Here is a 143844-nt window from a genome sequence, read left to right on the forward strand (position 1 = left end):
GCCTACAGCGGCCTGGTCCTGGACGGGGACCCCGGGACAGAGCACTGAGCCCCCGGGCACCCTCCGCCGGGCGCACGCACCGCCAGGCGTGCTCAGCGGCGACGGCCCGGCGCTGGCGGCCCAGTCGGAATCCCAGCCGCTCAGGGGGCTGAGGCTGGAGGCTCGCCCTCCAAGGCCAGCCTGGACAGACACAGTGGTGACAGTCTTGTCTCTAATGAGCCAGCAAAAAGCCAGAGGTGGAGGTAGCGCTCCAGCCCCAGCCTTGAGTGAAAAAACCTAAGCAGAACCACAGGGTCCTCGTGAGGACGCGAAGGGGCAGGGATGGGGAAGGGAAAGGGAGAGGAGAGGGGAAGGGGAGGGAAGGTGGCTAGTAGGCGATTCCTTGGAGGATTCTACTCGTGGTGGACCGCTGGGGCCCGAGTTTAAGCCCCAAGGAGAGCGGGGCTGGGGAGAGAGAGTATTCTTGCAAGACTCTACTTGTGGTGGAGTCCAGATTTCAAAGGCTTGAAGTAGGGAGAACACAGGAGGGAGGGAGGGAGAGGGAGGTCTGATGGATCTTAACCTGGGTACTGGAGCGTCCAGCACCGAGACGGGAAGAAGACTGAGGAGTCAGAAAGGGTAGATGCTGAGCTAGAAGGAAAATGGAAATGTGGGACCCAAGGGAAAAAGGAACAGGGAGCTGGGAGCAGTCACTGTCTGAGGACTGAGCATGGGAGGCCATCCACATCTTTTCCCAGCTGCCCCTCATCTGCTCCTAGCCCTGCCTCCTTCTCCGATTCTTTTTCTAGGCCCTTTCCAGTCTCCATCCCGTAGCCCTGGACACAGCCCTGGACACTTGAGCCTCAGCACCACTTCGGGCTTTTTCTATGTGTATGGTACCGAGGAATCGAACCTGGGTCTTTGTGCAAGCTAGGCAAGCACTCTACCACTAGGCCAAACTTTCCACTCCCCCCATCCCCCACCCCACCTGTAATTTTTTTTAAAGGATCTTATTTGTAAATTTGAAGTTAGAATTGATTAGTTTATTTTAAATAACTCTCTAAAGTGAAATCTATATGAGCTTTGGCAATACCTCTATTTTTTTTCTTTAGAAAAATAATGCATGCATTATCCCGACAATAAAATTTAAAAAAATATGGAAAAAAGAAAACTAATGCATGCTCATAGTTCAAAAGAGGCAAAAAAATGGATGAAGAAAGGAACAGAGAGGACATTTTAAACAATACGGAAGGATAGTATACAAACCAGCTCCTCCATGTGTGATTCTAGTCCCAATCCCTGAGATAACCAGTAATAACTGTTTTTGTGTGTTTCCAGACTTTTTTATTCATATGCATCAAAATGGAATTCCTCTTATGCACAGTCTTCCACAGCTTGCCTGTTTTCCTCTGTTTTACATGATTTCCACATCAGCACATAGAAATCAAGCTTTATTAAATAGCTGTAATCCCTTTGTACATCACCTTTATAATAACAATAGAAAATCTGTACTATAAAGAAAATGGTTACATGTGATTTCTTCGTATTAGACTCTATTGGTGAGCACTTATCCCTCCCTCCAGTTTTTGACAATTGTTCCCAATTAATAGCCTCCAAAGTACTTGTTTACTTGATCAAGTACAGCCACAGAATAATTTCCTAGAACTGTAGTTGCTAGGAAAACTATTTACCATCGCAATTTTATAGATTCTTTTGTTTTTCTTTAGGTCCATGAACTGGATTCAAACTCAGTACCTGGTGCTTTTGCTTATTGGCTAGCACTCTACCACCAACTGAGCCACATCTCCAGCCCCAATTATCTAGATTGTTTTCTAAAAGACTGTCCTATTATGACCAGCAGAATTTGCTTTGCTCCTCTATTAGATGAAAAACAGTATCTTTTGTTTTGCATTTTTTTAAGTTAAGGGTGAGGTTTTGCATCTTTTGTTTGCCAACCACCTTTTGGAGCTTCTCAGTTTCTGCAGCTGCTGTCTGTAATCACTTCTCTTTGGGCCTCAGGAAAAGGAATCAGCTGCACAGTCCTCTAGTCCCACCATTAGCACATCCCATGATTCTACACAGAACCACTAGAATTCACAGGCTGGACTCTGAACTCCGTAAAAAGTCCCTCTGCCTCCCTTCACCCATGTGAACTTCCATGTCCATCTCTGTGAAGGCCCTCAATGCCCTGAGCCCCCGTCGGTGTTCCTTGAACATGTCCTGAATTCCAGGCCCTTCTTCCTTGGCTGTCCCACTCTACATCTTCCTTAAAGTTTATACCCAGGTACCTTCACCCTCCCTTTACCAAACCACACATCCCAAGATACTCTACTTTCTACTTAGTTTACTTCATCATGATTTTGAGAGAGCAACTTTAAGTCAAACAGTTCTGGATTCAAATTCTAAGCTTTTTTTTCCCCCCCATGGTCTATTCCACTGCCAGCCCTGAAGTTCTCATCTGGAAAATAGTCGGAAAGTATCATGAACTGACTAAAATGATGTACTTAAAGGATGTCATACAATGCTTGGCACACAAACACACCTGAATGCTTTCCATTGTCTCTAAAGATTAGGAGAGGCTCTCCGAGGTCAGTGGTGGAGCACTGCACTAACAAGTACCAGACTCCAGACTCTGGTACTTGGTAGTCCACATCGCTGCCAAAAACAAACCAATAAGCCACATTAGGGATGAGTAGGGCTGGGAGAGATGAGGGAGAGGACGGAAGGATTGACACTGGCCAAGATGCAATGTACTCAGAAACTGACATATTGAATGGAAGCATAAGGTATATTAAAAATAATATGAAGAGGTCACTTCTTCCACGGGCTTCTGCATGAAGCATGTCACCTCACACCACCTGACACCGTGTAGGGCTCATCCTGCCAGCTCAGATGACAGGGCTGTAGGACTGAGAGACAATAATGGCAGTGCCTCCTTGCCCCTATGGCCTGGAGAGCTGCCCCACCCATTTCATTAGCCCCATTGAGCGTGTCCGTGCTTTTGCCAAGTGAGATGAAAGTCTTTCCACTCTGGAGAATGGGGTGTGAGAAGCAAGGCAGGGACTCCACCCTGGTACTGAAGAAGTTGTTTAACCTAACCCTGCGCCTCAGTTTCCTCAACTGTGAGCTCTTGGATAACCATTTCTCCTCCCTGTTTTTCTCTCTTCTTCCTTTCTTTCTTAGGCTTGAACGCAGAGCTTTGAGTTTGCTACGCGGGCGGTCTGCCTCTGAGCTATGCCTCCAGCCTTTTTAAGATTGGGCCTCACTTCTTATGTAGGTATGTGCTTGGATCATGATCGGTGTGTTTTAGGCTTTCCATGGAAGCTGGAATGACAGGCACACACCACCACACCCAGCTATTGATTGAGAAGAGGTTTCAAGTATATTCTTGGGCTGGTCTCAAACAGTGATCCTCTTGATTTCAGCTTCTCATATAGCTAGTGTTACAGGTATTTTTGAGTCATAGCAGACATCTGGCTTCTCATTGCTAGTTTTTAAGGAAAATGTCCCTCCTCTCCAGAGGATGACTTACACCTGTAATTCTAGCACTTAGGAATTGAGTCAAGAGGATTTGAAGGCTAGCCTGAGTTATATAGCAAGACCTTTGATGAAAAAAAGAAAAAAAGAAAGCCATCTCACATTAGAAGAGAATTTCTTCATCTTGTAGCAGAGATAGCTTATTGTAGAGTTCATTATTCAGGGTGGTAATGATGTGAACTTCTTTTGACTGTATTCAGTGTTCAACATGATTGCGTGTATATTCCAGCTCAGTTGATCCATTTTTTAAGTGTGTGTGTGTGTGTGTGTGTGTGTGTGTGTGTGTGTGTGTGTGTGTATGTGTATCTGTCTGTCCTGGGACTTGAACTCAGAACCTAGGCACTGTCTCTGAGCTTTTGTGACTCAAGACCAGCAGCCACAGTTCAACATTTGTTTTTTTTTTTTTTTCAATTGGAGATAGGAGTCTCAAGGACTTTCTGCTAATCAAACTGAGATCCTAAGATCTCAGCTTCCTGAATAGCTAGGATTATAGACATCAGTCCCTGTAATCCAGCTCATCTGATCTTAAAACACCATATGTTGGGGGGGGGGAGTAGCATTCTGCCTTTTGGAAAAATGAAGTCCAGAGAGCAAACGGCATAATTCAGAGCCTTATAGCCAGAAAATGGGAAATTTGAAACTCAGTATCTTGTTTCCAAATCAAGTTCCCTTCCAGCATGAGTTGCTGGTGGGGTGTGTCTGACCTGAGATTCTGGGGTTCACCTGGGACCCCTAAAATGGAACACCTTGGGTGTCTTCAGTGTGGCAGCGTGGAGGTGCCCTGGGCTGTCCTGTAGCAATTCTCCAGCATTGACAACACACTACGCAGGACTATGGCCATTCTTTGAGATGCTCTGCTTTCAAATATCTTCCGTGCCATTACTACAGACAGGCTTGCTGGAGGGCCCCTCCCGCCCCCACCTCTGTCCCATGCCAGGTGAGTCTTGTCAGGTACCTGGGACTTGATCCAGACTTTGCCATCAAGAACTAGCAGCCCTCCTGTGTGAGTGGAGGTGAGTGGACGCCCAGTAGAGTTGGGCGTCACCTTTGCTGGTGACTGGAAGAACCTGGATGTTTCACATTCTTTTCTGTGGCCTCACTGTAGATCAATCATTCCATCGAAGATGCGGCAGTTGCAACACAGTTACCAGAAAGCTCTAGGCTCAACCTCTGCTCAATTTCTCTAGCCCTGTGACTTACAGAGATTGGGGCGTGGCCCTGAGGTTCTCAGTCTTGCAGTGATTGGGGCAGGGCTAACAGGCTCACAGACTTAGCGATTGCTTGGGGAGTGGCTATCAGGCTCAAAGTCACTAGAAAAAAAAAAATCCAGTTCAGGAGTCTAGAGGCCAGGAGAGGATGGCTGGCTGGCTCATACTACTCTCTGAGGAAAAAGGTTCTGCTGGTCAGACACCTTTGTTCCAAATAATGGATTGTTGAAGTACCTCCACACGTTTTGGTATAAGGAGAGGCCTTGTTTGGTAGGCAGGGAGCAGGGAGTTGGATTAAATCATTTGCCCAGAGTCAATGTTTCATAATCTGTCGGACTTTTCTTTTCTGTCAGTACTGGGGTTTAAACTCGGGGCCTGTGCACTGTGTCTCGATTTTTTTCCACTCAGGGCTGGCGTTCTTATCACTTGACCACTGCTCCATGGTCAGCTCTTTGCTGGTTGAGGTAAGTCTCGTGGATGTTTCTGCCTGGGCTGGCTTTGAACTATACTGCTCAAATCTCAAGCCTCCTGAGTAGCACAAGTCACCAGCGTCTGATTTTAATCTAATTTTTATGGTAGCTTTTTCCCCAGCTGAAGATTTTACTTGGAATTCATGTACTTTTTTCAACCTTGATACTGTCAATCAATTCTAATGAGTGACTCCTATTGGTGATACTTGGAAAAAGAATGAGAGGTTGAAAAAAAACAAAAGGGAAAAATCAGGAAAAATTTTACAATAAGTAAAGAAGAGAAGGGAGCTGGTCCTGAGTTTTAGGGAGGAATGGGTGTGTGCCTGAGGCCAGCTGGGGCTCTGTCACCTTGGAACTCAGGGGACATTGTGTGGGCATTCTTCAATCCTTTCAACCAAAGCTCCTCAAATCATCAGAAAGCTTATTCTGCCCTGGGCTGGGGTGTGGTTAGCAGAGGGAGGAGGCACCAACTCCAAGGCGTGAAATCAATGGAGGATCAGGTAAAAAGCACTTGATTTTGCCTAAAGCTAAGCAGGGTTATGGGTGGCGCATTGGAAATGTATAGAAGCTGGGTTTTGTGGTTTAAGCCTGTAATCTTAGTGACTTGGGTGGCTCAGAGAGCAGGGGTTGAGGTTTGAGATCAGCTAAGGCATAAAAGTTTCTGAGACTCCATCTCAACAAAAGCCTGGTCCCAGTGGCACTTGCTTGTTATCCCAGTGACAGAAGAAGCACAATTGGCTGTGTGCCTGTCACCATCTCCAGGGGCCAGAGACATGTGGAAGCACAAAGAGGAATGACAGCCTAGGCTGGTCTGGGCCCGAGGCAAAATCCTACCTTGAGAAGAGCAATGATGAACTGGGCACTGTGGCTCATGCTTGTAATCCTAGCTCCCCAGGAGAAAGATCTGAGGATCATGGTTCAAAGCCAGCTTGGGCAGGAAATTCCACCAGACTCTTATCTCCAATGAACCACTGGAAAACCAAAAGTATTGCTATGGCTCAAAGTCATAGAGCTCTAGCCTCGAGCTGAAGAGCTCAGGGACAGAGCCTAGGCCTGGTGTTCAAGCCCCACAACAGACAAAAAACAAAAAACAAGAGAGAAAGAAAATAGCAAAGATGAAAAAGGGAGAGGGGACTGGAGCCAGGCACTGGTGGCTCACACCTATAATCTTAGCTACTCAGGAAGATGACATCTGAGAATCACAGGTCAGACTCTGCCCCGGAAAGAAAGTCCCTGAGATTTATCTCTAACCAGTAGGAAACCAGAAGAGGCACTGTGGCTCAAAGTGGTAGAGCAATATCTTGAGTGAAAAAACTTAAAAACAGTGTCCAAGTCACATGCTTGACTAAAAAAAAAGAAAAGAAAAGAAAAAAGCCGGGGGTGGGGGGGGCTGGGAATGAGGCCTATTGGTAAATGCTTGTCTAGCGTGCATGAAGCCCTGGGTTTGATTCCTCAGTATCACCTAGACAGAAAAGACAGAAGTGGCACCTGTAGCTCAAGTGGCAGAATGCTAGCCTTTAGCAAAAGAAGCTCAGGGACAGTGTCCAGGCCTTGAGTTTAGTCCCCAGGACTGGCAAATAATAATAATAATAATAATAATAATAATAATAATAATAATAATAAAAGAAATAGGGAGTGGAAGGGCTGGAGGTGTGGCTTAAGTGGTACAGTGCCTGCCTAGTGAGCTTGAGGCCCTGGGTTCAATCCCCAGTAGTGCAGGAATAAATAAGTAAACACACAGAAGAGCAACCTTCAGTTTGTGGTGAATGGAAATGAACCACATCAAACTTGGCTGATCTAATCAAATCACATGTGTAAACTGGCCTGGCTTACTTGCTTGGCATATGGCCTAGGCTCTTTTTCTCATTAGGTCTTAAGTTTCTTAACCCCGGAGTCCCCTCGTCCTTGGAGCCGTGTGCACAGCTGCCTCTGGGCCAGTTCTGTAGTGACTCCATCTGGAGCCGCACACTGCACATCCCATGTGCATGACAGAAGTGTGTGCTCGGTGCTCTGAGAACGAGGACTCTGCCCCAGGGAGCGGAGGTGGGGGCAGGTTCCTCTGAAAGCTGACATCTGAACAGGGTCCTGGGAGAAGAGTGTTCTGTGTTCTGAGAAGAGGGAAGGACATTCCTGCAATCAACTCCAGCCCCAGGGTATGAGATGCCATGGCTTGTCTGAGCCCAAGGAGCAGTGGGGCCCTAGATGGGAAAAGTGGTGCAAGGAGCCATGATCCAATGACCTCCCAGAACAACCATTAGGCCTGTAGACAAGAAGGAGCCATCAGAGACTTTCCAGCTCCAGAGTGTTATTAAATCTATTTTTGGAAAATTACTGGCTGAGGAATGATAAATGCCTGGACAGAAGAGAGAGGTTTTGCAATCAGAAGAGAGGTGAGAAGGTCTGAGCTGGGCAGCCACTTTGTGGGCGTGAGGCTCCGGCCAGAGTGTCAGAGCCGAGACTGGTGGAGGCTGGAGTGATGGCTAGGGAGGGGTTGGAGATTTATAGCTGGGACAATTAGGAGAAGGGTGCTCCAACTGTCAGGCAGGGAACACAGAAGAAGAACAGGTTTGGGGTGGAGTGGGATGGTAAGGATTTCCTCGAGTCATAAACCCTACTCGGGCCAGGCCTGGGATCCCTACCACCCCTGGTAGAGGAAGGCAGACCCCTCTGTGAGTGCTCAGGCCATGCCTCTGGAACCTGGCTTCTTTTGTGACCCTGGTCACTCAGTGTCCCATGGATCCCTCCTGTGCCCCACCTCATTGTCATGAGTTGAGAAGACAGTGCCTAGGACCAAGGAACCTGGCCCCGTGAGCACAGGCAGCTGTGGGGTAGGGCATACCTGGCAAGACTTAGGCCCAGGTTTTCTCTTCTATCTTAAAAGTGCCTCCACTTAATTCAAATCCCCGTGTTTAGAAGGCAGACAGCTGAGCTGTCCAGTGAAAAGTGAAGACTGCCTTGCAGCAACGTGGAAGGCTGTGGGTTTTCCTCTCCCTGGTCCTTGAATCAGACACCGGGCACTGGGTACCAGGAGCCCTCAGAAGGAGCTCCACTGGAAAGGCTCACTGTCCAGCTCAGCAAAGGGCAGATACAGAACAAGTCACACACAGGCCCCGCTCTAGGGCCCAGGATCCGGCAGACAGGAGCCCAGCGCCCAAAGTCAGCCAAGAGATTCCAAGCCAGGTGAAGCCAGGGCCGCTGGCCCGCCCAGCCTCCCGGCGGCGGCCAGGGACCTGAGGAAGGCAGGGTGATAAGAGCAGGTGAGGGGAAGGAGAAGCTATTCCACCCAGGCTGTTCAAGGAATTGGGGGAGAGGGTCTGGAGGACCTCCCAGGGGCATTGGTGACCAGTGAGCCTCTACAGGGCTCGGAGCTGAGTCCTGAGGGAGACACTGCTGAGGAATAAGAAGCGAAGAAAACTAAACGACACCGTCACTCTTGCCAACTTTAGGGTAGAAAGGAGTTGTCGGGCTGTACAGGAGGAAGGAGGGAGCCCAGGTCCTCGTGGTAGGTCTCAGTGGTAGCTGGAGGAGTCCAGGGCCTTGAGCCCTTGTTCGGCCTTTTTACTCCCTGCGGCCCACCTCCACTTCCAGCTTTTTGCTGGTTAACTGGAAATAGGAGTCTCACAGACTTTCATGGCTTCCAACTTCCATCCCCAGATCTCAAGCTTCCTAAGTAGTTAGGATTATAGGCACAAGCCATCCTTGCCCCCTATGTGCTGTGTACATGTGTGTATGTGTGTGTGTGTGTGGGGGGTGCCTGTGACTTTCCTGAGGTTTGAACTCAGGGCCTGGGAGCTGGCCCTGAGCTTTTTATGCTCAAGGCTTCTGCTCTACCATTTGAACCACAGATTCACTTCTGGCTTTTTTTTTTTTTTTTGGTGGTTAATTGAAGAGTCTTATAGACTTCCCCGCCCAGGCTGGCTTCTAACCTCAAGCCCCAGTCTTAGGTCTCTGAGTAGCCAGGATTACAGACATGAGCCACTGGCCACAAGTATCTTTTGAAGTAGACAAAAAACGATAATGAAGTGTGTATCATTCTGGGAGTTTTAAAATTCAGAGGCCACTTTTTAAATTTTAGTAGCTTAATGCAGTGTTATGTGAACAACAGTGAAGACGCAAGCTAATTACATCTAAGTGGTATTAGACTTAGAAACTCTTCTCAGAGTGTCTGTGAGTCATCTGCTTCAATGCAAATATCCATAAAACACGTACTAATTGTTCCAGAAGGAATGAATTGTTCCAGGAGGGCAAAAGGCCAAGGGAGCTGAAATACTGGGTTCTTCATTTATAAAGTCAATTAAAGCTCTCTTTTGTAAGCTCTCCTCAGGTCCTAGAATATTATCGGCTGAGTCTGGCACCAGAAGCACGTTATGCTTTAAATACTGCACAAGGGCACCAGACGAGAGAGGAGAACATACTCTAAGAGCCACTCAAGTGCCTTTTGGGAGAGGTGAAATACTGTGTGAATTTACTCAGCTTTCAGGAACACAGAGGCATTTGATGTTTTTACAAAGCCACTGGCTACATACCTGAGATGAAAAAAAATACGCACATCTGCAGTATTCACAATCATTCATAAAATGTGTACAGTCATCACACCTGGCGACGAGGCCAGTGGAAGCCTGGCATATTGTTCTTTCTCTCCTTGTAGGCAGTTCATTGTCTCTGGGTAAATGTAAGGTTGAATTAATATTGCCTTTTATTTTCCTTCTTCTAGATGGCTTTGTACCAGTGGAGGAAAAAAAAGAGCCAACAAAGAATTATAGGCAACTAATAGGTGAACTCACCGTCTGCTGCTCCCAGCCCCCCAATTTGGGTTTTAGAAGTGGCTCTGGGTTGCAGTGGCAGCAACTGGCAGGCCTGCTGCGGGAAGGCTCTACATCACGGAGAGGGGCGTCTTTTGGCTTTTCCCTCTGTAGTTCTGCCTCTCCATAATATCAAGTGCGAGGTGCACAGAAACATTCTCCTCCTTTTAGGTGCAGCCTTGTAAATTTCACACAGGCTTTAAATCCCCCATCCCCCAGAAAACCCTCTATTTAAAGAATAGGAAACATCCCTGAATATGATCACTGTTGCTGAGGGTTTCTATTAGTTGCTTCCTGCAAGCATTCATTAATCCATATGCCATCTTGTTGACTTCTGGGTCAGTGGTTCTCACACTAGTGTATATTAGAAAGCTTTGAAACATATTACAGGGTTCCCCAGTGAGTTTCTGTATCAGAGGTCAGGCAGACCATCTGAGAATTTTCTGTCTGTCTGTCTGGTCTAATGACAGTACTGGGGATTGAACTCAGGGCCTGGGTGCTATTTCTTTCAGCTTTTTTTGCTCAAGGTTGGCACTCTACCACATGAGCCACAATTCTATTTTTTGTTGTTGTTGTTGTTTTTGCCAGTCCTGGGCTCAAGCTCAGGGCTTGAGCACAGTCATTGGACTTTTCTCAAGGCTAGAGCTCTGCCACTTGAGCCTCAGCACCACTTCCAGCTTTTTTCTATGTATGTGGTGCCAAGGAATTGAACCCAGGTCTTTGTGCATGCTAGGCAAGCACTCTACCACTAGGCCAAACTCCCAGCCATTTTTTTTTTTTTTTATTTTGGCCAGTCCTGGGGCTTCAACTCAGGGCCTCGGCACTGTCCTTGGACATTTTTGCTCAAGGCTAGTGCTCTGCCACTTGAATCACAACACCATTTCAAGCTGTTTGTGTGTATGTAGTACCAAGGAATCCAACCCAGGGCTTCATGCATACTAGGCGAGCACTCTACCACTAGGCTATGCTCCTGGCCCCTCCCAGTCATTTTTTATTGGATCAAACTTACAGCAATATCCACAAACCTTCCTCTATCCCAAATATATGAATGAAAATGTGAATGAAAAGATGATACTCAGATTGTTAAAGCAATGGGAAATAGGCAGTTGATGACTTTTTAAAAGGAGTTTGGAATCTGGAATCTGAGCCCTGGGTTCAAATCACAGCTCATGGGCCAGGAGTTTGGCCTAGTGGTAGAGTGCTTGCTTAGCATGCACAAAGACTTGGGTTTGGTTCCCCGAAGTGGTGCTGTGGCTCAAGTAGTAGAGCTCTAGCCCCCAATGATGGGGGCCGGGAGTTTGGCCTAGTGGTAGAGTGCTTGCCTAGCATGCACGAAGACCCGGGTTCAATTCCTCATTACCACGGGTTCAATTCCTCATTACCACATATATAGCAAAAAGCCCTAAGTGGTGCTGTGGCTCAAGTGGTAGAGCCCTATCCTTCAGAAAATCCAGGGACAGTGCTCATGCCCTGAGCTCATGCCCAGGACTGGCAAAAAAAAAAAAAAAAAAAAAAAAAAAAGCCCAAAGATGGTGCTCAGGCCCTGAGTACAAGCTCCAGGACTGGTAAAAAAGTGTAAAAAAATCACAGCTTAGCTGTTCGTCTTGAACAGGTGACTTAATGTTTTTAGCCCTTAGTTTCTCATTTGCATATAAAGTCGATAGCATGGCCTTCTAGCAGCTGCTAAAAAACTGAATTTAGTGTAGTAGCTGGGCTTGAACTCTGGACCTGGGTGCTGTCCTTTAGCCCCTTTATGCTCAAAGCTAGAGCTCTAACGCTTTAGCCACAGCACCACTTCCAGCTTTTTCTATGTATGTGGTACCGAGGAATTGAACCCGGGTCTTCATGCATGCTAGGCAAATACCGTACCAGTAGGCCAAACTTGCAGCCACCCTCCTGGTCATCTCATTCTATTCTTGATCAAGGATATTATCTGTCTGAAAAGATGCAATCTCATAGACATAAAAAAAAAAAAGCAACTGCCTTTAATCCTAGCTACTCAGGAGTGGGGCTTGGCTCAGGGTAGGGCAGTAGCCTTGAGCTGAAGAGCTCAGGGACAGCGCCTAGGCTGAGTTCAAGCCCCATGACTCCCCCCTCCATACACACAAAAAAGCAAAAAAAAAAAAAAAAAACAAAACCTGACAATACTGATTTATGAAAAGTCAAACTGAGCAACGTAGAAGACAATCGCCTCAGCCTTCCTTTTCGTGACAAAGTAGTATTTCATTCTGCCAGTTTATCCATTTACCTGTTGGTGGTCATTTGTGTTGTTTTTGCTGTTCCAAATAAAGTTAGGAATATTTGGCTGTAAATCTTGATGTGGAAAAATGCTTAACTTACTATGTGAATACCTCATAGTGAGAATGGAAACTGTAGATGGTGGGCATCATTTTTGTTTCTTTTTTCTTTTGCCAGTCCTGGGGACTGAACTCAGGGCCTGACCACTGTCCTTGGGCTTTCTACCACTTGAGCCACAGCTCCTCTTCCAGCTTTTTAGTAGTTATTGGAGATAAGAACCTCATAGACTTTACAGTTAGCTTTTAACTATAATCCTCAGATCTTGACATTATGAGTAGCGAGGATTACAGATGGGATCCATCGGCACCCAGCTCTAACAGAATCTTTGGAAGAAAACTGTTTTCTCAAGAAGAAATAGAAAGCAGAAAGTGTTCCATTAAAGACATTTCGGCTGGGTGCTGGTGGCATGCCTATAATCCTAGCTACTCATGAGGCTGAAATTGAGGGTTGTGGTTCAAAGCCAGCTCAGACAGGAAAGTCTCCAATTAACCACCAAAAAACCTAGAAGTAGTGGCCCTGTGGCTCAAAGCGGTAGAGTGCTAGCCTTGACAAGCAGAAGAGTTCAGGGACAGTGCCTGGCCTTGAGTTTAAGCCCCATGACGGACAAAAATAAGAAAAGACATTTCAGTCTGTACTTAAAGAAAAGTTCTGATAAGGAGAGCTTTTTTTTAATTAAAAAATTTTAATTGTTATTGAAAAGGTGATATACAAAGGGGTTATAGTTACACAAGTGAGGTAATGAGTATATTGAACAGTGTCACTCTTCCCTCAGTTTCTCCCATTTCTCCCAGTTTTTTTTCTCTTCCCGTCCCCCCCACAAGTTGTATAGTTCATTTTCCACATAGTGTCTGGTGAGTATCATTGCTGCATTTGAAAAACAATCTTAAAAATGATCTTTAAGTAGTTGTACAAAGCAGTTTCTACTGAATGAAGCAATCTATGAATACAATGCATCAATGCATCTTGAGCCTTTCCATCCCTTTCAACATTCATCTTTCACAACCCCATCCCTTCCTTCAATTTTCTCAGTTCTGTAGGTTGTCCATTGATTTTCATGACTGCATTCTCCACCCTACCCCACAATTTCCTCTCTTCCACTTGTTGAAGAAGACAAAAAGAAAAGAAACAGTTGTAAGATGCAGAAAGTTATCAATCCATGTGGATAAACTAAGTGTCGTGAGCACTTCAGCCCCAAGGAGAGCTTTTGTAATCCAGCCCGTTTAGACTTCACTATTAAACTATTAAAACTCCTACGATACTTCTAGAAAATACAAATGGAAGAGAGTCAGGCATGTGCAGCTGACATCTGAAATCCTAGCTACTCAAGAGGCTGAGATCTGAGGATCAAAGTTCAAAGCCAGCCTGGGCACAAAAGGACCTGAGACTCTTATCTCCAGTTAACCTCTAGAAAACGGGAAATAGGTTTGATTCAAGGGTAAGGTGGTAGCCTTGAGCTGAAGAGCTCAGGGGACAGTGCCCAGGCCCAGAGTTCAAGGAAGAGAATGCTTCACAACTCATTCTGTTATAGCAGGTCTTCCTTGATGCCCAAACACAGGAAATCACACACAAAAAGTCATAGAACAGGGGGGAAGGAAATGGGGACAAAAACATGAGAAGGGGTATCAATGTGTGAGAAATAATGCTCCTTCTATCTGGCGAATATAACAGTAACCCCTCTATTAATTACAATAAAAAATTAAGTCACAGAACATACACATATATACGTATATATATGTATATATACATATATATGTATATGTGTGTGTGTGTGTGTGTGTGTATCAAATCTGAGCCTTTATGTATGCTAGGCAAGCATTCTACCACTAGGCCAAAGTCCAGGCCCAATAGAACATGTTTTAAGAACATAATTACAAGCATTTTTTTTTTGCCAGTCCTGGGCTTGAGCTCAGGGCCTGAGCACTGTCCTTGGACTTTCTCAAGGCTAGAGCTCTACCACTGGAGCCTCAGCACCACTTCCAGAGCTCTACCACTGGAGCCTCAGCACCACTTCCGGCTTTCTTCTATATGTGGTACTGAGGAATAGAACCCAGGTCTTCATGAATGCTAGGCAAGCACTTTAACCACTGGGCCAAACTCCCGGCCCAATTACAAGCATTTTTAATAAAATTTCAGCAAACCATTTGGGCAAGGGGGCTCATGTCTTGTAAGTTCTTGGGCCACAGAGGAAAACCCTCCCTCAAAAATACACACAGGTAGGGATGGGAGTTTGGCCTAGTGGTAGAGTGCTTGCTTAGCACTCTTGCCTAGCACTCGAACCCGGGTTTGATTCCTCAGCACCACATACATAGAAAAAAGCCAGGAGTGGTGCTATGGCTCAAAGGGTAGAATACTAGCTTTGTGAAAGCTCAAGGAGAGTGTCCAGGCCCTGAGTTCAAATCCCAGGACTGGCAAAAAAAGAAAGAATTCAAACATCACTTGTTTTAAGATACACACGTATGTGTGCATGTATGTAAACATATGTGCAATCATTACAGTTTCCATACTTTCCTGGAGTGTTATGTAACAACTGGATATCATTATCATCACCATTATTTTTCCAAGAAGGTTCTATTTCATTTTTTTCCAGTATTTCCTCACTCTCTTGGATCTTTGAGAGGTCTGTTTTGCTTCACTGTATTTCTTTTTGAAAAGTTTCTTTTCTATTAAGCTCACTTCTTCATGGAGTAAGGAGGTCTTTATTCTCAGCAGGAAGGAGAAGGTACTTAGTATAAACTGGTAACTCAGAGAAAAATTTGCCTCTTCATAGGTGGTCACATGTTTGCAGTAACTGGAAGAGGAAGTGAAAGGAGAAGTTATCTCTAGATGGTAATTGAGAGAATATGCATCACCTCTGAGCAGCCTCCAAGAAACTTCAAGCATAGAGGCCAGTCCTCAGGTAGCACCCTGAGAGGGAGGGGATTAGAACAATTAGCTCAAATCCCTGACTACACCCGTGCAGGGAACGCGGGGTGCATGAGCAGCCGGCCCTGCGAATCCCCACTTAAGGATTTCCAGATGGCCACTGCCGCTCTTCTTACCATGGCCAAAGCAAATGAGGGAGCACAGGGAGAGAATCTACACTTTTTTCCTTGGTTCTTTTTTTTGTGGGTCATGGGGCTTGAACTTGGCCTGGGCACTGTCCCTGAGCTCTTCAGCTCAAGGCTGCTGCCTTACCCTTGAGCCAAGCCCCACTTCCCATTTTCTAGGTTTTCTAGGGTTAATTGGAGATAAGAGTCTCAGGTCCTTTTGTGCCGGGTTGGCTTTGAACCTTGATCCTCAGATCTCAGCCTCCCAAGTAGCTAGGATTACAGGCGTGAGCCACTGCAGCACACCCGTCCTCCTTGGTTCTTTTGATGCCAGGGATGGGACCTGGGTTCTTGCTTCTGTACATGGTAGGCATCACTGAGTTACTCTGGACTTACTTTTAAAACAAACGAAAGAAATCAAGTAATGTATAACCTTCTATCCAAAGTAAGACGGGGAGTCTGGCCTAGTGGTAGAGTGCTTGCCTAGCATTCACGAAGACCTGGATTCGATTCCTCGGTACCACATACATAGAAAGAAGCTGGAAGTGCTGTTGTGGCTCAAGTGGTAGAGCTCTAGCCTTGAGAAAAAAGTCCAAGGACAGTGCTCAGGCCCTGATTTCAAGCCCTATAACTGGAAAAGGAAAAAAAAAACCCAAATAAAGTAAGGCACTAGACCTTATAATGTCATATACAAAAAATATATGCAATATAGAAATAAGAGTATTTTATTTTTCTGTTTTAAAACAGTAGAACGGAATCTGATCAATTCTCTACTGCTAATTCTCCAACTCACGGTAACACCAAAGTGTGGTTATTTTTATTTTTTATTTTTTTTTGTGCCAGTATTGGGGCTTGAACTCAGAGCCTAGGTGCCATTCTGAGGCTGGTATTCTACCACTTGAACTACAGTTCAACTTCTGGTTTGTCAGTGGTAACTGGGGATAAAGAGCTTCACAGACTTTCCTGCCTGGGCTAGTCTTAAATCTTGATCCTTCAGATCTCAGCCTCCTGAGTAGCTAGGATTATAGACACGATCTACTGGCACCTAATAGCAAATCTTAATATACACAACTTCATTGTGTTTTCTATAGTTCACTTAGGAGCTCTTTACACTCGGAGAGCATCAACTTTGTGCTAGGTCCCTATGAATAAGGAAATACTGAATTAGAACTGGAAGCAGATGAGAATGATGTCTGCAGTTTGCTCAGAAAAGGAATAATAGTCTTTGGTAACACAGCAGTGGGCTCTCTGACCACTGTATTGTCTACTGTAGCACTGCAGGTTAATGTAGCTGGGGAACAGTTTGTGCTATTTGTGTGAGGTCATCTTCCTTGACTTTTCCCCCTAGCTTCTTACACAAGACTCAGTATATAATTCTGGCTCTCTTGACTACGAGCTTGCCATCTCCTGGGCTCAGCTTCAGAAGATTGCATGTTCATGTAGCACGCATGAGGCCTTGTCCAATACCCAGCACCAAAAACAAAACAGGATAACCTACAGCCTTCTAATTCCAACAGATACATTGCGGGGCTCTTCTAAGTACGTGACTGTCATTACTTAGAAAATACATCTTCAGGTCATACTAGAGATTTCATCATGCTCCCCACCCCCCACAACTCTTTTAAGTTTTAAAAGCGCCATGCACCTTTTACAGAATTTCTGGGTACTGAGCCAATACAATGAATTCTTGGTTATCAGGGCCTGGCCTTTCTTTATCAGGACTCCCTGGAGGCTATGTCCATGGAAACAAGTGTCTTCTGCAGTCCAGTTGAACTGAAAGCTGGAAGGAGCTTTTTTTTCAGTAGTCGGTGTTGAATCAGCGAGTGTGCTAAACTGTCTTTGCAGATTCTCTACCATTTCTGGAAACAGAGAAAAAGAAGCAAAGAAATAAAACAAAAAAATTTAAACTACAGGGCCAGGAGTTTGGCCTAGTGGTAGAGTGCTTGCCTAGCATGCACAAAGACCCGGGTTCAATTCCTCAGTACCACATACTTAGAAAAAAGCTAGAAGTGGTGCTGAAGCTCAAGTGGTAGAGCTGTAGCCTGAGAAAGTCCAAGGACAGTGCTCAGGCCCTGAGCCCAAGCCCACGACTGGCAAAAAAAAAAAAAAAATTAAACTACAAATAAACCTTGAGTTTTCTTAATAGGACTGTACCAACCCACGCTGGCCTCTTGGCTTTTTAAAAAAGCTTCTTGAGACAAAGTCTTGCTGGCTTGGTCCTACTTCAGACTTCTGAGTGCTGGGATTGTAGGCATGTAACCACACTCAGATGATTATTCTTGGTTTCCATAAGAATGTGTGAGGGAAACATTAGGCAAAACTATAACGGGATGAGGGGCATACAGAAGCTGTTTAAAATGACTAAAATGGAGGGCTGTGGCTGCAGTGGTAGAGCAACTACCCAGCAAGCACACGGTCTGGAGTTCAAACCCCAGGGAGTGTCAAAGGGGGGAAAAAGACTAAAATGCTAAATTTTATGTGCACTTTATCAAAACTTCAGGAAACAAAGGATGTAAGATAATTTAAGGGCAATTCTCAAGACAGAGTTCTAGAAGAAAAACACAGGATTTTTAGATTCAGGTGCTATATATATATATATATTATATTATATATATATATAAATATATATATATATATTTTTTTTTTGCCAGTCCCGGGTTTGAGCTCAGGGCCTGAGCACTGTCCTTGGACTTTCTCAAGACTAGAGCTCTACCACTTGAGCCCCAGTACCACTTCCGGCTTTTTTCTATGTATGTGGTACCGAGGAATCGAACCCAGGTCTTCATGCATGCTAGGCAAGCACCAAGCACTCTACCACTAGGCCAAACTCTTGGCCTGGAATTTTATATTTTGAGTAAGGGCAATTTCCTGAAATAAATCCACAGATTTCTAGCAGAGGATAATGTTCCTTTGGATATATACTGGAACATTTCGACTTAAAATTCTATATAACTTGTGGGTGCGGATAGGAAGGAAAAACTGGGAGACAAAAAGGGAAGGAGTGAGACTGTCCAAAAAGAAATGTCTTTTTTTTTTTTTTTTTTGCCAGTCCTGGAGCTTGAACTTGGAGTCCGAGTACTGTCCTTAAGCTTTCTTAAGAAGAGCACTCTACCACTTGAGTCATAGCACCAGCTCTGGCTCTTCTGTGTATGTGGTACTGAGGGAATGATCCCAGGGCTTTATGCATGGTAGGCAAGCGCTCTACCACTAGGTCATACTCCAGGCCCTAAGAAACGTATTCTTTTTTTTTTTTTTTTTGGTGGGTCATGGGGTTTGAACTCGGCCTGGGCACTGTACTTGAGCTCTTCAGCTCAAGGCTATTGCCCTACCACTGGGTCTAGGTGTTGCCCCTGAGCTCTTCAGCTCAAGGCTACTACTCCACCCTCATCAATCCTCACTTCCTATTTTCTAGGGGTTAATTGGAAATAAGAGTCTCAGGTTCTTTTGTGCCCGGGCTGGCTTTGAACCTTGATCCTCAGATCTTAGCCTCCTGAGTAGCTAGGATTACAGGTGTGAGCCACCGGGCCAGGCTAAGAAATGTATTCTTTATCTGACACATGTAACTGTAATCCTTCTGTACATCATCTTTGTAATAACAGTAAATTTATGATTTAGTTGTAAGCACCACTGCCCTTGGACCAACCAATAACAGTAAATTTAAGAAGAAAAATTAAAAATTGAGCCGGGTGCCAGTGGATCACACCTATAATCCTACCTGCTCAGGAGGCTGAGATGTGAGAACTGCAGTTCAAAGACAGCCTGGGGGGAAAGTCCTTTATCTCCAATAAAACACAAAAAAGCCAGCGGTGGTGCTGTGAACTCAAGGGTAGAGTACTACCTCGAGAAAAATAAGCTCAGAGACTGCCCAGGCCAAGAGTTCAAGCCTCAGGATCAGAAAAACACAAAACCAAACCAAACAATACAAAACAAAACCAACCAACTCAATAACTTACTTGTACATTCACTTTTCAAGTCAAGATCCTTAGCTGTTTACAACCGTTTTGCTAGCTGGCACTGACAAAAACAAGAAATCCAACTCACCTCTTCTCTTATATACCACTGATTTGTCGATGTGTGAGTGGTAGAGTGGCTTTTCGCTTTTCCACATGTATCTATGCAAGACAGAAAAAGAGCTGGAGCAGGGGAGGACACAATGCATCTCCACACAGGCAGGAAGCGTTTCTCCAAGGGGACATCTGACGTTCCTGACAGCTAGTCCATAGCTCTGGTGTGGAGTGGCTTATTAACTGGCACATATCCCTGACCACCCACAGAGCTGCCATGGGAAGAGGCTCTGTGAGAGCTGGCCAATGGTGTCCTGTGTTCTCCCCATACCTCCCGGCTGCCACAGGATCATACAAACCAGGACTGACTTCCCAAGATGGCTGTAAGTCAAGATGGCTGTAGCATTCTCTATTCCCATACCTGGTATATTCTGTTTTGTTTTGAGCCATTCTAACTGGTACCTGATAATATTTAACTGTATTTTAACTTCTATTTTCTACTAAAGATGCTAAGTATCTTTCCATGTGCCATTTATCTAGTCTGTTCATTCGAAAACTTGAGTTGTGGGGCCGAAGAGTGTGGCCTCGTGCTTGCCTTGCATGCACAAAGCCCTGGATCTGAGTTCTCGGTACCACATACACAGAAAAAAGCTGGAAATGGTGCTGTGGCTCAGGTGGTAGAGCACTAGCCTTGAGTAAAAAGGGTCCAAAGACAGTGCCCAGCAAAAAAACAGAAACAAAAAAAACCTGGTTAACTGGGCTGGTTTCAAGTGGCAGAGTGCTAGCTAGCCTTGAGAAAGCCTAGGCCCAGGACTGGCAAAAAAAAGAAAAAGAAAAACTGAGTTGTATCCTTACATTTGAGAATATTTTGCATATTACAAAACTTTTAAATCAGATATGCAATTTGCATAAACTATCTGAGTCTATTTTTTTTTAAATTCTGGTTTGGGGGCTTGAATTCTGAGCCTGGGTGCTGTTCTTGAGCTTTTGTGCTCAAGGGCAGTACTCTACTATTGAGCCATAACTCCATGCTGGGCTTTCTTTTTTTTTTTTGCCAGTTAGTCCGGGGGCTTGAACTCAGGGCCTGGGACTGTCTTTGAGCTTTCTCAAGGCTAGCACTTTACCACCTGAGCCACAGTACCACTTTGGGTTTCTCTGTGTATGTGGTACCAGAAAATCGAACCCAGGGCTTGGTGCTTGCTAGGTTATAGTAGGCGTCACTAGGCCATACTCCCAGATTTCTCCTGGCTCTTTTTATAATTTACTGGAGGTAAGTGTTTCAAGGACTTTCCTGCCTGGGCTGGCAGGAACTGTGATCCTCAGATCTCAGCATCTTGAGCAGCTAGGATTATAGGCATGAGCCACTGGTGCCCTGCTCTTTTGCTTTGAGAAGTTCATACTGATAATATAGTCCCAACTTGTAATTTTTTTGGCAGTCCTGGGGCTTAAACTCAGAGCCTAGGCACTGTCCCTGGACACTTTTTGCTCAAGGCTAGTGCTCTATCACTTGAGCCACAGTGCTACTTCTGGCTTTTTCTGTATATGTGGTACCAAAGAATCAAACTCAGGGCATTGTGCATACTAGGGGAACACTCTATCACTAGGCTACGTTCCAGGCACCCGGATCATGCTTTTGCTGTGAGAACTACGAAATTTTTACCTCATCTAAACAGAACTTTTCTCCATGTTTTAAAATTCTCTGCATCTTGTATAATTGTCAGGTCTTCGGTTTACTAATGTCTATCATTGTCGCACTTATAGAGACAATGCTTAGCTACAGAAAGTGCTTTAATAATTTTCATCTTAGAACATGGGAGATGATGTCTAAAAGAACAGGGAGAAAATGAGAGATTGAGGGCTGGGGGTGGAGGTAGCTCAGTTGTAGAGCAATTGCTTAGCATGCATGAGGCCCTGGGCTGAAAACTTGTGTGAAAACAGGGTGGCATCACATAGCTTTCCTCAGTGCACCACAGCAATGGAGCTATCTCTGGATGACCATTTAAAGGAGGTCCAACAGTTGGGTGGACTGAATTAAATACACTTGCTGCCTGCTTTGTTTTGTCTTGGTTTTCAGTGAGATCATTATTCTGGGAAAGCAGTCCAGTTACACCTGTCAGGGGTAATATTTGGTATCTTAGTAATGCTGAGGAGCGCAGATGGGGAGAGCAGGGAGAAGGGGGAATACTAGAAATGCAAGCAAGACTCACAAAAACTGTAAAAAGCTAAGTGCAAAGTGGATCCTAGAATAGAAAAAGGACATTATGTGGAGTTAGTTAAAAACCATGTAAAACAAGGAAAAAAGAGGAACATATGTACCATGTGCAAGGTCCTGGTCTCATCCCCAGCACCATTTAAAAAAAAGATGCAAGAGGGCTAGGGGTTTGGCCTAGTGGTTGAGTGCTTGCTTAGCACGCACTAAGACCAGGGTTTGAGTCCTTGTTATCACATACATAGAAAAAAGCTGGAAGTGGTGCTGTGGCTCAAGTGGCAGACCACTAGACTTGAGAAAAAAAGCCCAAGGACAGTGCTCAGGACCTGAGTTCAAGCCCCAGGACTGGCAAAAATAAAAATAAAAATAAAAACAGAAACAAAACCAGTGGGCTAGACTACATCGTGCTAGAATTATAGAAAGTCCTGGTATTGCTGGGCGCTACTCAAGAGGCTGAGATCTGAGGATCAAGGTTCAAAGCCAGCCCAGGTACTAAAGATGGTGAGACTCCTGTCTCTAACCACTAGAAAATGGGAAGTGGTGCTGTGGCTCAAGGGGTAGAGTGGTAGCCTTGAGCTGAAGAGCTCAGGGACAGCGCCCAGGCCAAGTTCCAGCCCCAGGACTGACAAAAAAAAAAAAAAAAAAAAAAGAAAGAAAGAAAGAAAGAAAGAAAGAAAGAAAACAGAAAGCCCCTGTGTTGCTGAGTGCATATGGATGACGCCTCAGTTGTCCCGTGTGGGTGGCTGACAGAGGCACCCACGAAGGGTACATACTTGGCCCTTGCTTCTTCCCAGTCTCGTTTCTTCTTGTCAAAACTCTTCTTCATAACTTGGTACCATTTTCTGAAGTCAAACCATGGCTTATCTGAAAAATATAAAATCTGTACTTAATTGTGTGTGTGTGTGTGTGTGTGTGTGTGTGTGTGTGTGTGTGTGTGTGTGTGTATGCGCGCGCGCACGCACGCACAGATCCAGGGGCGTGAACTCAGAGCCTGGGTATTGTCCCTGAGATTTTGTGCTGGCTTTGAACTGCGATCCTCAGATCTCAGCTTCCTAAGTAGCTAGGATTACAGGTATGAGCCACCAGTGCCCCCCCCCCCCCGCCTTTCTTTTCCCCTGTTTATGTGGTACTGAGGAATCAAACCCAGGGCTTCATGGATGCTAGGTGAGTCCTCTCCCTCCACAACTAGACCACATTCCCAGCCCCTGTACTTACTTTTTTTTGTCGGTCATGGGGCTTGAACTCTGGGCCTGGGCACTGTCCCTGAGCTCTTTAGCTCAAGGCTACCACCCCACCTCTGGGCCTGGGCGTTGTCATTGAGCTCTTCAGCTCAAGGCTACAGCCCTACCCCTTGAGCAACAGCATCATTTCTGGTTTTCTAGTGGTTAAATGGAGATAAGAGATTGTTGTCCTTAATGTACTATGTTGTCTCTCATCTCCTTTGCTTTCCCTTGGTAATCTCATATTGGTATAATATCTTACTTTGTTATCTGATATATTGAACTTATTTGTATTTGGATATTTGAAATTTGATAGGGAAGGGGGGAAAACCAAGACGGGTGGGGGGTGTGGGGGGGGAGGGAAACGGGTACCAACACATGTGAAAGGGTATCAATGTATGTGAATTAATGCACCTTCTATCTGGCAAATATCATGTAACCCTTTTACTAATTACAATTAAAAAAAAAAAAAGAAAAAAAAGAAAAAAAAAAAGAGTCTCATGGACTTTAGTGTCCATGCTGGCTTTGAACCCTGATCCTCACTTCTCAGCCTTCTTAGTAGCTAGGATTATATGCATGAGCCATGTGCCCAGCATTGTACTTAACTTACTTTTTTAAGTATTTTTTTTTTGGTCAGTTGGTAGTGGCAATTGAACTCTGGGCCTGGGCATTGTCCTTGAGCTCTTCAGCTCAAGACTACCCCTTACCCCTTGAGCCACAGTGCCACTTCTGGTTTTCTGGTGATTAATTGGAGATAAGAGTCTCACAGTCTTTAGTGCCCGGACTGGTTTTGAACCACGATTCTTAGATCTCAGCCTCCTGAGTAGCTGGGATTATAAGCAGCTTAAGGACTTTTTTGTCAATATATTTTAACTGTACAACGGAGGGAAGTTATTGTGAATTTCCATCCATGCATACTATATATCCTGATCAAACTCACTCCATCTCTCTCCCTCATCCCTCCTTCAAACAATCTCAGCAGGTTTCATTGTTTTTGTTTTGTTTTTGCCAGTCCTGGGCTTGAGCTCAGGGCTTGAGCACTGTTCTTGGGCTTTCTCAAAGCTAGACAGAGCTCTATCACTTGAGTCAAAGCACTATTTCTGGTGTTTTCTATGTATGTGGTACTGAGGAATTGAACCTGGGTCTTCATGCATGCTAGGCAAGCACTCTACCAGTAGGCCAAGCTCCCAGTTCTATTTCATATAAAACCCATATATACTAGAAAAAAAGTCCTATAATTATAACATTGTTTATTTGAGTCTTCATTCATTGACATAATTGACACTCACATAGCAGCTCATGGAAATTACAGATGGAGTCACTGTCTCCATACTCTAATTAGACTTTCCCAAACAATTTGTTACTCTCCCTTCTAAGTTCCTCCCTGTACTGTAGCCCTGCCTAGATTATCCTGAAACCATTTCTACATACTTGCTTCTAGACTTGCCTGCCTACCCCAATGAGAATGGAGCATATACTCTACCAGTCAGTATGCAATCAGATTATCTCCTCCACCTAGTGCACATAGCCTGGCAGCTGGCTGTGCTGGAAAATACATGAACTGAGAAGCAAATGACTGGTGATAAAGGTGTGAGACAGCACACCTATGCTCATTCCTATTCCTCCTAATCCTAATGCAGAGACTATACAGATGAGGAAGGACCCATTGCATTGGATCACTGGTCAGGACGGCAGGCTAGACAGTGGCGGCAGTGCAAGCCTCAGTGCAAGCACTCAAAAGCGCTCTAGTTTGGGTCCAGCCTCACCTAGGCAGCGAGACTGTCTCAAAATGAAAAACTTCAGGGGCTAGAGAGACAACAGAACCGAATGTGTAAGTATAACAGGGTTTATTCTCCACTATTCTCTAATAAAGTCAGTCTCCTGACTGATTTATGGCTAAGACAATCATCACCTACAACACAGTGTTGTGAGGTGTACAGCCAGAAGACAAGAAATCATCAAAACAATAAACCTTGTGTTGACATTAGTACCATGAATAAGCTGCAACTTCCCTGCACCTCAACATCATTAATGAGGGGAAGAAGTGGATGGAGACAGGAAGCAGATGACAGGAGAGGCAAGCCCAGAGCAGATTCACCCGAGGTCTCTATGGAGCTGTGGCTCACGCTCACAGTCTAAGACCACCTTTCCTATGACGAGAGACATCAGACAACCTCCTACTCTGTGAGCCAATGAACGTAACAAAGCTGGAATTAAATGTAAGAATTCAAATATTTACCAAACTTCCCTAAGTTGATCTTAGGCTAATTATTTGACACTAAGGATACATTAAAAAAAAAAAGGAAAGATATGGTTCCTCCCCCAGCTGCTTACAACATACCATTTAGTATGAGCTAAGGCGGAAGGAACTAGGATAAAGTGATCACAGAGCTGTCACTGAGTTCAAGTTTGGTCATTCATGTTTATGGTGTAGTCTGGTCAGTAAGTGGCCACTGGGAAAAACAGCAGGTTTGTCTTTAAGTACATTAGGATGGCAGTCACTGAAGTTGCTTAATGGCTCAAGGATATAAAAGTCTATGCAAAACCAACTATGGTACAAGGTACCCTCCCCCATCAAATACACACTATTCAAGTTTTTCCACTACATTCATCAAAAAAAATTTTTTTTGGGGGGGAGGGTACCAGACAAGGGGCTTGAACTCAAGTGTTCAGGTGCTGTCCCTGAGCTTTTTATGCTCAGGGCTACCAGTCCACCACTTGAGCCACAACACTACCTTCAGCTTTTTTGGTGGATAACTGGCAGTAAGAATCTTCTTTTCGGGGGGAGGAAGGAAGGGGGATCCATGGGCCTTGAACTTGGCCTGGGTGCTGTCCCTGAGCTCTTCAGCTCAAGGCTACCATCCTACCCTTGAGCCAAGCCCTACTTCCCATTTTTTAGAGGTTAATTGGAGATAAGAGTCTCAGGCCCTTTTGTGCCTGGGCTGGCTTTGAACCTTGATCCTCACATCTCAGCTTCCTGAGTAGCTAGGATTGCAGGTGTGAGCCACACTGCCTGGCTGGCAGCAAGAATCTTATGGGCTTTTCCTGTGCTGGGCTGGCTTTGAACTACCATTTTCATATCTCAGTGTCCTAAGTAGCTAGGATTGATGATAGGTGTGAACTACTGGTGCCAGGCTTATTAATTGATTCATCATTTATAATTGCTTTGAACTTGGCTAGTAAAAATTAAGTACCTTCAGCGTTCGTTCCATTATACTTTTCAGCAAGATCAGACAAGGACCTGGAGATAACAATAAATAAATACATTTATTTAAAAATCATGTATTTGGACAGTTGGGTTTTGAATTCTTCTGAGAGAAAGTATAGAACAATACTTGAACCTAACACCAAGTCCTTTTTATTTTTTGTGGGTTATAGGGTTTGAACTCAGCCTGGGCGCTGTCCCTGAGCTCTTCAGCTCAAGGCTACCACCGTACAGTTGAGCCAAGCCCCACTTCCCATTTTCTAGAGGTTAATTGGAGATAAGAGTCTCAGGTCCTTTTGTGCCTGGGCTGGCTTTGAACCTTGATCCTCAAATCTCAGCCTCCTGAGTAGCTAGGATTACACTAACACCAAGTCTTAATGGAGAAGCAATTTCTGAAAGCAGGAAGACTATGAATTCAGTCACTCTCTGATGGATTTGAGAGGGGCAACATTGTAAGACTTCATTGGCTTCTAAAATAAACTGAAGGACAGTTTGAGAAATATAAAGGCATGTAGACAAAGTATAAATAATTCTAAGTATTTTAAATGAGAACTACGTGGAATAATGAGAAACAGGGCTTTCTAAAAAACACTAGTATGAAACATGCTCAGAACACATACAGAGTCAATGATAAGTGAGAAATCACTGTTCTACATAGTACAGATCCATGTTCAATGAAACCACAGTCTTTATTTCCGTCCCTTCCCTGTCTCCCTCCCTCAATTTTTTTTTGCCAGTCCGGGAGATTGAACTCAGTCCCTGAGCTTCTTTTGCTCAGGGCTAGCATACTGCCACTTGAGCCACAGCACCATCCAGCTTTTTCTGTTTATGTAGTACTGAGGAATCCAACCTAGGGCTTCATGCATGCTAGGCAAGGACTCTAACTGAGCCAAATTCCCAGCCCTGCAGTCTCCATTTTCAATTGAGCTAACACATGAATTCCTTTACTTTGAATCATCATGTGAAAACATTATGTTTTTACCCTATTGTCTTTTTTTTTTTTTTTTTTGCCAGTCCTGGGCCTTGAACTCAGGGCCTGAGCACTGTTCTTGGACTTTCTCAAGGTTAGAGCTCTACCACTTGAGCCTCAGCACCACTTCTGGCTTTTATCCATGCATGTGGTACTGAGGACTTGAACCTGGGTCTTCATGCATGCTTAGCAAGCACTCTACCACTAGGCCAAACTCCCAGCCCTACCCTATTGTCTTAAAATAAAAAACTACTATCAATGCAATGCAGTATTATTTGCCACAAACTGACACTTACCATTCTAAATTGTCATCCAATAGAAAGAGTAGCTTTAATACTACAACAATGACAGCTATAGCTTGCACATCATATTTAACAGTTCTTTTCATTTTAGCTATAGGATCAAATGTCAGAAAATCCACTTCTCCTATTCCAGTCATTTTTACCACTTGACAGGTTAAACCATGCATTTCATCTGTTAAAGAAAAAAAAACAGTTAAATGTAATTAAATTCTTTGGCAAACTAGATCTGTAAGGTCATATGTATATGTACACGTGTGTGTGTGTGTGTGTGTGTGTGTGTGTGTGTGTGTGTATTAGGTTTTTTTTTTTTTTGAGACAGGATCTTACTAGATAGCCGAAGCTGGCTTTGAACACATAATTTTCCTGCCTATGCCCCCTCGGTGCTAGGATTACAGGCGTGCCCAATAACCTGTATCTTTTATTTGTAAATAAAATACACCAAAAATGTATGGAAAAATGGCAGAATCTTGGCAAGGGTTACGTTTCCTGTTTTTAATTCTTAACTTGGGAGACTCATTCTGGTGTACTGTAGACAGCCACACATCTGTGCTATGCTGTTCCATGCGTGTCTCCTTCTGTATCTCTTATCTGTGCCTACACAGCAAGGCACACTTACCTGAAAGAAACCTCCCTATTAGCCCAATGCAGTAAGCAGATGCTCTGTTTTCCAAATACATTATATAATTTGCATAGACTGTATAGGCTGAATAATCTAGGACTTGAAACAAGGAAACCTAAGGTCTATATTTATGCTTCCCAGTCCTTGGGACTCTGGATTAGTAGTTATTTAACCTCAGTTTTCTCACTTGTTAAATGGGTATTAGAGAATGAAAAGATTAAATAAGATAGGTGGATGCCGCACTTTGAAAATTCTACGTTACTGAACAAATTTCTCACTAACTAAATATGTAAGGTATGCTACCGCCTATTCCAATGACAATGTAACAGCTATTGTCTTCAAAAGCCTAAAGGATTTCATAGAACTGACACCGGCCTGCAGTGTGTGTTCATCCAGCAGTGCTGCTGCTACCATTCCCTCCGTGGCCTGGAGCACGCCATGCTAGCAGACCCATGCTGTGGGGTCTGGAAGCCTACTCATCTCTTACTAGCTCTGTACTCTTGGGCACCAAATATCATCTTCCCCTTCCATGGGTAAAGAACAGGAGTGCTAGCAGTGTGGATAACAGCTCTTAGGAAGACCGCATGGGTTAATGCCCCTAAGACACTCTGAGGGCTGCCTGCTGTCAACCCTATCTCCTCCCTTACTCCCCCACCAAGTTTGGGGGGTAAGGGTCTGGGCACTGTCCCTGAGTTCTTCAACTCAAGGCTACCACCTTACCCCTTGAGCCACAGTCCCACTTCTCATTTTCTAGTGATTAATCGGAGATAAAGAGTCTCACAGACTTCAGTGTCTGGGCTGGCTTTGAAGTGTGATCCTCAGATCTCAGCCTCCCGAGTAGCTAGGATTACAGTGTGAGCCACTGTGTCTGGCTCCTATTTCCCTTTCTCCTCTACAGTTCCTTGGCTCACCCCAAAACCCACTTTCCCGCTTCCTCTCTTCAGGTCTGACTCTGCCCTTGGTCCAATCATCTCATTCTCCTTTTCTCATCAGCCCATGGAAGTTCTCAGCTTGAACTCAGGACATGGGTTGTGTCCCTGAGTTGTTGTTGTTTTTTTTTTGTTGTTGTTGTTTTTTTGGTCAGTGCTATCTCTCTACCACATTAGCCACAGCTCCATTTCCTTTTTTGGGGGTCAGTTGTGGGTCTTGAACTCTAGGCCTGGGTTAGCTATCCCTGAGCTCTTCAGTTCAAGGCTACAGCTCTACCACACTGAGCCACAGCGCCACTTTGGTTTTCCGGTGGTAGAGTCTCACAGACTTTGGTGCTAGGCCTGGCTTTGACCAGCAATCTTCAGATCTTAGATTCCTGAGTGGCTAGGATCATAGGTATGAGCCACTAGAACCTGGCTCCATTTCCTTTTTTATGGAGGTAAAAATCTCATGGACTTTTCTGCTTGTGTTGGCTTTGAACCTTGAATCTTAGATCTCAGCCTCCTGAGTAGCTAGGATTACAGATGTGAGCCATCAGCCCCCAACCCCCAGGGGGTTCTACATAGAGGTACCAGGGATTAAACTTGGGGATTTGATATCACATTCCACTTGCTTGCCTACTCCTGGCTTCGACCACTGAGTCACTGCAATTCACCCTCACTTTCTTTGTGTCAGCCTTGGGTACTGTTATTGAGCTTTTTTTGCTCAAGGCTAGCACTCTACCCCTAGAGCCATAGCTCTACTTCCAGCTTTCTGGTGATTAGCTGCAGATAAAGAGTCTCATGGACTTTCCTGTCCTCTGCAGCCCCCTTTTCTCATCAACACCTGACAACGGGCAGGATTTGTAAAACAGTGCACAAGGTCCTCTTACAATTGTATTTCTAATTATTTTGTTGAACAGATGGCAAGAAGTAAAATGTCTCGGAACTAGTTCTTCATAATATTGACTCCCCAAATTAACTTTATAAATGCCAAATGACAATAATATCTCTTGCATATTATAAGAAGGCACTACTTGTGACCATTAGGAAGAGTTAGGTAAGAAAGAGTGCTAGACTACACAGCATCACCCAGAAAATACCACCAGCTGGGATGGGATGTGGCTCAGTGGTAAAGCACTTGCTTAGCAAGTGCAATGTCCTGGATTCTGTCCCCAGTACCAAAAAAGAAAAAAACAAAAAGAGAGAAAAGAAAGGAAAATACCATCAGGTTTGGTCCAATAACAAGCCTACATATGCCTGCTAATAGCCAGATTTTATCAGTTACACTTTGGTACGCTCTGCTAGCCCCTTTATAACCCAGCACACTAACTCCAGTATTTTGGAGTATGAAAGTACAGAAGAACTTTCCATACTTGTAAAGTCATCAAAGAAGTATTGAAAGAGACAATGCTAATCTGATCTATGTAACACATCAGAATGCAGAAACAAAATCTTCCAAATTCTGGAATTCTGATCAAATAGTGCTTGCTGAAATCTCAACAAGAGATGAAACATCTGAAGTTAGGCTGGGGATGCAGTTCAGAGGTGGCATGCCTGCCAGGACATGCAGGGCCTGGGTCCCCCGGCACCACTAACACACTGTGTGTATGTACTTCCACACGTCTCTATGTATACTTACTGTGGAATCAACATTGTAGATTGCCTTTTTACCACAGATTTCCTCCTCTGGCCCTCCTTTTTTTTGTTGGTTGTGGAGCTTGAACCCAGGGCCTGAGTGCTATCCCTAAGCTTGTTCTCTCAAAGCTAAGCCACCTTCAGCTTTTAGGTGGCTAGCTGAAGGTAAGAGACTCACAAACTTGCCTGCCTGCGCTGGCTTTAAGCCTTCATCCTTAGATCTCAGCCTCCTGAGTAGCTAGGATGACAGGTGGGAGCCACTGATGTCTGGCTCCTCCCCTCTGAAAAAATACACCTGACTGCTGGACTCTGCTTGTCTTCAATGCATTTCAGATAGGAGGAAGCACACATGAGATGCAAGGCTACTTTGGAGACAGAGGCAGGAACCTTACTTGAGCTTACAAGTTCAAGACCAATCTGGGCAACAGAGTTATTCTCCCTCTGTCTGTCTGTCTGTCTGTCTGTCTGTCTGTCTGTCTGTCTCTCTCTCGTACACACACACACACACACACACACACACACAAATGCACCCAAGCATATTTTTGGTATTACTTAAGCAATGATGTATCACAGCGTGTTATATTTTAAGGATAAAAGTCCTAGGTTGGGCGTGGTGGTGTACAACTGTAATCTTAGTTCTCAAACTAACGCGGGAGGATCAGATAGATCTGAGTTCCAGCAGGCTAGGACTAAGGAAGGCTCTGTCTCAAAATGTAAACAAACAAACAAACACATTTCTAGGGTAGCAGAACTGAAGTTCAGGCAGGGCTTGCAGCCTGGACCCCACCTGCAGCCCTTGTCTGGGGCTCTGGAACCAGGCAGCTGAGCTTGTCTTTGCCGCTGCCTCCACGCTTCACAGGATCTGAACAGACTTTGCCCTCTACTCCTTTTAGGAGATGGAAATAGTAACTGTTACTAAACAACAAAAACTACCACACATCACCTTCTGGGGTTTTCTTGTTGCTGTTGTTGTTGTTTTTGCCAGTCCTGGGCCTGAGTGTTGTCCCTGAGCTCCTTTTGCTCAAGGCTAGCGCTCTACCACTTGAGCCACAGGCCACTACTGGCCTTTTCTGTGATTAAAGTTTCATGGACTTTCCTGCTCAGGCTGGCTTTAAACAGAAATCCTTGGATCTCAGCATCCTGAGTAGCTAGGATTATAGGCATGAGCTACTGGTGCCTGGCTTGCTGCAGTTGTTGTTTTTGTTTTGCCAGTCTTGGGGCTTGAACTCAGGGCCTGAGCACTGTCCTTGGATTTTTTCCTCAAAGATAGCACTCTGCCACTTGAGCCACAGCACCACTTCTGGCTTTATCTGTGTATGTGGTACCGAAGAATCAAACCGGGGTCTTTGTTCATGCTAGGCAAGCACTCTACCATTAGGCGAAACTCTCGTCCCTGTTGCTACTGTTTTTAAGACAGGGTCTCACTATGTAGCCCTAGCTGGCCCTGAACGGCCCATCTTCTAGTCTCAGTCCCTTAAATTGCTGGGATTACAGGCATGGGCCATCATGCTCCATTGGGATTTCTTTTTAAAACACTCATTGTATAGTAACAATAGTTCATGTAAACAAATATTTCATTAAAAAGAATAACTTGTATTGAAATATTTGCAACTCGGCTTACACTCAGCAGACTTTCTGTATTTATTTTCTGAGCTAGTACTGAGGCTTGAATTCAAGGCCTAGACGCTGTCTAGCCTTTTCCACTCAAAGCTAATGTTCTACCACTTGAGCCACAGCTCTACTTGTTTTTTTTTCTTTTTTCTTTTTCTTGGATGGTGGAGTCTCAGGGACTTTCCTGCCTGGACTGACTTGGAACCATGATCCTTGAGATGAGCTAGGATTACAGGCGTAAGCCCCGGGCACTTGGCTTAGACTTGCTATAAATACTACATACATTCTCTCAACCATAAATCTCTGACACCAGAATAGAAGTTTACTTCTGAATACTGCACCTTTATGCATTTTAAGTAGCTTGAATTATTTTTCAGACAGTATTGTGACTCAAAGCCTGTTACTTCTTAACCCTTTCAGGCTGTGCTAGTCTGTGACTGGGAAGGAAGGTTTTTTGGCTGCTTACCATAATCCCAAAGGTGAGGAGAGTTCCCGCCCCCACCTCCCTATCCCAAGATCTACCACTCCTTACCAGGGAGATTGACTTCCATTAAGTATTTCATACACAAGACGTTGGGATGGAGGTAACACTCTTCCGTTATGTCTGGAAAACGTGGCAAGTCTAAAAATATGGCAACATCAATCATGTTTTTATAGATCTCCTCATAGTCAGGCCAAGACTGAAATGAAAAACAGGTAATCAAGATAGTGTGTGAGTGTGTGTGTGTGTGTGTGTGTTGGTTTTGGAGCATGAGCTCAAGGCCTTAAGCTCTTACTAGGCTCCCCAACCTCCCTGTCTCTACTACTTAAGTCAGACTTTCATTTTCCCTTTTTTTTTGCTGGTGAACTAGAGGTTAAGAATCTCACAGATTTGTATGCTAGGGCAGGCTTGGAATCACAATCCTCAGATCTCAGCCTTTGGAAAGGACAGGAATACAGGCATGAGCTACCACTGGCTGCCAAGGTAACAAGTCTTTTTCTTATTTTTTGTTTGTTGTCAGTTCTGGGGCTTGAACTCAGGGACTGAGCACTGTCCTTGGGCTTTCTAAAGGTTAGCGCTCTACCACTTGAGCCACAGCACCACTTTTTTTCTGTGTATATGGTACTGAGGAATTGAACCCAGGGCTTCATGCATGCTAGGCAAGCATTCTACCTCTAGGCCACACTCCCAGCCCCAAGGACTTTTTTTTTTTTTTTTGTCAGTCTGGGCACTGTCCTTGAGCTCTTCAACTCAAAGCTACCATCCTATCCCTGGGCCTGAGCGTTGTCTCTCAGGTCTTCAGCTTAAGGCTACCACCTTACTCCTGGAGCCATAGTGTCACTTCCAGTTTTCTAGTGGTTAACTGAAGATAAGAGTCTCATAGAATTTAATGCCAGGGCTAGCTTTGAACCTCTATCCTCAGAGCTCAGCCTCCTGAGTAGATAGGATTATAGGGGTGAGCCACTGCACCCAGCTTCTCCGGCTTCTACCTGGGCTTTCTTAAGGCTAGGGCTCTACCACTTGAGACAGAGCACCACTTATGGCCTTTTCTATGTATGTGGTACCAAGGAATCAAACCCTGATCTTTTGTGCATGGTAGGCAAGCACTCTACCAAACTCCTGGTCCCCAAGATAGCAATTCATAAAAGAGCTGAAAATGTGGCTTGAGTGGTCGAGCACCTGCCTAGCAAGCATGGGCAACAAGTTATAACTAGCACTATAAAGAGGAGAGCAATGCCTGTAACACAAGCAATTTAAGGAACAGCTTCTGGGGGCCGGGAGTTTGGCCTAGTGGTAGAGTGCTTGCCTAGCATGCACGAAGACCCAGGTTCGATGCCTTGGTACCACATAGGTAGCAAAAAGCCAGAAGTGGTGCTGTGGCTCAAGTGGTAGAGCTCTAGCCTTGAGAAAATCCAGGGACAGTGCTCAGGCCCTGAGCCCAAGCCCAGGACTGGCAAAAAAAAAAAAAAAAAAAAAAAAAAAAAGAACAGCTTCTTGATTAAAAAATGACATGGGACTGGGAGGATAGTGTGGTGGTCGAGTGCTTGCCTAGCAGCATGAAGCCCTGGGTTGGATTCCTTGGTATCACAGACACAGGAAAAGCTAGAAGTGGTACTGTGGCTCAAGTGGTAGAGTGTAGCATTGAGAAAGCCCAAGGATAGTGTCCAGGCACTGAGTTCAAACCCCAAGAATAGCAAAAACAAAGAAAAGAAATAAAAAAAATGTATCTATTGAATACATATTTTGAATGTAGAGAACAACAGGAAGGGGGAAAATACCCACAAATCCTTACTTCACTAACAGTAATTCTAGGCAGTAGTAGTACTGAATTAAAAAGCCACTAAGGTAGCACTCTAGACTTAAGAAAGCCCAAGAACAATGCTCAGGCCCTGAGTTCAAGCCCCAAGACTGGCAAAAAAAAAAAAAAAGCCACTAAAATTCTGTTTGGCTCATGAAACTCTTCCTAGCCTTATTCGTGACCTAGTGAGTGACATCCACACTTCTTGCTTAGGAGCATCTGGAAAAAAGATAATGCTGAGGTGAGACTCAGCTATAGTCACTGCTGCCATGACCACAGTAATATCTAACTCCCCACCCCCAACCCATGTGCTCATTAATCTTTAACATCACCCTCAGTGCAGTCCTCTGATGTAGCATCACATGCCTTATGTGGGAGATGACATGAGGTTCTCAGTAGTAAAAACCTACAACTCAGTATTATACTCTTCTCCCACCCTTGTTCTCTCATTCATCTCCACCCCCTGGCCATTTCTTCCTCAACACACAAGTTCCTGATTCCTGGCATGCATTTTGTTACACTGTAAGTTAGTTTTCACCCCATTTCTGTCCCATGGGGCCTCACTGGAAGCATCAGAATGTTCAGGAAGTGGTGGTGCACATACACCTATACTCTCTTCACTTGGGAGGCTGAGCCAGGAGTGTGGATTCAAAGCCAGCCGGAACTGCAAAAAAGACTCCCCGCCACCCCCCACAAGTTGTGCCAATAGCAGGGGTCCCTGGTCTCTCCCCACATTTGCTTCTAGCATAAATAAGCCAGGCCAGTTTGCAGTCTAGCACACAATGTATTTGACCTTTGACAGAGGCTTTGAGTGTTGATATTTTGTGTGTTGTTAGAGAATAAGAAAACAAGAGGACTGGACTATGTAATGTATCTGTCTCTGTCCCACTGACCTTAGCCAGAGAGAATAAGATTATAAAATATGAGGACTGGGAGTGTAGCATAGTGGGAGAGTGCCTGCCTAGCATGCATGAAGCCCTGGGTTTGATTCAATTTCTCCGTACCACATACACAGAAAAAGCCTGAAGTGGTGCTGTGGCTCAAGTGGTAGAGCACTTGAAAGGACAGCACCCAGTACCTAGGCACTGACTTCAAGCCCCAGGACTAGAAAAAAAAAAAGTTTATAAAATACAAGTAATACAGAACAGTCATGTCCACATTCAGTGATCATGTCAGACTGATTTGTAGAAGATGCGCTTACCTCTAGGACACACTAGAGGGAAGGGCTTCTTAGAAGCTGTAGGCATTTATACATATTTTCACTAGGTATTTAGAATCTCTGATGTCTTAAGTGTAACAAAAGGCTTACCAGAATTTTTTTTTTTTTTTTTTTGTGGGCCTGGGCAGTGTCCCTGAGCTCTTCAGCACAGGCTACTGCCCTACCCCTAAGCCTGGGCTTTATCCCTTAGCCCTTCAGCTCAAGGCTACCACCCTACCCTTGAGCCAAGCCCCACTTCCGTTTTTTAGGGGTTAATGGGAGATAAAAGTCTCAGGTTCTTTTGTGCTTGGGCTGGCTCTGAGCCTTGATCCTCAGATCTCAGCCTCCTGAGTAGCCAGGATTACAGGCATGAGCCACTGTGCCCTGCTACCAGAATTCTTTTAAGCTGCAAATTTGAGCTGAATGTGGAGATCCGTGTTTCTAAACCTAGCTACTCAGAAGGTAGAAGCAGGAAGATCATGAATTATAGGCCAGAACAGAAAAAACTATTGAGACTATCTAAAAAACAAAAACAAGTAAACAAACAAAACACCCCCAAAGGGCTGAGGGCTTAACTCAATTGTTCAACCTTAGTTCCACAAAAAGAAACCAACCAACACTAACATCCTAGCATGAGTAGGTTAAGGCCAAACAGTCTGCTGTTTATACTTGACCCTTGGGTCACTTCTAATTTATCAAATATGATGTCAATTTTTGTGGAACAATGCAGAACAAAGAAAAGATAGGAAGAATGATTAAGACTTATGTGCAAGGCATGGAGCAACATCTCTGGGAATCATGTGCATCCGAAGGCATCTTCTTAGGTCCTATATTAGAACACTGGTCTAAGGGGATGCTGCTTAAATGAGTTCTCTAGGATTTCTTTCTTTTTTTCATTTTTAAAGACAGGGACTCAGTATGTATAGAACTCACAACTCTTCTGCCCCAGAAATGATGGAATTATTAAGTGTGGTATATGCCACCACACTTGTTTTTTATTGTTGTTGTCATCATCTTTTGAGTCAGAGTCTCCATATGTAACTCACGCTGGCTTTGAACTTGGGATCCTTCTGTCTCAGCTTCCCAATCTCCAGAGTATTTCTGCATATGTGTTGGTTCTAGGGCTTGAACTCAGGACTTGGGTGCTGTCCCTGACCTTTTTTTTTTGGTCAGTCGTGGGGCTTGATCTCTGGACCTGGGTGCTGTCCCTGAACTTTTCAGTTCAAGACTACCACCCTATCCCTTGAACCACAGCGGATTTTCTGATGGTTAACTGGAGAAGATCTCACAGATTTGAAGGACTTTAGTGCTTGGGCTGGCTTTGAACCACAATCCTCAGATCTCAGCCTCCTGAGTAGTTAGGAATATAGGCAAAAGCCACCTTGCCCAGCTGTTCCTGACCTTTTGTGCTCAATGGTAAGCTCTGAGCCACAGCTCCACTTCTGGCTTTTTGGTAGTTAATTGAAGAGACTCATCAACTGGTCTTGAGTTATGATCCTCAGATCTAAGACTCCTGAGCAGCTAGGATTTTGGCCACTGGTACATGGCTTTTTTTTCTTTCCCTTCCTTCCTTTTCCTTTCATTCCTCTCTTTCTCTTTTGTGCTGATCCTTGGGCTTGAACTCAGGATCTTGGCACTGTCTCTGAGTTTTTGTGCTCAAGGCTACTGTTCTAACCATTTGAGTCACAGCTCTACTTCCAGCTTTTTTGTTTGTTTCTTTTTTGCTTTTGGGTGGCAGTTAACTGGAGATGAGTTTCATGGACTTTTTTGTTCAGGCTGGCTTCAAACTGTGATCCTAAGGGCTTAGCCTCCTGAACAGCTAGGATGACAGGTATGAGTCACTGGAGCCTAGCTTCCGGAGTATTCTTATATACACTAAAGCTTTAGAACTTCTAAGAAGTAACAAGATTACTGCGAATCAGAGGAAACAAAACATACCAGCTGAGGGGGCAGCAAACAATAAATAAAAAGTAGTGCCTTCCATCCTTATTCCCCTAGTATATGATAGCCACTTAGACCATTTTTCTTTGCCACCTTGAAAAGGGAAGTGTGTATACACATTCCAGTGATGGTTCAAGTGTGGGAGGCTGGGCACATAAGATGCCATCCTTGGGTCTCTCACTGAGCTTTCTGCCAGGAACACTCCTGGAAGGGAGGAGTGGGCACAAGGAGGTTTGAGAACACCGGTTGTCATTGCACTGACCTTAATTTCCCTGGGGTAGATTCTAAAAAGATTGCACAAACCCTCCTAAGGCATGCCGAGTTAGAAGGCAAGCACATCTAGAATAAAGTTTATAGACTTAGTGGACTAATACCTGACCCAATGAGATCTTATTAGAGGTGCTCCCGAAGGAGCTGACACACAGTGCTGGAAGAGTCTTTCTTCCTTCAGCCAAGAGACCCAGTTTCCCAAGGGTGGCAGACTGCTCCAAGACAAATGAGTCATCATGGCGAAGCACTGCTTCGCTCCGTAGGTCTGGCTGAACCTGCACTGCGTCTTCTCCTTGTGCTCATTCAGAAAGGATGAGAATGTTGTTTATCAACATTCAAAATACTGGAGGTGTACTTCAGAATGAATTTCTAGTTTCATCTTTATCTCTTTCTTCTTGCTGTGGTGGGCAGGCATATGGAAACCTGCCAGGCTTGCGTTGAAAGACATGAATCAACAAATCACAATTCTCTGGATAGTCCTCCATTCCACTCTAACTGAATTTTCTCTCACTTGTTGTTGATGGGGCAGAGGATCTTATTTTAAGTTTTTGTTTTTTTTTGCCTTTGGAAAGTCAGGAAGGGTGTTTTAAGGCGTGTTCCATTTTCTGTGCGTAACAAAAATTAAAATCCAGACACAGAAGAAAAATCGTCCCCAGCAGCCCACACACAAGTCCACTGGCAGGCACTATCTTCTCTGCCATCTCTGAGAACAATTGCACCTTTTGTCATTTCTGGTGGAGGCTTAGCTGCTCAAGAAGCCAAGACTTAGTGGAGAGAGCTAAGACATGGAAGAGGAAGAAAATGCTTCCTTTGTTAACGAAAAGCCAAGCCGGTTCCATTTAAAAGTTTCAACATACTACAGAAGAGTGAATGAACTTTTGTGAGTAAAAGCAAAGCATACAAAGAAGAAAAGCTGTCTGTCAATTAAGTACACAGTCAGGAGAAGGCATCTCAAGCTCTCCCAGTTCTTAGGGAAGGGGGCCAGGTGGAGGGTGCACTGTTTCTCCACTAATCTGCAACCTGCCTGAAAGGTGTCATAAATAAGACACAGAGGGCTCCTGAAGTGGCATGGATCCATTTAATCACAATAGTAAGAAATTACAAGTTCAATGCTGTCTTTTAAGGACAAATATATTAAAGTATGTTGAGATGAAATAAAAATGGAGCACTGGGAAAGCATTTTAGTTGAATTACACAAATATTCCAGTGAGTTTATTTTCCTTCATGAAGCAATGATTTAAGACAGGCAAGGACAAGCTAGAGTTTCTGTTACACAACAGGCTCCAGTGATAAATAAAGCAGATTACAATACTGTCCGAGATGAACTTCCTGCTCAGCTGTTAAAGACAAAAGAGGAGTGCCCCACCCTATGTGCTGTTATTATTATTCTGAAGTTAAGACTCAGCTCAGAACCTAATGCTACATGCACCTGTCAATCCAATCCTGTCACCAGACTATTACAAAGTAAAATTAATAAGGAAAAAAAACGATTATAAGTAACAACAGGCCAGGAGTTTGGCCTAGTGGTAGAGTACTTGTCCAGCATGCACGAAGACCTGGGTTCGATTCCTTGGTACCACATACACAGAAAAGCCAGAAATGGCTTAAATGGTAGAGCACTAGCCTAGAGGAGAGCCCAAGGACAGTGCTTAGGCTCTAAGTTTAGTCCCTAAGACTGGAAAAAAACAAAAACAAAACACAGTAACAACAAAGCGCTGTGATGGATTATTTATGGGAAGATAAAATGAATCCTACATACATGATACATAAAACAGTTCACCTTCTATTGCTAATCTGCTCTTGTCAGTCTGCTGGAATTATCTGCCTTATTCTTGGGTTAGCAGACATTTGCAGGGTGAGAGGTTTCAGGTTTCACCATATGTACACATAGTGCTTGGAACAAATCCCCTCCTCCACCATCTTCCCATCCCTATCAGCCCTGCCTCAGCCCAACAAACAAGATTAGGGTTTCATTATGTGGTCTCCTTGTATTTATGTGTATGGTCTTCCAGGTGTCTTACTGGGTACAAATCTCCCAAGTAGCTACCAACAATGCCTTCTTATGTTCCAAGTCTAATTTTCTGAGAGTTTGTTGTGCATGTGTACCCCCCCCCCGTCTCTCTCTCTCTCCCTCTCCCTCCCCCTCTCTCTACACACACATACACACACACGCACACACACACACGCACACACACACACGCGCGCACGACTCTGTGTCCTCAGGAAGAGATCATTGTAGAAATATACCATCAATTTCCATGGACCATGTGAAACTCAGGAACAAATACAAGCTATCTCCCACAAATGACCAGTGGGGACATGCCAAGTGAATAGGGAACAACAATTTGTTCTGGCCACAGGATTAGGGGTAGGAAACCTGAAGAAAACTTAAAGACTTTGCAAAACATTCTGCTGGTAGTTTCTGTGTTCTAGTTTCTCAGCTCTGTTCTATGATCATTAGCCCAGAATTCAACTAAATAACACATAATCCACATGATTTTGCTGGCTTCTCTTAGCAAACACAAGGGCATCATTCTCCTAAAAGAAATATAAATGCAGCCTCATTCAGCCACTTTCTAACTTGAGTGATGTATTGTGGATTTCAATATATTGGTGAAGAGTACAAATTAACACATAAAAAAGATTACTGACCCCATACACTGATTTTCATAGCAGTGATACTAACACACCCCTAACTCCTGCTTTTAAATGTCTTTGCTTATAAGCAGAAGTTATAATAACCCTTAGGGATTTCCCATTAAAATTCAATGGAATTCTGTGTGTGTGTATGTGTGTGTGTCTGGTGCTGGGGCTTGAACTCAGAGCCTGGTTGCACATCACAATAATAAAACAACAGAGGTACACATTAGCACTAACAGAATCTAGGTAGTGGCTTCATAAATCTCTTTGCAGTGTTTATTATTATGGTTATTATCTGTAGTAGTGGGATTTGAGCTCAGGGCACTACTTTTAGTATTATGACCTCTCTATGCATCCCTAATTATTCCAAAAGAAAAAGTGAAAAGAAGTTCTTGAGCTGGAGGTGTGGATCAAGTGGTAGAGAACTTAACTAGCAAATTGTCAGGCCCTGAGCTGAGAACTTCAGTTCTCCAAGAAAAGAAAACAAAAAACAAAATAAACAAGAAAAACAACTCTCCAAGATAGAAGTAAAAAAGCAAACTAACAGCTGTTACCAAGACAAAAATCTCATTTTTATTTCTACCAAAATATATAAGAAATCTATTTTACCCCATCTCTTAGCTCAAGATTAACTTAAAAAGATGAAAGATACTAGGTATTGGTAAAAATACAGAGCAAAGTCGGTGTGGTAGCTCATGCCTGTAATCCTAGGTACTCAGGAGACTGAGATGCGAGGATCGAGGTTACAAGCCAGCCTGGGCACTAAAGTCTATGAGACTCTTATGTTCAATTAACCACTAGAAAACCAGAAGTAGCACTGTGCCTCCAGGGGTAGGGCGGTAGCCTTGAGCTGAAAAAGCTCAGGGACTGCGCCCAGGCCCAGTGTTCAAGCCCTATGACAGGCAAAAAAAAAAAAAAAAAAAAAAAAAAAAAAAAGATACAGAGCAAAAGGAACTCTTGTACATTATTGGTGGGAATATAAATTAGCCCAGCCATTACATTCAGTATGGAGGATCCTGAGAAAACCAGTAAGACAAAGAGAAGAATCATGATTCCTTCTTCCTCCTCCTACCCAAGCAAGCTAAGGCATCCTAGGCTCTCCCAGTTCTTAAGAAAGGGGGCCAGGTGGCAGGTGGACTGTTTCTCCTCTAGTCTTCGACTTTCCCAAAAAGTGTCATAAACAAGACACAGGGGGCTCCTGGAGTGGCACAGACTCATTTAATCACAATAGTAAGAAATTACAAGTTCAATGTCTTTTAAAGACAGTTATAGTAAAGTATGTTGAGATGAAATAAAAATGTAGCACTGGGAAAGCAGCAGTCAGTAGGAAGGCAGGAGATGTCACACTACTTCAAAATGATGTGCTATTTAAAAGTTACAGGTTGTTGGGCTGAGGGCATGGCTCAAGTGGTAGGGCGCCTGCCTAGCAAGTGAAAGGCCCTGGGTTTGGGCTGGGGCTGACCATGGGGAACTGAGGCACACAAAGGGGCCTAGCTTTAATTCTGTTAAGAGTCTCATTTGTTAATGGGGTCTAGCTGGTCATCTAAGCTTATTTCAAAGACAACATGAAATACTGGAACTCTTGTAAACTTTCCTTTTACTTTGAATGTGCATCAGAGCACTGCACTGATCAACTATGGTGAAGTCAGAACCCTAAGGTCAGTTTGTGTATCAAAACACATGTGAACAGAGGCTAATTTTCAGAAATGTCAGATCACTATTAAACATTTTTGTTATGATGACACTCTTCTCAAAGCAAACACCATCAAAAAGCATCTCCCTTGGGGCCAGGAGTTTGGCCTAGTGGTTAAAGTGCTTGCCTAGCATGCATGAAGACCCGGGTTCAATTCCTCGGTACCACATACATAGAAAAAAGCCAGAAGTGGTGCTGAGGCTCAAGTGGTAGAGCTCTAGCCTTGAGAAAAAAGTCCAAGGACAGTGCTCAGGCCCTGAGCTCAAGCCCAGAACTGGCAAAAAAAAAAAAAAAAAAAAAAAAGCATCTCCCACTGGGTGCCAGTGGCTCACGCCTGTAATCCTAGTTATTACAGAGGCTGAGATCTGTGGATCACGGTTCAAAGCCACCCTGGGCACAAAAGTCCATGAGGGCTCTAATTTTCAATTAACCATGAGAAAACCGGAAGTGACACTGTGGCTCAAAGTGGTAGCACACTAGCCTTAAGCTGAAGAGCTGGGGATAGCACCCAGGCAGTTTGGTTTTGCAGTCTATTTTTTCTCATGCCTCAAATTCTATTTCTGAAGATGAAAATCCACCTGCCTTTAAAAGAACAATAATAAATAAATAGTAATGGAAATACTTCAAAATTTCAGATGACTACTGTATGTTATATATTTCTGTATACAGTGATCAGTACATGTGTGTGTATAGACACTCGTTACAACTTGTGCCGTAACTTTTGGTAATGAAACATCAACTCTTTCCTGATGCTGACTTCTCCCTAGTTCCCATGAGAATCAGTATACAAGGGGAGGAATTGACAATGTTCCATTAACAGCTGTGCTCTGCTCTGCCAGATCCAAAGTCTCACCCATTAGTGGTCCTCAATCTCAGGCAACCGGCTGTGGGCTTCCCTGACCAATTCCTGTGGAATTTTTTATTTTACCTGATAATATCAGTACATGTGGGCATATACAGACTTTTTGCCCTGTGCGTCAAAACAAATTAGCTCATTTGGCAGTGAAGCTAAAGATAGCAGACACCCTGCCTTGGTAGTTCCTTGAAGGGGTGAGTGAACAACTTCAGGTAAGAATGCTGCAGACCCACTGCTCTTATCCAACCTTCAGGAAATTTTAATAATATATACTTCATTGTTTTCATTTTGTCAGTCTCTTAAGATCTGAGTTCTTGGACTTTGGGGGGATGATTTTATTTTTAAGAAGTCCTAGGGCTTGAACTTAGGGCCTGGGCTCTGTCCCTGAGCCTTTCTGTGCTCATGGCTAGCACTCTACCACTTGAGCCATAGCACCACATCCGGGATTTCAAACCTAAGTCTTCATACATGCTAGGCAAGCACTCTACAACTAAGCCACATTCCCAGCCTTTACTATTTGTTTCTGAGGGACAAGATTTGTACTCTGTTTGCTCTACCATCTCTGGAAACTCCAGTACTCCTGACAGTGGATTTTTCAGCCAGTTCTGGGGCTGAAACTTAGGGTCTAGGTGTTATCCCAGAGCTTTGTTTTTGGCTAGTGCTCTATCACTTGAGCCACCGCTTTTCTCTCAGCTGGGTGTGTGAGGATGAGAAGCCACTGGAGTACAGAAGAAGTAGGACTGGGGGCAGGAAAGATATAGGGGGCACATTTCAAGTTTAGTGTTCTGCCACTTGTTGTGAGCACTGGCTAGCTTCTTGATTTCTGTGAACCTGAATTTTTCCATATTACTAAGCTGTAACATATATATATATATATATATATATATATATATATATATATATATATATATATGGTGGTTGTTGTTGTTGTTGCTGTTGTATTAGTCATGGGGCTTGAACTTAGGGCATGGGAACTGTCCCTAAGGTCTTTTTGTTCAAGGCTAACTCCCTGCCACTTTGAGCCACAGTGCCACTTCTGGTTTCCTGGTAGTGAATCTGAGATGAGAGTCTTATGGGCTTTTCTGGCTAGGCTGGCTTTGAGCCATGATCCTTAGATCTCAGCCTCCTGAATAGGCAGGATTATAAGTGTGAGCCAACAGTGCCCAGCAACATCTATCAGGCACTCAGCAACATTCTTGTAAGTCACAAACAATATCAAGGTCATGGAAGTCACAAAGGTCTATGAAAATAATTCCTTAGGGGTGCAAGTGGAGAAAAAGTTATTATTTAGTATACTGAAAGCTGCTAGCAAAGGACAAAGGGATAACAATAATACTGAGAAAAATAAGTAGTTATGAAGACTCAGTGAAATCTGAAGCAGTCATCTCCACCACAAAGATAAGCTAAGGCAAGGGAAAAACTCAAAACAGTGCCTATTGAAAACCAGGTGCTGGCTTCTTCCTCTTCTTCCAAAACCACAGTGTGAAAGTAACAATAAAAACACAATTCTTCTGAAGAACTAAAAAATTAAATTCCATTCTTCATTATCACTACGGTTCCTTACTTAAATAACACGAAAGTAAGGTTTTTTTCTTTCTTTTTTTTTTTTTTTTAGAAAACTTCATGACAAATACTGAGAAAGGGAATACAAATCAGTCTTATTAATGGTTACAAAGTAATAAAAAAGAACTTACCTCTATAGTAAAGATTCCTTTGTCTCGCCCATATAATTTCATCTCTTCTGGAAAATGCTGATAAGCATTTATGTAGGGAATATGGTCCTCTTCAACAAATCTGTATTTCAAAAAAGTGAGAGTTAGCTTCTAACTCAGCAGAGTGCAGTCTTCCTGCAAATCCCTTTTCAAAGGGAATTTAAGAAATTGGTTAAGCAGCAGGGTGCTGGTTACTTACCTTGTAATCCTAGCTACTCGGGAGGCTGAGATCTGAGGATTGTGGTTCAAAGCCAGCCTGGGCAGGAAAGTATAAGACTCTTATCTCCAATTAACTACCTCCCCTACCAAAAAAACCAAATCAACCAACTAAATAAAAAAGTCAAAAATGGAGCTGTGGCTCAAAGTAGTAAGAGTGCTTGCCTTGAACAAAAAGAGCTCAGGGATAGCTCTCAGGCCCCAGATGAAAGGAAAAAAAAAAAAAAAGAAAAGAAAAGAAAAGAAAGAAATTAAGCCAGGCTCCCATAATCCTAACTACTCAGGAGGCTGAGATCTGAGGATCAAGGTTCAAAGGGGCACAAAAGGACCTGCGATTCTTATCTCCAATTAACCTCTAAAAAGTAGGAAGTAGGTTTGGTTCAAGGGTAGGGTGGTAGTCCTGAGCTGAAGAGCTCAGGGACAGTGCCCAGGCCAAGTTCAAGCCCCATGACCCACAAAAGCAAGCAAGCAAGCGAGCAAGCAAGTAAGCAAGAGAAATAAGTCAATTAAGCACATTTTATCTTCTAAACATTTCCTCCCTCTTCCTCTCTTCATTCATCTACAAGTGTCAGTGTCATAACTTCAAGTGTCAGTTTCCTGGCATTCATTTTATTAGACAGCTAGTTTTTCTAAGGAATTACACCATTTGAATTCTCCCCTACAAATATTATACCTCAGTTAATGAATTTTTGTTCATTTGCATATTACTTGCACATCTGTACATTGGTTCTAACTTCTAAATATCAAAGAAAAACACATGCCCTTTGTCTCTTTGGGCATGACTTACTTCACTGAACATAATGCTTTCCAGGTCCATCCATTTCTAATGGGTGAGTAGGACAAATCGTATGTCTACCCTTCTGTTTGTGATAGCACCAAGCCAACTATCACCTCAAAATCCTCTTAAGTTTCCAACCAGTTTAAATAGGTCAAGGAAGTGTGTGTCTGCCACTATCTCACCAGTAGGCTTCCTAACCCATCATTCCTCCTGTCCCTCCTTCCCTCAGCTGCCTGGCTCCCAGTCACCATGTCCATCCTCTTCCTTTCGCTCTCCTATTTTCCTTGACATTATGCCTCTCTGTATCTTCAGGACCTTGGAAGAGGCTGGAAGAACCATTAGGGAAGGAGCCTGGTCTGTGTGCTTATTCTTTCATCCCCATGCCTTAAGCACAGTAGCTCAAACAGGTTAACTCAGATATTCAATCTGGAAAACAAAAACCACACATACTTCCAAGTGGATAAGTGGATTTATTTACAGCTCATTCATTCATCCACAGAAATTCATCAGCTACTATAAATGCAGCACCACTTGAGGCAACAAGGATATAGCAGTGAATATAGCAGGTAATCAGTCCTGCTTCTGGGAGTTCCCGGTTCAGGGAGGAGAGACAGATGATCAACACATGTTACATAGGGAAAATAGAAGAAAAATTAAGAAGGGAAAGACAGCAAAGGATGAGGAATAGGGGTCATGCATATAGACTGCTAAAATAAGAAACAATAAGGGAAATAAGACAGATCAAGGAACAAGAACACGGAACAGGAGTTTGGCCTAGTGGTAGAGTGCTTGCCTAGCATGCACGACACCCTGGATTCAATTCCTTAGTACCACATACACTGAAAAAAGCCAGAGTGGTGCTGTGGCTCAAGTGGTAGAGGGATGGACTTGAGGAAAACCCAAGGATGGTGCTCAGGCCCTGAGTTCCAAGCCCAGGACTGGCAAAAAAAAAAAAAAAAAAAAAAAGGAACATGGAACAGAAAACCTCAGTCTTTCTCTAAGTTAAAGAACAAGATCAGCTGGGCGCTGGTGGCTCACAGCTGTAATCCTAGCTACTCAGGAGGCTGGAGATCTAAGGATTGCAGCTCAAAGCCAGCGTAGGCACTCAAGTCCATGAGACTCTTATCTACAATTAACCACCAGAAAACTGAAGTGATGCTGTGGCTCAAGTAGTAGAGTGCTAGGCTTGAGCTGAAGAGCTCAGGGACAGCATCCAGACCCAGAATTCAAACCCCACAAATGCCCCCCCCACACCAAAAAAAAAAATCAACCCAAGTTAAATTTCCAGTTAACAATGTGACTTCTTTGACTCTTATTGTATTGAAAGTTGAGTACTAAATATTTTAAACAAAAAGTGTGAAATATTCCCCCTAGCTGGGTTTTCATTAGTTTATATAAAAGCAATTATGCACAGAAGTCATTATACTATTTTAGAACTACAATTTTGGTTTAACATTATTATATATGTACATATTATGCACAACTCATGTTGTAATAAATGAATTCCCTAGGCTAATGTACTCATTACATACTCCTCCATGTGAAAGCATGTGCTAGCACAGGCATTGTGTTGGGCGTTCTGAGGTGAATAGGAGATGAAGAGTATATCCACCCCACCCCAGACAGGTGAACCATACGGCCTGCAGATGAGCTGGGAGAGGTGCTACCACCAGTGCACCAAGGAGGTCCATTCAATGCTCCAGGAGCAGGGAAAGCAGACACGCCCCAGTGCAGGGCCAAACGTAGGTGAAAGCTGGAGATATTAAATATTATTCACCACTCTTAACTGTTTCTAAAGCTTTCTAATTTGAAATGCGTTTCCAAAAGGAAAAATTCTTTTCTGAAATTATGGATATTAAATTAAAGTTCTACTGGTAGGTAGTAATTACCAGCTGGTTCCCTGGATCAATCCAGGAAGCTAATAGAGAAATGGGTATTGACTGAAAGCATCCCAAATGTTGTTTCTGACCAGCAGAGCACTATTTCAGTTATGTCCCCGGAAACAATCTCTGTTCAAATTTTATAACATTGTTTTAAAAGCTGCAGATCATTTAAGCAATAGCTTTACAGGAGTTACATAGATGAGTCACATTTATGCAAAACAGGTCCTGACCTATTTTCTTTCCAATTCCCTCACTACCATCTCACCCAAGCCATCATCCCTTGCCTAGAGGACAGCAAGAGTCTACTCTTCCCTTCACTGAACCCAATTGCCACACAACGGCCTGAATGATTTTTTTTTTTGTCAGTCGTGGGGCTTAAACTCTGGGCTGGGCACTGTCCTTGATCCACAATGCCACTTCTAGTTTTCTGGTGGTTAACCAGAGACGAGAGTCCCATGGACTTTAGTGCCTGAGCTGGCTTTGAACTGTGATCCTCAGATCTCAGCTTCCTGAATAGCTAGGATTACAGGTGCAAGGCACCACTCCTGGCTCTGAATAATTTTTTTTTTGGGGGCCAGTCCTGGGGCTTGAATTCAGGGCCTGAGTACTGTCCTTGGGCTTTCTCAAAGCTAGCACTCTACCACCTTAGCCACAGCACCATTTCTGGCTTTTTCTATGTATGCGGTACCAAAGAATCAAACTCAGGTCTTTGTGCATGCTAGGCAAGCACTCTACCACTAGGCCAAACTCCCGGCCCTTGAATGATCTTTTCTTTTTTTTTTTTGGCCAGTCCTGGGCTTCAGCTCAGGGCCTGAAGACTGTCCTTGGATTTTTCTCAAGGCTAGAACTCTACCACTTGAGCCTCAGCATCACTTCTGGCTTTTTCTAAGTATGTGGTACCAAGGAATCGAACCCGGGTCTTCATGCATGCTAGGCAAGCACTCTACCACTAGGCCAAACTCCCGGCCCCCTTGAATGATCTTTTAAAAATACAAATCAGATCACATCTTCTCTGTTGCAGCCTTCCAATGGCTTATAATCACACTTTGGTACCCAGAGTTCTAATGGTCATAAGGTTTCTTTTTGGCATGATAAACATGTCTGGAAGTGGACAAATGAACAAAAGTACTGAAAACTTTTAACCTGCATACCTTAAAAGAGTGAATTTTAGATTATATAAATTATACTTACTTACATTTGCTAGCTTGAGCAAAAAGAGCTCGGAGGGGCTGGGAGTTTGGCAGAGTGCTTGCCTAGCATGCACAAAGCCCTGGGTTCAATTCCTTGGTACCACCTACACAAAAAAGCTAGAAGTGGTGCTGTGTGGCTCAAGTGATAGAGCACTAGCCTTGACAAAGATCAAGGACAGTGCCCAGGCCCCAATTTCAAGCCCCAGGATGGGGGTTGGGGAAGGGAGGGAGGGGTAGGAAATAAATGTTGGCAGGAAGGGTCCTTTACAGGTATGTGATGACATATAAATTGATCCAAAAGACTATGGACATTGATAAAAGCTTTAAAGGAGAATGGTGTGCAAACAATGAAAGACACATGGGCGCTTTGGTGAGGCTAGTAACTCACTGTCTTTATGCTCATTTTCTTGAAGTTGTTTTTCAAAGCTTAGCAGTAGTTCTCAATATTTAGCATCCATAGTTCTTGGGAGAACTTTTTTTTTTTTTTTAAGTCAATCAGAAGTGTTGAACTCTGGGCCTGTGCATAGTCGCCAAGCTCTTCAGTGCAAGGTTACTGCTCTACCATTTGAGCCACAGCACCACTTCTGATTTTCTGATGGTGAATTGGAGATAAGAGTCTCACAAATTTTCATGCCCAGGCTGGCTCTGAACCTTGACCCTCAGATCTCAGCCTCCTGAGTAGCTAGGATTACAGGTGTGAGGCACTGCACCCGGCTCCTTGGGAGGATTTATTACAACCGAAACTACAGGTCCTATTCTCAGGGCTTCTGATGCATTTCTATCAAGTTTCCGGGTTGTTCTGAAGGCTTATTTTGAGAACCTGACTTAGAATTCTTTCTGGGAGAAAAGCAGATCAAGAGCCCCTCTCCTATTGCCCCAAGCAATGTTCAGTTCCCAACTTGTACACAGGGAGCAAAATAAATGCAAAGCCCTCTGGCCAAGGAGATCCAATCACCTTGAAGGTATTTTAGAATTCCTTCTAAAAGGTATTCTAGGGGGAGGTGGTTAAGAGGGCAGGAGAGTTTGAAGCAAGGGAGAGTGGATCTTAACACCCTCCCCAACTTTTGTTTGTATTGGTCCTGGGCACTGAACTCAGGGACAGCTCCACACATACTTTCCTGTCCAGGCTAGCTACAAACTACCATCCTCAGATCTCAGCCTCCAGAATAGCTAGAATTATAGGTGCCTAGCTCTTAATCCCATTCTCCCTGAGAAGAATTTCATTAACTATTTTCTCTTACAGACGATTTCTGGACTTTGCTGTCCATGTACAGATCATCCTGAGTGGGGTGGCTAGCTCCCTGCTCTGGCTGGAAAGACATGACTAGATTTATGTTTTTGGACGATCCCTCTGGTTATCCGGAGAAAATGGACATGACTGCAGACACCAGAGCCCTGTTTGGAAATCATTAAGTAATTCAGCAAGGACAAAGATGCAGGGCACAGAGAAGAGAATGGCTCTGAGAATTATTCTGGAAGTATGACTGATCAGACATAATGACTGACTCTACGCTGTTGAGAGGGACTACAATGATCACTAGGTTTCTGGATGAAGACACGCCAGGTTACATGGCATGTACTAAGAACAAAAACACTGAAGAAGGAGCTGAACTTCTGATTTCAAGACGCCACAAAGACATCTAAGTAGCTGTGTAGAGCCAGGCAGCTATAACATGAACGCAGGCTCTGACTCTCATCAGACAAGTCTGGGCTGGAGATAGAAATTTGGGAGTCATCAGCATATAGATGATAATTAAAGCCTTGAGAGAGAATGATATCACCCAGTGAGGACATACAAAGCATGACGAGGTTTTCAACTTAAGAGTAAAATTCACTGAATCATGGGCTATCTACATATAGTTAATCACACTTGAGAAAAGCCTTGTTACTTGCTTGATGTGGGCAAATTCAAAGGAACTACCATCATTACTAGAAGCACTTTATTTAATGAAAGGGCCTAGTGCCAATAATGATGCTGATGACAACAGTGACAGCAATGATGAAAACAAAAACAATCATGACTAGCACTAGGTTATTATGTTCTAGACACAGGTCTAAGTGCCTTAGTGTAGTACTAATTACTGAAAGTAGTTACAACCATATGAGGTAGTTCTTATTATCAGCCCCATTTACCAGTGGGGAAATATGCAAGGGAAAAACTGAAACACTTCCTCAAGGTCATATAGTGAATAAGTGGCAGAGCCAGGTATCTGTTTCCTTTTTTTGTTCGTTGTGGGACTTGAACTCTGGGCCTGGGTGCTGTCCCTGAGCTCAACTCAAGGCCACCGCCCTACCCCTTGAGCCACCGTTTTCTAGTGGAGATAAGAGTCTCAGGGACTTTAATGTCCAATCTGGCTTTGAACCTTCATCTTCAGCCTCCTGAGTAGCTAGGATTACAGGCATGAGCCACCACACCTGGCTATCTATTTTCTCTTATATGCACTGTACACACTGATTAAACCTAATATTATTCAGAATATATACAAAGAAGACTTTAACGGGATTATATTTCAGAATTCTAAGCCCAGGGTAACCAAGTTTTCTAGTACCTCCTTTATTTTAGGGCTTCTTGTACAAAAAGGCTTGAGGCACCAATGGCACATGCTTATAATCCTAGCTACTTAGAAGACAAATCTGAAGATCACAGTTTCAAGCCAGTGCAGGCAGTAAATAGTCTATGAGTCTCATCAATGAATCACCAAAAAGCCAGAAGTATACAATTTATTGAAACAGTTTACAGGAAATAGAAACTTTTACTGTAGTATTTTTTTGCAGTATTTTTGGGTAGTATTTGTTTTTGCTTTTTTTCCCCTTTTGGGTGAGGCAAAAGGGACAATTATGTTATTCAAGATATACCATGTGGGCAATGACCTATGTAATTCATAGGTAAGGACAGGAGAGGAAACTGGGGGAAAAGAAAAGAAGGGGTGACATTGTCCAAAAAGACATGTACTCATTACCTGCCTTATGAAACGTAAACCCCTCTGTATAACTACTGAATAATAACAATCAAATGTTATTACTTTTTTTGCCAGTCCTGGGTCTTAAACTCAGGGCCTGAGAATTGTTCTTGGGCTTTCTCAAGGCCAATGTCTACTACTTAAGCCACAGCATGATTTCTGGCTTTTTTCTATGTATGTGGTACCGATGAATTGAACCCGGGTCTTCGTGCCTGCTAGGCAAGCACTCTACCACTAGGCTAAACTCCCGGCCCCAATAAAATTATATTTTAAAAAAGAAGTAGAACATGAAGGAGAATAACAATATTCAAAAAGAAATGTATTCACTACCATGTGTATCTAACTATGCCCCTCTGTACAGTTATATCTTGTACACCCTGATAGCAAAATTATATTAAAAAAAAAAAGGAGCTGGGCATGGAGGTTCATGCCTGTAATCCTAGCTACTCAGGAGGCTGAGATCTGAGGATCATGGTTCAAAGCCAGCCAGGGTACTAAAGAACATGAGACTCTTATCTGGAATTAATCACTATAAAACAGGAAGTCAAGGGTAGGGCAGTAGCCTTGAGCTGAAGAGCTCAGGGACAGCAGCCAGGCCAGCCAGGCCAAGTTCAAATCCCATGACCCACAAAAAAAAAAAAGGAAGAGGGGATGGAAGAGGAGCCAGGAGTTTGGCCTAGTGGTAGAGTGCTTGCCTAGCACACATAAAGACCCGGGTTTGATTCCTCAGTACTACATACATAGAAAAAGCCGGAAGTAGTGTTGTGAATCAGGTGATAGAGTACTAGCCTTGAAAAAGCCCAAGGACAGCACTCAGACCCCGAGTTCAATCCCCAGTAGAAAGAAAAAAAGGGGAGCAGAGGGAGAAATGGAGCTGTGGCTTAAGCAATAGAGTGGTGGACTTGGACTTGAGCAAGAAAGCTCAGGGACAGTGCCAAGGCTGTGTGTTCAAGCCCCAGTATCAGCATTCAAAAAAAAAAGATTTCCAAAGGCCATTCCCTAATTCACAGAGAAATCCAGCAAAAACATCATCCCAGTAAGTTCAGCTTACCTCAGAAGATCGGAAAGAGCAATTGTCTCCCTCTGCCACAGTAGAGCCAGACCACAGAAAGCCAGTGTCCGAGGCACAGTCATCTTCATAATTCCCTTCTCCTTCCGGTCGGAGTATTCAACTCCATCAAGAGAGCCTGAACAGATAGACACCGACTCTTGCAGGGTGGAGGGGTGGGGGAGAAGCAAGATTAAAAAAAAAATCAAGTAAACAAAGGGTGAACCAATGTATCAGTGATATTCATAAGACAAGGTTGGAAATGAACCTTACATCTTGAGGAGGGAGTGAGAGAAAAACATGAGAAGGGGTAATAGTGTTTGAGAAGTAATATATTATCTTACTAATGTAACTATAAACCCTCTATACAATAAATTCTTTAAAAAATCAAGTAACTGGCTGGGAGTTTGGCCTAGTGGTACAGTGCTTGCCTAGCATGCACGAAGACCCGGGTTCAATTCCTCGGTACCACATACATAGAAAAAAAGCCGGAAATGGTGCTGAGACTCAAGTGGTAGAGCTCTAAGAGCCTTGAGAAAGTCCAAGGATAGTGCTTAGGCCTTGAGCTCAAGCCCAGGACTGGCAAAAAAAAAAAAATCAAGTAACTGCTCTAGATAGCAAAAGAATAGGAATTTAAGACACCTCAAATTAGGTTATAATTGACTACTTTTTTTTTTTTGGTTGTTGTTGGTTGTGGGACTTGAACTCTGGGCCTGTCCCTGAGCTCTTCAGCTCAAGGCTACTGCCCTACCCCTTGAGCCACAGTGCCACTTAGTTAATTGGAGATAAGACTTTAGTGCCTAGGCTGTCTTTGAACTACAATCCTAAGGTCTCAGACTTCTGAGTAGCTAGGATTACAGGTGTGAGCCACCAGGCCTGTCTTAATTGACTACTTTTGAACACACAATTTGGTGATAATGAACAATGAAGGTTTAGAAGTACACTAACCAAATGGGCAACTGAGAGTCATTTGTGAGAGCAGGAAGGGATGGGATTCCAAAGAGAGATTTGAATGGTTTGAATTTTTTTTTTTTTTGCCAGTCCTGGGCTTGAGCTCAGGGCCTGAGCACTGTCCTTGGACTTTCTCAAGGCTAGAGCTCTACCACTTGAGCCTCAGCACCACTTCTGGCTTTTTTTTCTATGTATGTGGTACCAAGGAATCGAACCCGGGTCTTCATGCATGTTAGGCAAGCACTTTAACCACTAGGCCAAACTCCCGGTCCTGGTTTGAATTTTTAAGTAGGGAACATAAACAATTTTTAACATCAATAAAAGGATGAACAATTACAAAGCAAAGTGAAAAATGAGCAAGTTCTTTAACTTGCATCATTTTGCATGACCTCTTCTCAGGGAGACCCTGAAGCTCTTGAGCAAAAGCAGTACCTTCTTCCTTCCCATCTGCCAGGTCCCCTGCTCTGTCAACAAGTACATACTTAACTCATTCTCTGGGTAATTTTGGGAAATGATAGTGAGCAGTATCTTGTCTTACGGAGAACATTCTAGTAAAAGCAATATAATGGTCAGATGGTGCTGCATAGAAAAACAGCAATGTAGGGAATTCATTTATGGAGAAGGAAGCAAGGAGGAGAGAGGTGTTCTTTATATGGGTGGTCAGACAGACATACCTTGCTGGGAACATGACATCTAGGCAGAGGGCTGAATGAACTTGGAATCAGTCCTGAGGATCCAGGAAGGACACAAAGCACACCAGCAAGGGTAATGGGGGGTAGGAGTGGGGGGAAGAAAAGCAAGAAAGCCAGTGTAGATAGCTGAGCTCTGGGAGTGAAGGAAAGTACCAAAAGATGACATTAGAGAGTAAGAAACTACAGCAGCTCCTTGGTACCCCAGCACATGCTTCCTACCAGACACTGCTGATGAAAACTAAGTGGCACATCTGTACTGTACAGACAGAAGACCTGACAATCCCTAACTTGACAATGCATGGCATAGGCTACATCACTGTCAAAAAATTACTGTCGGGGCCTAGTGGCCTAGTGGCCTAGTGGTAGAGTGCTTGCCTAGCATGCATGAAAACCCAGGTTTGATTCCTCAGTACCACACTGTATGTAGAAAAAAGCCAGAAGTGGTGTTGAGGCTCAAATGGTAGAGTTCTGGCATTGAGAAAGTCCAAGGACAGTGCTCAGGCCCTGAGCTCAAGCACAGGACTGGCAAAAAAAAAAAAAAAAAAAAAAAGAAAAGGCTTGGAATTGGAGGGTTAAGCCATGTTAGCAGGTGACCTTGAGAATCTTGAAGCTTTCTTGGACAGAAATGATCTTAAGAATGACCTTGAAGGTTGGAAGGTGGCTTAGTGGTAGAGTGTTTGCCTAACAAGCATGAATCCCTGGGATCGATTCCTTAACACTACATAAAAGAAAAAGCTGGAAGTAGCCTTGAGCAAAATAAGCTTTGGGAGAGTGCCCAGGCCCTTAGTTCAAGCCTCAGGACTGGCAAAAAAAAAAAAAAAAAAAGAATGACCTTGAGAACCTTTGATCTTTCTTGGACAGAAGCTCTCAAAACCATTTCACAAACTTCCCTTTTGTGCTGGTGGCTGGGGGCCACTCAACAGGCTGAGATCTTGAGATGAGAGGATCACAGTCCTAAACCAGCCCAGGCAGAAAAGTCCATGAGACTTTTACCTCCAATTTAACCACTGGAAAACTGGAAGTGTGCTGTGGCCCAAAGTTGTAGAGTGCTAGCCTTGAACTGAAGAGCTCAGGGAGAGCTCCCAGGCCCAGAATTCAAGCCCTGACACACACACACACACACACACAACTTAGAACAACCCAAGTACAGTACTAGAGTTTAAATTATATTTCTATAGAATATATGGTACAAAGCAACTCCCTTAATACTTTAGATATGTGGTCTTTAGATATAATTCTTTAGAGGGTACCCAGTGGCTCTTACCTACAATCCTAGATACTCAGGAAGCTGAAATCTGAGGACCACAGTTCAAAGTCAGCTCAGGCAGGAACCTCCCTGAGACTAGCTCCAATAAATTATGCAGAACAATCTGGAAGTGGCTCTGTGGCTCACGTGGAAGGTCTTGAGCACAAAAAGGCTCAAGGACAGTGCCCCGGCCCAGAGGTCCAGCAAAACATACAAATAAAAAGTTGGACTAGCAGCAGCCTCTGAGAACGTAACAGAAACACAAACTACTTTGCTTAGAAAACGTTCCAGTTATTTTGGTAGATTCATTTGAATACCACTGTTTAAAGTGCAAAAACAGATTTGCATCAAATACTATTAAGTTATGCAGGTATTTTTAGGTAGTCCTTATAACATGTAAGGACTTTCAATTAAGATAATAGATTGAAGACACACATTAGCCTCTGCTCTTTCCCATCCCAACAATAATTATTTTAAAGGAATTGAAAAGCACATAAATCCAATAGTAAATAATATAATAAAGGAGACAAAAACAATAAAATATGGGGGGAGGCATGGTGTTACATACCTATAATCCTACTCTTAGTAAGCTGAGACAGAAAGGATCTGTACAGTGAGACTATATGAAAACAAAAAAGAAGGAAAAAAGGAAGAAAGAGGATGAGAGAGAGAGAGAGAAAGAGAGAGAGAGAGAGAAGAAATGAGCAGCTAGAAGGTACATGAACATGTAATTACTGCATTGACAGTCCTGAGTATAGATCCATGCCAGCAGTGGGAAGGCAAAAAAAACAAACAAAGAAAACAAAAAACTTTTCACTGGGGAAACCCTTAAAGAAGGTTTCAGCACCTCTCATACCAGATAGCCCAGGAGAACTAACACCAGGAAGATAGCTTGAAAATCTGATAGCCAGATTCTTACCCCAAGTTTATGGAGCTTGTGACAACCCACACCAACCACAGCAGAAAACTGGAAGTGCCCTCCCCAGAGAAATTGAGATTTCCCTAGAATGGGGTGTGACAGTCCATACACAGTAGAGAACAAGTTTACATACTGAGTACCTCAACAACCCCCCACTCCCTTTCTTCCCACCCAGTTCCCAGAACACTGATAGCCAAGATTACACTCTTACGAAAGAGACTCCTCAGAAAAATTTCTCAGGAGAATCTGATCAGCTCAGGGGGAAAAGATTTTAAGATGATAATGCTGAAGCATCACTAAAAAACAAAACCTAGCTCACCCCTGGATACAGAGAAGAGCTGACAAGACTCACTGTAGGTTTCTTTTTTTTGCCAGGGCCAGGGCCATGGCCAGGTGCACACAAAATCCATATTATACCATAGAGCTCCATTCCTAAACAAGAGCAATCTTAGGCTTACTAGATACTATTAAAGAAAGGCTTTAATAGTAAAAGAACTATGAAAAAACAAAGGAAGAAATATTAGTATCTTTTGTGAAATTAACATTTTAAGAAGGTTCAATAAATGAATGAGTCAACGAGTGAATAAATCAGGAAAGAAGATGAAAATAGGGACCAAAAAAAAAAAAAAAAAGAAACCTATAAAAGAGAGGTAACCAGATCTCAGGAGGTCAATAAGAAGAGATCATAAAGCCAGCTGTAACACTGTGACCTTGCTACAGAGGAGGGGTAACACGGGACTCCTAAGAGGTTTCTTTTAAATTCTGACAAGGTAGAGAAAGGAGATTCTAAGAACTGGGAGGAAAACCGAAGACTCACTACAAATAAATAATGATTAAGGAATAAATAGAAAGTGAAAAAAATAACAAAATAAAATAAGTGCAAAAACAGATTTGCATCAAGTACTATTAAAACAAAACAAAAATAATCAGATCTCAGGCCAGGTGATGGTGACTCACACTTGTAACTCTAGCTACTCAGGAGGTGGAGGTCAGGAGGATTACCTTTAGAGACCAGCCAAGGTAAAAAGTACACAAGACTCCATTTCAATTGATAGCTGGAAACAGTGGCATACTGTCATCCCAGCTGCACAAGAGGCTGAGGTCAGGATGATCAGGACTTCAAGTCAGCCTGGGCAAAAAAGACCATGAGAACCTATCTCAACAATAAAAGCTGGCATGGGGGAATGCACAGCAGGGAGCATAAGCAGCATAATCATGGTCCAGGCTAGCCTGGGAAAAAACAAGACCCAATCTCAAAACAACCAGAACAAAAAAGGAAGGAAGCATGGCACAGGTGGTATAGCATCTACCTACAAGTGTGAAGCCTTGAGTTCAAATCCCACCACCACCATAATTCAGTCCAGGAAAGCCACAGGCAATCTTAAAGCCAGGTGTGGTAGCTCATGCCTGTAACCCTCGCTACTCAGAAGGCTGAGATCTGAGGATCATGGTTCAAAGCCAGCTGGACACTAAAGACCTTAAGACTCCAAGTAACCATTAGAAAACTGGAAGTGGCACTGTGGCTGAGGGGTAGGGCAGTAGCCTTGAGCTGAAGAGCTCAGGGACAGCATCTAGGCCCAGAGTTCAAGCCCCACAACTGACCAAAAAAATTAAAAAGGTAATCTTAATAAACTTCATATTTTAGTTCTGAATAACATTTATACATTTACAATCATTTGACACCCAATAATGACCTATGAAACTACTTAATCAAGAAGAATGATGCGCACGGTCACACTGTGGTGCTTATGTGGGAGAAGAGGAAGAGAATGTGTGACGGAGCTAAGGCGTCATCATTCACATCTTCCTCAGCTAATGCCCCAAACCAGAGACAGCAGTGTGCAAGCTACACAACAGTGGAAAATAAATGCCTCTAGGGAACAGAACATTTGGGGGTCAGAAGACTACACTTTGTGTGTGTGTGTGTGTGTGAGGGTGAGTTGTGGGACTCGGGGCCTGGGCGTTGTCCCTGAGCTCTTCAGCTCAAAGCTACTGTCCTAGCCCTTGAACCATAGTGCCACTTCCAGTGCCCGGCTGGCTTTGAACCGTGATTCTCAGATCTCAGTCTCCCAAGTAGCTAGGATTACAGGCATGAGCCACCACACCTGGCATAAGACTACACTTTTGCTACTGATGTTGCTGTACTTTTTCATAATAAGATGGAAGACTACCTGAATTACATACATAGAGAATTTTGGTGAAATTAAAGAATGATACTAAGCATGGTAGCTCATGCCTGTAATTCTAGCACTGTGGAAACAGGTGATTTCAAGGCCAGCATGAGCTACACAGTGAGTTCAAGGATAGACTGAGGTATACAGGGAGACAGTTGGTCACTCAAAAAACAAATGGCAAGAGTAAAGAATAAAGAGATAATTCACATTATGAACAGTAAAAAACAATAAAAAATTACCTTCCTCCATATAAAAAAACAAAACTTACTGGATGATCTATTATAGCAGTGGTTATTTTGGAGTGGTACAGTAACTGGTGATTTTACTGTCTTTGAAACTGTCTTCATATCATAGTATTATATTGAGTTCTATAATTTAGTTCTTTTATTTTAAGAACGAAATCAAAGTCCTAGAGATTAAAAGAAGAAAAGAAGGAGGAGAAGGAGGAGGAGGAGGAAAAGGAGAAGCAGCAGCAGCAGCAACAGCAAGAAAGCAGGACTAGGGGAATGGCTCAAGGGTTATAGCACTTGCCTAGTAAGTATAAGGTTCTGAGTTCAAAAGCAAAACAATGTAGGTTAGCAAAGCAATCAGGATGCAGCAAAAGGAACTATTTCCCCCCTCTGAAAAGACTAGATGATTTTAGAATGCTAGCCTTCTAGTCTTCTGGGACTGTTTGGGTTTACGCTTGTCAGAAAACATGAAGAGAACTCCAGAGACTGAATACTGCTCAATTATCCTTGTGTGTGTGAGAGATAGATGGGGCTTGAACTCAGGGCCTGAGCTCTTTTGCTCAAGGATAGCACTCTACCACTTTTAAGCCACAGCACAACTTCCAATTTTCTGCTGGTTACCTGGGGACGAGAGTCTCCTGGTGACTTTTCAGGCAGAGGTGGCTTTGAGCCACAATCCCCAGATCTGAGCCTCCTGAATAGATATGATTGCAGGTGTGAGCCACTGGCACCTGCTACTCCTCAATCGTTCCAAGACTCTAACACTACATTTCTTTAAGACAAAAACGTAACTCAGCTGACATGTGTGTCCCTATACAGTCCAGAAAAAATTGAGAACTAGGCTTGCAAAAAACAAAATAAAACAACAAAGTCAAAAAAGTATAGATAAGGATTTATCCTTATGTTTAAAACTTATATAATCATATTTAACTCAATTTCAATAAAATTCCCAATATCAGAGGAGCTGGACGCTATTTCCAAAGAATTCTATCATCATACATCAAGATTTTTGTAAGTGGGGTTGCAAATATAGCTCAACTGGTAGCGCACCAGCCAATAAGTGAAAGTGGCAGCTACCAAGTTCAAGTCTTGGTCTCAGACCTAAACAAAAAAAAAAAATCAAAAAGGAAAGAAAGAAAAGAAAAAAGAAGATTGCGGTAACTTAAAAACTTGTAAAAACTTACAAGTTGTTCCACTATGATTGTAATTTTGAAATGTTGCAAGAAAATAATGTGAATATATGCTTTAGAGAAAAGGTCTGCATTTATAACCTTAAATATACACCTTGGCTATCGTCAGTTAAAGAATTAAACCAGAAAGTAGATAAAAATTGCATATGTGTAAATCGCACTCAGATTGTTTTAGTCTATGCTTAGTAACTGGGCATATCATGTTTGGAGCTTGTCTATTTCATCATACAATAAAGGTGTAACATTTTTCCGCTTCAATGTTCTTTGAAAATTCTTATCTCAGAAATATGTGTTGGTACTGAGACTAAACTCGGGGCCTGGACACTGGTTCCCTTTGTATGTGGTCTTGTTTGATTTTGTGTATGTGTGTGTGGGTACTGGGTCTTGAACTCAGGGCCTAGGTGCAGTCATTTCTTTTTTTTTTTTTTTTAAGATTTTATACACATTGATTCTTACATCATTTCAAATGTCATGTTTAACAAACAAGTATTCAAAAGAAGGGAATCTCTATATACAATCACTAGTACATAGATTTTAGAACATAATTAAAATTAAGCTGAGGGTTTGTATGTCATAGATACATATCAATCTATACAACTTTATGACTATAAAACATTTAACCCAAGATAGATTTTTATGTCTATGTAGTTATATTTATATCTCCAAGACTATGTCCATAACCTTGGGTATCCAAATATTGAGTTATCGCTCTTGTGCTGTTTGGATCTAATATCCACATATTAAGGAGACTATGCACCTTTTATTCTTTTGGTCTTGACTTATTCAACATGATTCACTCTAGTTTCATCCACTTCCCAGCAAATGCCATTATTTTATCTTGTCGGTTGGTTATATAGAATTCCATTGTATATATGTACTACATTGTTTGTATCCATTCATCTGTAGTGGGGCATCTGGGTTGTTTCCATCACTTGGCTATTGTGAATAGTGCAGAGATGAACATGGCTGAGCAGGTGTCCTTATCATATCCTGGGTTATGATGTTTAGGGTAGATGCCCAGGAATGGTATGGCAGGAACATAGGGAAGGTCTGTTTTCAGTTTTTTAGGAAACCTCCAAACTGCCTTCCAGAGTGGCTGAATTAGTTTACAATCCCACCCGCAGGGCAGTAGGGTTCCTCTTTCTCCACAACCTTGCCAGTATTTGTTGCTGTCAGAATATTGGCCATTCTAACTGGGATAAGGTGATATCTTAGGGTTGTTTTTATTTGCATTTCCTTTATGACCATGGATGATGAACATTTTCTCATGTTTTTCTGTCATTTTAACCTCTTCTTTGGATAAATCTCTCTTTAGTTCCCTTGCCCATTTAGTGACTAGTTGGTTGGGTCTAGGGGGAGGGGGATTAGTTTCTTGAGTTCCCTGTAGATACTGGATATTAAGTATTTGTCTGATGTATTGTTGGTAAATACCTTTTCCCAGTTGGTTGACTGTCTTTCTACTTTAGTAGCTATGTTCTTATCTGTGCAGAAACTTTTTATTTTTAGGTAGTCCCATTTGTCCCTCTCCAGTCGGCTGTGACCCTGGGACTTTGTTCAAGAAGTTTTTTTGCTTGTGCCTATGAGTTCCAGTGTCTCTCCTACTCTATCATGTAACAGTTTCAGGCTTTCAGGTCTGATATTGAGGTCTTTGATCCATTTTGAGTTAATCCTTGGGCATGGCGACAGGCTGGGATCAATTTTTAGTCTTTTGCATGTGGCTGCCCAGTTTTCCCAGCACTAATAATTGAAGAGGCTGTGTTTGTTCCATTGTATATCTCTGGCTCTTTTGTAGAATATAAGTTGACTATAGGTATGTGGTTTTATTTCTGGATCTTCTATTCTATTCCATTGACCTTCTGGTCTATTTTTGTGCCAATATTATGATGTTTTTGTTATTATGGCTCTATAGTAGAGTTTAAAGTTTGGTATTGTAATACCACCTGCATTGTCCTTTTTGCCTAGAATTGTTTTGGCTATCCTGGGTCTTTTGTTGTTCCATATGAACCTTTGGATTGTACCTTCTATGTTAGTAAAGAATGTCTTGGGATTTTGATGGGGATTGCATTGAAATTGTGTCTCAATTTTGGCAATATGGCCATTTTCACTATGTTGGTTCTCCCTACCCATAAGCATAGGATGTCTTTCCATTTCCTGGTATCCTTTTTTTTTTTTTTTTTTTTTTGCCAGTCCTGGGCTTAAGCTCAGGGCCTGAGCACTGTTCTTGGACTTTTCTCAAGGCTAGAGCTCTACCATTTGAGCCTCAGCAACACTTCCAGCTTTTTCTAAGTATGTGGTACCAAGGAATTGAACCCGGGTCTTCGTGCATTCTAGGCAAGCACTCTACCACTAGGCCAAATTCCCGGCCTCCTGGTATCCTTTCTTTCTTTAGGCTTTTATCGTTTTCATTAAATATTTCCTTTTATATCTTTGGTTAATTCCTAAATATTTTATTCTTTTGGGGTTTATTGCAAATGGGATCATTTTATTGATTTCTCCTTTTGTTTGTGTATTGCAGGTTTTTTTGTATTCTGCCATTTTGCTAAAGTGGTTTATTAGTTCTAGGAGTTCGGGAGTGGAGTTTATTGGGTCGTTCAGGTATAGGATCATGTCATCTGTAAATAGGGATAGTTTAATTTCTTTCCCTATGTGGATCCCTTTGATGTCCTTCTCTTGCCTTATTGCTCTGGCTCTGGGTTCCAGTACTATATTGAAGAGAAGTGGAGAAAGTGGGCATCTCTGTCTAGTTCCTGATTTTAAGTAGTATTTTTTTTTTTTTGGTGGGTCGTGGGGCTTGAACTGACTTGGACACTGTCCCTGAGCTCTTCAGCTCAATGCTACCACCCTACCTTTAAGCCAAGCCCCACTGCCTTTTCTAGAGATTAATTGGAGATAAGAGTCTCAGGTCCTCTAGGATATAGAAACAAAAGCCATATAATGAGTGACTGTTGTCCTTAATGTACTATGTTATCTCTCATCTCTTTTGCTGTCCCTTGGTTATCTCATATTGTTACAGTATTTCACTTTGTTATCTGATATATTGGATATATGCATATTTGGTTATTTGAAATTGGATAGGAAAGGGGGAAAAAAGATGAGGGTGGGGGAAGGGGGAGGGAAATGGGGGCCAAGACATGAGAAAGGGTATCAATGTATGTGAAGTAATGTACCTTCCATCTGGCGAATGTAATGTAACCCTTCTAGTAATTACAATAAAAAATACAGGGAAAAAAAAAAGTCTCTCAGGTCCCTAGTGCCCAGGCAGGCTTTGAATCTAGATCTTCAGATCTCAGCCTCCTGAGTAGATAGGATTATAGGTGTGAGCCACCACGCCCAGCTTTAAGGTAAATGGTTCTAGTCTTTCTCCATTTAGTATGATACGGCTGTGTGTTTGTCATGTATGGCTTTAATCATTTTAAGGAATGTACCTCCTATTCTTATTTTTTCTAATGCTTTCAACATTAATGGATGTTGTATTTTGTCAAATGGCTTCTCAGCATCCAGAGAGATTATCTTATGATTCTTAACCTCAGCTCTGTTGAATGATGTATTACATTAATTGTGCTGTCATTTTTTAAAAAAACTACTTCATCTCCCTGAAAATCACATAAAAACACTTACCTGGAAACAATATGCCTTTTTAAAAATGTGCTAAGAGTTTATTTAATTCTCTTTCTTTTAGCCATAGGGTTCAGCAAGTCTTTTTTTCCTCATGATCCCAAGTTCTCTCAATTATTCTCAAGACGCTAGAAAGCTTTAAAATTCTCAATAGTCGGTGGTTCCATTTACCTGGGTGTGATGCTCTGGTGCTAGGCAAGTGCTTCAAGGTCTGGGAGTCAGTCAGAGACTCTGATCCACTATCAGGAGCCCAGGTAGAGTCACTGAGCAACTCAGGCTCGCTACCCCAGTCTGAATGAGACAGATTATTTTCTAATACCTGTTCACAAGATGATATAAATTCAATGCATAAGTGTTTAGAACAGTTATTTCTGTGAATTTAAGCAACTTCAGGTCACTAAAAATACCATACGAGAAACCACTTCAGAGAACTGCACCATCAGTTGAGTCCCTCCCTCTGAAAGGCCTTACTGATGGAACAAGGCCCTGGAAGCTCCCACCACAGGGCTTGGGTCAACACAACTTCAAGACTAGTACTTGCACAGTGAAGCACTGGGCATTCAGTACGACTGCATGCTAACTGGCTTCTGTCTACTGAACTAGCTGGGAAATTCTTACTTTGCATCTGGCTAATTCCATTTCTCCTGTCCAAATTGTGTTTTCACCTTCCTCTCTTCAAGTCATTACCGTTGTATTTCCACCTTATTCTTCTTTAATGATTCCTCATTTCTTGAACTCCTGTAGTATTGTTAATAAACTGTACCTATCAAGAATATATTCTCATACTTTTGATTATCATACATGTACTACTAAAATGGTAGTGTCTCTACAAAGGCTGATATTACCTTGAGGAACTGGTCAAAATAAAAAAGCCTGTAATCATGCCTGTAATGTAAGCTATTGAGGCTGCAATCTGAGGACTGCAGTTAAAGCCGGCTTGTACAGAAAAGTCCAAGAGACTCTTATCTCCAATTAACCAGCAAAAAAACTGGAAGGGAGCTGTGGCTCAAGTCGCAGAGCATGAGACTTCAGGAAAAAAAAAAAAAACAAAAAACCTAAGGGGCAGCCCTCAGGATCTCAGTTCAGTTCAAGCCTTAGCACAGGCATGTGCACTCCCTGCCCCCAAAACTGTTTAGAGGATTCCAAGAGAGTGAAGTAAAAAGCATCAGAGGATGGGACAATATATCCTCTGCCAAGCACATCCCTCCCTGTAGGCAGGCCACACGAGGGGGAATATGTCATAAATTTGGCTGACAAGCATGGGTGCTCTAAGAAAACTGAAGCAATCAAAAGAAAATCTTCACAGATCCTGCAGAAGACCACTAGCAGCAGCTCTGGCACATCTGCTGCCCCTTTCCCAATTCAGGACTATCCAATCTCCCATCCACAGCCAGATTCTCTGTGTATGGCCTCTGCCTCTTCATTTCAAAGACATTGCTCTTCTCTGTTGTGACTATTTTTTCTTTCTGAAATCATTCTATCAGTATATAAATAAACTATTAAAAATCACAATTTGAGCTAGGAGTGTGGCTTAGTGGTAGAATACTTGCCTAGCATGCACGAAGCCCTTGGTACCACATACACAAGAAAAAGTCAAAAGTGGAGCTGTGGCTCAAGTGGTAGAGCACTAGCCTTGAGAAAGCTCAAGGACAGTGCTCAGGCTCTGAGTTCAAGTTCCAGGACTGGCAAAAACAACAACAAAAAATCACAACCAGCCCTTCATTCAGGTACCCTGCAATTTCTCTATAGATCTTTGCAGAAAATGCTTCAAGAAAGTTCACATTTAGGGCCAGGAATTTGGCCTAATGGTAGAGTGCTTGCCTAGCATGCACGAAGACCCAGGTTCGATTCCTTAGTACCACATACATAGGAAAAAAAAAAGCCAGAAGTGGTGCTGAGGCTCAAATGGTAGAGCACTAGCCTTGAGAAAGTCCAAGGACAATGCCCAGGCCCTGAGTTCAAGGCCCAAGACTGGCAAAAAAAAAAAAAAAGTTCAGATTTGTGCTTACAATTTTTCTTCTGTCCATCTCACTCCCCATTCCAGGAATCCATCCACCACTGCTCCACCAGTCTACAATCAGATTGTAGAGCTCTCTTTTACTGACCAAGCAACATTATTTATTACAGCAGACCACTGCTTGTTTTTGTTGGACCTGGAGCTTGAACTCAGAGCTGGGATACTGTTCCTGAGCCTCTCTGTGTTAAAGGCTAGTGCTCTACCAACTTGAGCCACACAGCGCCACTTCTGGCTTTTTCTGTGTATGAGGTACTGAGGAATTGAACCTACACTTCATGAGTGCTAGGCAAGCACTCTATCACTAAGTCACACTCCAGGTCCTTATTGCCCTGTTTTTGAAACACCATGTCTCTCTTAGCTAGCCTGTGACTGCACAAACTGCTCCTGGCTTCTTTGCTGGCTCTTTTATCCTAAACTCCAGTGACCTAGAGCTATGTTCTTGATCCTCTTCTCTCTTCATGCCTTAGTACTGTCAAGCAGTCTGAGGATTCTCAATACTAGTCACTGTATTTTAACTCTCCAGGTATTCCCTCCCCTCGACATCACGGTCTATGTAACACAGTTTGTCTATACCTATCTTATGTTACCTGTGGCATGTCACAATTTAGTTTACAACATTCTTTTCTTTCTTTGGGCACTTACATTTTTTGTCTGTGTTATAAACAATAGCACTTTAGATTTGATGATTATAGTGTAAACTGACAGCTTTGAAACTGCTATCTCCGACCTTTTTCCTGAATTACATACTTGTCTACCTGCATACTTGACATTTCCTCTTGGATATCCAACAGTAGTCTCAAACTTAACACGTCCAACATAGAACTCCTGATCTTCCTGTTCCACCTGCCATTGCAGGTGATGACAATTCCTTCCTTCCAGCTGTTCAGGCCAACCCCTGTCATGCCGGACTCCTCTCCCACACTCCGCATCCAGTCCATCAGGACATTCCGCTTGCTCTATCTTCAATTTATCTCGAGTCCTACCACTTGTCACTTCTAGTGACAGCCCCTAGCATTGTTCATTCACCCCCAGCAGTGCATTAGTGTAGGTAAGTGGCACTTAGGAACCTGCAAAAATGCAGATTTGGGTTTGGTTGGTCCAAGTGAGGCCTGAAATGCAGCACTTCCCCTCTGTTGACTTCCTACCTCCCCAGGCTCTCTTTCCCACATCAATCCTTATTATTAGACAGCACCTTTCACTTTGCCCCCACTCTCTACCCTCCTTATCATGACGTATTTGCTTGCTGACGATTCTAGAAACATCTCATCCAAGATCCCACAACTAAGACTAGGACCAGGATTCAGATGCAGGCCTCTCCCCTTTCTTAGAAGAGCTATATCCAAAGCACTAAGCAAATATCTACTAGCCAGGTGTAAAGCCAGGTGTAGTTTAATTATACAAAGGTGTGATGTACTCAGGAGGCTAGAGCAGGATTGAGCTTGAGGCCCTATCCCCGTAAACCAAACCAAACCAAACCAACAAACAAAACACCAAAATATACTGAGAAGACTAAGCTTTGATTTTTTTCTTTCCTTTGCACTGTTAGGATCAAACTCAGGGCCTCAAACTGGTATGCAAGTATTCTGCTTTTAACTATATTCCCAACCCTTAAGCTTCTAATTTAAAAGTAACCGTTTCTCTTCCTTTCAAAAGAGTGCCCATCCTGGAGCCTGAACTTGACCTGGGCACTGCTGTCTCTTAGCTATTTTACTCAAGGCTAACACTCCATCACTTGAGTCAGGCTGCACTTCTTAGCTTCTTGCTAGTTAAATGGAGTCTCATGGGACTTTTCTGCCTGGGCTGGCTTCGAACCACAATCCTCAGATCCCAGCCTCTTGAGCAGCTAGAATTACAGACAGGGGACACTGGTACTCAGTCCACACTTCTACCCTTGCAACAAAATTTACATAAGTTTATATAAAATCTACTCTCTCTCTCTCTTTTTTTTTTTTTGTGCCAGTCTTGGGGCTTGAACTCAGGGTCTAGGCACTGTCCTTGAGCTTTCTCAAGGTTAGTGTTCTACCACTTGAGTCACAGCTCCACTTCTGGCTTTTTCTGTGTATATGGTATCAAGGAATCGAACCCAGGGCTTCATGAATGCTAGGCACTCTACCACTAGATCATATTCCTAGCCCCAAATTTTTACTTTTATTATTTCTCTTTCTCTCTCCCCCTCTCCCTCTTCCTCCCTCCCACCCTCTGTCTCTGTCTCTGTCTCTCTCTTTGGCAAGGGAGAAGGACGGGGGGAGGCTGGTTTAAACTCTGGGCCTGAGCACTGTCTCTGAACTCTTCATCTCAAGGCTTGTGCTCTACCACTTTGAGCCACAAGCCTGAAGTCACTTTTCCATCTCACTACAAGTCTTTTAGTTCCACTTTCTAACTTTTGACTTACCTTTGTTTTCCTTCCACTGGTATAAACTGGGTTTTTACAATATGCTTGCTTGCTCTTCTCAAGGTAGCGCTTCCAAAAATTATGTAAAACTTCATTCTAAAGAAACAAGTGGTGATTGAGAGTATGCTGACAACACACAGGCACATCTGTGCCAGAGAACTGCTTGTACTTCCCTACTGCCTTCCACTTAAGAGCAGCCTCACCTTCTTTTTCTTTAAAAGATTCTCATCACTGGTTTCTTAAAGAACTGAAAATTGACCTTCCCTATGATCCCGCCATACCACTTCTGGGCATCTATCCTAAATATCACAACCCAAGATTTGATAAGGACACCTGCTCAGCTATGTTCATCTCTGCACTATTCACAATAGTCAGGCAATGGAAACAATCCAGATGCCCTACTGCAGATGAATGGATACAGAAAATGTGGTATATATACACAATGAAATTCTACATAGCCAACAGACGAGCTAAAATAATGGCATTCGCAGGGAAGTGGATGAATCTAGAGCGAATCATGTTGAGTGAGACAAGTCAAGACCAAAGGAACAAAAGGCGCATGATATCCTTAATATGGATTCAAAGAGTTCAAAAGCGAGGATTCAATATTTGCATACCCAAGGCTATGGACATGGTATTGGAAATATAAATACAACAACATAGACATAAAAATCTATGACTCTATAGACATAATGTTTTATTACATAGATTAATGTGTATCTATGACATACAAACCCTCAGCCTAATTTTAATTATGTTCTAAAATCTAAGTGCCAGTGATTGTATATAGAGATTCCCTTCTTGAATACTTGTTAAATATGTCATTTGAAATATGATGTAAAAATCAATGTTAATAAATTCTTTAATAAAAAAATTTTTAAAATATCCTCATCACCATCTTATATATGGAAAACAATGAACAGAGTAAATCCCTTTTCCCCCGCAGTGCCAGGGGGGTAAACTCTAGGCTTCATATAAGATCCTGCTTATCTTAGATTTTAGAGAAGGGACACATTAAGGTCACCTAACAGAAGCTCTTCCTTTTTATGTATTTAGTAAATTAAGGATAGAAAAAAAAAGAGTACACATGATTCCTTACTGGTCAGGGCAAAGTACCTGATGTTAGGACTGGTTCCTCCTTAGTTTTAGTCTGAACCTTCCTCTTCAAGCAATAAAATATAAAGCTAACATCTGAACAGACAGACTTACCTTTAACTCTGGGTCTACTCCAAGGGTCTTCAGGGCTTCTGCTTGGTGATAAAGTATGTACTGAAAGCCTTCACATACATACCAATTGCAGCCTTTTTCTAAATGACAAGCAACATGTTTTACACATTTGTATCCCTGACTTACTGTAATGTTCATGCATATTTACAATCTGTTACACAACTTGAAATATTTTTTGTATCCTTCCTTGAAGAGTGTTTTTATTCTAGTCTTACAGTATCTTTTCCAATCTGGTAAACTTGTATAGACATGCTAAAACTAAGCATTATGTATAATTTATCAGCTTTTTTCCCCAATTGTCTAAAGTTTAAAAAAATACTAACTTCAAGAGCAGAAAAGTCCTGTGTTTAAAAACAGAACAAATGAAATTAAAGTTAAAAACCAAGGGGCCAGGAGTTTGGCCTAGTGGTAGAATGCTTGCCTAGCATGCACAAGGACCGGGGTTCGATTCCTCAGTACCACATGCATAGAAGAAAAAAAAGCCGGAAGTGCTGCTGAGGCTCAAGTGGTAGAGCTCTAGTCTTGAGAAAGTCAAAGACAGTGCTCAGGCCCTGATCTCAAGCCCAGGACTGGCGCAAAAACAAAAACAAAAACACCCTGTGAAATCTAAGTTATAAAAATGTGCAAGAGAGCTGGGTACTGGTGACTCATACCTATAACCATAGCTACTCAGGAGGCTATAATCTGAGGATCACATATCTGCTGGGCAGGAAAGTCTGTGAGACTCTTATCACCAATTTACCACCACACACAAAAAAAGGTAAAGAGCTGTGGCTCAGGTGGTAGAGCTTTAGCCTTGAGCAAAAAAGCTCAGGGACAGCGCCCAGGCCCTGAGTTCAAGTCAAAGGACTGGCACAAATTAAAAAAGAAAAAGAAAAAGAAAAAAGAAAAGAAAGAAAAAGAGAAAAAGAAAGAAAGAAAGAAAAAAGTGAGAGAGGTTATTGGTTTTTTTGTTTTGTTTCGTTTTTGGTAGGTCATGGGACTTGAACTCTGGGCCTGGGAGTCATCCTTGAGCTCTTTGGCTCAAGGCTATCATTCCATCACTCTACCACTTGAGCCACAGAGCCACTTCCGGTTTTCTAGTGGTTAACTGGAGATAAGAGTCTCTCAGACTTTCATGCCTGGGCTGGCTTATCATTCATCTTTGTAAAAATGCAATACAGAACAATATGTACATATTAAGGTCTTACCAAGCTTTCTTTTATTTTTCAGCCCCCTGCTGATGGCTTTTATCCTGGCAGTTGGAATAGCCCCCGTATCTATAACTTCCTGAGACCTCTGTGGGAAACAAAAACAGGCAGTTTAGAAGGAAGTTTTACGTCCCCCTACACCTATTTTTCAAGTATGCTTTTGGGAAGTATTATGGAATCAAATTGTGAGTCATTAGACAATCATAACATAAGAAAAATTACATAAACTGTAACATTCTGGTTAGTCCTTAAGTTGCATTTTCATTAAAAATTTAATTCTGAAATAGCAATCCCAAACCGGAGCTATAAGTAATTAAATTACTGAAATGGTTAAATGTGGAATATTTACACAGTCAATGAAAATATCACAGATCACTAGTGGTAGGGGTTTACATCTTAACAATTTCTAAATTTTCTCTAAAAAACCCATTAAAAGAATCTATTAAGCTGGGTGCCAGTGGCTCATGCCTATAATCCATGCCCGTAATCCTGACAGTTTAGGGCATGGTATCTGAAGGACTGAGTTCGAAGTCAGCCCAGGCAGGAAAGTCCTTGAGACTTATCTTCAATGAACCACTAAAAAGCCAAAAATGCAGTTGTGACTCAAAGTGGTAGAGTATTAGCCTTGATTAAAAAATAACAGGGACAGTGCCCCAGGCCCTCAATTCAGGCCTCAGGGGACCAGCACGAGTAAATAAACATTATTATAAAAAAGTAAAATAAACATTATTAAACTTATATATCATATACTTTTGCCCCCCAGTCCTGGGCTTGAGCCCAGAGCCTGAGCACTGTCCTTGGACTTTCTCAAGGCTAGAGCTCTACCATTTGAGCTTCAGCACCACTTCTGGCTTTTTTTCTATGTATGTGGTACCGAGAAATTGAACCCAGGTCTTTGTGCAAGCACTCTACCACTAGGCCAAACTCCTGACCTTAAATTCTTTAAAAAAAAAAAAAAGATATACTGGTCTAAATTGGTGTGATTGTCTAAACTGGTGTGATTTAAGACCCATTCTTTGTTTCCTGAAGAAGACACTGGGAAGTTGGGCACCGGTGGCTCACAGCTGTAATCCTAGTGACTCTGCCACCCCAGGCAGGAAGACCCACAAGACTCTTCTCTCCTTTCAACCCACACAATGTTGGAAGTGGAGCTGTGGCTCAAGTAATAAAGTTCTAACCTTGAGCACAAAAGCTCAGGGAAAGTATCTAAGCCCTGATTTCAAGCCTTAGGACTAGCATAAACAAAGACCCACTGGAATAAATTTTGTAGTTCTTTTACCAACTCAGAATGGCTTTTCTCAGACTAGTCAGAAGGCCTGGAGCTGCAAGATATATACAGAGTAAACTGGAGGGCAGTGATAGCAACAGAACAACAGTCATGGCAAGCTTGTACCATGACCTCCATGTTTCATAGGTATAACCACTGTCGCACCCACCCCTTCCCACCTACAGGATTTCAATACCACCTCACTCCAAGGACCACCATTTACATCACCTTTTATGTTATGAGCATGCCTGGATGGCCATAAAGTAACCATTAAAGTTGTGTAACAGATTTGCCCATTGTATGGAAGGAAAGCTCTGAGCTAGGATTATCTTCTTCATAAAAAATAGGCTGGGGGGCCAGGAATTTGGCCTAGCAGTAGAGTGCTTGCCTAGCATGCACGAAGACCCGGGTTTGATTCCTCAGTACCACATACATACAAAAAGCCGGAAGTGGTGCTAAGGCTCAAGGGGTAGAGTGCTAGCCTTGAGAAAGTCTAAGGACAGTGCTCAGGCTCAAGCCCACAACTGGCAAAAAAAAACAAAACAGGTTGGGGCTGAGAATGTTATAGAGTATGCCCCTAACATGAAGCACTGGATTCTCTCTCTATATATGTATGTACACACACATGCATGTTCTACACAGACTCATGCATGCATGTGTGTTCTCGTGCATATACATGTACATGGACACATACATATATGTTTCCAACCTTCAAAAACTGTACATTCTTGACAATATACTTCTTATGGGCTGATAGTCTTTGACATGTAGAATTAGCTAGTGGTATTAGGATCTTTCAAGCTAATGACTACAGCGGATTTAATCAGACAGTACCCAAAAGAAACACTAGCAAAGACAAAAATAAAAGAAATAGCTGGTTATGCCAATTTAGTGCCTATACAAGTAGTGTGTTGATTGTATCTGCTAATAGCAATATAAGACACAATCTTCCTTCCCCATGTACGGGTCTTTCTTTTTTTCCTTGGTCAGTTGTGGGGCTTGAATTCTGGGCCTGGGCGCTGTCCCTGAGCACTTCAGCTCAAGGCAAGCAGTATCAATTGAGCCATGGTTTTCTGGTGGTTAATTGGAGGTAAGAGTCTCTCAGACTTTTTGTGCCCGGACTGGCTTTCAACCACAATCCTCAGATCTCAGCCTCCTGAGTAGTTAGGATTATAGGTGTGAGCCACTGGCGCCTAGCGTCCCATGTGTATTTTTACAGTACCAAGGTAATAGTGAGTAAAACTACTCAATGTGCCTTAACGCACATCAAAGGAGAGGACCACACTGAGTACATTGCAAGTGTACAATCTGCATATATGTGTGTTTGTGTCAGTATATATCTTGAATTATATATGTCTGTATTCATAAAAATCATTGCCATAATCAAGAAAACGAAAATCACCAACACTCCAATAGTTTCTTTGGTAAATATATTTCTTGTTAATATCCTATCTGACTAAGCAGACATAGCATTTCTACTGCACACTGCAGAAGGGTAACTATGCTGAGGAAAACTATCATGTGACAGAGTTTTAAGCTAAATCGTCTACTTTTCTCAAGGGAAATGTGTTTCACTTGTTTTACAGACTAGGTTTTTAATTTCTTTCTTTCTTTCTTTTTAAGTAAACAGAATAAGTTTATTTGAAAGTAACAGAAAGTCACAAAAGGAAAGAAGAAAATCTCTCCATTGGAGATACTCCCCAAGGAGGAGTCCCCAGGTTTTTAATTCCTTAAAGCATATAGGTAAGTTGGCCCCTTTTACTTGGTGCTAAAGCCAATTCACATTTATTTGTCCCAACTAGACTTCCTTAACCATATATATGGTGAAGGTAAATTTGTTCTACCTGGCTCAGTAGACTTTCAGCAAATCCTTCTCTAGAGACATATCCTGATATGGTTAACCTATCTAGCAGCAGACTGGCCATACCCTTGATTATTTTGGTTATACTGTCATGAAGTGGTGGCCACCAGAACAGGATGTAAACTCCAAGAAGAAGGTAGCTCATCTACCAAGGCCACTGAGGACAGTATCTATTTTAAGAAATAGGTGTGATGAGGTGAAATGAAGCCTGGAGTTGGAAAACTAAGGATCAAGTCTTGCCTCAGCACTCTGGCAAACCCAATTTGTAAGGCTCACTTGTTCTATCTATGAATATATATATATGTATATACATATATACAATACTATATCTTATAAGGAGGAAATGAGCTAAATAAAACGTTTTGTTGCTGCATTTGTTGGCTCATATCTACAATCCTAGCTACTTAGGAGGTGTAGATTTAAGAGGGTTCTAGTTTAAGACCAGCCCAGGAAAAAAGCTCATAAGATCTCATGTGAATCAGTTTTTTTTAAAGTTGGCTGGGTGCCGGTGGCTCAGACCTGTAATCCCCGCTACACGTGAGACTGAGATCTGAAAATTGTGTTTTGAAGTCAGAAAAGACCTTGAGATTTTTATCTTCAATTCACCACCCAAAAGCTAGAAGTGGATAAGTAGCTTAGTGGTACAGTATCAGCTTTGAACAGAAAAAGTAAGGGACGGGGGATAGGGGGTGAGTACAAGAAATGTACTCACTACCTTACATATGTAACTGTAATCCCTCTGTACATTATCCTAACAATAAAATTAAATTTGGAAAAAAAAAAACCTTGCAGGGGGAAAAAAAAAGTGCTAAGGAACAGCACCCAGACCCAGCACACAAAGATACATACACACACAAAAACTTAGGCATAAGAGCATGTGCCTGTCATTCTAGCTACATGGGAACTGTTTATGCTTTGGCCAGACTGGCCAAAGCATAAACATAAGACTCTACTGGAAAAACAACTAAAGCAAAAAGACCTGGTAGCATGGCTCAAGTGGTAGACCACCTGCCTAGCATGTTTAAGGCCCCTGAGTTCAACTCCCAGTAACACCAGAATAACAAAAACACTTCTAAGATACTGCATGAAGACAAAATGACAATGAAGGGCATTTCCAATTCTCCTAACAGGCTTTCTCACATTTCATTTTTTGAATCTCTAAGTTACTGCAACACATTTAAAACTTAAATACAAATAAAAACAAACACATCACTTTCTAAGTACAATGCTAAGTATTTCTCCTTAAACCACATGGGATAAAAAATTTACAAATGTGGCTCAACATCATGAGGTTGGAACTCAGCCTGGGCACTGTCCCTGAGATCTTCACACATCAAGGCTACCACCCTACTCTTGAGCCAAGCCCCAGTTCCCATTTTCTAGAGGTTAATTGGAGATAAACAGTCTCAGGTCCTTTTGTGCCCAGGCTGGCTTTGAATCTTGATTCCCAGAAACAGCCTCCTGCGTAGCTAGGATTATAGGTGTGAGCCACTGCGCTTGGCTCAACATATTTTCAATATTATTCTCAATCTGTTTACAAATGTCGTAAATCAAGAGCGAGCACTCGAGTTGGGAGTTTGACCTAGTGGTAGAGTACTTGCCTAGCATGCACGAAGACTCTGGTTCGATTCCTCAGTACCACATACATAGAAAAAAATGCTGGAAGTGGTGCTGTGGCTCAAGTGGTAGAGCTCTAGCCTTGAGAAAGCCCAAGGACAGTGCTCAGTCCCTGAGTACTAGGCCCAGGACTGGCAAAAAAAAAAAAAAAAAGAGTGAGCATTTAAAAACTACTCACATTCTTGGAATGGTATGAATATTTAAAACACATCAATGTGGGGGAAATTAGGTACATGTAATGTCTAAACTGCAATTTCAAAAGCATAAGCAAATTCATAAATAGTATCTGTATCTTACCTCTGTAACATTGTGACATGAAGTACAATAGTATTTGCCTTCATCAGTGAGGCCCCAGGAGACAGCAGCACACTGGGAACAGCGTTCTTTAAACTCTTTCTATGAGAAAAAACAGAGCTGTTACTATCAAGCCACCTTCAACAAATATATCCAAACTCTTCAGTTCTTACTTCTTAAATGGCCCCTAGCAATTATATCCTGGTATATGAAAAATAAATCATAGAAAATTGAACGAATTGCACTTCAAATAAAACCTGAGAGATGACAAAATTAGAAATACCGTTTGGTATTTCTCTAGGATACTGAAGAAAATGCAAAGGAACTTGGTTTTTGTTTTGGGGGTTGTTTTTTTTAGTTGTTTCAAGTTCTGATTTATTTATTCAGCAGTATAAAGGGTATTAACATGTGTACATTTAATGGGGTGATAAGACTCAATAGGAGGAAGCATATGGTAAATTTTAGTGATTTAGTACCTATCAATCACCCATTATCCAATTAACATTGCTTATTCTTGTACTGGGGCTTGAACTCAAAGTCTTAGTGGTGTTCTTTCTTTCTTTCCTCAGGCTGGTGCTCTAGTTATTGGAGACAATTGGAGATGAGAGTCTCCAATTATTTCTTTCTTGTCTGGGCTAGCTTCAATCCTCAATCGTCAGATCTCTGCTTCCTGAGTACCTAGGATTACAGGTTTGAACAACCAGCGCTTCGCTCAATTATTGAGCACCTATTATAAGGCCTTCTAATACCATACCGTGTCTTTACACAAATACTTTGGTTCCCAACTTATTGATGTTTATTGTGATTGATCTAATTATTGAATATACATGGAACACCACTGAAGTGCAGCACTTTATTTATGTAGCAAGTCAAAAATTCATGGCGACTCTGACAACTTGGTCTCGTTGTTCGGCGATCCATTACTGAATAACAACTATAATAACCCCACACCTGGGGGAAGGGGTTGGTCCCAAACCCCAATTTAAAACCCTGAAGGAGACATGGCCAGGATGCCCACTGCGTGACACATGTCGCTGGCTGGCACTGGGGTTCCAGGCCCTGAGCCGCCCTCCGCCACCTCAGCATGGAGGGGGAACTGCAGAATAACGGATGAGCTGTGTGGGTGGCCATCCCACCAACCCAGAACTTCACCCTCCTCCTTGAACGCTCCAGCCCCCGGGCCAGTTATCCGCCCAGAGCCTCCCTGCTCGGGCCTCCCCGCCAGGGCCTCCCCACCCGGAGTCTCCCCCGCGCACGCGCGGCCCGCCAGGCCCACGCCGCGTCGAGCCCTGTCCGCAGTGACGCCTCCGAGCCGGTCAGCCTCTTCCCACCGTTCTGCCCAGGCCACGACTTCCTTCCCCTCGTCGCCGCTCCCACAGACGAGCCCTGGCCTCCCTCTCCTCCTCCTCCGCCTCCTCACCGCTTCCTCCCGGTCCATCACGGCGCCGCCCCCACAGCCACCGAGTCCCGTTACCCCGGCAGCGAGGCCACTTCCGGGACCGCGGACGGAAACTTCCGGGACAGCGGCTGGAACCCTCCGGTCGGAAACTGGAGCCCCTAACTTCAGGTTCCGAAGCACGGAACCCCTTTGTCAGAGACGGCTGCGGACTTCGATCTCGCGAGATTCTCAGAGACCCACGTGCTAGTGAGTGCCGAGCCTCGACCGGGAGGACTTGAGGCGGGCAGGTCTCGTGTGACGACCACGTTCCTGTTTGGGACTTTATTTCTGCCCCCGGTGGGGGGGGGCGGTTTGCTAAGGATTAAAACAACAACAACAACAACAACGCCCTATGAAGCTGTCAGGCCTGCGTTCCCAGCAGCCCAGGAGTGCGGTGGGAAGCCAGCCTTGGCAGGAAAGTTCCAGAGATTATCTGCAGTTAAGTACCAAAAAGCCAGAAGTGGGGGTGAGACTCAAGTGGTACAGTGCCAGTTTTTATGGGGGGAAAAGGAACCCTTCCCCCCCAAAAAAAAACAAACAAACAACAACAAAAAGCAAGCTCAGAAACAGTGCCTAGGCCACAAACAGAACAGATAGAGAAGGAAGGAAAGCATCCAATGCAAAGCTCCGCAAACTAATGTTAGCTCTTTCAAAGGTGAAAAATTTAGTAAACCTGGAAAGACTGAGATAAGAAAAGCAAACATAACCAATATGAGGGCAGTTAAAAGTGGTATAACTGCCCAGGGCAGTGGCTCTCGCCTGTAATCCTAACTACTGTGGAGGCTGAGATCTGAGGATCAAAGTTCAAAGCCAGCCTGGGCACAAGAGGACCTGAGACTCTTCTAGAAAACGGAAAGTGGGGCTTGGCTCAAGGGTAAGGTGGTAGCCTTGATCTGAAGAGCTCAGGGACAACACCCAGGCCCAGGGGTAGGGTGGTAGCCTTGATCTGAAGAGCTCAGGGATAGTGAGTGCCCAGGCCAAGTCCACCCCCCCCCAAAAAAAGTGGTATCACTAAAAACACTCTAAATAATAAGAAAGATCATAAGAGGATGGCAACAACCTGAGACCCAATACCTGTAAAAAACATTTATTGGTCTCCTTGAGCTCTCCCTGAACTTTTTTGCTCCAAGCTGGTACTCTGCCACTTAAATGAACCACAGCTCCACTAGTGGCTTTTTGGTAGTTAGTTGTAGATAAAACCCTCACGAACTTTGTGACCCTGGCTGCAATTCTCAGATTTCAGCCACTAGATTAAGTAGGATTACAGGCGTAAGACACCAGTGCCCTGATTTCACTTTTTTTTTTTTTGTGGGTCATTGGACTTGAACTTGACCTGGGCACTTTTTCTTCAGCTCAAGGCTACCACCCTACCCTTGAGCCAAGCCCCACTTCCCGTTTTTTAGAGGTTAATTGGACATAAGAGTCTCAGGTCTTTTTGTGCCCAGGCTGGTTTTGAACCTTGATCCTCAGTTCTCAGCCTCCTGAGTAGCTAGGATGACAGGCGTGAGCTACTGAGCCTGGCTCCTGCTTTCACTTTTTGAGGCAGCCTCACAGAATAGTCCATGCTGACCTAGGCCTCACAGTCTTCCTGCCTTCTCTCTGCAGAGGTGAGATTACATGAGTGCACCTAAATAGTTGTGTTTTAAGTCATTGAAGTAGCTGGTTGCATAGTCATAGCTAAGCTAAAAAAAAGTTGGTCCTTGAAGCAAAACTGATGAAGCCACAGCTCCATTTCCAGATTGTTGTTGCTTAAGTTGAGATGAGAATTTTTTGCCTGGGCTGGCATTGAACTAAGAATCTTAGATTTTAGTCTCCTGAGTAGCTAAAATTACAGGTGGGAGCCACTGGTATCTGGTTAAACAGGACTTTTCACACATTAAATAAGGAGTGTCAGGTGTGTACCAGGCCCTTTGTTCACTTTTAGGGACTAGAGCAACAAACAACAAAAACCTCTAACTCAATACGCCAACACTCTAGGTGGAGGAGTCATATAACAAATATGTCAATAACTTTTTTTTTCTATCCTGGGGCTTGGACTCTGGACCCAGGCACTCGAGCTCTTCCACTCAAGGCTACCACCCTACCCCTGGCCCTGGGCATTGTCCCTGAGCTCTTCAGCTCAAAGCTACCGCCCTACCCCTTGAGCCACAGTGCCACTTCTGGTTTCCTAGTGGTTAATGGAGATAAGAATCTCAAGGTCTTTAGTGCCTGGGCTGGCTTTGAACTGAGATCCTCAGATCTCAGTCTCCTGAGTAGCTACGATTACAGGCATGAGCCACCAGCCCAGCTGTCAATAACTACTTATAAACTACATTGTGTGAGGGAAAAAAACAGTTATGCACAAAAATAATGCAAGACACAAAGAAAGAGATCAGCAAATTGAATGTGGGAGTTATTGTTTTAGACAGGGGATTCTGGAAGACTTCTGATACCAGTGACATTTGAAAGGAAATGTAGGAGCAGGGGGGAAGGGGGCAGACCAGCCACATGATGACTTGAGTAAAAAGCACTTCAGTGCACAGACCTTGAGACAGAGAAGTGGCCTTCCCATAAAGAGAGTGTGATGAAGTACTTGTCAGGATGTCAGGACCAGATCACAAAGAAAGGCCTTGTGGACTAGAGGAAAGGACTGGGGGTGTGGCTAAGTGGTGGAAAGCTTGCTTAACATATGCAAGGGCTGGGTTCCCAGTACCACAGAACAAAAAAACAATGAAAGCTAACATCTTTTCTTGTGCTTCTTCTTAAGAGAATATCTTACTGTCATGCTGGTAATTTGCAGTTTACTTTCTGCATTTTTATTCCCAGTGAGATGGGAGGCAGAAACTTTGACTTAAGTTTTCAAGAATACATGTACACATGTGAAGAACAGATTGTGAAGAAGCAATGTGTTCAAACCATCCAGGAGTGGAAGTTCATCATGGGGTGCAGGAGGGTTTTTGAGTTCTAGACCCAGCCTGGGATACATATCTCAAAAACAAAAATCTAGGTGTGGGGTGCCACTAGGTGACAGTAGCAATGCTGAAGAAAAGGTGAAAAGATGAGAACTTCTAGAAAGCTTCTAGATATACCTACGGTCCAAGCAGAGTCTTTCCAGTTCAGTTTCATGATGTGGGAAGTAGAAGAGCAGAACTAAGAATGGCTACAGACTTCTGTCTGACCTGTGGTAAGAGGGCAGTTAGCCTTCGCTGGGGCAGCAAGATTTACATATGTTGCAGAGTCTGGAGTTAAAAAGCAGAATTCACTTTGGAACTTTTTTTTTTTTTGGCCAGTCCCGGGGGCTTGAACTCAGGCCCTGAGCAAGCACTGTCCTTGGGCTTTCTCAAAGCTAGAGCTCTGCCATTTGAGCAACAGCACTACTTCTAGGTTTTTTTGTCAGTTGTGGGACTTGAATTCTGGGTCTGGGCACTGTCCCTGAGCTCTTCAGCTCAGGGCTACTGCCCTACGCTTTGAGCCACAGTACCACTTCCGTTTTCTGTTGATAAATTGGAGATAAGAGTCTCATGGACTTTAGTGCCTGGGCTGGCTTTGAACTGCAATCCTCAGATCTCAGCCTCCTGAGTAGCTAGGATTACAGTTGTGAACCACCACGCCCTGTACTTCTGGCTTTTTCTATGTATGTGGTACCAAGGAATCTAGCTTGGGTCTTACTGCATGCTAGTCAAGCACTCTCACCATGAGACCAAATTCCCGGCTCCTCACTTTGGAATATTTGAGTGGATTAGATGAATGGGTACCCAGGAGAAATGGCACCACCAGAAGTACATGTTTGGGAGTAGATGGCCAGCACTAGATAATTAAGGCTGGGATCATCCACACAGTGAGAGGGCTGGGGACTGAGACCAGCAGAGCACAAGGAGGTACATCTATGATGGAAACCTAACACCTGATGCCCTAGAAGCCAAGTCCAAGAGGGAGAAATGTGTTCACTACCAGTGTCCTATGCTTCCCAGAGCTACAGTGGCAGGAAGGCAGAGTCACCTCCCTGTCTCCTAGACGATCACTATCCAGAGAGGGGGGTCACCCAGGGAATTGTACAAGATTGATGTGATGTATTGTTTTGATTGTCAATTTTATTGGAATGAGAGATATCCACAAGAGCAGTAGAACACACTTGTGTGTGTGTCTGAGAGTGTTTCCTGGGACAACTGACAGGACAGCAAGGTAATGTGAGTGCCCTCATTCACATTCCCGGTGGGCTGGGGGCCCACCGGGAGCAAAAATAGAAGGAAGAGGAAGTCAGCCAGCATGTGCAAGCGCTACTCTTCCTGATCAAGTATCTCTAGGAAAGGGAAAAGGAAAAGAAAGGAGGGAAGGAAAGAAAGAGACAGAAAGGAAGGAAGCAGAGAAAGGGTGGGAAGGAAAAGAAAGGCCAGTGAGGAAAGAAAAAGAAGGGAGGAAATAGATCCTGGATAGATTAAGAGGCCCTGAGGAGAGTCCAGCTAGAATGTTTGAGAAACAAATGGCAGCCAGTGAGACCTTTGGGTAATGGGTGAGAGGCAGGTGTGGGACTGGAGGGTTGAGAAAGACCTGAAGGTCTCCTGGGCCTGCAGGGCTGAGAGTCAGCCAGTGAACATGGACAGCCTGAACCATTTGCTTAAAAAGAAAAAAAAAATTCATCCAGGTGCTAGTAGTTCACACCTGTAATCCTAGCTGTTCAGGAAGCTAATACCTGAGGATTGTAGTTCAAAGCCAGCCTGGGCAGTTCATGAGACTCTTATATCCAGTTAACCACAAAAAGCTGGAAGTAGAGCTATGCCTCAAGTGGTAGAGGACTACTCTTGAGCAAAAAAGCTCAGAAAATGATGTAAGAATGTTACTAGAATAAGACTCATGTTGCTCACCCCAGGGAGGCCAATATTTAGGCTACAAGAGTAATACTGAAAAACTGCCAACATCTAGATCGGTTTTATTTTTATTCATTTTTGTCGGTCATGGGATTTGAACTCTGAGCTCTTTATCTCAAGGCTACCGCCCTAGTCCTTCAGCCACAGAACCACTTCCGGTTTTCTGGTGATTAATTGTAGATTAGAGTCTCATGGACTTGCATGCCTGGGCTGGCTTTGAACCACACTTCGCAGATCTCAGCCTCCTGAGTAGCTAGGATTGCAGGCATGAGCCACCGAGCCTGGCTTCTCTATGATTTTAAAGTATGAGTTCATGGATACAGAGGTAGAAGTAACATGGCAAAGAGTTATTAGAGAAAAAGAAAAACAGATCTTCTGCCTAGGAGGAGGTACCACGTAGGGGGCAGGGTTAAGGCGTTTCTAGGAGAGAACTATGTGAGTCTCAAGATCATTGGACAGCTATGGGCCACATGAGTCCCCAGGCCCAATCAATCAGAGCTTTCCCTGTGTCCTTTAGCACCCATCCCCCCCCCCATTGGATGCCCAATCCTGTGTACACCTCTGGGTTCCAATCAGTTTGCTGTTCACTTGCAGGTCTTCCAGGGTCAGTGGGACACAGTGGGACCTGACCTAGGGCCTGTCTATGTGACTGTTCAAGGTCACGGTGATGAGATGTCTAGAGATCTACATCCAGGACAGCTCAAGGCCATGATGAGGAAGAGAGCTTTTATGGAGGAGCCTTAGCCCTGATGGTCTGGCTGGACTCTTTTTCTGCTTTCGCTGATAGCAAGGAATCAGCTCTGAAGGTGAAGGGCTAGTGTCCTCACAGATCCATGTTGGGGGCTCAGGGACACACAGGGCTTGAACAGGGAGGAAAAGAAGAAACAAGGTAGGAAGGCTACTTGCTGAGTGGATCTGTGTTATCTAGGGTCTGTGTCCTCACCAGAGCATTCCAAAATCCCTAAACATCTAACCTACTAGGGCTGGCTCCTGGTGTTCTATTTAGGCAAACATATTAACTTTCTACAAGTTAAAGCTGAGCTCAGTCTGTGTGTTTTATGCTAACTGACTGTAACTGAAGACCAAGAAAGAGCCTTGCAACTATCTTTGGAAGCTAGCCCAGGCAGAAAAGTCCTTAGTCTCTGATCTCTAATAACCATCAAAATACTGGAAGTAGAAATATGGTTCAAGTGGTAAAGTGCTGATCTTGGGTGAAAAAGCCCTGAGTTTCAAGCCCTTGCACTAGAATTAAAGCAGGGGGAAGGGGGTGCTGGTGGTCATGCCTGTCATTCTCAGGATGTCGAGATCCTAGAATCACAGTTCAAAGCCAGCCAGGGTAGGAAAAGTCTGTGAGACTTTTATCTCCAACGAACACCAGAAAACGGGAAGTGGTGCTATGACTCAAAGTGATAGAGTGCTAGCCTTGAGCAAAAGAGCTCAGGCACAGCACCCAAACCTTAAGTTCAAGCCCAATGACAGATCAAAAACAAAGGGAGGGGGCATTTAGAAAGGTCACCAATACGATAGTTTCTGTAAATCTAGCACTTTAGTACCTCTACTATTTAAATACCTCCACAATCCTCATAGGGAAAGAAAGAGAGAGTATGTGAGGTTTGTTTTTTTTTACATAACTCAGGGAGAAATGAATTTAAGAGAGTAGATACAATTTAATATGATCTCTACTGCCTGTTAGGGAATTCTGTTACTGTAGGGTCATAGGATCCTCAAATTCCTCTCCCTCTTTTTGCACAACATGGTGTGGACAATCCCTTTAACTCAATAGCCAGGTTTGTGTGTGTGTGTGTGTGTGTGTGTGTGTGTGTGTGTGTGTGCACCAGTTCTGGGGCTTGAACTCAGGGGCTGGGTGGTACTGCCCCAGAACTTTTGGGTCAAGGCTAGTTCTCTACCACTTGAGCCATAGTTCCATATCTGGCTTTTTTGTATGTGCTTAATTGAAGATAAGAATCTCACAGACTTGGGGCCGGGAGTTTGGCCTAGTGGTAGAGTGCTTGCCTAGCATGCATGAAGACCTGGGCTCGATTCCTTGGTACCACATACATAGGAAAAATAAGCCAGAAGTGGGGATGTGGCTCAAGTGGTAGAGTTCTAGTATTGAGAAAAGTTCAAGGACGGTGCTCAGGCCCTGAGCTCAAGCCCAAGACTGGCAAAAAAAAAAATCTCAGTCTTTTCTCCCTGGGCAGGCTTTGAACTGTGATCCTCAGATCTCAGCCTCCTGAGTAGCTAGGATAACAGGTGTGAGCCACTAGCAACCAGCCAATAGCCAGGTCTTTTCAGATTCATAAAAACGATGGCAAAATTAAAGTGTGTACCCTTTTTCCTAGCTTCTGGGTAGCCTTCTGGCCCTCCATCAGTCAGCTATGTCAGGATCACCCCAGTCCAAGGGCAGAGCTGACAGACGCAAATTTCCACAGGAGGACGCATGCCTCGCGTGGCCAGGGCGGCTGTTGCTGATTCAGACACACAACAGCAGCAAGCATGCTTTCTCAAGGTTGACTGGCTTCTTCCCCTCCTTCTTGACTTCCTTTTGGCAATGTGATTCTACTGCTATCTTGGTCCCAAGAGATGCTTGCCTTGACCCCTGACCCCTCAACAAGCATAAGCATGGATCGCAGGGTTTCTCTGCAGCATTTAGAATGCTGGGAAAAAGCATTGGGATGTAGTAATTGCTAGAGGGTCATGGAGGGGTAATGACCTTGAAGAGGATTAACAGGAGGGAGAAGCAAAGTAATTCTGCCAGAGGTGAATTCCAAAGCAGCAGTCCTGATCAAGAGGTAATGTGAATCTCACTTTATTTTTCAGTAAGGTAACGTTTCATATGGGTTAACTCCCTTGAATATCATCATCACCATCCCACTTCACAGATGAGAAAGTAAAAAATGAGAGACCATTTAAAAATTATGGTAAGAAGCCAGGTGCTGGTGGCGTACCACCAGAAAACCAGAAGTGGCACTGTGGCTGAAGTGGTGGTGTGCTAGCCTTTAGCTGAAGAGCTCAGGGACAGTGCTCAGGCCCAGAGTTCAAGCCCTACAACCGACCAAAAAAAAAAATGATAGTAAGAGGTTGAGCTAGTCAAAAACTAGCTAGTACTTAGACAGGCATGGCATGTAATCCCAGCTATTCCTGGAAGCAGAGGCAGGAAGATTTTGGAGTGTTGGAGGCCAGGCCCAGGAAACATAAAATAGACTTTGTCTTAAAAACAAAAGTCAAGGCAGACATGGTGGCTCGCACCTGTAATCCTAGCTACTCAGGAGGCTGAGATCTGAGGATCACGGTTCAAAGCCAACCCGGGCACTAAAGACTGTGACACTCTTATCTCCAGTTAAACACTAGAAAACCGGAAATGGCCCTGTGGCTCAAGGGTAGATCAATAACTTTGAGCTGAGGAGCTCAAGGACAATGTTCAGGCCCAGAGTTCAAACCCCATGACAGACAGAAAAAAAACCCCAATCAAGTGGCTCATGCCTGTAATGAAAGTCCTCTGAGAGACTCTTATCTCCAGTTAGTTAATCACCAGAAAACGGGACGTGGCACTGTGGCTCAAATGGTAGAACACTAGCCTTGAGCTGAAGAGCTCAGGGACTGCACCCAGGCCCAGAGTTCAAGCCCCACGACTGACCAAAAAAAAAAATCTAGAGGCATTCATGGTAGCATGCTTATGTAGCTTTCTTGAGGCCCTCGGTTTAACCTTCAGTACTACCAAACAGTAAAGACAACAAACCAGGTAGTCTGGTGAAAGCACAATTCTGGCCCAGATTTAGGACCCCTTCTGGAAGGACTGTGGCACACCTAACTAAATATAGTACTTCACAAACTGTGAGTTAGCCAAGATGGTTCTGAAAACTGTAATATAAGCGTTCATCAGCATCTGATTTGGAGGTGTGATTCATTACCATACACTGAAATTCTCTGTGTTGAGACTACAAGTGATCATGTGACTTCTGATTCAACAGGGGAGACCCTGGAGGAGTTTGACGCATTCCCCCATCATAGCAAGCCTCTCAAGGGTCATCCTTGAAGCTGGGAGGACGCAGCCCCTGGAAGTGTATGCCAATAAGTTCCAATAGCCAATGGATGGCTCAGATACTATTCAGCTGACTTGATACAGGTGCTGTGCCTTTATTTATTCATTTTTTTTGCCAGTCCTGGGGCTTGAACTCAAGGCCTAAGCACCGTCCTTGGGTTTTTTTTTCTCAAGGCTAGAGCTCTACCATTTGAGCCATAGCACCACTTCTGGCTTTTTTTTTAGGTATGTGTTACCGAGAAATTGACTCTGGGTCTTTGTGCATGCTAGGCAAGCACTCTCACCACTTGGCCAAACTCCCAGCAATTTTATTGTACAGATAAATAGATACACTTTGGCCTACTCAGAAGTTAGGGAACATTTTAAAATTTGGACTCCTATAGAAACATGTTTATGTGCTTATATATTCTTCTACGAGTTATTAAACTCTGACTATTCCTTTCTTGGGCCATTGGTTAGGCATTTCAATTTGATACAAATGTGTTGAGAAGACAAGGAAGAATACGGGAGTGATATAGTCTAGTTTTTTTGTTTTTTGGGGATTTTTTTGGTTTCATTTTGTTTTGTGAGCCATGGGACTTGAACTCTGCCTGGCCCCTGGCCCCTGTCCTTGAGCTCTTCAGCTCAAGGCTACCACCCTACCCTTGAGCCAAGCCCTGCTTCCCATTTTCTAGAGGTTAATTGGAGATAAGAGTCTCAGGTCCTTTTGTGCCCAGGCTGGCTTTGAATCGTGATTCTCAGATCTTGGCCTCCTGAGTAGCTAGGATTACAGGCCTGAGCCACTGAGCCAGCATTGTGGTCTAGTTTTTGCTGTGTGAATACCACACCAGAGGACATGGATGAAGTGGGAGCAGGATGTCATTACCACAGCCTGGAGTTGACATAGCTTGATGTTTGGTCTGGGCACTATGGGGGACAAAGAGGATCAGATCTACTGTGAAGATATAGCTAATGATAGATAGGATATGGATATAAGAAAAAGAGAGGATCAAGATCCTCTCTTGAGCATGGATTGAGGTGAGCCTGGACACACACACACACACACACAAACAAAACTTGCAAGAGTATCTCATCTAATAGGTAGAGTAGATTGGTCCAGCAAAGAGAAGAAGAATGAGAATAGTTGACAGTGGGGACCAGAAGCCATATGAAGGAAGTTTCCAGAAATAACTGGCAATTGCCAGTTGCCAATTTTCACATGAGACTTTGCAAGATCCTTGGCAAGAATGATTTCAGTCAAGTGAGAAAGAGGAAAAATGTATTAGAGAGATAAGAACTTCCTGAGAAGAAAAGCTGAGAACTGAGACACAGGGAAATGGATGGGTAGATGGATGGATAGATAGATGGGTGGATAGATGAATGGATAGATTCGTAGGTAGATGGGTAGATTAAAAATGTGAACTCTGGCATCATTTTGTGCTAAGACAGATGACTTGTTGGTTCTATAGGAGAAGAAAAGGAGAAAAGGACAAGGCTGGGCGTGTCCATGAGTGAGAAGGACAGGTCTGGACCTTGAAGGATTGGATTCTCTCAAGTGACCAGATTATGAGAATCCAAGGAATGTGGCCACAGCCAGGCTGGACCCTGATCTATCTGTGGTGGCCACTTGAGATCTAGTACCATCCTCTACCTCTTCCTCATCTCCTGATCCTGCCAAGGTCCCAGGGCTGGAGCCCCAGGGCAGCTCAGATAACAGCTTAGGTTTTGTGGAATGTGGGGAGAGCCACGTACTGTCTCAGGAAGGTCAGAGCAGAGACTGAAATCATGAGCATAGATCTGAATCCTGACTACTCCCCTGCTAGCTGTGTGACCTGGACAGTCAGCCCTCTGGGCCTCAGTTTCTCCTCTGCAATATTGGGATGACATGGCTTCCTCCTCCCCCTGTGGTGAGGAAAAAGGGAAATGAAACATGGAATTTAACAACAACACTATGCTACCAAAGGACCAGTAGCTCATGCCTGTAATTCTGGCTACTGAGGAGGCTGAGATCTGAGGATTGTGGACCCAAGCTAGCTGGAGTAGGGAAGTTTGTGAGACCCATATCCAATTAAACACCAAAAGAGCTAGAAGTGGAGCTGTGGCTCAAATGGTAGAACACTAGCCTTGAGCAGAAAAGCGCAGGGACAGCACCCAGGCTCTAAGTTCAAGCCCCAGCACCATTCTCTATCTTTGATCTGTCTCTGTCTCTGTCTCTGTCTCTCTCTGTCTCTCTGTCTCTATCTCTCTCTCTGTTTTTCTCTCTCTCTCTCTGTCACACACACACACACACACGCAGTGGCATACATTATTATTACATTTAATTGACTACATATTTCCCCTATCTTGTCCACAAAGCAGCTTTGAAGGGGAGACATTTCTCAGGACAAATTCCTCTCTGTGAGCTTAATTTTCATAAGTAGACTAAGGGTTTGTTTGGGTTTTTTGGAGATAAGAAACAAGTCCTGGCTCCTGGCAGAGACCTTCCTGTTTCCTGGCTGACATAAATGTATGACTTCAAGATCATCAGTTGAAAGGAACATGGAGACATATAATTATCTTCAAGGCTTTCTGGGATCCTATTAAACACTATAATCACAAAGCTCAGGGACATTTCTGACCCTTCTCATACCCCAGCCCCTTCTTCCCTGGCTCTCCTCAACTGGAGAGAAGGGGTCTTCGGTTTCATCCCTCTGAGGGCTCCCTGAGTGAACTGGGCTGCTATCAGCTGCAGTGAAACACTTCTGTGGTTTGTGCAGACTTGGAGAAAAAGGAAAAGGAAGGGCTTTTTTGCTAGGTAACTGCACTGTCCAGGCCCATTATGTAAGTTACCTAATGAAGTTGAGATAGACTCATTATCTATGAATTAAACAGTAAAGGAAACTGAGGCTCGGAAGGTGAAGTGAAGTCACAGGGACTGCAAGACACTGCCTATTCCAAAGAGCCTGTTCTGCCTAGCACCAGTGGCTCATGCCTGTCATCCTGGCTATTCAAGAGGCTGAGATCAGAGGATCATAGTTTGAAGCCAGCCACAGCAGGAAAGTCTGTGAGATGTTTAACTCCAATGAACTTGCCAAAAATCTGGAAGCGGAGGTGTAGTTCAAGTGGCAGAGCACCAACATTGAGCAAGAAGGCTAAGGGATAATACCTGGGCCCTAAGTTCAAGCCCAGTCCTGGGGATGGGAGAAAGCTTGCCCTTTCTGCTTTTGGAAGACTTCTTTAATGAAAGAATAAAGTAAAGGAATAAAGTTGGATGCAAAACCACTTTATCCAAGGACATCAGCTGATTTCAAAGCTACAACCCCAATGAAACAAGCAAAAGAAGCCCCTATGATTCATTCACTCAGAGCTCAGCTTCAGTCTCACAGGGATTCCTAACGCTTCAGCGATAAGATCTCAGGCAAGTTGCACGACCTGTCCAGGGCTGGTTTGTACATTTACAGGTTTGGAGACAAACATGGTCTGTCTCCTTGGTCCTTTCTAGGAAGAAGAGTTAGCAGATAGCGAGGCTCTGGCCACACACATTAAAGATACCGAGAGCTGATTCTGGAAACTGAGCAAGCAGCCTATGGTCAGGACTGCACACTGATTTGGGACACTTTCCCCAGAATGATAACACAGAGCCTTTGTTTCAAAAAGACTCCCTCCCTCCCTTCTTTCTTTTCCTTTCTCTTCTTTTCTTTTTCTCTTTTGGAATAAGGCCACACTCTGTAGCTATGCAGACTAGGCTGGTTTGGAATTCATAATTCTTCTCCTTCTTCTGCCTTCCTAAATACTGGGATTACAGACATGCATTGCTATGCCTAGGGAAGAGCTCAGAAAAATCTGAGATGATGTCAGCAGAGACTAAACCAAGCACGGCCTCCTTCTGAGTGTAAAATCTGGGGGTGCACAGCTGTGCACAGCCCTTCTCATGCTGTGCAGCTCCAAAGAAATGAAAAAGCAGAGATCTGTAAGCCCTGTTGGGAGCACTGAGAGAAACAAATGAAATCATCATGACATCTAGCTTCTTTTTTGAGTTATGCTATTTCCAAGTCAAAGGAGTTTTAATATTCACTCTGTTTTTTTTTTATTTTTTCCCTGTCTTGGGGCTTGAACTCATGGCCTGGGTGCCAACCCTGGGCTCCTTTTATTGCCCAAGGCTACTGCTGTACCACTGGAGCCGCAGCTCCATGTCTGGCTTTCTTCGTGATTAATTGGAGATAAGAGTCTTATGGACTTTCCTGCCCGGAGTATCTTTAAACCGTGACCCTCAGATCTCAGTTTCCTGAGTACCTAGGATTACAGGTATGAGTCATTGGTACCCAGCCTATTCTTCCATTTTGCAGAGGAGAAAACAGAGGCCCCAGTCTGGAGCAGTGACTTGGGGTGTTAGGGAGACTTGGGGAAGGCAAGCCTTCCTGGAAATGCTTTTGGGCTCCTTAGCATGGAAACAGGTGAGACTGAATATCAGATTCATTACTTGCTTCCTTTCTCTTCAAACTACACTAAAACTACAGTAAAATAAGGAAGAGAGAGAGAGAGAGAGAGAGAGAGAGAGAGAGAGAGAGAGAGAGAGAGAGAGAGAGAGAGAGAGAGAGAGAGAGAGAGAAACCAACCCCACCCTCGGAATGGAGAATGGAGTGAAACTCGGATGCGACTCTCCCCTTTCTAGAACACTGGAGGCAGTTGTAAGTCCCATTCTCCAGCTAAGGCAGCTTGCTCTGGAACATTTCTCAGACTGACAGTTGGGAATCTTAGCAGCCACAGGTCAATCTGACACTCAAACCCATGAGGTTTCAGTAAGAGCAGGTGTCTAAACACCTCCAGACCCCAGCAGAAAGCTTCTAACACAACAGACCGAAAACAAAAGAAACCAAACCAAAACAAAACTGAGCAGGAGGTACAGCTCAGGGTAGAACACCTGCCTAGCAAGTGTGAGTCCCAGAGTGAAAACAAACCTAGAGCAGAGACAACTTCACACTAACAGTTTCCCCCGAAAAGTGGGGGTGATTCTGTCTCCAGAAAACAAAACTTTCAAATAAACCCTAAATAGAAGGGAAAGCTCTGTAAAACTAACACTAAAAATATGAAGGTTAAAAAAAACTAACAAGAAAAAATAAATCTAGAGCAATCTCCAGAGGGCAGAACAAGAAAATCAAAAGACAGAAAATAATGGATGAGAAAGAGCAGGGTATGGTAGCAAGTGCCTGAAATCCCAGCAGACTGGAGACAGAGACAAGAGGATTGTGAATTTATTTATTTATTTATTTTGCCAGTCCTGGGGCTTGGACTCAGGGCCTGAGCACTGACCTTGGGCTTTCTCAAGAATAGTGCTCTACCACTTGAGCCACAGCACCACTTCTAGCTTTTTCGATGTATGTGATATTAAGGAATCGAACCCAGGTCTTCATGCATGCTAGGCAAGCACTCTAACACTAGGCCAAACTCCTGGTCCCAGGATTGTGAATTTGAGGTTAGTTTGGGCCTTGTCTCAGAGAGGAGAGGAGAGGAGAGAAGAGGAAGGGAGTTGGGATGGCGGGTGGGGGAGAAGAGGACAAGCTAGGAAATTGAAAGAAGTTCTAGAAATGGCAGAAAGAACAAAGATGGCTGAAATATTAAGAAAATAATAGAAGAAGAATGTTCAGAACTAAAACATGAGTTAGGCTAAATAGGCATGCAACAGGGAATGAGGCACCATTGTGAAATGTTAGGATATCTTGGATTCAGTGAAGATTCTATAAACTTACAGAGAATAAAGTGAAAGCCAACAGACTAGCATCAATAACACTGGAATTGGGTGGACTAGGGACCATTAGATTTGTGTGTGTGTGTGTGTGTGTGTGTGTGTGTGTGTGTGCGTGTGTTGTTCAGTCCCAGGCTTGAACTCAGGGCCTGGATGCTGTCCCTGAGATTTTTGCTCCAAGTTAACATTTTACCACTTTGAGCCATCACTCCTCTTCTGATTTTTTGGTGGTTGGAGATGAGACTCTCAGGCTGGGAATGTGGCCTAGTAGTAAAGTGCTTGCCTAGCATGCATGAAGCCTGGGGTTCAATTCCTCAGTAGCACATAAACAGAAAAAAGCCAGAGGTGGTGCAGTGATGGCTCAAGTGGTAGAGTGCTAGCCTTGAGCAAAAGAAGCTCAGACACGGTGCCAGGCCCTGAGTTCAAGCCCCAGGACTGGCCAAAAATAAATAAGTAAATAAAAGAATCTCATGGACTTTCCTGCTTTGGGCTGTCTTTGAACCGTAATCCTTAAATCTCAGCCTTTGCAGTAGCTAGGATTACAGTTGTGAGTACTGGTACCCAGTAAGGATCAAGGGTTTAAAATATCTTAATGTCTATCTTATGTTCAGCTGATCTTGGCTAAAAAAAAGTGAAATGAACTATTTTCAAACATGTGAAAGCTAAAAGAATTTATTCTCTAGCTCAGTGACTTAGAAAAACAAGGGAGGAATGAAGAAAGGAAGGCCTGAGCCATATTTCCCTATTGGATTTCCATGCTGGCTGATAAGTATCTGGTGCCCGTCAGTGTGGCCTGGAGCTCTCAGGAGGGGGGCTGGCTGGAAGATGGAACTTTCCAGGAGCAAAAAGAATATGGCACGTTTGATGCCCTGGAGAACATTATTGGTAGAGGTGAAGCACATTTCTTGTTTAATTTTCTTGTACAGATACTGGGCTTGAACTCAGGACCAGGGCATTCTGGCTTAGCTATTTTTGCTCAAGGCTGGTGCCCTACCACTTGAGCCATTTCCAGTTTTTTTTGCTGGTTAATTGGAAATAAGAGTATTTCAGGCTTTCCTGCTTCAGCTATCTTCTAATAGTGATCCCCAGCTCTCAGCATTCTGGGTCCCTGGGATTACAGGAGTGAGTACCAGGGTCCAGGGTAAGGCAGACTTCTTAGAATATTAGACAGGGATAATGGCAGGTGTGTAGGGAAAAAATCACACAAATAGGAAAAGTGAAGTGGATTTCAGGAAAAATGAAATTGTGGATAAGAAAGGTGTTATGGGGATAGTATCAGTGGCTCCTTAAAGAATGGCACTTGGGGGGCTGGGAATTTGGCCTAGTGGTAGAGTGCTTGCCTAGCATGCACGAAGACCAGGGTTCAATTCCTGGGTATCACATATATAGAAAAAAAAGCCAGAAATGGTGCTGAGTCTCAAGTGGTAGAGCTCTAGCTTTGAGAAATCCCAAGGACAGTGCCCAGGCCCTGAGTTCAAGCCCTAGGACTGGCAGAAAAAAAAAAGAAGTTGCTTTATAACTATGTTGGAGGAGATAGTGGAAGATATGTGGGAGTTTAGGAATTGAGTCATTACTTGCCATTGTAGGAACTTAGTGTGAATTCTCAACTTAATAAGAAGTGAGCCATCTCCCAGGCTCATGGTGTGTGTGTGTGTGTGTGCATGAGTGAGTGCATGCATGTACTCATGTCCCTCTGTTTGTAGCACTGGGGATTGAGCTCTGGCCTTGTGCTTGCAAGGCAGGCATTGTATCACTGGAGCCGCACCTCTGCCCCTCTATAATCTGGTCCTTTTCTAGGTAGAGAGAGTCTTGCTTTAAGCCCATGTTTCCTGGGCTGCCATCCTCCTACTTGTGCTTTCTCCTTGTTGCTGGGGATGACAAATATGTACCACCACACCCAGCCATTGTGCTTCCCCAGTAGCCAGAAGAGTTGCCTTCCAAAGAAGAGAATGAGAAGGCCAGCAGAAGTACAGTTTACTTATGATAAAAGCCCAGCACCTCTCATATCCAATGATGAGTTTTGTCATGCGTGTAAGAACATTGTGGACAAGCCCCATCCCTATCCCTGACCCCTTGCCAATGGCTGTTGTCCCATCTCTGTAGATTTGCCTTGCCTTTTCTTTCTTTTTCTTTTTCTTTTTTTTTTTGCTAGTCCTGAGCTTGAGCTCAGGGCCTGAGCACCGTTCTTGGACTTTCTCAGTCTAGAGCTCTACTACTTGAGCCACAACACCACTTTTGGCTTTTTCTATGTAAGTGGTACCAAGGAATTGAACCCCAGTCTTCGTGCATGCTAGGCAAGCACTCTACCACTAGGCCAAACTCCTGGCCCCCTAGATTTGCTTTTTCTATAACTTCAATTCAGCGCATGTGCACGGCATGCTGTCTCTTACATCTGGCTTTTTTTCTACTTAGAAATGTATGTGATTCATTCACAATGTTGCATGTAACTGCAGTTCAAATTTATTAATTTCTAAGTAGTATTCCATTTTGATATAATTTTTCAAAATTCGTCTTTCACAACTGTGTGTATGAGAGACAGCACACAAGAGACAGTGAGAGAGTGAGAGTGAGAAAGGCAGGGGAACAAGAAAGAGGAGTGGACAGGGGAGGAGGAGGAGGAGGCAGGCAGAGAGATTTTCCTTTCTGTTCCCAAAGTTGAGCAGAAAGGAAATAGTTTAATTGTGGATTGTAGTTAGCCGATTCCAGCTAAATAAGATTTTACTGTATTTTGTACCTACACTAATAGCTCTGATTGGGTCACACCCATTGGGAAATAATTATGGGATGTGATCAAACAATGAAATATCAATTTACAAAGGAAAAACATTGGAAATAACTGAGCAGGCCTATTGAGTGATGCCACAGTCTTGCAGTGCAGCCTTAATAATGATAGTATGCAAGAGGGTTTGCAGAATGGGGTTGCTGTGTCTTCCAGGGTCAGGCAGGTGTCACAGCCCCAGTTTATGTTCTGGTCGGTCACAGCAGCTCTAGCTCTGTCCTTTTGGTTGCCAAGATTACTTGGAAGCAAATAAAAGGGAGTTCCAGGCAGGTGCTGGTGGATCATACCTATAATCCTAGCTACTACGGAGGCTAAGGGCTAAAGATCATGGTTTGAAGCCAGCCAGAGAAGGAAAGACAGGTGGAATAAAGCATAAAACGAATTTTTTTTAGTCGGTATGGGGCTTGAACTCTGGGTCTGGGCACTGTCCCTGAGCTCTTCAACTCAAGGCTAGCGCTCTACCCCTTGAGCCACAGCACCATTTCAAGTTTTTTTGGTGGTTAATTAAAGATGAGATAGTCTCACTGACATTTGTGCCCTAGCTGGCTTTGAACCACTGGCCTCAGATCTCAGCCTCCTGAGTAGCTAGGATTACAAGTGTGAGCCACTGATGCCCTGGCTAAGATAATGAGACTCTTATCTCTAGTTAACCAGCAAAAAGCCAGAATTGAGCAAAATAGCCAGGCCCTGAGTTCATGCCCCAGGACTGGCATGTACACACACACACACACACACACACACACACACACACACACACACACACACACACACACACACCCCTTCTATAGGATCCTGCAATCTACTCCTGGGAGGCTGGGAGAAACTTCTAGCTTCGGCAGACATGCAGGGTGGGGAGAGTGGGAAGCAGGGCTTGCACCACTCTCTCCCATAGTCCTGGGAGCCATTCTCTAAACTGGCATGGTGTCTGGGGTAGTGATGAATACATTGTGCTGGGCTATGTTGTCTTCCCAGCACCCCACAGGGCAGGGATGGTTTCAACCAGGAGAAAACCAAGACCCACAAAACTGAGAACTCACCTGAGCTGAGGGGGGGTGGGGATACTAGACTTTGGAATTCAGAGCCTTCTAGGTCTTGAATCGGAATTATTAACCCCTGGCCTCTGCAGCCCAGCCCCAAGGAAGAAGCTGGAGGTCTGCAGAGCCTGACCTCTAACCCTGTGACTCCACCTGGGTTTCAGCCGTGGTTTGGCAATAGCCTTCCTGGGTTTGTCTGCATGACTGTGTCCTTTGCCCTGACTCTCTCCCTGGAAGGCCTTGGGCAAGTCCTCTAGCCTCATTGGCCTTGGCCTCGTGGCCTGAGAAGGGAGGAGACAGGCCCCATAGGACAAGGTCCCCTGCTCCTCTACACGCCAGTGGGTCCCCCTGAGATGCATCCTGGGTGAAGAGCAGGGTCCAGATTGGCCCATCTTGAGCAGAGCCTTCAGAAATTCACAGGTGTATGTTCTAGAAATGTTTGCTATCCTTATATTCACAAACACCAACATAGCAACTAATTTTTCCTAACAATAAATGTGAAATATTGGATCCAAAGCACGAGGACCCGCTCCCAATCTTTAGTGGTCATAAACTTACGTCAAGGGTGCCACAGGAGACCCAGCACCCCACTTCTTTTTGTTTGTTTGGTTGGCTTTTTTTTTAAAGATTTTATTAACACTGATTTTTACATCATATTTCAGATGTCTTGTTTAGCAAACAAGTATTCAAGAAGGGAATCTATATACAATCACTGGCACATAGATTTTAGAACATAATTAAAATTAAGCTGAGGGTTTCTATGTCATAGATACATATCAATCTATATAACATTATGTCTATAGAGCATATATCCCATCATAGATTTTTATGTCTGTGTAGTTATGTTTATATCTCCAAGACCATGTCCATAACCTTGGGTACCCAAATATTGAGTCATCGCTCTTGTGCTGTTTGGATCTAATATCCACATATTAAGGATACCATGCACCTTTTATTCCTTTGGTCTTGACTTATCTTACTCAACATGATTCACTCTAATTTCATCCACTTCCCAGCAAATGCCATTATTTTATCTTGTCCGTTGGCTATGTAGAATTCATTGTATATATGTACTGCACTTTGTATCCATTCATCTGCAGTAGGGCATCTGGGTTGTTTCCATCACTGGGCTATTGTGAATAGTGCAGAGATGAACATGGCTGAGCAGGTGTCCTTATCATATCCTGGGTTATGATGTTCAGGGTAGAAGCCCAGGAGTGGTATGGTGGGATCGTAGGGAAGGTCTGTTTTCAGTTTTTTAAGAAACCTCCAAACTGCCTTCCAGAGTGGCTGAACTAGTTTACAATCCCACCCACAGGGCAGTAGGGTTCCTCTTTCTCCACAACCCTGCCAGTATTTGTCGCTGTCTGAGTTCAGAATATTGGCCATTTTAATTGGGGTAAGGTGATATCTTAGGGCTGTTTTTATTTGCATTTCCTTTATGACCATGGATGATGAACATTTTCTCATATGTTTTTCTGTCATTTTAACCTCTTCTTTGGATAAATCTCTCTTTAGTTCCCTTGCCCATTTAGTGATTAGTTGGTTGGGTCTGGGGGAGATTAGTTTCTTGAGTTCCCTGTAGATACTGGATATTAAGTATTTGTCTGATGTATTATTGGTAAATATCTTTTCCCAGATGGTTGACTGTCTTTCTACTTTAGTAGCTATGTTTTTATCTGTGCAGAAACTTCTTATTTTTGGCCCTCTCCAATCAGCTGTGACCCTGGGACTCTGTTCAAGAAGTGTTTTTTTCATATTTTTTTATTGTAATTAATAGGAGGGTTACATGATATTTGCCAGATAGATGATGCATTAATTCCCAGACATTGATACCCTTTCACATGTCTTGGTCCCCATTTCCCTCCCCATACCCCCACCCCTCATCTTGTTTTCCCCCTTCCCTATCCAATTTCAAATAAACAAATACAAATATATCCGATATATCAGGTAACAAGTGAGATACTGTAACAATATGAGATAACCAAGGGACAGCAAAAGAGATGAGAGATAACATAATACCTTAAGAACAACAATCATTCATTATATGGCTTATGTTTCTATATCCTAGAGATCCTTTCATTCAGCATCATACTATATGGCCTTTTGTATCAAGATTTTGCTCTATTGCAAATCTCTGCTAGTAGAGCCCAAGGTTTCTACTGATTATGACAAATGAGGGGAACCATTGAGCCTAAGTTCCTTTGAGTCTGGCTTACTTCACTTAATATGATTTTTTCTAAGTCTTTCCATTTGCCTGTGCCTATGAGTTCCAGTGTCTCTCCTACTCTATCATGTAACAGTTTCAGGCTTTCAGGTCTGATATTGAGGTCTTTGATCCATTTTGAGTTAATCCTTGGGCATGGCGACAGGCTGGAATCAATTTTTAGTCTTTTGCATGTGGCTGCCCAGTTTTCCCAGCACTAATAATTGAAGAGGCTGTGTTTGTTCCATTGTATATCTCTGGCTCTTTTGTAGAATATAAGTTGGCTATAGGTATGTGGTTTTATTTCTGGATCTTCTATTCTATTCCATTGACCTTCTGGTCTATTTTTGTGCCAATATCATGTTGTTTTTGTTATTATGGCTCTATAGTAGAGTTTAAAGTTTGGTATTGTAATACCACCTGCATTGTTCTTTTTGCCTAGAATTGTTTTGGCTATTCTGGGTCTTTTGTTGTTCCATATGAACCTTTGGATTGTACCTTCTATTTCAGTAAAGAATGTCCTCGGGATTTTGATGAGGATTGTGTCTCAATTTTGGCAGTATGGCCATTTTCACTATGTTGGTTCTCCCTACCCATAAGCATGGGATGTCTTTCCATTCCCTGGTATCCTCTTTGATTTCTTTCTTTAGGCTTTTATCATTTTCATTAAATAATTCCTTTACATCTTTTGTGGCCACCCCACTTCTTAAAGATGCAGTAGTGCCATTCAAACCCTAACTGCCTAGGCAGCCATGGTGTTGCAGAAAAATGGTAAGCCATCATGTGTGTGGCCCCAGGTGGTCACATAAAGCAGGCTTTGAATAGGAAAGGCTCTGAGCAGGCCAGGACTTTCTGGGGTCCTTGGGACATAGTTCGCAAAGCCTTCTCTTCCCATCAGAAAGCCTTTCCTTTACTGGTAGCACTGATAATTCTCAAGTTTTTGCACCCCAGGGAAACACTGCTAGGAATGGACAGTACTTCTGGGGGACCCGGACTTGGTTCCACATGAAGTTGCCCAGGTCTCCTTCAAGGTGGTAGTCTGCGGGCATGGGTGGTTCCCCTCTCCTGTGGGAGGACCCAGGCTCCTTCTTTTCTACCACTGCCCTCCGCATGCACGTATGCAGGCATGCACGCACACCCAGCCCGGACAAGGACCAGACAGTCATGCTGTGAGCACACTTGCACCTTCATCTTTTAAACTCAACTTAAAAAAAAAAAATAGCGTATGGCCAAGAGCGTGGCTTGGTGGTAGAGTGCTTGCTTAGCTTGCACAAAGACCCAGATACAATCCTTGTACCACATATGCAGAAAAAGCAGGAAGTGGTGCTGAGGCTCAAGTGGTAGAGCGCTAGCTTGAGAAAGTCAAGGACAGTGCTCAGGCCCTGAGTTTAAGCCCCAGGACTGGAAAAAAAAAAAAACAAACCTGTAGAATTCATGTACAATAACTCCATTCTCACCCCTGCCACAACTCATAAGCATACAACTTAAATTTCCCCCACATAGATGTGTTTCTATAAGTCACTATACATGTGGAAAAGTGGACCTTGATAAGATTATTGTTCCCCAGTGGCTCCTGACTCCCTCTGGTCCTTCTGCTCCACTGACAGCCTCTCTCCCAACTTCTAGTGCCATGAACCAGTTTAGGTTGTTTTGTGATTTATATAAATTCAATCACTGTGCATGTGCATGTACGCGCACGCATTTGCATGTGTGTGATTTCTGAAGCAATTCTACCTTTGGTTTGTAAGAGCCATGTTACTGGGTGTGGTGGTAGCTTGTTTACTTCAGATGTACTGTACTCTATAAACACACTTATCCCTTCTCCTGTTGATGGATGCAGGGAAGACCCCGGGGTCCTGCACTCTGTGCTTATCTCTGGCAGCTGGGTATACATGAGGCAAGGAATTGCTGGGTTGCTGTATGTATGTGCATACATACAGTCAGCTTACTTGATGCTGCCAGACCTTAATAAATGGGTTTAAATTATAGCCAGAGGAATTAAAGAAAGTGTTTGAGAAGGGGACTTTGAAAGAAATGTAAATTACAGGGGAAGAAAAGGCAAGGAGAAGCCAGGGAAAAGGAATCCAGGTCAGACATGCAGGCCAGAAGAGCGGTCGTTGTCAGGAGCCATCCGGACCAGTGTGTGGGCCCTGAGGGACAGGGATATGAGCAGGTGATGAGGAGGCAGGAGTTAAAGCCCCTGGGCTCTTCCTGCTGTTGATTTTCATCAGTGAGAATGGGAAGAAATTAACTTCCCTGGTGGGATCTGAAGAGTACCTTACTTACATTAACTCACCAATGGAGTGTTTTGTTTTGTTTTCTTTGGCCTTTTGGGTGTCATTTGTGCTTGCTTCCCTGTGGAGGGGCCAGGGACTTGTAAACTGTGACGTGGGGCTGGGGACGTAGCTCAGTGGTAGAGGCCTGTTGTGCATGTGCAGGGTCCTGGATCAGATAGATCCCCAGCATTACAATGAGCGAATGAGTCAGGATCTCTTTCCTCTGAGCATTCCCTCTGCAGGCCCTAGAGTTGTCCATCTTGGTTGCCGTGTTCAGTGTGTTGAAGATGGTGCCCCAGGCCCGTGCTGTCCATTCTGTGCAGCCTGCCTGAAGCAGATGTTCATGGAGGCCTCCTGGCTGGGACACAGATGTGAGCAACTGTGCCCAGTGATAGCAGATGGCAGAATCTAGCTTCCAGGTGGCTGACACTGAGAAACAGAAGTCCTGTTCCTCCTGAGTACACGTGGTTTGGTTACGTGGATCATCATGTGTTCAAATGCATGTTACAGTCTTGTGGCTCCCAACTATCTTCCGAACAGCTGATATTTTTATTTGAATGAGTGGGGTCCATGGTAATAAGACAACCTCATAAAAAGCAAAGGAGACAAACTCCAACAAGACTGCAGGTCTGGTTTGGCTAGGGACACCCACCCATCAATTCTGCCTATGTATCTTTCTTCTTTTTTTGTGGGGTGCTGGTCCTGGGACTTAAACTCAGGACCCTGGGTGCTATCCCACGGTTCAGTGCTAGAGCTGTACCACTTGAGCTCCATTTATGGCTTTTTGGTGGTTAACTGGAGGTAAGAGACTTTTGGGCTTTCCTACCTCGGCTGGCTTTGAATGGTGATCCTCAGATCTCAGCCTCCTGAGTAGCTCGGGTTCCAGGTGTGAGCTGGCACCAAACTTCTTCCTCAAACTGTGACTTCCTCTTGTAACAGCATTCGTGGAAATGTACATGCAGTGAGTCTTTGGGTGGTGTGAGATTTGGGGTTGGCTCTGTTGTGGACTCGTCTCTGGGCCATCTGACACTGGGCCAGCTGGCCACCTGTGACGTCACTGTGGCATAATGAAGTACAGTTGTCCTCGAGGACTTAAGCAGAGCCCTAGGGCTAAGGGGACGATTTAAGGGAATTCTGAAGATTTCTCCCTTCCATGGTCAGCCATCCCCTAGCATAAGCCTGCTACCTGTCTGCCTGCAGCACGGCCTTCTACCACTTGTTGGGCAGGTTGACATACATACTTCTCCTGCTCACACAGTGGCTGCAGGAGCTCTTCAGCTCTTCCTTGGAGCTTTCAACAACGGGAGGTGGGTTTTAAAGTCAATGTGGCCCCCAGCAGCTTTGGAGTCATTCCTAATATCCTGGGGCCACCAGTCAGAACGGGGACAGTTTTCATTTCACAGAAAGGCAAGGGAATAGATGTGAAAGCCATTCTATGTCAGTTTCTTCAATTTCATTCAGGCCTTTCCATAAAGAGAAAAATTGTTATAAGAAAAAATTATGGGCCAGGTGACAGTTGCCCTAGACTGAGATCTGAGGATATTGCTTCAAAGTCAGCCTGGGCAGGGAAGTCTGCGAGAATCTTATCCCCAATTAACCACCAAAAGGCCAGAAGTGGAGCCTTGGCTCAAATAGTAGCATACCATCTGTATGCAAGAAAGCTAAAGGACAGTGCCCAGGTGCTGAGTTCAAGCCCCTAGTGGGGCTAATATACACATACAAAATTGTGGGAAAAGATGACTACATGAACAAGATGCTGGAGGGTTCTGCAGTGAAACCCAGGGAGAATGCTTAGATAAAGCGACATCTTCCTGGAAGAAGTGAAACTGCTATGCCGATGTGCTGCTGATCTTTATCACGTGCACTTTGAGCAAACTAACCTGAAAGTCACAGGTGAGAAGTCTGACAATTTCCCTGTTGCTGGAAGTGCATCTTTTCATACATGACTTTGCAAAAATGAATCCATGTAAAATTTGATGTAAACATACAGGATGAACATTAAACTCAGGAAGGTTTAAAAACTCAGCAACTTAAGATTGGGATGGTTGGGTACAGGGACTCATGCCTGTAATCCTACTTATTCGTGAGTCTGAGATCTGAGGATTGTGGTTTGAAGCTAGCCAGTGCTGGAAAGTCTGCAAGACTCTTACTTCCAATTATCCAGCAAAAAGCTGGAAGTCGAACTGTGGCCTAGACCTAAGTTCAAGCCCCAATACTCCCGCCCCCCCCCAAAAAAAAAGAAAAGAGAAAAGAATGGGATAGTCTTTGGGATTGGACTGTTTTTATTTTTATTTTTGGGATTGGACTTTTTAAAAAAAAGATTTTATTGACATTGATTCTTACATCATATTTCAAATGTCATGTTTAATAAAGAAGTATTCAAGAAAGGAATCTCTATATACAATCATTGGCACATAGATTTTAGAACATAATTAAAATTAAACTGAGAGTTCGCATGTCATAGATACATATTAATCTATGTAATAAAACATTATGGGGTTGGACTTTGATAGGAAGATAGAGCCTGGGACCAGGGGGAGGACACATATCGCAAGTCTTGTGTGGCCATCAGATGGACATGGAAGAAACAGTGAAGGTGGAAGTGACAAGAGCAGGGTATTCAAAAACTAGGACTTTTCTGGCAAATTATAGTCACACTTTGAGGGCCTTTCCCATCACTCGTTATTGAGCCCCTCACCCTAAAAGTCCCCGATCCCCTTTCGTCAGAGGAGTCTGTCTCCCCTGCCGAGTCCTGCTGTTGAATTCATCCAGTGGTCCAGGAGCACTTAGCTCTGAGGCACGTGGGCACCACCTGGTGGCAACATGCCATCATTGCACTGACAGCTCATCCCAAAGCTTAGGGGGTCCCAAGGTGAGAGGTGGGAAGAGCTTGTTCTCCCAAGTCATCTGGCCCAATCGCGCTACCCCTGCAGAGGGAGGCCACTGGGGTGCCAGGGCTGCCTGCCAGGGACCTGATTAGACAGTCGGTGGCTAGGGTTAGGGCAAGGTGGAGAGTGCGTCAGAGGGGGCCCCATAATGCTCCTGGCCCAGCATAAGCGGGTCAGGTCCCCCCCCCCCCCCCAGCCTTCCAGGACGTGACCAACAGAGGAAGAGGTGAAGAGCCTCTTGTTCTTCTCCAGGAAGACCGTGTTGAAGGAGCACCCAGAGAGGAAGGGTCTCTCCGTCCAGTGGGAAGGGCAGATAGGTCCTGGCTGTTGGCAGAAAACACAGCTGGCCACCCGTGTCAGCCCCTAGGGGAGAGAAGTTCCAGAAGAGAACCAGTGAACTGCGGTTGTTTCCAGAAGTGTGTGGAAATAATTACCCCGCCTCCTCTTTTTCCATGGGACCTTCCAGCTTCAGGAGAGAAGTGGGCAGAGAGTAGGGACCTGATAGGCTCCCCTAAATACCCCCATTGCAGTTTTGTCTGGGCACACTGGATCTGCTGGGCCTGGCCAGGCCCCTGAGGAAAGGGTGTGCCAGGGGACCAAGGCCCCTCCACTCCCACCCCCGCCCTTTGCCAGAGTGCCTGGATCTGCCCAGTGATTCTGGGCATCACTTTCCTGGGTAGGTAGGCTTTCCTTCCAGAGCTCCGAATGTGCTGGATCGTCCTAGAACTTTCATCCATGAGAGTGGTGGGAGCTTGTGTCTCAAGGTGCCTTTGGGCTTCCATGGGAGTCAGCAGGAGAGGTTCCAGTGCCTCCCTCCTTCCTGAGCTGGATCTGAGCTGGGAGCATGCCCACTCCCAGCCCTCCTCTGCCCCAGCGTTCCTCCAGCCACGCAGTATCACCCATCCTCTTTCCTCCTCCCACTTGGTTCTGACTCGTGACAACAACCACCTCCCCATCCCTGCTCTGCACCAGGCCCTGTGCTGGATGACCTGAATCTGGCCCTGAGTCACAGTGAGGTGAGAATGCAGCCAGACAAATAGAGCTATGGATTAACCAGCCCCTCTCCCCGTGCTGCAGACTCTGCTGGCTCTAGGAAACCTTCTTTCTCCCCATCACCACCATGCCACGCATGCACCATCCAGAGCTGATTTCTTTGCAAGCAAGGACCCCAGGCGGGGATAGGGGGGTCTTCAACATCACTGCTGTGATGAGGGGGAGCTCCAATTAGAGGCAGAGCCAAGAGCCCCCATTTTCCCCTAAGCTAGGCAATGTGTTAGGTTCTTAGAGTTGATACAGTAAAATGCCACCAGTGGGGCAGGGGAAGGTTAAACTCATATAAGTTTGGTCTCTTATAGGTCGACATCAGATGTGATCAGGACCGTGCTCCCCCCTAGCCAGCTCAGTCTCTTCGGCTTCTGCGGCAGTGGGTCCTGCACTCTGCTTGGCTTGCTGCCTCTGTTCTTGCAGGTACGTCTACCTTCGGAAAGTAGTCCCTTCTCGTTGTAAGTCACATGTGTGCGATGTAAGGCTTTGTCCTGACCTCTATTTCCAAACACGGTCTTCATTCGAAACAGGGACATCTCTTGTTTGGGGAGAGTTCCAAGGTCATCAAAACTGACCTTTGGTGAGATCAGGAGCAGCACTTGAAGCTGTGACTCCAGGCTTGAAATTTCTTCCAAGTCCTAAAACTCCTTTTTTTTTTTTTTTGGTCATGGGGCTTAAACTCTGGGCCAGGGCGCTGTCCCTGAGCTCCTCAGTTGCCGGGGCCTACCAGCAGCAAATTGGGGTTCCTGAAATAGAGGGCAGGGACTGGAAAAAATAGAAGAGAGACAAACACATCCGGTCTGGGAGGTCTGCAGCCCAGGTAAAAACTGCAGCCCCATTTATTCTCCACTCCAGGCTATATCCTTTCTTGAAACCAGGGAACTTCCAGGTGTTACATTCATATGGTAATCTCAAGTCATTTAAACAGAATAAGGCCAGAAAACAATAAGACAATAAAGCAATTGTCTGATGCAAATCAAGGTACAGTTTGATTCCACTCTGGCTCCCAACACTCAGTTTAAGGCTAGCACTCTACCACTTGAGCCACAGTGCTACTTCCGGTTTTCTGGTGGTTAATTGGAGATAAGAGTCTCAGGGACTTCCTGTGCCAGGGCTGGCGTTGAGCCACGATCCTCAGATCTCAGCCTCCTCAGTAGCTAGGATTACAGGTGTGAGCCACCGGTGTCTGGTTAAGTTCTAAAGTTCTATCTGAAAAAATCTTGCATTATTCTCTACTATATAAGTTGGGTTTGTTTTAACATGAAATGTTATTTCTCCATATCTTTGAAATGTTGGTGAGAAATGGCATGCTTAGCCTATGGCTTCATGAGCCTTCAGTACATTTCTGAATTTTATTAAGGGTATGTGTGTGTATGTGTTGTGTGTGTACACACACACATACTGTCACTGGAGTTGGAAGTCAGGGCCTGATCACCATTGTGTAGCCTTTTCCACTCAATGCTTGTGTTGTGTCACTTGAGCCACGCTCCTGGGATCTCAGCCCCCTAAGTGCCTGGGATTACAGGTGTGATCCAGTGGTACCTGGCTTATCAGGGGAATTCATCATCCAGCTTGGACATGCAACAGGGTGTGGGGGGGAGAGGGTAGGAGAAAAGGAGAGCCGGGAAAGAGTGTATCTTACCTAGGAAAGAAGATTTTTGTGACCTAAATTCTGCCTTTCCTCCCTTCCTCCTCTCTTCCTTCCTTCCCTCCCTCCTTCTTTCCTCTCCCCCTCTCCCTTCCTTCCTTCCTTCCTTCCTTCCTTCCTTCCTTCCTTCCTTCCTTCTGCCTGCCTTCCTGCCTTCCTTTCCTTCCTCCCTCCCTCCCTCCTTCCCTCCCTCCCATCCTCCCTCCCACCCTCTCTCTCTCCTTCCACCCTCCCTCCCTCCCTCCCTCCCTCCTCTCCTGTCCTCTCCTCTCTTTCTTCCTTCCCTCTGAGAGGGAGAGCCTGTTTTTTAACTGTCCCCCTTAGCATCCCCAGGCAGTTAGGAGTGGTGGTGAGCAGGGTGGGGCTCCACTGCCTTGATCCACCCCCACCACCTGCCCACTTGTCCTGGCGCCAAGCCAGTTCCAAGAGATTCTCCACCGATGGGGCCGCCTTCGCCTCTGAGAAGCTCATGTAAATGGCCCTGGCACATGTCTTAGATCCCTAAATGGCAAATAGAGAACCGGGGTACAGGGGCTGGGGTACTGGAAGCTCAGCCTTGTCTGTGGATTAGCAAGACTGAGGATCTGGGTGTAACTGTGTTTTTGTGGACACTGAGTCACATACACACACACACACACACACACACACACACACACACACACACACACACACAGGCGCGCACGCGCTTACATGCCCCTACCAGCTACTCCCTGTAACAACGCCTTCCAGGTAGGAAAAGCCAAGACACTGTTGCATGCCCTGGGTATGTCCTGGGCTGGTCCCCAGGGAATCCAGGCCACAACTCTTGGAGCACAGTGCTGGGACACCTGAGTGGCCCTTGGTGCCGTCTCCCTCCGAGTCCCAGCGCTGGGACCAGTCAGGCCAGGTGTGGCACAGAGGGCTCTGTGAGTACCTCGGTTTCTCCCCAGGCCCCAGGGGCTCTCCGAGGCAGGATCTGCTGGAGGACAGGTGATTGGGTGGCACCACTGCTGGGTGGATGGGGGCATCTGAGGCCTTGTTTGGGAAACTTGGGTTTCAAGGGATGTCACCCACTGCTGTGGCATCTTTGTGCCAGGCGTTGTGTTCACTCATCACCATGAGCTTGCCAATCCTCTAACAGGAATGACAAGGTGGGTATTGCCTGCCTCTTTCCCAGACAGGTTAGGCAAGTTGTTCAGTGGCACAGAGCAGGGAGGGAATCTCTCTGAGGCAGAGGCCTGCCATCCAGGTGACTTCAGTGGTTGTCACTCAGCCTCATCTGATGCCTGGGAGCCTTTGAGGGCCCTGGGGTCAAGGCTTATTCTACCATTTGAGCCACTGCTCTACTTCTGGCTATTTGAGTGGCTAATAGAGATACGAGTCTTATGGAAAGCTGGGTGACAGGGGCTTGAGTTCTAAGGATCGTGGTTCAAAGCCAGCCTGGGCAGTAAAGTCCATGAGACTCTTATCTCCAGTTAACCACCAGAAAAGCAGAAGTGGCTCAAGTGATAGGGCGGTAGCCTTGAACTGAAGAGCTCAGGGACAACACCCAGCTCAGAATTCAAGCCCCACAACCAGAAAAAAAAATGTCTTATGGACTTTCCTACTTCCTCAGATCTCACCCTCCTGAGTAGCTAGGATCACAGGCCTGAGCTTGGCTTGTATTGAGGTTCTTGAGAAATACAGAGACTGAGATAGAGCAATCTTAGAAGGCTGTCTCACATAGTCTTGGGCATTGGTGAGTCTGAATTCTACAACATAGGCTATTCCTGCAATGAATGAGAGGTGATATGACATCCTGAGCTCAACCTTTGAACAGCAGGCCAGATGTCTGAGTTGCAATTTCTCAGACTAGATTTCTCTGTTGTAGTCTTAAGAATAGTTCCTCTTCACTTTCTGGCTCTTCTGACATCTGGAACCAGGTCCTGGCTGGATGGTTTCTGAGAGCTGATAGGGAAGTGTCTGTCCCAGGCTGGCCTTCCCCTTCATTTACGGATACTGTCACCAAGCTCACACAGCTCCTCCCCAGGCCTGCATCCCCTGTTCCCTTTTGTAGGAGGACACCAGTCTTACAGGGTCTAGAGCTCGCTCTACTCAGAACCAATTACTGAAGTGTCCTCATTTCCAGATAAGATTATGTTCTGAGGTGCTGGGGCGTAGTACTCAACACAGGAGGTGGGACTGTGTTAGTCTGTTTAGCTTGCTTTAACCAGACGCCATAAATTTGGTGGCTGTAAACATAGTTTTAGAGATTTAAAGTTCTAGAAGGTCCAGGTACCCGCAGATTCTGTCTGGCCTGTGGGTGGCACCTTCCTGTTGTGTCCTCCCAGGGTAGGAGCAGGCACTTTCCCAGGGGAGCTAATCCTGTGACCAGGGGCTGTATCCCCATGGCCCAACCATCTCTGGAAGCTCTCCTTCCTAAGAGCAACAAATGAAACTCAGGGCCAGGGAAACACACTCAGACAGTAGCAGAGACTGAACTCAAAAGAGAATGGAGCAAGGTGGGGCATGTTCATACAGGCTGGTGGTTTTATTTTTTAATTTAAAATTTTTTTTTTTTGGCCCCTTTCTAGCTCAGGCCCCGCTCGCTCCGGCCCCGCTCGCTCTGGGCCCGCTTGCTTCCGCCCGGCTCGCTCCAGCTTGCTCTTGGCCCCGCTCGCTCCGGCCCGGCCCTGCTCCTGGCTTGCTCTGGCCCCGCTCGCTCCGGCCCGGGTCGCTCCGGCCCTTGCTTGCTCTGGCCCCGCTCGCTCCGGCCCGGCCAGCTGTCGCTTGCTCCTGGCTCTGCTCGCTCTGGCCCCGCTCGCTCCGGCCCCGCTCGCTCCGGCCACCACTCGGTTGGGCTCTGTTCACTTCAGCTCAGCTCGCTTCTTTCGCTCTCTGTCGCCGTCACAGTCTTGTCTCTGCCACTTTTCCGGTTTGGTTGTGTCTCGTCTCTGCCACTTCCGGCTTGGTTGTGTATGTGGGATACCGAGGAATCGAACCCGGGTCTTTGTGCATGCTAGTCAAGCACTTTAACCGCTAGGCCAAACTCCCGGGCCCTAATTTAAATTTTTTTGCCAGTCTTGGGGCTTGAACTCAGGGCCTGCGCACTGTCCTAGGGCTTTCTCAAGGTTAGAGCTCTACCACTTGAACCATAGCATCACTTCTGGCCTTTTCTAGGTATGGGGTACCAAGGAATCATACCCCAGTCTTCGTGCATGCTAGGCAAGCACTCTGCCACTAGGCCAAACTCCTGGCCCCTTTTTAATTTAATTTTGTTTATTTTTTGCATTAGTTCTAGGGTTTGAACTCAGGGCCTGGACGCTGTCCCTTAGCTTTTTCACTCAAGGTAAGTATTCTACTCCTTTAGCCATAGCTCCTCTCGTGGCTTTTTGGTAGTTAATTGGAGGTAAGAATTTCACAGGTTTTTCTGCCTCAGATGGCAGCTTTGGATGGAGATTCTCAGATCTCAGAGCCCTGGCATTCTGTATGAAGAGCTGTCTCTTTGCCTCTCAAGATGACAGGCAGCTGGGAGGCAGAAGGGGAATCCCCCAACTGTGTCTTGTATGGAATAGGACACCCAATTCTGCACAGAAGCCGGAGGCAGAAGGAGGAAGTGGAAGCCAGGTAGAAGCATAGCTAGCCCTGTCTTTCAAGTAACTGTCCCACCTCTGCTGAGGGGCATCAGTGTTGCTTTTCTGGCCTTATTCTTGGAGAGTTTTCACAGCTGTGGACACAGAGGTGTGCAGGTGTTCAGGCTGCTGCCCCAGCTCTGGCAGGGCACCAGGAGGCCCAGGTGTTTCTGACATGTGCAATCAGGCGCTGGCACCCAGCCCACCCTCCTTTATCTGGAGCAGGTAAAGGAATGCTGGAGCTGGTGGAACAGGCTTGTACTGGGGTGGTCTAGTTTTTACTTCTGCATTGACTATGTGCAGAGAAAGCTCTAGGTGGGAGCAGGGTGCTCTAAGACTTGGGAAGCTGAGATCTGAGGATCAAGGTTCAAAAATAGCCAACCTAAGCAGCCAAGTTTGTACAACTTTTATCTCCAGTTAGCCACCCAGAAGCTGGAAGTGGAGCTTGTGCCTCAAGTGGTAGAGCACTAACCTTAAGCAGAAAATGCCAGGACTGGCACCAGAATGAACCAAACAAACAAATTAAAAACAAAACCAGAAAGCTTTAGGCTTGCTTTCAGAATAAAGTCTCTATCACACAAAGGCTTGCTAATGCGATATCTGTTCTTAGCTTTGTAGAGAGAGCCAACACCAAATTTCAGGTGTGCCAGGTTGTTGGGGGTCTTCTGCTAGAGCTAAGAGGACCCAGCAGACATATTCCTGGGCACGGTTTCCCTGGTTGCCTAGGATGCCAGAATTGTAAGGCACTTTTGATGAGACCAGACTCAGAGATTAGCACTCAGACAGGTTGCAGCAGAGCCACTATGAGGCTGTTAGCACCCCTATAGCTGTCTTGACATTTTCAAATGGTCTCCCCCACCCAGATTCATAAGGGAGTATTTGGGGACACATGTGTGTGTGTGTGTGTGTGTGTGTGTGTGTGTGTGTGTGTGTACTTGGGTTTGAACTTAGGGAATCAAGCTCTCACTTGGCCTTTTCTGTTCAAGCCTAGTGCTCTACCACTTGAGTCACTTGCAACTTTTAGGTGGTTACTTAGAGGTAAGAATCCAACAGCCTTTCCTGCTAGGACTGGCTTTGACCCATGATCCCCAGATCTCAGCTTCCTAAGTTGCTAGGATTGCAGGGATAAGCCACCACAGTTAGCTGGCACGGGATGTCCCTAAAGAACGGCTTTTCACTGGGAATGTGCAATCCAAAGACAATTTAGAAAGAACCCTCTTTGCATATCCTCATCAGCCTGCCAAACCCCTTGTGCTATAAAGCTGCTAAGGCTCTCAGCCTGTGGGGCCCACCATGGAACTGGGTTGGGCAGCTTTATTAGAGACGCCAGCTGAAAAATGGGCCCAGGTTTGGCAGAGGGAGGTAAAAAGGGACACAGCCCCTCACGGAGCCTCATGATCCATAAGGTCAGGATGCCTGTAGCTTCTTTGACACAGACAAGCTGTATGTCTTCTCTTGGCTCTGCAGATGGAGCCCCCCATCACCAGCAGAATTTTCTAGGACATGTGGCAACGGGCTGAGCCATCCTGACTGCACAGGGTACACTGAGGTTGGGAGTGAAGGTGAGCATTGAAGCAGGGGAGTTGTGTTAGCAGAGCTGGGCCCTGGGGCTCAGATCAGGGACCAGAGCACTTGCGGGGCTGGGGCCTAGAATGTCCTGGACAGAATGCCACTGGTTCTGTGGACGGAGCTGGTGTGAGGCCCCAAGCAGTGAGCTGGAAGTCCTGGAGAGGCAGCTGGCCTCCAGCACACACGAATGTGGTCCTAGTAGTTTGGTCTCCAGTGCCTCTTAAGGTCTGCCCTGGGTTCTGCTGTCACCCCCCCGCCCTGGGTTGTATGTTCTCTGCCTAGGAAGGCTTCCTAGGAGGGGACAGGCCAGTGAGGTCCAGGCAGCCATTAGGAACCCATCCTGATGTGGCACTGGGCTGGGCGGAGGATGTTTGTGGGGCTCTGTGAAGCCATGCTTTGCCCCACCCTGGAGGTACTGACAGAGACTGGCAATCTGGGCAAGCAGCAGGCAAGGCCCTGCCAGTGGGACCCAGTGCCAAGCTGGATGGCAACTCTGCCATAGAAAGCCAAGCCACTATGATGACCAAACCCCATTTCCGGGCCCGCCCAGAAACCCTTTCCCTGGGGGCAGGGCTGTGGGGGCGGGAGCAAGCTTATGAGTCCTGGGTGCGGATCTAGCATGTCTGCCTAACCACACTGTTGTTTCCTGTTCGGCACCCCCAGTTTTCTGGTTCTAATTCCAGCCAGTGCCTTCTCTACTGCCAGCCAGCCAGCCCTGCAGCCACCTTGGGGCCTGGGAGGGGAGCATGCAATGACTCATGAGCCCGCTTCTTGCTCCAGAGCCACCTCCCCAGAACAGCCCTCTCTGACCAGCCCCTCTTACTGACCCCCCAGAATGCCTAGGCTCCTCTATCTACAGTAAGAAGCCTTTGGGGAGCACATAGTTGCTGGCACAGGGTGGGACCCAGGCTGCTTGCTAAAAGAAGGAATGAATATATGCAAGCACAAATTCTCACACTGGCAAAGTTCCCCCCTCTCCCTCTCCCTTAGAAAGCTTAGATCAAGATCCTTCAGGGCAGTTCCAGTGTGGAGTCTCAGAGAAACGAAGAGCTTCAAAAGAGGGACAGTCTACCATTGACCTTACCTAGATCCCAGCACCAAGGGCTTATGAAATCCAGAGGATAAGCTAGGTGCCAGTGGCACATGCCTATAATTCTAGCTACTTGGTAGACTGAAATATGAGGATTGTGGTGTGAAGCCAGCCAGGGGAAAGTTCATGAGATTCTTATGTCTAACTAACTAGCAAAAAGCCACAAGTGGAAGTGTGGCTAAGTGGTAAGAGTTCTGAGAACTTTGAGCAAAAGAACACGTAGGGAAGGAAAAACTAAGGGGAGCAAGGGAAGGGGTGACATTGTCCAAAACGGAAATGTATTGGAGGGGCTGGGAGCGAGACCTAGTGGTAGAGTGCTCGCCTAGCATGCATGAAGACCCGGGTTCAATTCCTCAGTCCCACATACACAGAAAAAGCCGGAAGTGGTGCTGTGGCTCAAGTGGTAGAGCTCTAGCCTTGAGAAAGCCCAAGGACAGTGTTTAGGTCCTGAGTTCAAGCCCCAGGACTGGCAAAAAATAAATGTACTGGTTACCTGACTTATGTAACTGTAACCCCTCTGAAGATCACCTTTATAACAACAACTTTTTAAAAAAATCCTAGCACTGGAGGTTCACACTTGTAATCCTAGCTACTCAAAAGGCTGAGATCGGAGCCTGCCCTGGGCAGGAACGTCTTTGAGACTTTTTTTTTTTTGCCAGTCCTGGGCTTGAGCTCAGGGCCTGAGCACTGTCCTTGGACTTTCTCAAGGCTAGAGCTCTACCACTTGAGCCTCAGCACCACTTCCGACTTTTTTTCTATGTATGTGGTACCGAGGAATCGAACCCGGGTCTTCATGCATGCTAGGCAAGCACTTTAACCACTAGGCCAAACTCCCGGCCAGTCTTTGAGACTTTTTATCTCTAATTAACCACCAGAAAACCAGAAGTGGAGCCGTGGCTCAAAATTATAGAGCCCTAGCCTTGAGTAAACTCAAGGACTCTCCTCCTTTCCCATATTAAGAAGTCTTCAGGATTCTACTGTCAGGGTATGAAAATCACTTTGCTACAAGGGATCTAAAATGATGTGATTTTTGTTCTCATTCATTTTTTTGCCTATGTGTTCAGAGCAGGCCCAGCATGCAACTTAATGTAGGGAGTGGCTACAGCTCCCAGGCTGGGCACTGGAGTTGGCCCAGCTCAGCGCCGCAGAGCTGGCCTTCAAGATCTCCTCCACCAGGATGGAGAAGGTAATCTAAGAAGGAAGCCCCCTGTGTGTGTACACGTCTATGTACACTGCGTGTGTGCACATGTGTGTGCATGTGTGCACATGTGTGTGTGTGTGTAGTGATCTTGCCCAGGCCATGGCCCAGAGTTCTTCCTGAGAGCAGGAAAACACAGCTCTATATAGAGGGGCCCAAGCCCAAGAGCCAGGAACTTGCACCCAGGTAGACAATATTATTATTTTCTCATTTTACACATGAGGAAATGGAGGTTTAAAGGAAGTGTCTGACTCAGTCACACAAGATCAGGACTGAACTTAGGTGACAACTTGGAAGGAAAGAGCAGAAAGGGAAGAGAGGAGGAGAAGGAGAAGAAAAGGAAGGGTCTGGAGGTCAGGCCAGAGCTGCCCAGGCCAGGCTGAGCTTGCTCTACTCCACAGCTCCTAAAGCTCCACCCTCCATGGAAGCCCTTTCCTGCTCTTTGCCTAAGCCAGATGCCCAGTCCACCCAGCCACGCCTTTGCTGGCCACAAGGCTGGTGTGCACCTGCCCCCTAGTGCCGAGTGCTGGAAGCACGGTGTCATCTGCGGTACGAGCCAGTCAGGTCCTTCCCACAGTGTGTCAGGCTCTGGGCTAGAGAAACCCAGGGAAAGGAACGTGGCCTGATTTTGAAAGTGCACGGCATAGACAGAAGAGCAGACCTGGGCAATACAGTGTTGTCAGAACTTGGCCGAGAGAAACTCAGATCATCACTCACTAGGGTGGTTTTACACAGGCAGCCCCAGGAAAAGGTCCCACCAGGTCCAGGGCCAGCAGGCAGCACCTGCGGTGGTCACAGGTGTGTATGCACCCAGGGGATTCCTAACACCAGTATACCCATAGCCAGGGCCCCAGAGCCAGAAGGGACCTACGAGGAGGTTTGTAAGATGTCCTGGGGGGGGTGCTGGGGGGTGCTGTTAGGGAAGGAGGAGCAAGAAGAGAATCTCATCTCTTTCTTTGCTTTTTTCTTTTGTGCCAGTACTGGGGCTTGAACTTAGGGTCTGGGTGCTGTCCCTGTTTTTGTTGTTGTTTGTTGGTTGGTTTGTTTGTGTTTTGCTCAAGGCTCTGCCATTTGAGCCACAACTCCAACATCTAGCTTTTTAGTTGGAGATAACAATCTCATGTATTTCCCTGCCCAGGCTGTCTTACAACTTCCATCCTCAGTCTCAGTTTCCTGCAGATTATAGGCGTGTTTTCTGCTTGCTCGCTCGCGCTCTCTCTCTCTCTCTCTCTCTCTCTCTCTCTCTCTCTCTCTCTCTCTCTCTCTCTCTCTCTCTCTCTCTCTCTCACCCCAGTATAGCCCCTAATTCACACAGGCATAATAACAGTCCAGCTAAATCCAGGGCTTTAGAACAAGACTTCCCCATGGCCTTCATGGTACTGTGTGTGAGCCCAGGAAGTTAATTACCCAGAGCCTCATTGTCTCTGTGTGTGTGATGGTACTAGAAGAACCATGCCCACCTTCAAGGGCTGCCATGTGGATTAAAAGATACCGACCCAGGCTACGCACACAGAGCAGAGTTGGGGATCTGCTGAGAGCTGACCACATCCCTCCCTTGTCACCCATGCCACCTGTTCCAGTCTCCATTTCCTAGAGGTAGCTCTCACAAGGCACAGGGGCCTGGAGAGAAGAGGGACCTGGTTAGAGGATGCTGCACCAGCATGGCTGGGCCAACCCGACGCCAGGACCTCTGGGGCCAGAGCCTGGTGCTACTTCAGCCTACTGAAGTGCTCCTTAGCCGCAAGACTTCTTCTAAACTTGCCTTTTTGGGAGATCATGAGCTTTAACACCTCAAGATTCCCCGTAGTCTTCCAGCCCGCCGCCAGCAGTGTCACCAGGGAGCTGATCACGGATGAAGACTCCTACTGACCCCTCTCATCTCCAGACCGTCAGACCCAGATCCTGAAGAGTAAGAATCCAGGTGAGTCCACATACCTCTCACAGGTTGAGGAGCCAGGGGAGCGGGTCTAAAATTGCTGGGTTACAGTGATCAAAACGACTCTCTGGAGAATACCCATGTCCTCCAAGGCCGCCTTGGGCAGTCCGCTCTCTGAGGGGCGGCCAAGCCCACAGCTTCCTCTGGCTGCTGTTGTCAGGGGTCTTTTCTGCTCCCAGCCAGCAAATGCCAGTAGGAGAGAGAGAATGCAAGTGCATCTGCCCAGGGGGGTTTGGAGCTGAGACCAGAAGGGATCTTGGAAGGGCCAGGCACAGCCACGTGGGAGGGAGTCCAGGAAAGGTGCAACTAGCCAGAGCATGGCCAGTCTCACTGCAGCACTTTGAGAGGCCGAGACGGGAGTACTGTAGGAGGCCCACACCCTCCAGAGAGTCATACATCAAGCTCACAAAACTACTTCCAGCCTCTTTCTTGGATACATACACCTTCATGAGGTCCTGGAAGGGCAGGTTGCATTTAGAATTTGGATTCCCAGGAATTCTGCCCCATGACACGATGGCGTGGTGAAGAGCTAGCCCCTCACTGAATCTCTGCCATTCCTGCCTGACTTTGTGGCACACCATGAAGACACAGGTATGCAAAGCTGGTCCACACGCTTGCACACGTTGTACCATGTTCACTCATTGCACGCATTTGTACAAGCCATGTCCTGGCCCGCCGTCCACGCACCTACCCCCCAAACAGCTGCCCCTTAGACAATGGAAATCAGGTCAACCACAGGAAAGCTGGATTCTGGGAAAAGCCTATGAGAGACTTGGAAATGGAGGGACTGTGGCGATGGGAGGGTCCCCAAGGGAGGGCTCCAGCTAGAGAGACCCCGTGGCAATTAAACTGCAATGCACTCTCCATTGTAAGATACATTCAGGGATGTTAAAATGTGAAGGAAAAAAGATGCATCTTATAGTTGCAAAGGCCTTCTGATTCTCTGACCGTAAAGATGACTTTAAACCTGATGTTGTGTTGAAGCACTATAGCAATTTAAATATTCATATTATAAATATGAATAATTAAAACTCTTTGGCATTAAATCTTTCAGTCTATGAACATTAGGTGTCTTTTTAATTTATTTAGGTCTTGATGTAGTTTTCCATGTAAACGCCTTGCCCTTCTTGACTGAGCATTGTATTTTATTTTATTTTATTTTTAATTGTAATTAGTAAAAGGGTTACATGATATTTGCCAGATAGAAGGTGCATTAATTCACATACATTGATACCCTTTCACTTGACTGAGCATTTTAATATCATTTTTAAAATTATCTTTAAGTAGTTGTGCAAAGCGGTTTCAAGCCAATCTGTCAGTTTATGAGTACAGTGCATCTTGATCAATGTCATCCCTTCCATTGCGCTCCCCTTCCCCTGCCGCTGTCTCTCCCAGTCCCACCCCTCCCCACGAGCTACCTGCTTCCATTGAAAATCATGACTGTATTCACACTTCCTTCTTCTTGATGGAAGAACCTCAGCTGGCCCCCCACAGAGTTAGACTACAGGGGTGGACCAGGATTATGGCCTAGTTGTACAGTGATTGCCTAGACTACAGGGGGCAGTGTGGCCCATCCTGCATAGAGGTGGGGAGGTCTCTGCCTCCAGAGGTGCCCTAGGGACTTGAGAAGGGCAGGGGAGGGGGTTCTCCAGGAAGGGGCAAAGGAAGCAGGCTTCTTTGGTTGAAACCTGGGGTCTCAGCCTGAGGATGCAAGCTTCAGACTCAGGCTCAGATTGTCCTGGCAAGTCTAGGCCCTGATAAATTCATCAAATTCCCTGGATGCTTTGCCTCTCTGACCTTTACTGATGATGATGATGATGTCATAGTGACCCTCATCTTTATCTCTGTTAGAACTGGGGCTGCACTGGCCTGTAAGGACCACATGAGAGACTGAGCCAGATCTGGGCCCAGACTTGATGAAGTCCAGCAGCCTCCTCCTCAGAGTGTGTGCAGAGGGAGAGGGCCTGTTGGTGCCCTCACCCCAGCGCCCCGTGGGAAAAAATCGGTCTTGTACCTTCTAGGTTGGCCTTTCTGCCAGTGACCCCAGCTAATGCCACAAGAAACAAAACAGCACAAAAGATTCAGTCTAGCCCCACCTGAATTCCTAACGCACAAAGTCATGAGATTGAATAAAATGGGGTCACTTTTAAAATAGCCCTCAATGACTGGCTGTCCCGATTGCTCAAGTCAACTCCCCTCAGATCCGTTCACTCAGGAACCGGAGGAGAGCTGACCTTGGTGCCTGCTGACCAGCTGAAGCTTGCCTCCCCCCCTGGGATGGACCACGGTCATTTGCCTGGCTCCGTCTGGCTGTCACAGCTATGGCTGGACAGAGAGAAGCCCTGGGCTCAGCTCTAAATTGGGAGGATCAAATCCAGAGGCCCAGGTTGCAAATCTGTAATCCTAGCTACTTAGGAGGCTGAGATCTAAAGAGTAAGGTTCAAAGTCAGCCCATGCCAGAAACCTGTGAGATTCTTATCTCCGTCTAACTGCCAATAGCATAAGTAGAACAGAAAGAAGCTTGGGGAAGCTTGGGGACAGTGCCTAGGCCTTGCGTTCAAGCCCCAAGTGGAGTACACACACACACACACACACACACACACACACACACACACACACACACACACACCACACAAACCCCCCAAAAATCAAAAAAATAAAAACTATTGGGAAGACGGCTCCTCATCATGCTGGGCTCAGCTCCCATCTGCTGTGTGGGGCAGGGGGTGGAGAGGGGATGCCCACCTTCTAGAGCTATTCATTCATCTGCACATATCAATGAGCCCCCTGTGTGTGGGGGGGTTCTGGGGACCCAAAAGCAAGAGAAGTAGAAAGATCTCCCTCGAAGCTTGTGAGGGGGTCCACAGGGATCCTGCCAGAGGCAGAGAGAGGCAGCTGCAGGCAGCGCCAGCTGGGTCAGTGCTGATCTGGGAGAGCCTGTGGGGAAGAAGAGCAGGAGTAACAGGCAGAGGGCAGAGAATATTCTAGGGGGAAGGGACTGTGAACCTAGAGGCAGAGCAAGGACAGAGGAAGACAGTGGGCTGTCTTCCCAGGCCAGCAAGCCCTGGGCAGAGATCAGAAACAGGGCGAGGGTGGGACTGGGGTCCTGGATCTTGAGGAGAAGGCCCTGAAGACCTCAGTAGGCTGGGGAGGGGGGCGTGGTAGGCCTCGTTTTGGGTCTGTGGTCACCTTGGTGATCATCAAGGTCAAGCCAGCAGGGAGATGGGAAGTTGTTCTGGAGAGAGCGGGATTCAGGTGGAGTTGAGTGAGGGACCCAGGCTGACTGTCCTGGGAACAGGTTCTCCTCCCTCTGGGCCTCAGCATCCCCATCTGTAAGCCAGCAGCTTCCCATGTAGCCAGCCCCTTGCCAAGTCAAGTGTCCGCCTCAGTGGTATCCAACCCTCCCGGCTGAGGGAAGCTTCCAATTTTCTAGGGGAGAAGGATGAGGCTGAGAGGCGAGGGGGAGCAGGCCCGCCTCTCACCAGTTTCCAGGCTCAGGAAGGGGAGCAAGCCCTGCCCACTGTGGCAGACTGGTCTGGATTGCTCAGGTGGAGTCCTGGCCGCCTAGCTGTGTTTTATTAGGCAGGCTCCTTAATCTCTCCATGCATATGTCACCTCTTCTGCACACAGTGATAAATACAGTGCAAAAAGCCTCTTGGGCGGATGCAGTGTCTGGCACCTAGTAGGCCCTTCTGGGCCACTGTCCCTGGTGGGCAAGGATCCTAGTTCCTCTGCACCAATCTGGTGCAGTCACTGTGGACTATTTTTAGCTGAGGAGGTGCTGGGAGTTTATTTGGGGGCCTGGCGGCTGGGCTGCGCTGATAGGAGGAAGAGGAAGGGGCCTGGGAAAGCCCCGACTTGCAAACACTCCCCTTTCCCCAGTATGGAACCCCAGCACCATCCTGGAGTGGTGGGATGCAGCAGGCTCAGGGGGTGCTATCCTCCTCCCCAGAACTGCACTTTTTTCTATTCTTAGCTGTGACTCAGATGCCAGGTGTCCCCCACTGCCCAGGCCCTGACAGCCTGGCATCTCAGCCTTTCCTGCTCCATGACTGTGGAGCATCAAGGAAGTCAGGAGTTTCCAAGACTTCCGGCAGATCTCAGCTCCTCTCTGCCTCCCTGGTGAGAAGTCTTTCCACACTGGATGCTGAATGGGCCGTTCTGACCTTGGGGTCCTCCCTCCCCACACAGTCTCCTCAGTTCCGGCTCCGGGTTCGTACTTCCTTCCTGCCCCCTTCCCTACCCTCATCTCTGGGGACCCCCCATCCCTCCCAACTGTCCTTGCCCCATTCAGGATCAGAAGCAGCAGAGCCCCCTTTAGTCCCTGTGCAGAGCAGCCCCACCCAAGGCCTAGAGCCCTGGCCTGTCACCTCCTGGGCCACCTCAGGAATTTTCTCAACCAAAGAAAGTTCCCTTTACAAATTCTGCTCCCAGTTGCCAAGGTGACTTTTTTTTTTTTTTTTTTTGGTCTTGTCACATAAGTATTTGGATTTAACCTTTGCATTTGTTTATTCTTGTGACTTCTTGTTCTGGTTGGAGACAACCAAAAATAGGCGAAGGGCTGTGCCTCGGGTTTTGGCTGTTGCTGAACAACGTTCTCCACCCTTTCCCCACAATTCTACTGTGCAGGACAGAGGTCCTGCCTTTGCATACCCATGGCTTCAGCAGGGTCCTCCGTCTCAGAGCATTAAGAAGGTGGATCCTACTTTCTGGCAGAATGTCTCCTTTCTCCAGGCACAGCTATCTACTGGGCAAGGCTGGCTTCAGGGCCTAGTGACCAGGAGAGAAAAAGTTTCATGTGGCAGGCTAACCACAGGACAGAGGTGACATCTCAGATCTCATGGTGTAGGATCCGAATACCCTAAAAGGCCCTGGGGAGGAGCTGGTCTAGCTCTGGCTTTGTTTATTTTATTTTAGAAATTGTGTGTGTGTGTGTGTGTGTGTGTGTGTGTGTGTGTGTGTGTGTGTGTGTATCTCAGGTATTTAGAAACTGCATTTAATGGAAGACATTGATTCCTTCTATTTGGCCGGAGGAAAGCTAGGCAATCTTTGTGTTCATTTTCCATCTGTTTTGCTCTGAGCAGGAATGATGGATCACATCTTGATTAAGAGGAACTAAAACTGCCCCCCACCAAGTAAAGGAGGAACAGAGCCTGGCAGGGCAGGTCATCCTCCTATGGGGACAATGCCCACACCTCAAGGGCTTCTCTGACTTCACAGTGACAAGCAGGCAGGCTCGGGAGCATGAAGAAAGCCGTCTTTTCTATCCAAGTGTGTTGCCTAAAGCTTTGGTCTGGTGGCTTGGCTCTTGTTAAGGAAAGGAGGAACTGCTTTGGGATAAGAAAGCATTTTAGAAACGTAAAATTTTATCTTAAACTGGGTTCTTTTCAAGATTGTTCAAGAAATAGCAGACGGTAAGGATGTATTTTGAGATTACTTGTGCACCGTTAGCCTCATTTCCAAGTCACCTCATGTAAATACATTGTACCTGACCTCATCTCTGGTTTTAATTGGAATGAAAGGCCCACCATTGCCTAAACTACAACTACAGCAACTTTCTCATGGGCAGATGAATGAGACGCTTCCGTGACTTGTATGTGCTGTGAGCTGTTACAAGACTGGCAAAATGCTATATTATCATTCGCCTCAACCGATTTTCACAAACCTTCAAAACAACAAGGAAAAAAAGAAACCTCCAAAACCACCGTCTTCTAGCTGAAACATATTCATACTTTTTTTTCTTGCCAGTCCTGGGGCTTGAACTCAGAGCCTGGGGCACTGTCCTTGGGTTTTCTAAAGGCTAATGCTCTTCCACTTGAGCCACAGCACCACTTCTGGCCCTTCCTGTTTATGTGATATCAGGGAATCGAACCCAGGGCTTCATGCATGCTAGGCAAGTACTCTACCACTAGGCCACACTCTTAGCCCCTATTCATACTTTCATTAGCCCAACAGCAAATTCATATATTAGAGGATTATTACATATCCACATTCCTTTCTTGTTTATAGTTTCTTTTGTATCTTTGTCATTCTGCCTAGGATATTGTTGCCTGCTTAAATATACCTAAATTTTATACAGTCAAAGTAAAGGTTTTCCCAGGGGCAGAGGGAGGGGGAGGTTCAAAGTTAGCTGCTTCCCAAAGGGTATCACTGTACCCTAAAGGTTTTCCCACCGATCTGGTGTGATTCTCTCTGTAGCAGTGGTGGGAGAGGGAGATGAATACTGGCAGAGTAGCCATGAGAATCTGAGTTCCTCCATTTCCAGCACAGCAAATGTGGCTTTGAGTGTTTTGCTGCAGGAGTGAGGAGGAGGAGGAGGAAGAGGAGGAGGAGGAGGAGGAGGAGGAGGAGGAAAGTTTTGCAACTTCCACCTGTAATTCTAGGAAAATTAAGTCAGTTTCTTGCTGATTTCCAGTGTAAGAAAAGCCAGCTGTTTCTACGTGTTTGTGTGTTTGCCGCCTGGCCTGCTGTTGATGTTACCATGGCAATGGCTGTCAACAGGAATAATGCTTCCCTTGAGCATATCCTATCCTGTATTGTCAAAAATGTGTGCTTCTGTGTGTCCCACAAAGCAGTATGAGCCTCCACGCAGGGCTGGCTCTCTTTCTCTAAGGACTGCTTATTTAACATCTAAAGGAAATTTGCCCCCAGAACAGGAGTTCTGTGATTTCAGCACAACCAGCATGGTTACAGGGACCCTGATAAGACATAGAACTTCCTATAAATATGCTCTGCCTGACCTTCAAAGAAAGGTCTGAGGTCAGCAGACGACTTTTCAAGTAAGTCCCACTGAAAGGGAACTCATAAAGCATGAGGAGAAATCCTGGGGCCAGCTGAGGTGTCAGATCCTGACAAGTGGAAAGGTCATCTGGGGGGCAGAACCCCGCACCCAGTGGATGTGTGCATGGGGACAAGAATGAGGACCCCCAAAATAAGTTCCTGGCCCCAGGAAGTCCTGGGCACGTGCAGGTGCCCATCTGGCCCCTAGCCACACCTGTCAATCAACCGGACCATCAGAGTTTACATGAAATAAAAGACAGCTCCTACATACCACTGACTGACCTGACTAAAACCCAACAAAACAAAGCATCCGGGTCCTAGAGCCTGCTAGAGCCTGCTCCTCCTTGCAGCATATCTCACTTTTACTTTAACAGACTTTTTTTTAATCATTGTGACATTATGTTTTGTATCTTGCTTGAATCAGGCTTAGCTATGTTGATTTTCTGGTAGCGAAGAAACTGTGCACTCTCAGCCTCAGCATTCCCCTCTGAGGCCAAGGAGACCATGATCCCTGCCCTGTCCTGACCTAAGGACATGGCCTGGCTGGACTAATGCCTCACGGATAAAGAAGTGACCCAGAAGTGTCAGCTTGGAGGGAGGCCAGAGCATCAGTGACAGAGGACTAGCAGCAGCAGTGTGATGACCGACAGGCAGCGCTCTGAGGCCCAGAGGGGGATGTGTGCTTGCCCAGGTCACACCACGGGCCAGAGCAATGCGACAGGGAGGGCTCTCCATCCAGATGGCTTCTCTACCTGTCTGGACTAGCCCACCCTCTGGGCTAGGAGCTGCAGAAGTGTCCCTGAGCACAGCAGATGAGGGGACACGGCTTGCTGACAGTTGCTTTAACAAGAACAACACAGGTTCCTCACATCAAAGCAGACCTGTTCACTCAGCTGGCTGAGTAGAAAAAGGAAGAAAAGAAATAGTGAGTCCTGCCTCAGTTCCCTGGAGAAGTCCTAGGCCAGGGGCGGGCAGGAGCCCAAAGAACTGGGCTAGCACAGCATGGATCAGAGCACATGAGCACGAGGGGTGAGGGAGTCTGAGTGTCCTCAGCTCACAGAGCGGGGAAGACGCGGCACTAACGAAGCAGCACAGCATCGCACAGCCTCCGAGCACCAAGTCAGAGACCTTGGGGAGCATTTAGAGAAAGGGCTTTCATTTCAGAACAGTGAACACATTGCCACAATGGCCTCATGTCCCAGCCACCTCCCCCTGAGCTGGGAAGATCATTGACAATCCCTGCCTTGCCAGTCTTTCTCATCCATGCTGCTGTCCCTCCTGCTCAGAAGCCATGTAAACTCCTCAGGTCAGGAAGATGCTGTCTGCCAACTGAGCTGTGCCCGCTGCCCCCCCACCTCTCCCTCCTCAGCTCCTGAAGGGGACACATACTTCGTTGATAAGAAGGAACATTCTGGACATGAGTCTGTGATGCAGGCTGCTCTTTGCCCATGGCACCTCCAAAATGACTGCTTTTCCCACGGTGATTCTGAAAGCCCCACAGAGACCTCCTGACCCCCAGTTCTGATTGTTCTTAGAAACAGGGCCATTGAAGATGTGATTAGTCAAGATGAAATCCTACTGGGCAAGGTACAGTGGCTCACACCTGTAATCACAGAGAGTGCTTGCCTAGCATGCACAGAGGCCCAGGTTCGATTCCTCGGTACCACATACATAGAAAAAAGCCAGAAGTGGTGCTGTGGCTCAAGTGGTAGAGCTCTAGCCTTGAGAAAATCCAAGGACAGTGCTCAGGCCCTGAGCTCCAGCCCAGGACTGGCAAAAAAAAAAAAAAAAAAAAGCTATGGAGGCACGGGCCTATTATTTCAGCAGTATATATAGGAGCTTGTGGTCCAGAGCTGCCTGGGAAAAAACTGGGGATCATGTTTGAAGAATCACTGAAAAAGCAAAAAGGATTGGAGGTGTGGCTCAATTGGCAGAGCACCTGCCTAACAAGTTCAAAGCCTTGAGTTCAAACATCAGTACCCCCAAAGAGAGAAAGATAAGGACATATTAGAATAGGGCAAACCTATTCAAATCTTACTGGTGTTCTTGTATAGGAGTGGTGTTCTAGTATGTACACACACACACACACACAGAACGCCATGTGAACATAGAGAGGTTTCGTCAAAGCCCCTACAGGCCAATGCATGCCAAAGACAGCCAGCAATGCACCAAAAGCTGGCTATTCCACCTGTCTGGGTTTCCTTGAAGAGCTGACCGCTGACACAGAAGGAGGGTGCCTTGGTCCTGTCTCTTCCTTGATGATTTTGAATACGTTATGAATGCTATTTACCTCCAGGACTGTGTAGGACCAGGAAGGCTGGTTGACAGAAACTAGGATGAGAAGTTTAGAGCTCCAAAGTTACTATTAGTGTCTGGCTGGAGGTGGAGGGCTGAGGTTCCACCTTCTCCAGCAGAGCTGCCAGTGCTCAGAGTGGAGGCTGAAGAGATGGAAGGGAGGGCAGAGGTGGAGCTGGCACTGGGCTGGGGGTGGATTTAGGGATGAGAATTCTAGTTGTGATGACACCAACTGGACCAGCCGACATCTGAGCCAGGACTGAGGCTGTGGGTCCAGGCATGGGCGGCAGGCAGGATGGTGGGTGGCAGCAATGGCACCGTAGTCAAGTTCTGTGTGGTGGTGAGCTGGCTGTAGGGACCAAGGCCTTGGTAGGGCCGTCTTCCTGGCTGGCATGCCCTGGGGAGGAAGCTGGCCATACGGGATGATGTCCCATGACACAGAGTGACATGGGATGACAGAGGATGAGATGATGGGTTGACAGGATACAGAGGATGGCATGAGGTGGCACAGGACAGCAGGGGGTGTCATGAGATGACATGGGAGGTACTGCAGAGAAAGGTAGGGTGAGGAGTGGCACCTGGCATTCTGGGGGAAGCCATCCAGATTTGAAAAGTCCCAAGATGACGTCGGGGGAGGGTGGGCTCATGTCCTTCTCTCTCAAAGGTGTCCCCTAAGGACACATTTTTCAGAAGTGTGTCAGGACCTGGGGGACCAGGAAGGAGCTGTGAAGACACTGGCTTGTTGAGGTCTGTCACTGACACGTTAGAGTGAGGGTCATGACCCCTGTGCCTAGGAGAAAATGGGGCTGGAGGAGTTGGTAGGGACAGAGAGATGCAAAGGGATGGAGACTGGATATCAAGTGCCTTCTCCAGACAGAGGCTTCAGGCCCCTGGCTTCTGTCCAGGGCCAGAGGATTTCAAAGGCCCATGTCTTGGCTTCTGTTCCCATTTGTGCTTTAAAAGAAATCTTGAAAGAAAAAGAAGAACATTTCTATTTTTTATGAGATGCCAATGAAATGAGACCTTTACATTATTAAAATCCAGAAATAAATTATTGATTCAGGTCAGTTATCAAACCACCTTTGCTTCATAGACACAAGCCTCTCTGGTGCACTGTCACTCACTTGCTTACCCCACCTGTCTTCAGGCCTCTCAGGACCCCATGTTCTCCTTTGTAGAACAGATGGGTACCCAGCAGAAGTCCAAGTGGGCACGAAGAGATTCAGCCCTAAGACCCAGCCAAGGCAGCTTGCCCCACGGCTAGCATGGCATCCCCACTCCCCTGTCAAAACTCCCCTGAAACCACCATCTCTCCACCACACTAGAAGCTCCTTGAGTCCTGGGCCACATCGGATGGATTTCTGCCTTCTAGACTCAGAACAACTCCGGGATGAGGATAGGCAAGTGAAGGGATGCGCATGTGGAGACCAGGCCCTGTCCTAGGGGAGCGGGCTCCTTGTGTCCTGGGAGGGTGGGTGTTGGCTGAGGATGTGCCCCTCCATTTGAGTGGTTGCACTTCCTAGCATTTCTGAGATTGTCTCTCCCTTGGGATTCAGTTCAAGCAGGAAGACATTGAGTTGCCATGACAACAGAATCCCCCCACCACCACACCAGAGCAAACATTTCCATAGAAACTCAAGAGATGCCAGTAAGCATGGCGGGTACTGCCTTTGCTGTACCCATGATGCCCTTAGTGGGTGTGACTGACGATCAGGCTCACGCCCCGCCCCTCCCTCTCCCCCCCCCCCCCCCCCGCCCCGTGAGGCCTGCCAGTTCCATGTCTGTTCGCAGCCTGAGCCTGCCAGTACCGGGGAGTACAGCGAGGGGAAGGGCGGACCTCCATTCTCTGCTCAGTGATTTCCTTGAATGGCCGGTACCCCTTACAGCCTGCAGAACTGCCATCAGAGGAGATGGATGCTAGCCCATCCCGCATTAGAGGACTTTGAATTGGGGAAGTTAATTACTGTGTGTGTGTGTGTGTGTGTGTGTGTGTGTGTGTGCACATGCACGCGCACATGTTCTTACACTGGTACTGGGGCTTTCACTCAGGGCCTCTTACTTGGCATTTTCACTTTCACCACCTGAGCCACAGCTCCATTTCTGGCTTTTTGCTGGCTAATTGGAGATGAGTATTAAGGACTTTGCTGCCTAGGTTTGGTGTTGAGCCATGATCCTCAGTTCTTGGCCTCCTGAGTGACTGGGATTACACACGTCAGCCACCAGCACTTGGCATCAGCTAATCGTTCTTTCGGGACCTGTGCCATGGGTACTCTTCCTTCTCGATTTCCCAGGAGGATGGATGACTGGGATGTATTTGAAGGCCACTCGGCAGAAGGTTGTTGTTTGTGTCCAAGCTGGCACTCCAGGTTGCAGCTGGGCTTGTGATGCTCCACTTGCCTCCTGTCTCCCTGTACCTGGCGCTTAGTAGGTGCTCCAAGGAGCTGTCTTGTGGTGTCTCTTACATACTGCTCTCCCACTGTCTGGCTTAGTAAGCCTGATAAAAACAGAGCACCTTCTCCTGTGGCTTCTCCAGAGTTGCAGAGCTTGCAGGGAGCTCGTGGGCTTCCTGCCTGTGTCACCTAGGTTGTTCAGTTGGGGGCTCTCACAGGTGTAGACTAAGGCTCAGAAATGCAAAGTAGGTGGCTTACAGGCTCTGACTTATTGGCAGGGACGAGCATTCTGGTCTGCTCCTTGCTTCCTAATCCTGTGTGACTTCCACCGCCCTGGCCTGCAGAGGAGGGACCGTGGAGGTGGAGGCGCGGGGCAGGGCGGAGGTGCAGCCGACCCTCGCCACACTGCCGTTTTCCTAAACCAGCTCCTGCTCATCTTCTCTGGTGGGCTCTGTCTTGGCTGTGCCTCAACATCGTCGCCCCACAGTGGGAGAAGAAGCGGAGGCTGGGCCCTGGTCATCCCACAGCTTCTGGAGCCCCACCTGGAGCCCACTTCCCAAAACAGAGGTTCCAACCGCCCCCATCTGTGGATGCATGGTGTTCAGACGCCCACACGGAGCCTGCCTCCTAGCACAGCGTCTCCAGCTCTCATCTCCATGGCAACTGCCCCCCCCCAAGCAGGACTATTGTGCTCAGCTCACCCAAGGCCCGGCTCGGGCTCTTTGTAGCTATTCCAGGAGGGAGGGTGGCGCCACCCACCCGATTACTTATATATCTGTCCCCACCCACAGGGTGAAGTGACAATGTGAGGGTATGCACAGGTGTGTGGATGTGTGTGCGCCAAGTGTAAGGCTAGGTGCCGACAGCACTGACCCCTTGTCTGACACTCTGGGTCTGTGGTGGCTGGGAATCCCCAGCCATGACCAGTGGGCATTGTGTTTGTATTTGTATTTGTCAATATGCTTGAGCCTCTTTGGTAAGGGATTGTTTCTCTGCCTGCCTGCATGCCTGCCTGCCTGCCTGTCTGTCTGTCTGTCTGTCTATATCTGCTTGTGCCTATATGCCTGTCTGTCTGTCTGTCTATGTCTGCCTGTCTGCTTGCTTGTCTGTCTGTCTGTCTGTCTGTCTCTGTCTGCCTGCCTGTTTATCTGTCTGTGTTTGCCTGCCTGCCTACCTGTCTGTCTGTCTGTCTCTGTCTCCCTGCCTGTTTATCTGTCTATGTTTGACTGCCTGCCTGCCTGCCTGCCTGCCTGCCTGCCTGCCTGTCTGTCTGTCTGTCTGTCTCTGTCTCCCTGCCTCTGCCTGCCTGCCTGTCTTTCTGTCTGCCTGTCTGCCTCTGATATTGTAGCAGAAGGGGCAGGCGCATCTTCGGGTGTTCGGCAGATGTGGGGATGACACCCCATTTTCTTCTCCCCCCCACCCTTCAACAGTAGGGACATGATGGGCTGCAGCTGTTCTCTAGGAAGCCGAGGCCCTGAGTGCCTGAAGCGGTGACTCCCACCATTTTTGCTGTGAGGGGGTGGGGTAGGTAATCCAAGGACCGGTTGAACTCTATTGTGTCCCTGGAATCCTCATTGTTTTCTCTCCAGGATTGTTTTTGTCCAAAGAGGGGAGATGTAGAAGGGCCCCTGGCCATGACACAGGGAGAAGGTTCTAGTCTTGGTTCTATCAGCAGTGGGCTGCCTGGCCTTGCACAACAGATGCCCTGTCAGTCGGTGATTGCTTGTGAGTTGTCCAATCTGCTGTCCACAGTTCCAGTCATACCAATTGGCTAAGCACATAAAATTTCTCTCTTTCTCTCTCTCTCTTCCCCTCTCTCCCTCTCTCCCTCCCTCTCTCCCCCCCTCTCTTGTCAGTCATGAGGCTTGAACTCTGGGCCTACACTCTGTCCCTTAGCTCTTCAGCTCAAGGCTACAGCCCTACCACTTTGAGGCCCAGCGCCACTTCCAGTTTTCTAGTGGTTAGTTGGAACAAAGAGTCTCATGGACTTTTGTGCCAGGCTGGCTTTGAACCTCGATCCTCAGATCTCAGCCTCCTGATTATAGGCATGAGCCACTGTACCCTGCTTAAGCACGTAACTTTCTTGATATATTTCCTCCCATCTCCACAGCAGCTAGTGAGGTGCTTGTGGGCTGTGGTAGAGACAGGAATCCACTGGCCAGCCAGCCCCAAGCCTTGGCCATCTCCCACATGGTCCCTAGAATCAGCAACCCATGCAGGCCCATGCCCCTGCAGAAGTTCCCACCTGAAGCCACCTGTCACTGAGCTACCCTTGACGAATTCCCCTTGTTTTGTGCACACACACACACAGACACACTCATGTTCAGTAGCACACACACCTTGGTTTCTGCTGGTATGTAGGATAGCTGAGCCCCAGTCCTGTACCTCCCCCCCTCAAACTCAGCTCCAAGACTGGGCGTTGCTGTGGGGGTCTCCTCTCTTCATGGTGGCAGGGAACAGGAAGTGGGAAGGGGTTAAATGGGTAGGTAGTGAGGGGACCCTGTGGAGATGGGAATGGCCCAGAAGATCCTGGTGCTGGAATTGGGCTCACTAGTGGGGTGTGTGAACCCACAGGGAGGTGTGCACACATGTGAGTCTAGGGTTTGTGGTTTGGGGGAGGAGGAAGGAAGAAAAGCTATTGAGTTGTTGTGGAAGAGACAGATCTGGCTGGGTCAGGTGGCTGACAGGGTGTACAACAGGGCTTTGCAGAACTCTGCATACATGCGTCACCTTGTTTAAGGTGGATGTCGATCGTAGGCCTGGGTTCTGAGTTTTTCTGCTGAAGGCTAGCACTCTGCCACTTGAGCCACAGCTCCACTCACTGCTGGCTTGTTTGGTATTCATTGGAGATAAGAGTCTTACAGGCGGGGCCGGGAGTTTGGCCTAGTGGTTAAAGTGCTTGCCTAGCATGCATGAAGATCCGGGTTCGATTCCTCGGTACCACATACATAGAAAAAAAGCCGGAAGTGGTGCTGAGGCTCAAGTGGTAGAGCTCTAGCCTTGAGAAAGTCCAAGGACAGTGCTCAGGCCCTGAGCTCAAGCCCAGGACTGGCAAAAAAAAAAAAAAAAAAAAAAAAAAAAGAGTCTTACAGGCTTTCCTGCCCAAGCTGGCTACAAACTGCGTTTTCAGATCTCAGCCTCCCAAGCAGCTTAGGAATTCAGGCAGGAGCCATTGGCATCTGGCTGCACTTCAGCGTTGTTAACAAGCTATCACTGAGAGGGTGGTGGCAGCCGAGGGACCACTTAGCCAGTTTTGCGAATGTGGGTTGAGCTGTCAGACTGTCTGGGCTTGAACTTGGATCTGCCCTACAGTAGGTGTGCCAGTGGGCAAGGGATTTGCTACCACCTCCCCTCTGTCCTCTCCCCTCTGTAAGGGGATAATAACAGTGCCATTGCAGCAGGTGGTGGGGAGGATGAAGAAGGTAACGGATGATTAAGATCAATGCCTGATAAAGGCGTTATTGTCCCAGTGGGCTGGGCTGGAGAATGAACGCTTTCTCTGCTGAGGAGAATGGGCTGCTGTGGAGTCTCGAGCCAGGGGAAGATAAGAATTGGTGTAGACAGTACTGGGAGTGAGTGGGAGGTGGGGACGAGCTTGGAGGAGAGCCCGGTTAGGCCTGCCATGCAGGGAGGGGCGGCCAGAAGGCTGAGATGGAGATGTGAGGAAGAGACCGGCTCTTCTGGGGCAGAGCTCCTTGGAGTTGGCAGGGGACCACCCAGGGAGCCCCTCTGCTTGGCTGTGCTGACATGCCGAGCCCGAGGCAGATCTCACCCTCCTCCCAGCTCCAGGCCCACCCAGCGAGCGCTCACCTGCAGCCCTCCCCCCCATGCCCTCCAGAACAGGCTTCCAACCTCGCTCTAGAGAACAACTCAGCCTCTGTGCGTGCCGATGGGAGGGGCAGGTCACGCAGGAGCATTTGTGAACGTGCACAAAAACACAGGAGTGTATGCACACGCGTGCGCCCCGGGAGGGCTGTGGTTTGGGGAGTAAGAAAGAGCTGTTGAGTTTTGTGGTAGAGACTGGAAAAAAGCTGGTTCTGTGTGTGCACCAGGGGATTTGATGTATGAGTTTATTTTTCTAATAATTCACCAAGCACCTACTGGGTGCTTTTTCCCCCCCAAAATGAGCCAACCAGGAAGAATTGCACTCATCACCTGACTTATGAAGTGGTAACCCCTTTCTGTACCACTCTTCAATAACAGCACTAAAATTGTATTAAGGAAAAATGAGCAAGCCAAGGGCAAGCTGGCAGATTGGGAACATTTCCAGTTTTCACTGTGCGGTTGAGAGGAATTGGGTAGCACAAAAATGACCAGGTTCTGAGGAGGAAAATAGTCAGAGGAAGGAAAAATGGCAGGGGGTTGTGGGGACCTGGGAAATCACAGTGAAGCAAGTGCAGCCTAGGGGAGTGGGAGAGAGTTTGGAACCAGTGACCAGCTACCCTGGCTGGTGACAGGGAAACAGAAGACTGCAACTGCAATGCAAGTCAGCCACTGAGGGACTGCCCAGTTCACTTGTGAGGAAAGTAACCCATGCAGCAATACAATCACCAGCATCCAGAGTCAAAAACCACAGAACGGGAGAACATCTTTCATATCTATTCAACAGATAAAGGGTTGAGATCCAGAATATACAATAACTCAAGAAAAAATTAACCAGCAAAAGAGCAAATAATCCAATGGATAAATGGGCAGGCAAACTAAACAGACAATTCTCCCATAGATACACAAAGAAATATTCAACATCCTAAGTCATAAAGGAAACATAAATCAAAACCACACCAAGAGTCCATCTCACCCAGGGCTGGTGGTTCACACCTATAATCCTTGCCATTCAGGAGGCTGAGACCTGAGCATTGAGGTTCAAAGCCAGCCCAAGCAGTAAAGTCCATGAGACTCTTCTCTCCAATTAACCATCAGAAAACTGGAAGTGGCACTGTGCAGTAGAGCACTAGCCTTCAGCAAAACAGCTCAGGACAGTGCCCAGGCCCATAACAATAATTTTTTTTAAATATTCCATTTCACTGCAGTCAGAAGGTATCCACCAAAAAACCCAAATGGCAACAAATGAGGATACTGGGTTGAGGGGACCCACACACATTGTTGGAGGGAATGTAAACTAGTGCAACCACGATGGAAATCAGTATGAAGGTACCTCAAAAAACTAAAAGAATAGCTCATGCCTATAATTCTAGCTACTCGGGAGGCTGAGGTCTCAGGCCAAAGTTCGGAGCCAGCCCAAGCAGGAACACCCATGAAATGTCCCACAGTCTGGCTTCCGCATCCAGAGGGCTGTGTAGAGGAGCTTTCTGCAGGGTTTCTGGTGTATTGTTCTTCCACGTGATAATTCCAGAAACTCACTCCCTTGTCTTTGGCAAAAAGAACCCAATTCCCAGGATACCAAATGGAAAAGCACAGCCTTAATTTCCAGACTCGGGGTGGAGGGAGCCAGACAGAGTCGCCCCAGCTGTGGGGGGTGGAGGTTCTGTCTGTACCAGGCCAAGTGCATGAGGCCCAAATGGCTACTGGAAGCGCTATTAGAATCCAGGTGCTTCCAGCAGCATGATTGTCTCTGAACTGTGACGCTGGGAAATAAGTAATGAAGGCAGATTGTGCTCTGTGTGCGAGGGCTCGACCCGGGAGCCTCTGAGATGAGATGACTACGGCTGGCGTTTTCAATGCCTGGGAGCCCCCAGGAAGTGCTCTCTGGGGACAGAAGAAGCCTGGCTCCCCAAAAGAAACGAACAATGAGCTTCATTCAACCATGGAAGCAAAATTAACACTGCTTCCCAAAGCTCTTCCTTGCCAATGTACAGTTGGGTCTCTATTAGTCACTGTGAGCTGGCTGTCTGGATGCAATGCCCTGCTGAGCTGGTACAAGGTCTGCCTGGAGGTTTGGGGGAGCAGACAGCCGGTGCCCACATATTTAACAAGCTCCGGGCTTTCTTTTGGCTCCAAGGCCAAGCTCATTATCCAAGGAACAAGTGTTATATGGAGGCCACTCATCACCACCAGAGCCCATGAACAGCTGGGGCAGCTGGGTCCTGGGGGCACCGGCCTGGCTCCTGCTCCCTGAAGGGTGAGAGGGAGGGGGGGGCGCAGGAGGGAGCACTTCTCCGAGGCAGTGGGACGGGAGAGAAGTTTCTGGATTCATGAGGATACCTGTTGGCTCCATCTTGAATCCTTTCCTCTCTCGATACAACACGAAGTCAGAGCTTGGCACTGGTGGCTCACACCTGTAATCCCGGCTACTTGAGGGGCTGAGATCTGAGGATCGCGGTTTGGAGCTAGCTCAGGTAGGAACATAGATGAGAAGCGCATCTCCAATTAAGTGTCATAAAGCTGGAAATGGAGCTGTGGCTCAAGGGTAGAGTGCTAGCTCTGAGCAGAAGAGCTCAGGGGTGGTGCCAGGCCCCAACTTCAGGCCTTAAGAGAGACTGGCACAAAAACAACAACATCGACAAAAACAAAATCCCCAAAGCCACCACCAACAAAGTGTAGCCAAGAAAGAGACAGTTGAGGGGAAGCTGCAGGCAGCCATTAGCCAGCCAAAGGCGCTGCTTTGCGGTAGAGTTTGAGAGGGGCTATGAGCTCCCACGGAGGCAGGCTGGGAGCCACCCTAAAGATAGCAGAAGGGGAGGCTTGGAACCCTATTTCCAAAAATGAGTCCTTGGTGCGGTGATAAGGAGGCAGCCCCCTCCCTGGAGGCAGCTCCCAGTGGCATTGGGTGAGGACTGCTGGCCTCCTCCAGGACTACAGGCTTTGGAGGAGGGAGCAGGAGACTTTGTGTGTGTGTTGGGGGGGTAGTTTATTGGGGATAAGAATCTCCAGCTGCCTGGTTCGTCTTCCAACCAAAATCCTCAGATCTCAGCCTCCTGAGTAGGCAGGGCTGGACAGGCGTGAGGTACTGGTGCCCAGCTTAGGAGACTTCTGACAGTATGTTAGAGAACGCTTTTGCAACAAAACGCCACGTGGTAGCTATTATGCTTTTAGGATCTGTAATTGAGCAAATGTGTCAGAATGAAAAACCACTCTAAATTGAACGCTGCCTTGGAAGGGATAGATTTTATTCATCACACAGCATCTGCAGCTATGTTGAAATAATCATAAGCATGGGGCAGGGTTTCGGAGCGGGCTGAGAATCCAGATGACTCCAGACCACGTGAACAGTCTGGGCAGGTGACTGGAGAAGCTTTCACAGGCACTTTCTGTTGGCACTTTCACTAGCGCCACCCTGCCTCACCTGGGAGAAGCTCTGGCTCCTCTCTTTCCATTTGCTTGCGGCATTCCCAGCACTGCCCAGCAGAGCACAGAACAGCACAGCTCAGCACGGCATAGCACAGCATAGGTCTTCATCCCTGATGCTTGGTGACAACCACGGTGCCTGCAGCCAGTGGTCCCTGTCACAGTCACCTATCCTCAGACATTTCTACCCAGACATTTCTACCCAGACATTTCTACCCAGACATTTATACCCAGACATTTATACCCAGACATTTGGAACTGAGGATGGAGACACTTCAGCTCGAGAAATGTGACTTTTTCGTGTCACATGTACTAGGGAGGAGAAAACTCACTGAGATGAGATGGGGGATGGCTGGCTGGCTGGATGGCTGGCTGGATGGCTGGCTGGCAAATAGGTAGATGGATGGGTTGGTGAGGGACAAAGGAAGGAGACATATATAAATGGAGGGAAGAGGTTGATTCCATCAAAAAAATGTTGTTCCTTTTCTGCTACCATATCTAGTGGTGTGGATTCTCTGTCCAGGCAAACAGCTGCCCATGGCACAGACCTGGCCAGCATTGGTGAGGAAACACTGGCATATTGACACATGTTGTTATCTGCCTTCAGCTGGAGAAACATGCCAAGTAAAGTCTACATGGAGCAGGCAGTGGAGTCCTGGCTCTGAGCTCGGGGAGAGGAGAGGCAGAAAGAAGCAGGACCAGAGCGCAGAATCCCAGGCCCAGAGGGTAGACATCCTACCAGAGCTCCGGAGGAAGGGCCCAGGGGACTGCCATTGCCCAGAGAATTCAGAAGAGAAGGAGGGGATTGCAGAAGCAGGCAGGGGGTCTCCTTCTCCCAGGACCAGTGCAGAGGTATGCAAGCAAGAGCAGCCTGGCTCCTTCACTATGACTAGCTCTCAGCAGAAGGGACAAGGGACAGCTGCTTGTTCCCCAAACTACTCAAGGGCCTCTTGATGCTGGATAGAGAAAGGAAGCACTGTGAGAGGACTTCTCTGGCTATTCAGTGTCACTGTGATCAGAGATGTGGCCACCAGAACGGGACAGGGAATGCACAAGGTGTAGCCAGGTGTCCTCCAGACACCATTGGGCTAGGCTGGGAGGGTTTTGAACTGGGTCTTGCCCAACCACCTGGACCATGGCCAGGACTCACTACTATGGCCACAGCCCAGACAACAATCACCATTTCTCACAAGGGCACGGTGGGAACTAGAAAGAATGGTGATGTCACAGGCCCCCACCCCTTCCAGGTCCTCTTCCTCACCCACCAACCAGCGCTGGCGTCATTCCGCAGGACTTGGACCCTGCCCAACTGGGGTGAGTCTTGAACAAGCATATCACTTCTTTCTGACTAATGGAACACACCAAGGGCAGTTTCTGGGGAAACTTAGGGAAAGTTTCCCTCACTACTGAGAAGAACCACAAAGAATGGGACTTTCTCTTATTCTAGTGAGGTTGGGTGATATGTGGAGTTGTAGCAGCCATTTTGTGGCATAAATGCAAAAGCCAAGAGAGAAGCGAAATGAACAGACCAAAAGTTGTAAGTGGGATTTGGCAGGCTGGTCACAAAGCCTTTGTCCTTGGGACAGTGCTTCACACCGCGGGGGACGGCGGGAGTTCTGTCATGTGAGAAGATGTTCCAGGGTCATTCATCTGTTCAAGAAGTCAAGCCTTGCACCAACTACTTGGGTCTTTTCTTCTTTATACTTCTCTTTTCAGTTTCCCCATGTGGAAAATGGGGCCAACGATAAGAATCCATTTTCTTTCCTGGACGATTGTAATTAAATGCGTTTCTGGAGCCTGTTAGGTACTATGTACTTGTCTACCGTCACTGCCATGTTTAGAGTCCGTTCTGCATTTCCTGATCAGAGCAGGAAGACAGAAGGAGCGTGCAGCAGGTTTTCAGTCATCGGTAGCTGTGTTCCTGGCTCCGTGGACTTGGTGACCATGTATCTCCACGTGTGTGACCACCTGTCTCCCCATGGACTTCTCCAATGGGAGGTCATGGGGCCTTGCTGTCCCCCCAAATCAGCTCCCATGGAGGAAAGGACAAGGGCAGCCAGGGGAGAAAACCCAAAGTAGGGGAGGGGGATGACTTCCCAGAGATGGGGCACTAGGGAAAGAGCAGACAGGCCCAGCTGAGGAGGGGTTTGGGGCTTGAGGAGCACTGAGAGGATTGTGAAGCAGCAGGGCCTCATCAGCCCCAGGTGATAGAATGCTGGCATTAGTCACAGGATGGCACTAGACACGTGCCCAGGGCTCTGAGCAAGGGCATGTGGAGGGCGCTGTAGTGGAAGCTCCCTTTGCCATCTGCTTAGGCTGCTGTAATAAAACACCACACACCTTGGCTAGGCAGCACAAATGCATGTTCTGGGAGGTGGAGGTCTGACATGAGAGCCCATTCATGCTGCTTGGGGCGCCAGGCCTATGACCTCACAGAATCGTATTACCTCCCACAGGCCGTATGTGCAAACACAGCCATGGGGGTCGGGGTGGGGGGGGGTATGATGCCAGGATGGAGCTGCTGAGAGGAAAAGGAGGGACTTACAGCAGAGGAAAGCAGAGGTAGACACTGCGAGGCTGGGAGGCCTGTAGGAGCTAAACAGACCCTTGCCATATGACCTGTCCAGTCCACACCCTAGCATACGTCCACAGGGACTAAAAGCAAGGAGTCAACAAGATACTGGAATGCCATATCCACCACAGCCCAAAGGTGGAAACGACCCAAATGTCTTCGAGAGATGACCAAATGGACAAATGGGGTGCATTCGCAATGGAATAGTATCCAGCCATAAAAATACATGGACTTTCAACACAGGCTACAACATTATACTGAGTAAAATAAGTCAGTCACAAAGGGATCATTATTGAATAATTCCATAATTTTAGACAAATTCATACACACAGAGAATCAAGTCAACAGGGGCAGAATAGGAGTTTCTGTTCAGAATGGTGAGAAAGTGATGGAAACGGTGGGGCTGTTATAACATTGAAAATGCACTTAAAAAATGATTAACGTAGATGGGAGGAGAAAACTGGGAGAGAGCGAGGGAAGAAAGGTGATCTTTATCTGGCTTATGTAACTGTAACCCTTCTGCGCATAACCTTTATAATAACTTTTTGTTGTTGTTAAAAAATGATTTACGGGGCCGGGAGTTTGGCCTAGTGGTAGAGTGCTTGCCTAGCATGCACGAAGACCTGGGTTCAATTCCTCAGTACCACATACATAGAAAAAAAAAAGCCAGAAGTGGTGCTGAGGCTCAAGTGGTAGAGCTCTAGCCTCGAGAAAGTCCAAGGACAGTGCTCAGGCCCTGAGCTCAAGCCCAGGACTGGCAAAAAGAAAAAATTAAAAAAAATGATTTACGTGAGCTGGGCACAGGAAGTTCATGCGTTGTAATCCTAGCTACACAGGAGGCTAAGGTCTGGTAACCAAGGTTCAAAGCCAGCTTGTGTAAGAAAGTCATGGTTCAAAACCAGCCCGTGAGGAAAGTTCATGAGATTCTTATCTCCAGTGAACCAGTAAAAAGCCAGAAGTAGAGCTGTGGCTCAAGTGGTAGAGGGCCAGCCTTGAACAAACAAGCTAGTGGACAGGGTGTAGACTATGAGTTCAAGCCTCAGGACTAGCGCGCGCACATGCGCGCACACACACACACACACACACACACACACACACACACACACACACACAGAGCAGCTGAGAGCACGCGATAGGGAAAATTTCAGAGATGCTGGAATTTCAGGCCTGGACTGTTTTTCCCTGAGTCACCAATTCCGATTCTTTGGCCTGCTTCATGAGGAAGGGATGTGGGCATATAGCCCAAAGGCTCTCATCTTACCTGGCTGTAAATGGGCAGGAGTCTCGGCTCGGCTCTCAGCAGCTGGGGCAGAGAATAACCGGAGTCTCCTCATCGGTCTTCTTCTTTTTGTCCCAACCGAGAATTCTGGATCTTTCTATATCATTGGGAAATCACCCACAAAACCAGTGTCTCCTTCCCCAGCTAGTGACAGGTCATTATAATCAGAAAAATGATCCCCTTGTTTTCGGGTGAACATCTCCATGTTTTTGTTTCAAAACTCTACATTGATGCAATGATCTCACAATATCAGAATTATGTGTTTTCAAGAACTACTCTTGTAAAACATACAATTTGGAGAGCAGGGCGTGGTGGCTCACGCCTGTCATCCTAGCTACTCAGGAGGTTGGGATCTGAGGATCGAGATTCAAAGCCAGCCTAGGCCCAAAAGGACCTGAGACTCTTATCTCCAATTAACCCCTAGAAAATGGGAAGTAGGGCTTGGCTCCCGGGTAGGGTGGTAGCCTTGAGCTGAAGAGCTCAGCCACAGGGCCCAGGCCAAGTTCAAGCCCCACAACCAATAAAAAAAACAAAACAAAACGAAAACATACAATTTGGAAAGGAACATAGGCCATGAGTGATAAGTTACCCTCGACCCCCCACAACCAATAAAAAAAACAAAACAAAACGAAAACATACAATTTGGAAAGGAACATAGGCCATGAGTGATAAGTTACCCTCGACCCAATTAAGGATGTAGAGCTTGGCTCCAAGGCAAGTTGAGAGATGTTTAAACCTCCGTGACAAATTTGTATAAACACCCTCATTTAAAATGAGAAACGGAAAAGAAAGCCCAGGCTTTCTATGATAGGCTTTGTTCAGTGTGTGCTTCACCGACTGCTCTAAGTTAATTGTTTCCCCCTCAAAACAGTTTCTAAGAATCCCCCAGCTATACTAGATTTTAAAGAGACAAAGAGACAGGGTTGAGCTGGGATGTAGCTCAGTGGCAAAGCGCTTGCCTAGTGAGTGCAACACCTGGGTTCAAGCCCCAGCACCAAAAAAGGAGAAAAAGACCCCCCCCAAAAATGCAGTTTAAAACAAAACAAAAACAAAAACCCAAACAAAGAGGCAGGGTTTTGGAGAAAAACTGCTTCCTGCCCAGGCTCAAGGCTCCGATTCAGTCTCCAGCCATTCAAAGACCCATGTGTCCCCCTGGGCCACACCACCACCCATGCCTGGCCCAGTGGCTTCTGGACAAGGAACAGCAGCACCCACAACAGCTCTCCAGGGGGCCGCCCCTGAGCTCGGCCTTTTGAGTTTATTCAGGACTATGCAGAACAGTGGAGGTAAAGACAAGTGAAAGGGCATCTTGTAGGTTCAAATTATCTACCAGTAGCTGGGTGCCCGTAGGTCATGCCTGTAATCCTAGCTACTCAGGAGGCTGAGATCTGACATTAGTGATTTAAAACCAGCTTAGATGGGAAAGTCCATGACACTCTATTTCCAACACACCAGAAAAAAAAAAGCCAGAATAAAAGTGTGGCTCAAGTGGTAGAGCACTAACTTTGAGCAGAAAAAAAAAACAACTAAGGAATGGTGCCCAGTCCCTGAGTTCAAGCCCTGGCACAATCCCTCCACAGACACTCCCCTCCCAATAAAACCCCTACGAATTATCAGCCAGGGCCTGCTTTATTGGCTTGAACCCCTGGGCAAGTCAGGTAACTTCCCTGAAACTTCAGACTGGTTCATCCATTCCACGATGCTAACAACCGACCCTGCAGACCACTGGATACAGACACGGTCTTTGGCTCATTCAGGGAGCAGGCCAGACAATCTGGGATGAGATGTGGGGTGGCTGAGGCTCTCGAGGTGTGGAGATGCTGAAGTAGGCCAGAGTTGTAAGCCTGCGGGGTACCTGACCTGGATTCTGCATCGGTTCCTCAAGTGAAGTGCTCTGCTCCCCAGATACCCAGCAGCCGCCTCCTCCCTGCCCTCCCTGCAAGGCTAGAATGGGAAGAAAGAGTATCTGGAGGGCAGCAGAGCATCAGCTGGGTCGGAATGTGGGTCAGGGAGTCAGGAGCTGGGTCTGCTCTGGGCACACTAGCCATCCCGGGCTCCTGCTGAGGTTTGCTGTGAAGACTGAAGACTCACTGTGCGTGCTGGCTGCAACCGGAGTTCCTGGGGCAGCTTTAAAAAGATATCAGCATTGTGCAAAAAGAAATGCACTCTTTATCTGATTTATGTAACTGCAACTCCTCTGCTACATCACCTTTATAACAACAATAATACAAAAAAGAATACCAGCCTGGCACCAGCGGCTCATGCTACTCTACTGTCCCTTATGTGATAGAATGCTAGTCTTGAGTGCAAAAGCTAAGGGACAGCCAGATGTGGTGGCTCACTCCTGTAATCCTAGCTACTCAGGAGGCTGAGATCTGAGGATCCTGGTTCAAATCCAGCCCAGGTACTAAAGTCTGTGAGACTATTTTTTTTTGTGAGTCTTGGGGCTTTTTATGGGTCTTGGGTCCTTTGATTCCTGGGCTGGCTTTGAACCTTGATCCTCAGATCTCAGCCTCCTGAGTGGCTAGGATTACAGGAGTGAGCTACTTTGCCCAGCTTTGTGAGACTCTTATCTCCAATCATCCTCTAGAAAATGGGAAGTGGGGCTGAGGTTCTAAGCATAGGGCAGTACCCTTGAGCTAAATAGCTCAGGGACAGTGCCCAGGGCCAGAGTCCAAGCCCCCCCCCAGACTAAAAACAAAACAAAACAAAACTAAGTTTCAGTACCCAGACACTGAGTTCAAGCCCTGGGACCAGAGCACTCACATATACATGCATGCACATACACATGCACATGCACACACACACACACACACACACACACTACCAATAGCAGGTGTCAGCCCCGGAGGTTTAGGTCTGTCTGATCTGGGAGGGGCAGATTCAGGTGTCTTTTCAAAGCTCCTCTGGTGACTCCAGGATGTAGCAGGATGGTGACCCGCCAACACCAGATGCCAGGGTTAGAGCCCAGTGGAGAGGCAGCCTGGGAGGGAGGAGGCATTGATTCCCAGGGCCTTGGTACACACACACACACACACACACACACACACACACACACACACACACACACGCCAGATTATTTCTATTACAAGGCAAGAGAGGGAAGGACCGGAATCTTTTCCTGATTTCCTATCACAGCTTTGTGATCCTGAGACCCAAATCCCCTCTACCAAGTAAGATTCCCAGGGGAGGCCCTGGCTTGGTTTCCTTGGAAACGCGGGCTGGGGATTCAGTGGAGCGCAGCACTCCTCAGCTCCGTGACAGGCTGGAGTAAGAACACCAGCCAGTCCTTCCCTTCCCTGGAATCGGGAGGGTGCCAGCTGCGGGTCTGGCCATGGGCTGTTGCATAATCAGCTAGCTGAACCCAGGCACTTCCCTGTATTTTGCCGCATTTCTTGAGGAAGAAAAGTCAATTTCTCAATCTGTCTGTAAGATCCCCTGGGAGCCTGGGGGCAAATTTCTTGTCCTCTCTGGACCTGCTTCCAGGAGCCATGTAGGTAGAGTTACTTCTCACCCCACCTATGGAAGAACCACTGGCCGCTTGCAGGCTGGGTTTTTCCTGGGATGTATTTATCACGATGTGCAGTCACTTTCTTTCTTTGGCATGCTGGCTAGCCCTGTGCTGGCAACAGAGACACCACCTATCTGTCATCACTGAGTCTGGACGTGGAGGGTGATAGGGAGAACGATGAGTAAACGTTAAAGGTGGTGTTGATAAATTGAGATTGAAGGATAGGAAATCTTACATGGCCACCATATACCCTTTGTGTTAATGTTTTTGCCAGTCCTGGGGCTTGAACTCAGGGCCTGGGCACTGTCCCTGAGCTTCTTTTGCTCAAGGCTAGCACTCTACCACTTGCACCACAGCACCATTTCTGACTTTTTCTTTTCTTTTTGTTTATGTGGTACTGAGGAATAGAAGCCAAGACTTCATGCTGGGCAAGCACTCCACCACCAAGCCACATTGCCAGCCCTTTTTCGTTGTTGTTGTTGTTGTTTTATCTCCTTTCTTTTTCACAGTGCATCATTTTGATAATGCTTTTATCACATGTTTTAAAATTTGTTTTGTTTTCTTTTGTTTGTTTTTGTTTTCTGGTTCTTGGGCTTATTCTCAGGGACTGGGTGTTTTCCCTTTGCTTTTTCACTCAAGGCTGGCATTCTGCCACTTGAGCCACACCTCCACTCCCGTCCATATGATGCCCCAAATGGAAACTTCCATACTTGACCACATGAAGGTCAGCACCAAAATGCAGGTGGACCCATAATACTGTATAGTCACCTTCACACCATGCTCTGAGGTCCCTGTGCTACATAGATTTGGTGTTTAGACTTGAGATATAGCCACGATACCTCGTTGTGAGCAGGGTAAGTATTCCAAAATCCAAATCTGAAAGACTTCTAGTTCCCTGCATTTTGGATACAGTATGTTCTCACTGGAATGGGCTTTATATTATTTCTTTCAAATCTTTCCATGATTCTGAGCTCACTGACTGCTCTAAAGATTGATGGGGTTGGCAGTTTTATCCTGGGACTTCATTCTTTTTTGTTGTTTTGTTTTGTTTTTTTGTCGGTCATGGGGCTTGAACTCTGGGCCTGGGCACTGTCCCTGAGCTCTTCAGCTCAAGGCTCTGGCCCTACCTCTGGAGTCACAGCCTCACTTCTGGTTTTCTAGTGGTTAATTGGAGATAAGAGTCTCTCGGTCTTCAGTGCCCAGACTGGCTTTGAAGCGTGATCCTCAGATCACAGCCTGCAGAATAGCTAGAATTACAGGTGTGAGCCACCTCGCCCGGCTATGGGAGCTACATTTGTAAGTGTGCATAGTTCCTTGGCTCTGGGCTGGACGTTGTCATGGTAACTACTTGTGATGGAGAGCTGGGTCACTGCCGCTCAGCAGCCATGGTGGAAGGCCCAGGGGACCAGCCTTAGGTCTGCAGCCATCAAGGGCAGCGTTGGGATAACAGAGGGCCTCATAGATGTGCTTTTCAAATGGATGAGGAAGAGAAGTGCAAGCTTCCCAGGGGAGCCAGGCCCCAGGCCTGTGGTCTCCACAGCTACATGTGTGGCTTTCTGAAAGACAAGAACCAAACAACTACACTTGGCAACTGGCCAGTGGAGAGCACCTGGCAGCAGTGGCGAGCAGACCACTAGATAAGTCCCTTGATGGTGCTTCACTACGCCAGGAATGTGGCATCAGCAGACACCCCAGGTCAAATTTTGTCCCTTTCTGGTGTCCTTTGATTGACTGCTTTTGTCTCTGGCTTCCTCCCAGCTGCAGTGGCAGAGCTGAGGAGTCTCCACAGAGACCCTAACATAGTTATCATCCGGTCTGTCGTAGAAAAAGCCGATGAGCTGGATGCTAGTGATGCATGCCTACAATCCTAGCTACGCAGAAGTCGGAGAGCTGAGGCTTGAGGTTCAAAGCCAGCCAGGCAGGAAAGTCCATGAGACTCTTATCTCCAACTAACCACCTGAAAGCCAGAAGTGGGTGCTATAGCTCCAAGTGGTAGAGTGCTAGCCTTGAGCAAAAGGGCTCAGGAACAGCGTTGAGACCCTGAGTTCAAGCCCCACAACTGACAAAAAGAAGGAAGGAAAGAAGGAAGGAAGGAAGGAAGGAGAGAGGGAGAGGGAAAGAAAGAAAGAAAGAAAGAAAGAAAGAGAGAGAGAGAGAAAGAGAAAGAAAGAAAGAGAACAAGCTCGTGGGCCTGTGCATACGATGGGGCTGAGAGCAACACAGGGAAGGCCTAGAAATGATTCACCCTGCCTTCTGCAGGGACTTGCGTTTCTTTTCTTTTTCCAATCTCATTGGTGGGACCCCACTTGGTGGCAGGTCCTTGAATACATGATCACAACAGCTCCATTGGTAAAGAGGTATAACCAGGGTTTCCAGAGTCACCGGTACAGTACAGCACATACTCTATTTTAAAATGATTCACCACTTACCTAGTACTCAAATCCCCCAAACTTCCTCTGTGTGATCTCACAGCCCGGGAAGAACACACTAAGATCACATGCTCCATGTTTACCTCATCATGAAAGCTACTGTCAAGAGTGTGGCTTAGAAAGCAGAATTAGACCTACTGGGTGCACCATGAAGACGCTGGCCTTGGGATAGTTCATCCAGCCTCCCCTGGCCTTGGTCTGGGGGAACGTAGTTATAACACGGGCTCATAAGCACCACCTTTCATATTCTGATGATTAAGAATAAAGACTGAAAAAAACTTCTTGAACTGGGTGCTGATGGCATACACCTATCGTCCTAACATCTCAGAAGGCTGAGATCTGGAGGATTGCAGTTCGGAGCTCAGTCTAGGCCAGAAAACCCAGAAACTTCATCCCCCAAATTACCAATAAAAAGCTGGGTTGAGCCAGGCGCAGTGGTTCACGCCTATAATCCTAGCTACTCAGGAGGCTGAAATCTGAGGATCGCTGTTCAAAGCCAGCCTAGGCA

General features: G+C 45.7%; 1 protein-coding gene and 1 long non-coding RNA gene across 3 annotated transcripts; one reads left to right on the top strand and one right to left on the bottom strand.

Moving 5' to 3' along the window:
• Positions 1–14295: 14295 nt before the first annotated feature.
• On the bottom strand, positions 14296–77043 carry Taf1b (TATA-box binding protein associated factor, RNA polymerase I subunit B). 2 transcript variants are annotated; one of them, XM_090337461.1, is made up of 15 exons: positions 76973–77043; positions 75556–75654; positions 70514–70601; positions 69306–69403; positions 68097–68192; positions 63859–64006; positions 52674–52830; positions 44578–44677; positions 32539–32686; positions 27225–27402; positions 25948–25994; positions 22307–22397; positions 19362–19432; positions 16966–17179; positions 14296–15082 (listed from the first exon to the last, which is right to left on the bottom strand). In XM_090337461.1, the coding sequence occupies exons 1-15, from the start codon at positions 76988–76990 to the stop codon at positions 14863–14865; spliced, it is 1773 nt and encodes a 590-aa protein (XP_090193587.1). In that variant the 5' UTR covers positions 76991–77043; the 3' UTR covers positions 14296–14862. The 2 variants fall into 2 exon arrangements, with proteins under 2 accessions (XP_090193587.1, XP_090193588.1); XM_090337462.1 differs by lacking the exons at positions 14296–15082; positions 16966–17179; positions 19362–19432 and adding an exon at positions 20659–21434.
• Positions 77044–110516: 33473 nt separating this feature from the next.
• Positions 110517–120782, top strand: LOC150061108 (uncharacterized). Its single transcript, XR_016536194.1, has 3 exons — positions 110517–110604; positions 114707–114820; positions 119920–120782. It is a non-coding gene; the product is annotated as an uncharacterized LOC150061108 (long non-coding RNA).
• Positions 120783–143844: the final 23062 nt, after the last annotated feature.

Source organism: Megascapheus bottae, chromosome 7, assembly GCF_031878675.1.
Source record: "Megascapheus bottae isolate mThoBot1 chromosome 7, mThoBot2.hap1, whole genome shotgun sequence".
NCBI lineage: Eukaryota > Metazoa > Chordata > Mammalia > Rodentia > Geomyidae > Megascapheus > Megascapheus bottae.

Coding starts and splice junctions, on each gene's coding strand:
- Taf1b (XM_090337461.1), bottom strand. Junction 70,602..75,555: donor CATGTCACAATGTTACAGAG/GTAAGATACAGA, acceptor TGTTTCCCACAG/AGGTCTCAGGAAGTTATAGA. Junction 69,404..70,513: donor GAAAAATAAAAGAAAGCTTG/GTAAGACCTTAA, acceptor CTTGTCATTTAG/AAAAAGGCTGCAATTGGTAT.